General features: G+C 37.1%; 5 protein-coding genes across 7 annotated transcripts in view; 3 read left to right on the top strand and 2 right to left on the bottom strand.

Annotated features, from left to right (window-relative positions):
* Positions 1 to 15,994: 15,994 nt before the first annotated feature.
* LOC131693748 (protein cueball) lies at positions 15,995 to 38,553 on the top strand. Of its 2 annotated transcripts, none has more exons than XM_058981865.1 (4): positions 15,995 to 16,342; positions 33,685 to 35,206; positions 35,271 to 35,541; positions 35,608 to 38,553. In XM_058981865.1, exons 1-4 carry the CDS (start codon positions 16,279 to 16,281, stop codon positions 35,743 to 35,745), a joined length of 1,995 nt encoding a protein of 664 aa, XP_058837848.1. In that variant the 5' UTR covers positions 15,995 to 16,278; the 3' UTR covers positions 35,746 to 38,553. The 2 variants fall into 2 exon arrangements, with proteins under 2 accessions (XP_058837848.1, XP_058837847.1); XM_058981864.1 differs by lacking the exon at positions 15,995 to 16,342 and adding an exon at positions 16,886 to 16,907.
* Positions 38,554 to 44,199: 5,646 nt separating this feature from the next.
* On the bottom strand, positions 44,200 to 87,862 carry LOC131688521 (tubulin polymerization-promoting protein homolog). Of its 2 annotated transcripts, none has more exons than XM_058972822.1 (4): positions 87,553 to 87,862; positions 45,414 to 45,726; positions 44,963 to 45,148; positions 44,200 to 44,890 (listed from the first exon to the last, which is right to left on the bottom strand). In XM_058972822.1, exons 2-4 carry the CDS (start codon positions 45,714 to 45,716, stop codon positions 44,708 to 44,710), a joined length of 672 nt encoding a protein of 223 aa, XP_058828805.1. In that variant the 5' UTR covers positions 45,717 to 45,726; positions 87,553 to 87,862; the 3' UTR covers positions 44,200 to 44,707. The 2 variants fall into 2 exon arrangements, with proteins under 2 accessions (XP_058828805.1, XP_058828804.1); XM_058972821.1 differs by lacking the exon at positions 87,553 to 87,862 and adding an exon at positions 45,799 to 45,937.
* LOC131687945 (uncharacterized) lies at positions 50,728 to 59,427 on the top strand. Its single transcript, XM_058972045.1, has 2 exons — positions 50,728 to 53,956; positions 58,010 to 59,427. Exons 1-2 carry the CDS (start codon positions 50,728 to 50,730, stop codon positions 59,425 to 59,427), a joined length of 4,647 nt encoding a protein of 1,548 aa, XP_058828028.1.
* A 10,905-nt stretch (positions 87,863 to 98,767) lies between the features above and the next one.
* On the bottom strand, positions 98,768 to 101,821 carry LOC131690487 (AFG3-like protein 2). Its single transcript, XM_058976288.1, has 6 exons — positions 101,522 to 101,821; positions 100,971 to 101,425; positions 100,819 to 100,912; positions 100,460 to 100,764; positions 99,351 to 100,401; positions 98,768 to 99,294 (listed from the first exon to the last, which is right to left on the bottom strand). The coding sequence occupies exons 1-6, from the start codon at positions 101,618 to 101,620 to the stop codon at positions 98,863 to 98,865; spliced, it is 2,436 nt and encodes an 811-aa protein (XP_058832271.1). The 5' UTR covers positions 101,621 to 101,821; the 3' UTR covers positions 98,768 to 98,862.
* Positions 101,822 to 110,455: 8,634 nt separating this feature from the next.
* LOC131693399 (uncharacterized) overlaps positions 110,456 to 117,695 on the top strand; it is a 19,614-nt gene continuing 12,374 nt past the window's right edge. The window contains exon 1 of the mRNA XM_058981177.1: positions 110,456 to 110,768. Coding sequence (XP_058837160.1) covers positions 110,633 to 110,768 — 136 coding nt within the window. The 5' untranslated portion in view covers positions 110,456 to 110,632. The remainder of the gene's footprint in view (positions 110,769 to 117,695) is intronic.

The raw sequence follows: 117,695 nt of genomic DNA, 5'->3' as shown, positions 1-117,695 counted from the left end.
GCAAAATTGAATAAAAATGAAATGATACGGTATTATTTCTAAAAGATTTGATTCTGAAACAATTTGATTTTTCGATAGTAAAAATATTTCTAATTGGGCATGAGGTTACTCGGTATTTAACACTTGATTGGCGAAAAATATAGAAACTTTACACACATTTTTTTAAAAATTTGTATCATGTTGTGTATGACGGACACAGTATGGTAGGGAAAGTAGGACATATTTTTTACGCTAATACAAAGCAGAATACCCTTGGACTATTTTTTGTTATCGCCACATTTTGATTCTGCAAGAAAGATTCTGAACGCTCTACAGGTGCTACAATAGCAGGAATAAAACTTCCAACCCCCGGAGGGATTCAGAATTTTTGTTTAACCAGTGAGTGGATATATCAAAACTCCCGAGGGGTTATTGAGATAACAGAACGACAACTCCCCCGAAAAGATATTGTCATTCAAATACGGCTTAAACTATAGCTCTTTACCACACTGGGTTAGAAACAATACATATCCTTGAGTTTTAGCTTTCTGTACATAGGTTCATCGGTGTATTGAGAACTAAAAATCCGGATACGCTATTCCATTACTTAAATGAGCAATTTTAAGCAAACTTAAAATAAGGGACAATTTTGACTACCTTGAACTAGGAATACAGTTTAATATACACTGGGAAACAATTATTAAGACCTGGGGGAGGTCTAATTGAATATAAATACTAAAAAGACATTTTAATTTAATGGTAGGCAAGAAAGAGAAATAGATTCAAATTCGCTTTTTATGACAAAAGCCTATTTATTTGACAAGGCATTTGCAGGGGGTCAGACACAGGGGAGAAAGGGTGGACAATAGCCTGGCCCAAAATACCTTAAATCACGAAATCAAAACCTTTCACCTGAAAATGATACTTTGGGTAACCAATAAACTTCCCTGAAAATTTCAGCTCATTTGGTACACTGGAAGTGGATCCGCAAACGGCTCAAAGTTTGTATGGGAAAAATTAACCAAATGTATGGAGAAACGCATCAGTTTCACATTTTGAGATCTAGGTGGAGCTGAAAGCGATCAATATTTTCCGCGAGAAAAATTAAGAATCCTCTTGTAACAACAAATCGACTCGTGAAGACTGCAAGTCAATCCAACAAACACTGACAAAGTTATAAGCGCGCAAAGTTGAGGGTGTCATGGGTTGTAGTTGGGGTGGCTCTGTCGAAAGTGAAAAAATGCGACTTACGATGAACGCACAATTTGCATGAGGTAGATAAATACATGAATTTCAACTTTTAATAACACGAAAATGCTGACCATTTGGAAGTGTGATATCTTCGGCCCACTAGATCAAAATGTCAAGGGCTTTCCGCTTAAGAACAGGCTAATGCAGAATTTTTCCACCAGGTAGCGCTAAGGGGTATCTCGTGATCGGAAATACTTGGGGGGTTGATGCTTCGACAAAGTAAATCATTAGATCAAGAGTTTTCCAATGGAGCACACTGTAATTTAGAATTCTCCCCCTGTGTGGCGCTTGAGTGCCTGAGATTTTTTATACGTTTGATATTGGGTCATATCTCGTGAGTGCAAACACTTTACGGAATAAAATCTTCGGTAAAGTAGATTATATAATCAAGGGCTTTCCAACGGAAAAGTTTTATTCAAAATTCTTCCCCTATAGCGCTAAGTATATAAAAATATTCTATTCAGTTTTCATTAGGTTATCTTACGGTTACGTAATCTTGAACACTTGGCGACGCGATGTCTCCCGTAAAATAGATTACAACTGCAAGAATTTCTAATTGTGAATATAGTCCTCGTTCTAAGTGAAACATTTCTTTTTAGAGAAATCATATGATTTTTTTCTCACATTTCAAAATACGTATGATCGTTTCAGAAACATTTTTCACCAAGGTATTTTCCGTGAAAAAAATGTCGTTTTCAATAAAATAATTTTTGGAGATTCAAGGAGTGTAAGTCAATTCATTAAATTTCTATACAAAATACAACATTTGAACAACATTTTCCTAAATTTTCATTGTAAAATATTGAATGTTGGTTTAGTGACAGTGTATCTCCTGCAAAATGCTCTGCAATCATATGCTCGAGGAAATGAGAATCTATTAATTTCGACTACAATCTCTCATTTGCAGATTGGACCTAATGAAAAAAAGTCTTCATATGTTGTATTCACATGTCTATGTGAAATTCTTTAAACCTTTACATTTGAAGTCTTTCTTCGTGGGGATTTATGCTCACCGCGGCCTATTCGCTGACAATACTGCTGGCATTGGCAAATGCGGAGCCATCTCCACGAAATCATTGTTCGAAAGTCTACCTAAAAAGAATGACGAAGTTAACACCAAATGGGCGCAAGACTGAAACTTCGCCAAGGGCGCCAGAAGATCACGCTACGTCTCTGTATGTACATATATGACTATATTTGATGCAAATGCATGCTTTCTGGAGTTTCATCGCGTAGTAAGAGGAAAAGCATTCGAATGCGTGGTTTTATGAATAAATAATGTTGAACACTTGGTTTATGGTATGGATTTTCTCAAATATTGTATTCGAGCTTTATTACCACTTGTGTAGCCATTCCAAGGAGTAAGATCAGCTTTGTAAGAAGAATATTTCCCTTGTTACAAGGATTAATTCACTTTGAACTAACATACGCTTCGTAGTAAGTTATCCGGTTCGTGTTATGTTTTTTCGGACCTTTGTTGATCAACAACCCGACTGTCGATGAAAATTTTCCTTTCAGAATCTCATATTAGATTGCTTTTTCGTTTCGTTTCATTTTTAATATAACTATTAATCAGGCTCAATTTGATTTTTAATTTTTTTGGTAGGCGTGAGACAATACTGATGAGAAATAAATGCAAAAACAGTCTTCCCATGAACATCGACAAATTTGCTCCCGTGTACAAAATTTCGTGCACGCGTTCAACCTCAAACATGCTTTGCCTTTGTGTACAGGTTCGCATCGAACACCGAACCCAAGCGAACGATGTGCAAACTTACACGGATACGAAAAACTACCAAAAGTTGAGCTCTTTTGACTCAATCTCGGGGTATCGTGGAATAAGGTATAATTAGGTAAAGCGTGTTGAAGGTAGTTTCCCTTTAACTACTGCAAAAATCGCAATTCACAAAACATTGAGAAGTTTTTTATACTCAACCTTGTGTTAAATATACTTAAATTTAAGTTGAATCTACCTAATTATGAGTATACTTCAAACAACTCAAAAGTATCTTATTCCCAAGACCCCAACTGAATCGAATCTTTCTCTTTGTTTTTGACAACACTAATAAGTGCGAAAGCGATCCAAAACTCAAAACTACCTAAATTTAAGTTAAAAGAACTTATTCGGTGAGTTGTTTTATTTTTCCGTGTAGGTTTAAACACCGTGTACGTACACCGTGTGCGTACATAAGAAAGGCACACACAAAACAGAATGAGTCAATGCTAGTGATAATGGATGAGAGAAAGAGAAAACTAGTATCAAGACCCTGTGTGTACGAACACCGCGTACGTACATGAGGTTCGGTTGTGCAGACGAACATGTGCTCGTGTTTTGATACGCATTAGCGCGTTCGAGTTTGCACACGAAATGATGGTGTAGGATGAGCATAGAACTAGAGCGAACATGGTGTTCGATGTTCATTTGGGAAGACTGATTAATAAAGTAATTCAACGCCACAAACAATTCGCTGTCGTTAGTATTGAATCAAAAATGAACCCAATCATCTAAGCAGCGTATCGGTATTACCCCATTCAAAAACTCGGTCTTACCCCAATAGTGCACATTTTTGTTAAACGCTCAATTAACAATATAATATAGTCAAACTTAATATAAAGGGCGAACACGAAATTATTGCGACACCGATAATGTCATGCCAATTTTCTTATAATGTTTAAAATCAAACCAAAATTTTAGGGTAGTTTTATACATATATTTACTACAAAAATCAAAAGAAAAGTTAATCGATGGAGCTTTGAGTGTAAAATTGAACGCATTTTCGCTTGATGCCCTCCATCAAAGTCTTTACAGTGTCATCCGGTACCAGTTTCTCAGTTTTTTTTCCATTTTCTTAATATGTTCTTCTCGTCTTTGACTGTCTTCTTGCTCTTCCGAAGTTCCCGCTTCATCATTGCCCAGTACTGCTCCATCGGGCGCAGCTCCGGACAGTTTGGCGGTATCATGTCCTTTGGAACAAAATGGACAGAATTAGCCTCATACCACTCCAAGACACTTAGAATAGTGGCATAATGCCAAATCTGGCCAAAATAGCGGAGCTTCGTCGTGCTGCTGTAAGAACGGAAAAAGGCGCTTCTCGAGGCACTCAGATTTGTAGATCTCGCCATTTACTGTGCCCTTTGCCACGAAAGGCTCAGTCCGCAAGAGCAGATGGCCTGCCAAATGAGATATTTGGAGGGGAACTTCGACATTTTCTTCTTCTTAAATTTATCGTTCACATAGAACTTGCTCTTGCCGGTGAAAAACTCCAACCCCGGAATTTGCTTAAAGTCGGCTTTTATATACGTCGTCCATCACACACCAGTCATATTTTGTCAGCATCTTCTCGTAGAGCTTCCGTGCCCGAGTTTTAGCCGTCGATTGTTGCCGCTCATCGCGGTTTGGGAAGTTCTGTACATTGTATGTATGTAGTCCAACTCTCTTCTTTGCATTCTGGACGTAGATCTGCGACATGCCGATCTTTTTAGCCAAATCACGGCTTGAGACGTTGGGATTTGCTTTAATCATCCGCTTCACCTTTCCCTCCGTCTTTTCCCTCCGTTGTTTCAACGTCAACCGCTCCTGGAACCGCTTCAACACTCTGGAGGCGGTTGAATGGTGAATGTTCAACATTTTTCCCAACTGCCGGTGCGACAGGTCTGGAAATTCCAGGTGTTTGGAAAGAATTTGTTCTCTCGACTCGCGTTGGTTCACCTCCATTTTCGTTGAATCGAAAAACACGACTTCGAGTTTAACAGCATGTAAACAATACACATCAATGAGAAAGTGTGCAAAATTTGGTTGATTTTTACCCAATGGTAAAAAAGTTATGCCATGTTGAATGTGTCGCAATAATTTCGTGTTCGCCCTTTAAACGCACATAAATAATGATATGGAGAAGAGATTAGAATGTGCGATAAAAAACCGATAATTTTCAAAGCTTTTGGGCTGTGGAAAGTTTAACATGTATCAACTAAAAATAACATCCATGTGCGCATCAAGTTCGCTTTCGCATGCTTTGTTTTTTTTTTAAGATTGATGAACTTTTATAGTATCGATGTGTCTCGAAATGCTCAACATAATCGTGCCAATCTGTTATTACTATATGATTTGGCTTTTTTCGAGGCAGTATACGTCCTACCTCTCCTAAGTTTTTATAGGGTTTCTAGTTAGCGTTGACATATAAATACGAATTCTTTCTTTTAATCAACTCTTAGGGATGTAGAGAGTACAACTAGCACAAAAAATATGTGAATTTGTTAATCACTTATTAGTTATAAACAATTAAAACTCAAAAATCTCGTTTTTTGCAATAAATTCGGCTGTGTCTGAACTAAAAGTCCTAGAGATCTAACTTTTTTTTGCGATTTTCTCAAACATTGAACTAAATAATACTTTTTGCAGGATTTTTTGTGGGGGATCATCCATAAATGACGTAGCCTTTTGAGTGATTTTTTACACCCCCTCCCCCATCGTAGGATTTCATCACAAAACTCCAAATACCCCCCTGGTAACTATGTAGCTTGACGGTAACCCCCCCCCCCCTCTGTCCCCGTAAAAATAAATAAAAACCGTTAGATGAAACGGGTAAGGTTGTCGTGACATCAGGTCAACCCCTATTCCCCCTTTAAAAAAGCTACGTAGCATGATATGACCCCCTACCCTCCTGTCGTCACACATCATTACAAAATTTAAAACTCCTCCCTCCCCCATATAATGCTACGTCATTTATGGATGGTCCCTAGGTCAGTTTTTTGGAAAAATAAAAAATATGCATAAATGGAGTTTATTATTATGTTATTAAAAGATTCTGAGAAACAGGGATAACTTCTCAACTAACATAAAAATAGAATATGTGGGTTTTGAGGTCGCTGATTGCGATTCTGATGACAGAATTTGAAAAATCAAAATAGCGACTACATAATGGTAGTTATCTTTTACGAAATTTGCGAATTTTATTACAATGATCATAAAACTCGACTTACGAGAGTTTTTGGGGTCGCTGATTACGATTCTGATGTCAGAATCAGAATCAGCTACCCCGAAGACCCTCTTATAAGACATTTTAGGCCGATATAGAAAAAAGTGAAATTTAGTCAAGCGCAGTCGCCATATTTGACCCGTCTTTTTGAATTACATTTTCGACGTCAGAATCAGAATCAGCTACCCCGAAAACCTATATAAAGCTATGAATAAAAGTATTAACAATGAAAAAATCGATTCACGAAGGGTTAAAATTTGATATCTGGGAAATGTCGTGGGGTGTCGGGCTTACCACCAGTTCCCCTACTAAGAAAAGTTTCATTCGACCAAAGATACACCGATGGTAAAAGATCCCTATTTTTCGGTACCTGCGTTTTAAGCCACATCCGCAGCTTTCTGATCCGATTCAGACGGCTCAGTACCGTGCAGTGTACGGATACCAATATTCTTTCATATATTTTATATGCGAGCATTCACACTTATCCGGCATGGTCGGTACTACAGATACTTTATACACAGACTTGCGGAGACAAAAACAGTAAAACTAGCAACCATGGATATTTACTGGCATCTCGGAAGATCCCATAAGCTTTGCATCCCAGTCACTGTGGCAAGCACAAAAGTTAGCAAAAATTGATCAAAGCGAAATTGATTATGGCAGAGTTTCTTCCAGCATCTTGCGCGATTTGTGCGATAATTCTGGCAAAGAATTCGCTCAAATGCAACAACCGTTTCTGACAGAAGCGGTTAAACTAACTGATGCTGCTCACTTTTAGCCAGAATCCAACCCGGAATGAACATCCAGGATTTCTGTACGCTTCCTGTCACAATTTTTTCAGATGTTTTGCTTGATTCGTGCTAATATTCTGCCAGGTAGGAATTGCCAGGATCTTTGCACGGTTTATTTCCGAGTTGTATCAGGGTTTTCCTCGGTTCCTGTCAGAATTTACCAGAAAACTTGAGCGAAACCGAGTTCGCCCTAGTTCAGCTAACCCGACAGAATACGCGCAGAAATCTGACAGGGCTGCTAACTCAAGTCTCTGCTGGAAAATTTAGTGAAATCCGCATAAAAAAACCCGCCCAAAAAACCGCATGACTTTGAAAATCCGCATAAGCCGCATAACTTTGAAAATCCGCATAAAAACACATAAGCTGTGAAATATTTTTCAATATTAAGCCTCCGGAACTCGCGCCGTTGTATTTTGTGCAACGCCTTCCGAAAATCTAGCGAAATCTTCTGTCAGCACCAGCGGCTGCTCATTCGGGGAGCCATTCGCGCGAGTGCTGGAGGGTTAAGAGCCATAGTACTCAAGGAAGAGCAAGGATTTGAAGTAAGAAAGTGGAGTAGCGTCATATGAGCAAGCTTAGAGTTGCCCGGCTACTTAACTCTTTGTCTTCTGCAACGCAGGAGTCCGGATCTTCTAGCATTAAATGCGAATCACCTGCGTCTGCGGCATGTCCAGACAAGCGTAAAGTCACTTGATGACTTATGCTGTCGGAACCGTGACTTTACGCTTGTCCAGACATGCCACAGACTCAGGTGATTCGCATTTAATGCTCTTCCTTGAGTACACTATGGCTCTTACTATTGAAACATATTGCACACCTTCCAGTCCCTTGCTAATTAAATGTCGTTACAATATAACATAACTTTGGAAATCTACACAAAAAAAAACACATAACGTTCAATATCCACATTAAAAGATAATCTTTAGGGAGGCAAAGTTACTTAGGAGATCAGAAACTAGCAGTAGATAATGTGAGGGACATATTCGTAGTATTGGTTGTTGGTATGGCATACTAGTTTTATTTTTAAACGAAAACCGTTATCGTTATTTGTTGGTTGCTAAGAGCGAACAATTTGATAAATTTCATCGCAAATTCTATTCTTTATATCTTAAAATCATAATTAACGAAACATGGAGTCTTCGCCAAGCTTTTTAAAATGTAAAGGATTTCTTGAGAACGGATAGAATAATTATTATAATTATAATTATTATAATTATAATTCAGTACTCATGCAAACTTTTGAAATCCAATTACAAATCGTGGGTATTCCCAATTGTCGTGCTTTTACAAAATCCATGGGTCATTAATAACCTAGACACGAAAATCGAATTAATGTTGCAGACATTTTAATATATATTGTATCATTTGGACATCATAGTGTTACCAGTTTCTATGGGAATTTGCTAAGTGACCGCACTTCTCAACCCGTAACTCTGGGACCAGAGCACCGATTCAAATAAAATTCAATAGCGACCTATGACGATATTACACTTTTCATTTGAATGCAACTTTGTTAAAATCGTACCAGCCATCTCTGAGAAAAATGAGTGAGATTATTTGATACATACATACCTACATACATGCATACTAGGGTGGGGCAAAATGATCATTTTTTCAGCACAGCACTTTTTTGGTTCCATTTGGGGTCCCAAGTAACTGTGCAAAATTTGAAGCCGATTGGTTTTGATCCGGCGTAGCGCATTGCGTTTGAAATTTGTATGGAAATTAGTATGGGAAAACCTACTTTTTTGCATTTTCAGTTCTACAGACAACAATTCTTCCTGCAGTATGCAACAAATTAGACAGAAGTATAGTCCAGGATATGCTGAACAACTTTGCCGAAGGATGTATGGAGTTAGAATGTTCTTTAAACAAGTTGTAGTTATTCAAAGTTCGATAGCTCGAACTAATTGCCAAAAATCATTTTCTTTGCCAACACTGCCAGTGTACCAATGATATTTCATATAGCATACCGAAATAACATCATATAGTTTAGATTTACCACATTGGTATGTTTGGATGAATTATTCAAAAGCCTTAGCTCAATTCCATGGGAGTAGATAGTTGAGTATTAGGGCGTAGTGAGGGGAGTGGAGAGTGGCTTTAATATATAGAAATTCGCACTGAAATAGTTGGAGACGAGTTGGAGAATTCAGATGAAATATTTTAAACATTTGCATAATAGTAACGATGAAACGAAACTGTATCGCTCTGTATTGGCTTATATCAGTAGAAGTAAAATTACAGACTGAATCAACTGATGTTGAGTTGATGTGTCAGAGGATAGCATTGATATTATATTTCAGTTTAAGACGCATTATGATTTGATAGGATGTTCTTTTCGGTGACCTGAAACAAAAATTGCTGTTGAACTGTAGGGCTCTTGTGGATTTTTTTTTTGTTGAAATCAGAAATTAGCTTCGCGCCACGTTCAGCGACATCGTAGACAATCATCAATGAACCCACTCGTTTTGCATTGAGGTAACCCTTCTTTTTACTCCACTCGTTTGCTAGTTTTCGCATGAAATCTGTTGAAATTTCCATGATGTCAAAAAACTCCTTCGTGTCTGTAACTTTACTTGCATTGATATAAGTCGATGCAGAGGATACATTATGTTTCATTTCATCGTTACTATTATGCATAGGACATTGTGTTAATGTTTTAAAATAATTCATCTGAACATTTCAATATTTCAGCTATTTCAGTTCGAATTTCTATATAGTAAAGTCACCCCCCCCCCTCTCCCCTCACTACGCCCTAAAACTCAACTACCTACGCCCATGGAATTGAGCTAAAGCTTTTGAATAATTCATTCAAACATACCATAGTGGTAAATCTAGAGTATATGATGTTATTTTGGAATGCTATATGAAATATTATTGGTGTGTTGGCAAAGAAAATGATTTTTGGCAATTAATTCGAACTATCGAAGTTTGAACAACTATAACTTGTTTTAGGGACATTCTAACACCATACATCCTTCGGCAAAGTTGTTCAGCATATCCTGGACTATACTTCTGTCTAATTTGTTGCATACTGCAGGAAGAATTGTTTTCTGTAGAACTGAAAATGCAAAAAAGTAGGTTTTCCCATACTAATTTCCATACAAATTTCAAACGCAATGCGCTACGCCGGGTCAAAACCAATCGACTCCAAATTTTGCACAGTTACTTGGGACCCCAAATGGAACCAAAAAAGTGCTTTGCTCGGTTGATGTGGCTACGATTACGTTTTTCCATATAACAATGCCCCACCCTAATGCATACATACACACATAGAGATTTTTCCGATCTCGCCGAACTGAGTCGAATGGTATAAGAGATTCGGCCCCGCGGGCCTCGGTTAAAAAGTCGGTATTCCGACCGATTGCATAACCATTATTATGAGAAAGGAAAATAGGTTTTCAGTCACTTTCTGTTTTTATTTTCACTGACATCATGAATGCTCCCCATATCCTTAACCCAAAGACTAGTAATTAATAATTTAAACTAAAAATATGAATATTTTATGTCTTTTGTTTGAGCATGTGCATTCACGAGGATCTATCTTTCGATAAAATTCGCTTCAGGTGATGCCCTAAAAATTAAAAGGAAGCTGCACAAAAAGAATCGCAAAGCTTTGGAAATACGCATAAAAACCCGCCAAACTTTGAAAATCCGCATAAAAAACCACATAACTTTGAAAATCCGCATAAAAACGAATAACTTTGAAAATTCGCAACTTTAAACTCTTAACTTTAACTTTAAAAATCCGCATAAAAAAGTCGCATAAAAAAGACTTCAGTGTACACACTCATATTAGGGACAATCCATAAATGACGTAGCATTACATGGAGGAGGGGGAGTTTTGTATTTTGTGATAATGTATGACGACAGGGGTAGGGAGTCATGTCATGCTACGTAGCTTTTTTAAAGGGAATAGGGGTTGACCTGATGTCACGACAACCTTACCCGTTTAATCTAACATCTTTTTTTATTTTTTACGGGTCAAGGTGGTGGGGATAGGGTTACCGTCAAACTACGTAATTACCAGGGGGTATTTAGAGGTTTGTGACGAAATGCTACGATGGGGAGGGGGGTATTAAAAATCACTCAAAAAATGCTACGTCATTTATGGATGATCGCTTAATAGACCAGCGAAGGCACATTTTATCGAGCCAAACAATCTGTCAAAATCCGGAGCCAAACGAGCATGACGTTATACAATGCAAACAAGCAGAACAAGTATTGCGATTTTATTTAAAAAGTGTGTTAGTTTTCATGTCCGTATTTGTATTTCACAACTTTATTTAGGGCCGATTTATTCACCCTCGCTTATCGCTTAAGCCAGGTTCAAACGTACTGGTGAACCTGGTTTAAAAGATATTTATTGTGCTCTACCTAATTGCATAAAAAGCATTTTACCTATACTCTTTTTCATAAACCTTGTGTTTTTGAAAAAAATGGATAATTTTATTGCTTTTCTTTATTTCTCGCTGATTAGTATCAAACGAATCACTTCTCTTTTGATTCATATATTGAATTCGAGCTTGCACATGTTTGGGTGATGTCAGTTTAACATGCTTGTTTTTCTAGTGCCAGTTTTGCGGTTTAGACATCCGCGAGTCTATAGGGTGCTTGCAGAGCGCATATGTATTGGTGAGCCGTTGGGAAGACAAAAATGACAGCTGCATATAATGCATACGGATCGGCGGGCTTATTTTGTTTTAAATAACGAATTCATATTATTTAGAGCAAATAAGTCAATATGTAATACCTAATAATCATCTTATCATTCAAGAGCCTTACGACCTGTTCAGGGTATCATCCAAACAATATGTGGAATCGTTGGACTATATGGGTTAAAGTTCGTGTATAATATTTTTTTATTAGGGATTCTATATACGATGCACCAATATACATTATTTGCGTACCATGATCTTTTCAAGCGTATGAGCCAGTTAAGCGGATTAAATAAATAAAATATTTTATTAAGTTGTATTCCATACCCATTCCAAACGATTCGTGCCAAAAATGCGTCTTATTTTAAAATTGTGAAATATCTTGTATGTCGAGAAAGTTCGTGTATACAAGAAAGCTTCAAGAATGGTTTTAATCCCTATACAAACTAATCTTAGGTTTTAGAAGTGTTAAATTTGGATTTCTTATCATAGATAGTGGGGTAAATTATTGCTCCATTTCAATATTTATAAAACGTAATTGAGTAATATTTTAAGGATTATTTTCATGGGTAAACCTATATTGTATTTGAAGCCTGGATGTAGGTAGATCCCACAGGAATAACCCAACATTGGATTTAGTGAAGTATGCTTAAATGCCAATTCGGTCTACTTCAGTTCATTTAGAATTGTGAATTGGCGTATAATTGACAAGAGCTGCTACTCTCCACTGGTTCTGGATAATTATTTTTTCATTCATGTAACTATAAACACTGAGAACTGACATACAAGTAAAGTTTTCAACTTGTGTAAGAAATTAAACAGTCGCTTTGAAATGACAACAGCAAGTAGCAACTTGCCACTAGTCGGCGCTTTGATCGGCCAGCAATCGCTATACGGGACTTGTATACAAACTGGGATACAAAGGTGACTCACGCATGCGAACCTGTATGCGATGGTGATTTTCAACGCATTTTCATTTAAATGTTTACACAGGTTTTTCGGGAAAGTTTGTTCTAGCTTATATGGCTGTTCTCTGTGCTATAAACTCTGGACAATTATTCCCCTGTGGAAAGCGAAACAATTCTTCAACACACGGCCACCATAAACTACGCACGTTCAACGCAGGGGCGCTTATATGTAAAATGTTCAAATAATCATTTTTACATATAGTTATAGAATCGTAATTTATTATTATGAAACTGGATGGAATTATTATTAAAAAGAATCTTATTTTAATTTAACTTGTATCTTAGTCCATCGAATACAAACATGCAATGTGTGCCCAACAGATACTTTGACTGTGTGTGTAGCAAGAGCCCTATTTCTATGAGTGTCTATAGTTGTGACGGGAAGTAAAGTCTTCACTCTTTACTTCCCGTCACAACACCCTTATTCTCGTTTGGCTGCAGTTTTTGACAGTCCGTTTGGCCACAGAGAACAGACATATAAAATGGAACAAACTTTCCCGAAAAACCTGTGTAAACATTTAAATGAAAATTGAAAATACGCATACAGGTTTGCATGCGTGGGTCACCATTATATCCAAGTTTGCACACAAGTCCCGTATAGCGATTGCTGGCCGATCGAAGCGCCGGTCAGTGGCAAGTTGCTACTTGCTGTTGTCATTTCAAAGCGACAGTTTTATTTCTTACACAAGTTGAAAACTTTACTTGTATGTCAGTTCTCAGTGGTTTGGCTGCATTTTGTACACTTTGCTCATAGATGCCAGACATTTCTGCAAATTCGCAAACTTTTAATTTTAGTTGTAGATTTTTTCGAAGACGCAGATATTTGCAGATTTTTTAGTTGGGTTGCTGGGTTGCAGATATTTATAGATTTTTTAGTTTGGTTTCAGATATTTACAGATTTTTTGAACGTAAAGGCTTTTGGTTACACTATTATCAAAGTATTGCTTTATCTACTTTAAGTTTGTCCTCCATAAGCTATTTCTCTCTATTTATCTTGGGCTATAAATGCACTATTTGAATTTAATATAACGCATCATTAATAAGTCATTTTTGGTCAAAAATAGCTTTCATGGCATTTTTGGTATTTCCCAGACTTTCAAAATTATTATTGCAGACATTTGAAAAAAGTACCTGGCATCTCTGACTTTACTAGCCTGTGTATAAAGTGTCTGTAGTCGGTACCTGTACCGTACAAGTGTGAATGATCGCATATGAAGTGTATGAAAGATTATTGGTGTCCGTGCCGTTCGTGCACGGTACTGATCCGTCACTGAAAAGGATCGGATAGATGTAAATAGTGCTTTAGGCTATAATTTATTGTAACCACCAGTGTACTTCCACGCCAGGTACCATCATGTTTGATTGGTGATTTTTGTATAAGCAATCCACCAACACATTCCTAAAATGATAGGCATAGAAGGATTATGCTGCTGTTATACGCATTTTTGTCATATGTTCTATGAGGTTCCCCAGAGCGAATAGGAAGAGAAAAAATAGCCTGCGTTAACCCATTCATGCCCATGTTGTTTGTGGACAACAACGTTTTTAAGCAGCTATAACTTTTGATTGAGACAAGATTTCCTCACAAAAACAAGTAAGGCTAATAAATGTGACTATTGGCTTTCATTTGAGTAATAACAGTTACAAGCATCAGCTCTAGAACTGAAGTTATTGCAATTAGTCTGATTGAACTCCGATGGAGCAGTGCTGCCAGGGACAGTTTACGTTGACGACGAAAAATGAATTTTTCATATAACTTTGTTATGTTGCAATATTAGTGATAACTGATAAAACTTATCTATTTAGATTATTTTTGGCTACGTTTTCCACGCAGTTGGACTATTATAAATATTCTAGGAGAATTGTAGTGAACATTGGAAGGTTAAAATTGAGTAGCTTCTAGCACTGCGAGGGAAGGACCTGCTTTTATGAAAAAAAAGTTTTTCGAGTTTCTTGACCTCGCCGATTTCAAGAAAAAATTATTTTGAAACCCTACATGCACTAGAAAAAAGTTGGGCATGAAAGGGTTAAGCTAAACCGAACTTTCTTCTGGTATATTCATGCCAAAATTCATTTTTCGATAACTTATCATCAGCATAGAAATGTAAAGGACGCTTATTTATTCTCTATTGCTATTCGAGTTCTTAGGGAGAAATGGATGTGGGTGTTACTAGTGCCACGTTGAATGCGATAACATTTTTAGAGTACATATTTCAAAATGGTGCTTGATCCTCTTTGGCTTTACTAAGGCCAAATTGCACAAAATAAAAAAAAATCTGTCATGTCATTTGTTATCATCAGAAACATTAATTTTCGTAAGTATTTTGTCAAATCGGCATCAGTAAAACAGCTACCTGCTGAAGCGAGTAGCGGAATTTCGATGTTGGGATCTTAGTATAGTTAGTGTTGTCGCGTTGACTGATTTTCGCTTTTCATCCTTCTATTCACTTGAATTCCTTATATACATGAGGCAATTATGCGTAGAACGGCAGTAGTTTACCCATATCCCATTTCCTACGGCAATATATTCACACATACTGCATCTGTGTACGGATAGACGGATGATTTGACAAGTAGTAAACAAGTCAGTGAACGGCTTTATGTATATGAATTTTTACTTTAAGAGGGCGATATTTAAACAGATACTCAAAATGAGATTTATATATATATATATATATATATATATATATATATATATATATATATATATATATATATATATATATATATATATATATATATATATATATATATATATATATATATATATATATATATATATATATATATATATATATATATATATATATATATATATATATATATATATATATATATATATATATATATATATATATATATATATATATATATATATATATATATATATATATATATATATATATATATATATATATATATATATATATATATATATATATATATATATATATATATATATATATATATATATATATATATTTTAAATAGATGTATAAATCTCGACAAACATATGATTACGGCCTAAAAGCCAACTGTCAAAATCCACTTTGAATGGAAATTCCGGACAAACCGTTACGTGCCAATCAGAGATGTTTATAGTAACCGAAAGAAAAATATTTTTTCTTTCCTAAACTGTTGTGAACTGTGTTCGGCTAGGTTTGTCCGGAATTTCCATTCAAAGTGGATTTTGACAGTTGGCTTTTAGGCCGTAATCATATGTTTGTCGAGAAATCAAATACAGATAAACTCTTTTTAGTTTTACTGACTTCTGTTACTGCGAGTATCGCCCTTTTTAAAAAGTGCTGATATTACATCTACATACTTGAATCACGAGGAATCACGTTGCTCTCAGTCGATAACCGAATGCCGAACAAGACTGATGTGTCTTGTGTGAACCAAACTTTCTCGACTCGTTCGGTCGTACTTAATCCGTCTATTGGTTACGGTGGCTCGACCATCTACCACCATTCTCATAGTGGTCACAGTAGCTCTAGATTATTTGGCTTTAGTTGTGTACGGTGAAGTGAAGGTTACAATATTTTGCAAATCAAGTTCAACTGAATCATCGGTTGTCTCCACTTGGTTTCGATTTTCGCTTCTTATTGTGCAACGAGTGTTTCTGTGAGGTGCTAATCTATTGCTGCCAAAAATGCGAAATTTTCCAATTCTCTTTAGTTTCCTGCTGATCGGTTATGTCACTGGTTTCGAATGGGGTAAGCAACGAATCAAAAATCTAAGTCAGATGTTTGCGAAATCTGCTTCTCTAAAAATATGTGCTTTTATGTCTCGTGAGCTTTGTGAACGTTATAGCTGAGTGAAAGTGAATTCAATAAGTGTAAGAAGTGTTAAATGGATTATTAGGGCCTAGTGCTCTTTTATCAAGAATATTGATCTAAATAATCGCATGATCTTCGAACCATCACTCACCGATCTAAAAACGCATGAATGGCCTTAAAGCTTCGTTTCCGCATGATTACGACAGCACCGTGACGACAATTCGTCGGTATAGGCTTTTTCAGCGCAGAAATAGACGTCGAGTCAAATATCGGAACCCAAAATAATTAGAATATAAGCGAGTCGCTGATTAAAATGATATTTCCAAAATAATATTTTCATTTACAGCAAGTAAAAAACAAAGTATATAATGTTTATTCCTTTGAAATTGACGGAGATATTCTCGTGCTGAAGATGTATTGTGATAGATGATCCAAATGTCATTTATACGTGGTTCGCATAACGTAGTTGTTACTACTTGCGCAGACATATCCGATATGGCAGGTATTAATCGAAATAATCTAAAAATCAATTAGTTGCGCAAAAGTGAAATGAAAATAATAACTCCTGGTTCTTTAACAACATAAATGAAAGTATAGAACTGAATTCTGTTGATCAAATTATAGTTTTATCTATTAGTGTTTTCGTATTCACAAGATGATTATCCGGTCTCACGTAAAAAAAAGATTGAATTAAAACACCCAAGTTTGAATGAGCACTGACAACACCGGTATAGTATTTCAAAATGACACAATATAGAACATGACATGTCTGGTACAGGGAATGGGTTGAATCAAGACTATTTTGACAAATATACGCATTGGCATTACCACTTAATCCACCACCTTACGTCCCACGTTTTTCTGTATGAAACAACTGTCAAAGATCTCCACTGTATTTGTCAAAGAAGGGCGTGTTTAAATACCCGGAGAAAATTAAGTACACGTCGAATTCAAGTTTTACGGGTTACAAATATATGTCGTTCCACTTTAGAAGTTGTGTTCTAACGCTGTTTGCGATAAATTTAATGATTCAACTTATCAATAACAAAATATTCAAAGCCGCCTACTTCATTTGTTCCATATGAATTTTTAATTTCTGTTCTAGTTAAGCCAAGCAGTATGAATGGTTTTTTTTTAACAGTACGTATCCCCCGCGTAAAATACGCTTTTAGTGTTTATTTATTTGTTTTTATTTCAATATTTCCGATTTTGTTAAACACAAAAGATTCAAAAATAATCCACATCAAGAAATTCGATAATTTACTTGCCTCTAAAAACAGGTCCATTTAAGTAGCATGCTTCATGGTTAATAATTAACATTATTGTCGTCAAGATTGCCTTAAACGCGCGAGCAAGACCTATCTAGCATGATTAGAGCGATGTTTCGAAGTCTCTTTCTATGTTGAATGACCTGTTCAACAGACAGACATTCTTGATACGATCGAAGATTTCCCATAATATATTAGCAGATAACCTAAATGCAACATGGATTTTCACTCCTAAACACCAGCTGTGTTGTAGCAAATGAATGCTTATAGCGCGTTACCTCCATAGCCGGCAATGTGACTGCGTTGCACGCTTTTATCGAAACGTACAATAACATTGCTGAAAAAGACTACACCCATGTGCATGCGCCATCGTAGCATAGCATACAGTCACGTAGTCCACGATGTTGATCTATGCTCTCAGCTATGCTGTCTAGTCTGCAAAATTAAATAACAGTAAAAATTGCAACAAAAACTGCCGGCGAAATGTGTACGAGCTCAAGTGCTTGTTGCTATGACATCGCAGTTAGCTGAATCCTGTATTTATGTTCGGCGAAAATAATAGGTACCGTAAACGGAGGTTACATTGAGCACTTTTCGAAGTAATATATTTTCAGGCGCCAAACATTTTTTCAAAGTTTAATATTTTTAAACCTGGTGAACCTAAAGAAGAACAAGGTTGGATGGTTTTATCTGAAATGGTGCGCATGCTACTATTTTCTCAAAAAAGATTTAAATTTTAAGTCTATTTTCGTATTCCGCGGTGATATTCATAACCTATATGGTCATCCACATTATGTTTTTGATATCAATGTTTTTCATTCAAGTATTTCTTTAATATATATATCCTCATTGTTAAATAGTTAATTTTTTATTGTACAAAGTATATCAATATGCTGTAAAATTTGAGTGATTAAAATTCGTAGTAATCGAGCCCTATTAAAATAAAAGAAACTAAAAGCATTTTCAAGTCCTAATTTAATTTATTTCTTTGTTTTATCAATCAAAGAATAATCCTCGAAATGGTTTGAAATAATGACGAACTAGTTTCACACAGATTGTTTTTACAATCAGTAAGCTCTTAAAAGTAAATTTGGTACATCCAAGTCGAAAAAGAACTAGGAACTCGAATAGTGTTTATATTTTTTACTAAAATATAAGATTTATTTGTTGTATAAAAAATAGATGTTTTAGGAACCTTTAGAAAAATAAGCTAATGTAAAATTTTGGTTTTTGTACACACAAATTGAACACCATACTCAAAAAATAAGTATAACTAATCACCATTTCATCAGTTTATAGTAAAGATTATTTGAATTATAAATAGTACGGTAGACTATTCAAGGTAGATAAGCAATCTACGAAAAAAGTTTCGAATGATAAAAGTTTCCCCGGTTTACGGTATGTAGGAACTCAAAACAGCTGACTGAAGTCATACGCCAAGCGTTGGTGCTCAGTACCGACATGAATACAGCCGTTTGGCGGTAATAATGTTTTCGTCAGAGAAGTGCTTTGGATGTTCATATATACAAGTGTCGAAAAGCATTTGCGCTTTTGGAATAAAAAAAATTGTATTTCGGTAATATAGGGTAGACGCTCTTTTATTGGTCTCATTAATTATGGATACCTAGATTTAATTTTCTTAAATGCCATTATTAAGGATAATGTTAATCGGTGAAAAGGAACATTTAAAAAAAAACAATTGAACAATACTCAAATCAATTTTTTAGTGGCAAAATACTGAAAATTGACCGAGTGACAGTAAATCGACAGAAGCGCCACGTCTAAAACTTGTTTTGCGGTGTGCATCATAACTCAAAAACTACTGGCCCAACCGTTTTAAAATCTTGCACAGTTCTTCATAATAATCCCATGTAATGCTAGGAACTCTTTTTTTTCTCGATTTTTTAATTTTTGGTAGCACTTTGGTTAACATGTTACTGTAATAATAAAAAGAATTATAATTTTGTATACCGCTTCCGTAGGGCAATGGTGTGAAAAACTGTGCAAAATTCCAAAACAATTGGCCCAATTCACAATTTTTTTAAAGAAAATTTAGGAGAATATTGTTCAATTCTTCGCTTTAGAGAATTCAATTGTTGAATTCTCTAAAGCGATGCATAGCAAACAAATGTTTTTGGTACGATATTTACATTCACCAAAAGACCTTAAGCTGTACTATTTTATCTGCTTCTATAAAGTGGTTTATCTTTTTATTAGATTTTTTAAATATTTATTGAAACGAATATTTTTATGTTTCCTGGAACAGAGCACAGCATTCTCATCCACTTTTAACAGAGCTTTATTGCTAATGGAGCTATACATCCGATAGTGCTGTTGTTTCGACATTCCATGATTCGTCGGTTTGATAATGGTCCAACGTAAGTCCAACATTAGTCAGGTATAGTTTCGATATCGGTTCGATTTAGCCCAACATAGACCTTATACTCTGGTTGATTTATTTTATCGACCAAATATTTTTTGCATCTCCTGCAAGACTTTTTTTGTATTTCATGTAACGAGGATTCTATCATCTCAAAATTGAGTAAAAACCTACTTAAGTCTCAAAAGTGGAACAAATTATGAAATGAGTAACATATAGAAAGGAAGTGGCATTTACATTCGTAATTCATATGTACCACAATCAGAAATCACACAAATTGTAATCCGAATACTTTCGGAATACAATTGAAAATATGTAACTGCCACGGGAAAACATAGCGATATGTTAACTGAATAATAAAAGTTATCGATATCGGACCAATACATTTACGAAAAGTCTTACTCCGCGGCAGTTTCAACATCAACATCAAAGTCGCCAATGTTTTTTCTGGTTCTCAAAAAAATCTATGCAGTAAATATTTTGCAATTTAGTCCCCAAAAACAACTAATATTTGGGTTTCGAGAGTAAAGGATCCCCTTAAGCGATTATCTGACACAGTGGACTTTTGTTTCTTCGCAAATCGTGGAATTCAAATAGTGCTCATGTCCCTTTTCGGAATTCGTTATAGGCGAGTATATGCCAACGTGTTTATCTTCTTGTTGCTGAACAATAAGTGCTAATGATAAGGGATGCCAGGTCATATTTCTTGAAATCTGTGCACAGCCCATTTAAAAATCTGTGCAAATCTGTGCTAAGAAAAACATACAAATTTGTCTCGAAACAAGAAGGGGTGACATTTTTTTTAGTTTTTGCTCGAGGCAAAAATTGAGCGTTGTGCTGTGGAAATCTATGCTGTTTTAGCAATTTGTGCAGAACACTGAAAATCTTTGAAACACAGATTAATCTGTGTACCTGATGGCATCCCTGGATGATGAAATTTGTACTGCTGTAATCGAGTATGCACAAATTAATACTACGTAGAGAGAGTAGAGTAGCACAAATTAATACTCAACAGTAGCGTACAAAGAGAGAGAGAGAGAGAGAGAGAGAGAGAGAGAGAGAGAGAGAGAGAGAAGAGAGAGAGAGAGAGAGAGAGAGAGAGAGAGAGAGAGAGAGAGTAGCACAAATACATACTCAACATAAACGTACAGCAACTTCTAACCAACATAAACGTAGAGCAGAGGGAACTTCTTTGTTGTATAGTTCACGTGAAATGCCTCGTGCGTGTATACTTGCGAATAGTTCTATTGATGCATGTCAAATCAAACTGTTGATAACGAACAGGAAATATATTTCATATTATAATTATTCAATATACTATCATTAAATAATCAAATAATCAAACAATATGGTTGGATATAGCGTAGTTAGTAAATCGATTGCCTTGTACACAACTCCCCCAGGTTCGATTCCCAGGATTAGAGATTTTTCTAACCCGAAAAATGAGGTGAATGACTGCAATCGAAATAAAAAAAAAACAATATTTTAATATATTTAATATTCATCCGACAACTGGAAAAAAGGCGCACATTTCATGTATTGGACACTTTGGTGCAAATTTTCATTTTCAAATGCCAACTTTCAGCTCAATCAACCCAACCATGATTCAAATTCAAAGCCTCTCTTAATCACTCACTTTCAAGTTGGCGGGATTTTCATAACCAAACCGTACGTCTTCATTTCAAATTGATGCTTTTTCATTTACCAACCAAAGTTGTCATCTGCTTTGTAGACGCCAGTTTAGATTAAATGTTGACATATTTTGCGTTTTCAAGCTTACACGAATAGTAAGAACTATGTTCGGAGTAGTTTTGCTTGTAAAACCTAGTCAATATCCCAGTAACGAGATATTCACAGGGTCAATGAAATCGAAGATGAATGGAAATTGATTGAGCAGCTCGGCTGCTTGAATGTATGATGTAAACGAAAAAATGAATATTAAACATAGTAAGGTATGATTTGAGATTTGTTTTTCCTTCAAGTTCAAAACAATCTGGTGAACATTTGCAACTCTGGTTGGACAATATTTGTATGTTTTTTTAGTTATTACAGCAGGCACTAGCTATGGAAAATAAGTAGTTTTTTACAAACGTGGAACTGGAAAAAAAAATATTTCGAGAATTCCGCCTACTATATTGGAAAAAATGCGTGTCGCATATTTTTGACAGCTAAACCAGAAAGAAAATATTTTGAAAGAATTTGGACGGTAAATTTTGCATGGAATGCCCCATATGTACCTTACGCATATGAAATGAAAAAGTTTACTTCGTAGCATGATGCTTTACCGCCTTAATTGACATTTAGATGTTCTTCTTTGAGATCTGCTTTGAAATTCCCCTGCCTTTATTGTTAAACAGTCTTAATCGAACTTATTGAACATCAGACAAAAGTTCACATAATGTAACCTTTAGCTTCACATGCTCCATTTTGGCATAGTATTCAATCAATGGGGCCGGCGGGTTGCTCCACACGATATACTGATCAAATCATTTTCTCGATTGAAGATGCCAGCAAGTTCAATAAAACCTTTTTTAGGAGATTGAGGGAAACACATATTTAAATGCCAAAAATACGTGAAATAAATTGCTTTTTCATGTCAATGAAGTCTTTATAGTAATTTTACAATATAACATATGTTATATGGTGACAGAATTATGCATACTAAATGAAACATGTACAAATGACCATCAAAAACGTATCCCCATTCTCCTCTATATTTAATCAATCCGTCGCGTCGTCGTTGAGATTGCTGATGAATGGTACAGAATTAGCAACACAAATTTAAAACAAAAAAAGCGCTTCGCAAAAGTGCTGAGCAAACTTCGACTGGCTCGAAGTTCAGTGCAATTGTTCGCTTCAGCCTAGCTTGAAGTTTCTTTGATCAGAGACTGGAATGTTTTTCGGTTACGTTTGATCCATAGTATGTACAACTACTGGGGAAGGTTACGTGTGATCCATCGAATAGACACTGAATTCTGATGCTGTCAGGCAAATTTTACGATAATCTGCTTATTCCCAGCTATTAGGATATTTCCAATAAATGTTACAAATTGCGTGCCCTATAATGATCTTCTAAGCCGGAAGTTTATTCAGGTGTGTCCCTTTTTAATTAATTAAAGGTCGAATATTCCAGTTTAAGATTGATTCGATGCGAAATCTTAATTTTTGCACTTCTAAAATCCATAACTTGTTATTTACGTTGCATTTATCCATATGTGCTGTTAACAGTACTTATTGAAGGTTGAGGGACAAACACACATTGATCTGTAGGGTATTGCGCATATTATAGCAGTGATGCTTATTGATAAACTATTTCGCTGGGGAATACATTTAAAAAGGTTTAGCAAAATTCATAGAATTGCAGATTAATCTCCCGTTGATTAAAATTATAACAACTTTGAACCTTAAGTGGGTACTCTGTTTTTGGACTAAATTTCAAAGTTTCTACAGAACAGATTTTGTATTTTTATTTTGTATTACATGTTTTGATTTTTAAGTTTTAATTCAGAAGACTAGAAAAAACACGTCATTGATTATATTTATGTTGAAACTGCTGCCTAGTAAGACTTTGCGTAAAAATATTGGCCTAATTTCAATTTTTTTATTCAGTAAACATACCACGAATTTTATGAAATAGTTTACAAGCAAATATCGAGACTGTTTAAATTTTGTGAATTAAAACACGACAACCAGATCATTATGAATCATGGAACAGTTCATGTCAACCATGTTCTCTAATCTATCAATAAATTTACGAGTCAGCACTTGGTCAACGAATAATATTTATAAAATTGTGAACGTGAACTACGGACAAAAACAAATTGGTAAACCTAAAATTGGTAGTTTGCTGAAAAATTTGTCTTAAAATCGTCCAACGCGGGTCCAGTTATGGAGTTTATCGAACGATCTGTTGAACGTCGTCCGATGTTGGTTCAACGAAGCACTAGCATTGGACGATTTTTGAACATCATTTTTTGGATGGATTTTAGAGGGCTGTAATGATCCAATTTAGCAAACAAGAATAAAAATTTTGCGCGGCGCGCGAAAAAAATTAACTCCGTTCATTCCCACAAATATCGATGATGGGGGCATGTGTTAATAAGACTTTTTTGTTCCTAGAAGATCATGATAGTAGCAGTTGTGTTGTGATGATAATTTTGGTGCATATCGACTTTATCATGTTTACCTGTTGATTATCCAATGAAAGTTGCTTAGGAGTTAATAAAAATTAACTAAAACGTATTTAAAAAGGCTGTAAATAACTTCAAATGCAATCTGTTTGTTCCAAGACTTGAAATTTTAAAAATATCTGCGCCTTCAAGCTACCGCAATGCGATATCTCTAATACTATTTGCAAGAAATGCCGATTGCGAATTTTTGTTTAATTTTGAGTTAGTTATAGTTCAAAGTTCAAACTTCACTCCACTATTTTAGATTATTTTTTCTCATCAAATAAAGCGTTGGTAGCAAGTTGTAGAGAAAGGTATTAAATTTTGAAAAACGCTTTTATTCGTGAAGCTTGCTCACGATAAGTTAGAATCTTTTGTGTCACTCTTTTGTTCAGGTAAATCGGTGGACTATAGGTTTGCTCGCGCGACAAACTCAAATTCATAAAAGCGGCTCATTTTCAGACGAAGGAAAAATGCCCTTTAAGGTAGTATAATAATGAGCACAGGGTTATTTGTTAAAAGACTTTCAATGTTGAACTGTTTTATTTAAATGTGCATTCAGTTCGGTTCCAATACTGGAACCGAACGGAGAATATTGAAAAAATCAAAAATGAAAAAAGAATTTTTTACGACATGTATTAGATCATAATTCATAAAAAGAAATTAGTAGTACTGTAATAATATTCTACAAAAGCTGTTTTGTATTTTCATAAAGATCTGACGCACGGTGTGGAAAATCCGTAAACAGCACCTATTTAATCAACAAAATTCTAAATTTCATTTGATATGACAAATTCGTTAATTGAAACGTATAAGAATGTATAAGAATGTAAATTATCGGATTTAAACACTAAGAAAAAAATTGTTTTGAACCACATTTGCGCATACAACCTATGACTAAATTAGTTATTAGAAAGGCGGTTCGAGTGTCTAATCAGAGTCCAACACTAACTTAGTGACAGGACTAAGCTAGCGCCGGATTGACTCTAGCTCTAAATAACGAAAACACTATTTGTGTTTCTGAGCAAACCCCTAGTTTAGTTCTGTGTGATAACCCGTTAGAAAAGGAGTTTTGATTAGGCTGATAAGAATTATTGGAACCGAAACTTGGTTTGGCTTAGCAACCAATGAGAGGAACTCGAAACGCCTCTCCAATTATAGAAATGGTCATTAGAATATTTTGTACTAACTTAATTTAAAATCGGCAATATAAGATAGTTTAAAAAATCAGGAGAGTAGATTTTCGTGATTTTTTTTGTTGTATCACAAGATCTCAACGTTGCCATACATTTTAAGATATTCGACACCAAAAATTCCTAAATTCCACGTAGGGTGGGTGCTCCTATAGTTGAGGTGTACCAATAGTTGCAGTAGTGGGTTATACGCCTAACTAAGGTACCAACCATCAACAAATATTTTTTTATCGATTCATCGCACTAAAATTATGCAACAATAAAACTGTTATCCTTGAAATTTGCTCAAATAACTATTGAAAAAATTAATTTTCTTCGAATTTTGAGCTCCCTTGCACCTATAGGTGATCTAATGTACCTATAGTTGCAAATCCCATAAGAAATCAATAAGATTTGCAACAATAGGAACAGAAATTAGCGATTGCACAACTATTGGTACATGTGTTCCTATAATGGTACAAGCGGTTTTGAATACATAAATTGGTTATTTAACCATCTTTATATTTTTTTTCTATAATATAGGGATTGAAAGCTTTCGTTTAATGTATTAACATTGTCCATAGGTCTATTCATTGATTTTTTAACAAAAGTTTTCCTTAAGTATGCATGACATGCCTTACATGACAGTTTTATTATGATCGCATGGAGATAGACATACCTTTCATTTGAGTCTAAGTTTATGAAAATCAGTTAAACAATCTGAGAAAATAAGGAAAATTTGAGTTTGGGCGCTTCCGAAAGCGACAACGGTGACTAATCTGGCTAAAAAAATTTCATTCGCTATCAGTGACCTAGACCTACAAATGCAAATAATTCACAATATATTTAGCTTTTAGTTATCATACTGTGAATTTTGTGCTTTTATGTGATTTTTGGGACGAAACTTGTCAGCTATGCCCCAGAAAGTTGATTATCGTCAAGAATATTTCTTTCGATATAATCTCGATTTTTCGCGCAATCAAAGATATTTCGCATCAAGTATACAAATTTCATTTCCGAAATTTCATGTAACCCTCGGTATCGATTTATATGAATAATTACTAAGTGGACGTACCAACCAACCTGTAATTCCGGAACCAAACTCTAGATGGAAATGATATTTACTATGTGCAAGGGAAGGGATAAAATGAAACATGGCGAAGTTCGGAACATCGCTCCACATTCTTCCGCATTTCTCTGTTTGTCATCGTATAGCGGACATATTAGTATCACATTTTCATAAACTCTATTTCCTTGTAGTCTAGATTGCTGTAATGATTAACAGTTAAACAACTTACCTGCGCTTGCCGGAATATGTCAATTTGAAGAATGTCCTTGTAGATCACGATAGGCGAGTTGTGACGTTCGTCGATACATGATCGTTTACTTTTAACTTAAAAGTAGGGTGCTGCATATCGTCTACTATGTTGTATAGCTTATTACTGGCGATTCTCTTCTGATTTATGAGCAGAGCGTTATTGCCAGTTAGTACCGAAGAAAACATTCAATACAGCGGTGGAGACGCCGTGTGCTTAAGTTATACATAGAGTAGATGACCTCTTATTTATCTCATTAGTTAGTGTGCACAATATTTCACATCATTTATTCGTCCGGCAGCATTCATTTCTAAGTGACAGTATAATAACAAAATTCATGCGAAAAAAATAACATACTGGAATTTGAGCGAAGCGAAAATTCGAATGTAGCGCCCTACTCATTCTAAGATTTGAGTTAGTGCTATAGCAAACCCTACATTAATTAGTGTGTTCAAACATTGGATTAATAAAGAGGCTAAGATGGATTATGGAACAGTTACCTTATTTTAAATTTGCATAAAATGCAGCTCCACTGGAAATAAAGACGGTGAAGGTTCGATCAAATTATCAAATGAAACACAACAGGTGCATTCAACCAGAAGTAGCATGGGAAAAACTAGTTTGTTAAATCTTTTACAGCGGATTTAGTAAATCATTTCGTGCAAATGGCGAGACACAACTGCACCTACCCGGAAGAGAGGATTAGACAATAATAAAATGTGTCGGAGCCCGATGTGTTTTATATTTAATTACATGGTTTATTTCATTAAATCTTAAGTATAAGAGTTGCTTCTTTTATACCTTTTTGTAAACCGTCGTCATCAAAAATGTATAGAAATGCTCGCTGGCTGAATTGCTGGTCAGTTTAGCTAGAAAAAATGTACTGACTAACATCGCAAAGACTCCACTTGATTTCTGCGATTTTATATAAGTAAATTTGCAACAAATGTATGAGCAGAAATTTTCTAATAACTAGGAGATTTTTGGTAACACCCCAATTTGCCGCTCATATTTTTATAAAAATGAAAATCTTTCCAAAATAATAAGACTTTTTCCTTCTTCTACCAAAAGGTTTAGACTAAATTATCCAAGTTGTAATCTTCCATTTTTAGAGTACACCACTCAATTGTTATTGTGAATCATTAGGCCAAACTAGGGTAATAAGCCTATTTTCGTCCTGTTTCTTTTATCGCCCTACCCATATGAAACCGGTAGCGGTTAGAGTAGCGTCTGCTATCTTTGTTCAACGTATTCGCGACAATTGGGCCATTCATTTTGAGTTTTCGTTGTGCTCAAACTGAAGTATTTCATCATTCTCAGGACATTTTTGTTTTATAGTGGTTCTTAGGGACGAAGTAAAGATGCTCATCCACTTTATACGCCTTTAATCAATTGTAGCCAATGTAAATAATGAAATAGTGTGGAACCCTCCCTAATGGGGTTAAAATTTACTCTTTACCTTATGTCGGCATTCACCTCTGATAAAAAATTCCCTTCCTTTACCCTCCGCCGATGTCAACCGGGGTACGAGTGACCATATGCCGTTTTTGATTGAGCTGAGTCGGGTTCTGCCCCAACCACTGTCAGTTCATATATTTTGATAGCGGTGGGGTTGGAGTCTGACTCAGTTTCGCTTTGGGTGGGAGCTGCATTAATAAAGATCTGTGGGTCGTATGCTGACAGATCAGAACAAACGACGCACGCGTGAAACTGTTAATGTATCCGTCATTAAAAGTAAAGTTCTAGGTACAGTTAATGCTCATTTGGGGCTGCTCCAAATTATTCATATTCTCTTCACAAATAAAATTGACTTTTCTGTTGAAGCTTCGGTTTGTTCACAACTTTGGAATAATTTTTTCGTGACTATTTCATTCTTTTTCTTTGCTAGGTTGGAAAAAAATATCGATTATGTTTTGAGACATTTTATCGCTTTTTGATTATTGAGGTATAAAGAAGAAGCAACACTGCGGTTTATCGGCTGTTTGGAGTTCAAGTTGTGCGAACAAAATTTCGGAAACTGATCGCGAGCGACTTTCGTGCATATAGTTAAGATAATATTGTCTACCAAGGTAAACCTCCTTTCCTAGTAACGAATTTCTTCCTTGTAATGCTCGTGGAGATGCAGAGGTAGTCTCAGTCTCTATCAACAGCGTGTGTCGAACTAAGATTCCTTTCCTTCCCCGGTAGAACAGCGTTGGACTTAGCCGGCATCGTTATTGACGCTTTTATGAAAGTGTTGGGTCAGCGAAACATGGGCAGTGAGAATGATTTGCTTCAATATTTGGTTCATTGTGGATTTTCACTCATTCGGTTAATCACGAAGTGCAACTACGGGTAGTCTACATAAGCTAAGCTAAGGTTTTGGGATATATCACTAAATGTATTTTCCCTCATATTTTCCGGTCATGGCAATGGAAAAATCAGGTCAACGGCTGACGTAAATTGTTCATATGATATGAAATTTGGTATTTTACTATGTTACTTTGGCATTTGTTACAATATGAAAGAGTAGCTTCCAGAATTTAAAATACACTTTTTTCAGTTCTCTAATTCGGAATAAACTAAAATGCGAACATGAAATTATAGTAACCACATCAACCAGTTGTAACTGTTTTCACACAATCATAAAATATTTATGGATTCGTAAACTTATTCATGATTCCTAATACATGATACACGACCTATATTGCGTGCATGTGCGATTTAGAAGATACTTCTAATCATATTCAAATTCGAGCAGCTTTACGCATGGCCATGAAATTTTCATGTGAACTGCTTCAAAAATTTGGAATATTATTCGTGGAATCATATTTGCTCCCTATAATTTTTCATGAAATCTAGTAATAGGTAAGAGCAGCAGATATAAGGAAATTATTAGGACCTTGAACATCGTTATTCATTTAATAAGGTTCAGTATTATTTTTACCATTTTTTGTTAACCATTTTTGTTAACGACCTATTGAGTTAATTTGTCAACAGTTTTTTCGGCATTTAATTAGCAAGGGACTGGAAGGTGAAGTATATTTTCCAATATTTAGAGCCATAGTACTCAAGGGAGAGCAAGGTGTTGAAAGGAGAAAGTCGGTTCCGACAGCATGAAGTAACAAGTTACTTTACGCTTGTTCGGACATGCCGTAGACTCAGGTGATTCGCATTTCTAATGCCAAAAGACCCTGACCCCTACGGTAGCAGACAAAGGGTTAAGTCGCCGGTGAGCTCTAAGCTTGCATATATGATCCTTCCACGCTTTTCTAAACTTTCTCCTTTCAACACCTTGCTCTCCCTTGAGTACTATGGCTCTAAATATTGAAAAATATACTTCACCTTTCAGTATTATGTCGACAGAAAACGAGAACTGGCCAGAGCACCAAAAATACATAAATAACATATCACGATAAGGCGCAGAGGAATTACGAACATCATGATAAAACTGCTGATATCATAACCGTGAGCCACTAAACTCTAAGTGTCAAATTTTAAAGTAAGCTCAAGAATAAAATAACATAATATCTTGCATATATACACTACGAAAACCATGACTAATATATCGAAAATCTTAACTACAATCCTGAAATCATAAACATAAATCATGCTACTTGGCCAGAAAAGTCCGACAGTATCCTCGTGAATAAAATAGCGGTAATATGATGTGAAATTACAGAAATCGCGACTTAGGCCCTGAAATCATGTTGATATAGTGTATACTAACCAATGTATCCCAAAATTATGGTCAAGAATCATAAAAAAACTATACATTACCTGGGAACTACCGCAACCCAACATTCAAATGTAACGCCTTGTGTATTTTTGGCGCGAACTAGTTTTTTGGAAACACAAATAGTTTCATGAATGCGAGGATTCTTATTCATAACTTATGGAATTTGGTCACGGTTTTCGCAAATCGTTCAGTTCCCAAAATCGTGATTTTTTTATCATTTGATGATCGGATTTTTTCCTTGTACACATCGCTCTTTCCCAAGTATATTAAAGCTTTTGGTTTGTTCTGTATCTAATCAGGTTTTGCAATATTTTTCGCAATTTGATAAGAATCATTGTTGCATATTGCTGCGAATGCGTAAACGTTTTCTATCGATAGATATGTACATGAGAACGGAAACCTAGCTGATACTATGTTCATGAGTCAACAATTACCGTTTCACGTATTCAGTTATCCATTCAGTTTCCTAGATTCTTTATCAGATGTACGTGATCTACGCAATCTGAAAGGTTACTATTTCACTTTGGTGTAGTTTGGTGGATTATGCCATTATCGAAGCTCAATATTTGTTGGTCTAGCAGAAAGATTAGAGTATCGAGTCATTACAGTAGTGTCAATAACTCAGTTGATAGGTTGTGTACTGGACTCCGCAAAGGTGCGACTTATGCTTAAAAAAAGATAGTGCCGATCGCACGTGAAAGTGTCATTTTGTAAGTGTATCTTTTGTTCGCAATGTTTTTTTTGCAGTTTTGAAGTACATGATCGAAATATGCGGCACTTCGTTTGTTTCTCAGTAGTTTTCGTAGTGATTATACCGCATAGGTGAAATATAAGAACGTCAACAAAAAATTCGACGAATACTAGGGTTACTGTTCCCTAATTTATGTTAGCTCCTTTATTAGCTCTACCTATTAGTTAGAGCAGCGTTTCCAATCTATTTTCAATGCAAATTTGTGCATCACTTTCACGCGCTTATTTTATACTGTTTGTTTGGGTTTCGGACTATCTATATGGTCAGAATTAAAGTGTTGGATGGGTTAGGGTGACCATACGTCCTGGTTTCCCAGGACATGTCCTGACTTTCACTGACTGTTCTGGTGTCCTGAGAAGTCGAGGAAAAGGTTTGATTTGTCCTGGTTTTTCTCCTATAAGCCTAAAATATTTATCTATATTGAGTCTACGCTGTTTTCACTCTTGTCCACCTCTCAGTTACGACCGACCAGATCATTATTGTCGCGCTCAAACTGATTTGATTTGCATTAAATTATCCCCCGTTTGACATATAACAATCGAAAAAATTGCAGTTGTTTCGGTCCTAGCTCGCCGATCGAGAGATGATTGTCATTGGAGATTGGCAGGTACTTATTTTTACATCAGGAATAGCGCAGGGAAGCTACTTGAGACCGTTGATGTCTCTGCTTTACTTCCATGACGCGTGTTTAGTGCTAAAAACTCCTCCCCGATCCTGTACAGACGATCTCAAAATATTTCGTTATCCTCTCAATTCAGGATTGCCGATTTTTCCAAATCCTTCGCTGAAGGTGGTGTAGAAAGAACCGGGTGTGTGTAAATCCGAAAAAGTGCCCGGTGATTGAATTCTGGCCTGACATACCTCAGTACTTTAAATCTGCCGAAACCCTACGGAGAAGGCACAGTCGATTGAGAGATAACGGGGGAAAGCAATCCCCTTCCGACTGTCCTGGTTTTTTACTCGTCTGATATGGTTACTCTAGTATGGGTTAGTGTTCATTGCTCTGTTTTGTATAGAAGACTCTACAGAGTTAGTTGCGAAAGAACAGAAAACTTCATTACAACTAACTGATCTGGCAGTGGTATTTTGATTTGATATCATTTATGCAGAAAGGGAATCGAAATCTCGCTTACACTATCAAATGGATAGGAAGAGATGATTCTACCGAGAGAGATCAAGCGAGATCACTACTGCTCTGTACTAAATAGGGGTGTTAAATATATTTACACTTTAGATTACATATGTTATTATATTGCTTCTTAGGTACGAAGCAAAGATATCGCTATCAATCTGAGCTATCTCCACGGCACTACGACATTTTCCTCTGAAATTGTGGATGACCGTGCTCATGATCAGAATGCCTTCTAAAAGGTCCCAGCTATTCGACCGATACATGATTTACGAACAATTAAAAAAACGACATTTTAATGTGGTACTGAAAAATTTTCGGCACTACGTGATGCAACTGGACAGCAGATAATCATTAATAAAATTTTCGTGGGATTATTTTACATGCCCAGTGTTGTAATTCTTCGAAAGACAAACTCACAATATCATATTACCGTATAAAAGTGTCCCTACATACGAGATATAAAGTGCGGCATCTCTCCCGAAATTACCCTATAGTTAAAATAATTATGTGTATTGGTGACCATATCCATATCAATCAACAGTCAACCGCCGTATAACCATGAACGTACAAGACATTTCACACATCAGCCGATAGTCGTAAATTGATCACCATCTAGCGAATGAGCCTGTTTCCTAAGCTCCGTGAGTTTTCTATACATATTCAATGCTCAAACGTAATTCTGATGCGACTGATAGTGGGTTTTGGATTGTTTTCGATTATGTCAATATTTACTGCAGATTGTGGTAACATTGACATTAAACAACGCTTGAATTTCCAATGATTGTTTATATGAACAAAGTATATTTGCGAATATGATTTGCTTGTTTAGTTACTGATGCGATCAGATTCATCTACTTGGGCGCCAAAAACACTGCGTACGTGACTTTTGCAGGCAGGCAACGATTTCGCGATTGATGAAAGCAGTGGCGGATCCAGGAGGAGGGTTCTGGGGGTCCGGAGCTCCTCCGAAAATTTTCAACTTGTTGGGGAATTTTGAATTAGTTTCAATTTTATATTAGTTTCAAACTTAAAATCAGTCCAAACCAAATTTGACCACCAAAACTGATTTACATTAAATGACGCTTAACGTAGTGTACAATGTTCATTCCAAAATCAAAATTTCGGACCCCTCCCGAAATTTTTTTCTGGATCCGCTCCTGGATGAAAGCTATAAAATTCTAGGCCTGTCCTGTACCATTTCTATATCCACAGGAAAAAAATATGACGATGTGCTAGAAAATATAGAATGCATGATTACAAGAGCTTTGTTTATCTTATCACGTTACGTAAAACTAATTTTATAGATAAGCATTTGCCTCTAAACACCCTTATCGATATTAGTCAGCGAATCTAATAATTCGACTTTTTTGCAGATGCCGTCATAACTACAGACAGCGGTATTTTATTTTTCGACAAAAATTGGACTCAGATTTCTTCTGGTGGACACCAGTTCCAACACATTTCAGCCTTCGCCTATGATGAGGTGAAAAGCAAGCTCTACTTTAGCGACTTGAAGGATCCGAATTACCGCTTATTCTCACTGGATACCAATCCTGAAGAAGAATATCATAAGATCACCAAACTACTGCCAAAGTTGGATGAAACAGCCTACATTACCGGGTTGGTGTTTGATCATCTGGAAAGAAAACTTTATTGGACCGAAAGGGGAACACATTCGGTTTATGCTGCAGAGGTTGATAAGTTGGGATCAAATGGCAACGACAGTCATGCTCTGATCCAGCTAGTAACTCAGGTCGAAGAAGATCATGACTTGGCTGCTCTGACGATCGACGAATGTCGTCGGCATCTTTATTGGACCAATAGCTTCCTGAAAACCTCCAGCATCGTACAAGCGGCAATGAATGGTTCGGTTCTTAAATCCTATCAGAAAGATGTCTACCAGCCAAAAGGCATCTCCATTGATCACTACAACAACCGCATCTACTGGGTAGAGAAAAAGTACGGCCGAGCATTTAGCATCGAAAGTGCTGATCTAGAAATAGAAAACCAGCAAACATTCCTCACTGGCTACGATAAAGTTCCAACGCATGTATCACTAGATACTCGTTTCCTGTACTGGATAGACCAAGAAGATGATGAAGTTCACGAAACTTTGAAAACAGACCCCACAGTAAACCGGGTAATTTATAAGGGAAATAGTCCATCAGCTGTAATCATAAGGTCTAGTTTATTATTGGAATTCCACAAAAATAATCCTCGATGCGCGGATGTAGTTTCGCAAATTGTGGAAAATGTAAGGCGTGAGTCTGCCGGCGAGGTACAACCGATTATGAACGCAACGGATAGCAAAACGGGAAGAATAATCTGCTTGAACAATGGTATTCTGAATCACAACACGAACAGTTGTATCTGCTTAGCGGAATATCAGGGCAATTTTTGCGAAATTCCTATTTGCAATAATTTCTGTGTCCACGGTGAATGTATCGTGGGTGTGGATAGCCGACCCGTTTGTAAATGCAATGCGGAATTCGAAGGGGAACGGTGTGATCGCAACAAATGTGACGGATACTGCCTGAATAATGGCCGTTGTTTGCTCAGCGCTTCCGGCGAAACATCCTGTACTTGTTCGAGAAACTTTAGCGGTGCCCGATGCGAGACAGTGATTTGCACTTCAGACTATTGCTACAACGGTGAATGCTATGTGGAAGGAGAGGTACCAAAATGTAAATGCAACGTAGGTTATCGGGGAGAACGGTGCGAAGAGTATACGTGCAATAACTACTGTCTCAATGACGGAAAATGTGTACTCAACAATGAAACAATGCTGGTAGAGTGTCGCTGCAGCGAAGAATATACTGGAAAGCGATGTGAGATTCCAAAACGATTCTGTTCGCTAGACACTGATAACCCGGAATTGCAGCCATATTGTGAAGGGTATGCATGGCAACGACTGTAAATACTAACATATATTGCTATAACAAACGTTTATGTTTTCTAGCATCACAAGCGCCACGCACCTGGTGGAGCCTCAGGTTACGTATTGCAAGAATTCCTTCAACCGTACTGTAGTGTACACGTCACTGGCCTTCACAGCTTCCCTGTTCATCCTAATGATCATCCTCTGGATAGTGCGCCGGTTTTATGAGGAAGGTCGGCCACGTATAACTAAGCGGTTCAAAGTAACTAATCACACGCAAATGACGTCGAGACCAGCAACGCAGTGTGAGATTACAATTGAAAACTGTTGCAATATGAATGTGTGCGAAACGGTATATAAGATTTGAACCTTATGTTATCACTTTCGGTGAGGTTGATTCTTTTTTTTTTGTTTGCAGCCCTGTTTCGACACGAAGCTACTGCAGAAGGCATCATCAAAAGCGGATGACAAGCAGTACCTGTTGGACGATATCGAAAGCCTAGCCGGTTCCTATCGCAAGCTGCCTAGCTGTAGTGGTGAAAAGAGCTTGCCTTAATCATTTGAGACTGAGACTGATAGCGGAGGTGGTATCCTCAAATGGTGGCTTGTGTTCCTCTCTATAGCGGCAGCTGTAAAAGTGCGATTAAAAGCGGATTTGCTTAGCGATGATGAAAATCGTTGCCCCATAACTGAAATCTCTCCAGACTTAGCAATATACAATAGATAGTTGTGAACTAACTTATGTGATTAGTTGATAGGAAAAACAAAGTTGAGGGCTGCTAGAAGGTTGCATTAGAAGAATGAATGTGTCAGGTAGTTTATCTTGTTAATTGTTTTTAATTTATCATTTGTGGCGCGTACACAAAAATTAGGTGCTTATGTTTTATTGTCCTTGTTGGGTCATACACTTGATTGTATGACTTATTTTTGTGGTTTACGACTAGTAACACTCCGCTTTGGCATTCGTTTAGTCGTTAACCCAGTTCTTGTTTGGCTCGTTTTTCTTTTCAAGTCATTTATAAGCTAACTAATTAGAGCTGGCAAAATGTATTACGACGTCCATCAAAATTATTGTTTTAATATGATTATTTTACTATTGTATCTGTTGAACAAAGATTTGTGACATACAAACATACACAAACGAGATGGAACTATAATAGAATTTGAAAATCACCAATATTTCACTTATATGAAAAGATACCATTAGTTCAATGCACGGTACGATAGATTAATGAAATATGTAGTGATATTTGAAAGTAAATCCAACTGGAATATATTTATTAATTCCATGTCAAAAAATCGTACCTGAAAATGTAAAAATATATTACACAGGTCGAACCAGCAATGTTACATGTTTTGCGCAAGGTCGCTTATTACGTTGTTAGCGTCTTCCTTAATGGATACAACTCTTAAGAAAATCAACTACCAGCGGCTGACGATTATTTTTAACAATTACATCAGAAAAATTTGGTTGGTGATAGCCCTCATTAACTGTTATTTTACCTCTTAATATTTTTGCAATCGTCTTGTACTTAAATTGTGCAGTACCATACTTAATCGTTACATCTGATCATTACCAAATTGTGAGTCAATATAAAAATATTCATTTAAAGCAGTCTTGGTATCTACTACATTACGAAATTTGACCTTCTGTTTCGAAAACATCAGTTTTCATTCTTAGCTTGCAGGACACTTTTAAAGATCCTACTGATACTAAAATTTCTCTTTAGTTGGGATTCAAAAATTTAATGAATGACTTCTGAGACTAGTTCTTTACCACTAGATCACGATCATCAAAATTCAAAATGTTATAAATCTAAATATGCCGCGCGTATTGAGGAATTGTAATTCAGAATCATAGTTGATCGCATATTTGTTCTAAGGCAATAAATGAACAGATCGTAAATCGTTCAGCTAGCGGCAGTATACATAATTAAAATAATATTTTTTTTTGGTTTACAGTAACTTTTAGAACTTCTACAACATTGTTTCGTTTGATTTTGAATATTTTTGTGTAAACAATATGGTCGCAAAAAAGTTGTTCATGTTGCCCTTTGAGTGATGATACAATTTATTTTTCAATATAATAGCCGGAAAATGATTTCAGCAATATAGAACAACAATATATACTCGCCCATAAATTCTATAGCTCGTTTCTATGAGGCAAATGAGAAATAAACTGCCATTCAGATTAAAGCTATCTTTTGTTTAACACATCTAGAACACACAACAGCACCAAGCCCAATGTTTTCTCATGTGACTCAAACATTTCACAAACAAACTAAACACAAGACACAGGGCACAAAACGCAATTATACTGCAGCATTGTCTCCACGTTACCATTAGTTTATCAAATAGATGCTCAATACCCGCCAAGTTTGTCGAATTGCCAAATCGATAGTTGTAATTCTGAAGCTGAAAAATGCACTGTGCTGCGCTATGCCACGCACAACTTGTTTAGTTTCAGTTTACCTGATAGTTCCTTTAGTTGGTTAATGGTTTGTTATTCATTATTAGCTTAGTACAATCAGACAAGCATTGTGTTGCTTCAAAGTAATCAGTAGGATCGAAAATATCAAATTGATATTATCATAAGCAGGAAACGCATGTGTGTATATGAATTTCTTTTTTTTTTCTGGGTTTGCTATTCTCTGCCGACGTGAAATATACTCCAAAACTAGTGAACAAATGCTACATAATTCAGCAAAAATTTGCTGATTTTTGCAAAAGCCATATGCTTAGGAAAACATGGAAATAACCACACACAGGACGCACATCCAAACGTATCTAACATAACAATGAGCGAATATATGAGATAGGGGGTTGAAGGGAGCCTACAATAGGTTACTTGTTTCAACTCAATACTGTATTAAATGTTTTTAAATCTCTAAATAGATTTAAAATGAAAAAAGGAAAGGCATTTTAAGTCATCGATGGTGGAATATTGAAAGAACTGTCAACACCACAAATTGAAGACCCTTGAGCCCCCATAATTATGATCCGTTCCTGACGCAAGTAGCTTAAACACAGTTAAATTTTTCACTGCTATCCATCGTTACTCTAAAGCTTTATCAATTTTTTTGGGTTAATTTGTTTTTTTTTCGGGAATACACAGAATAAAATAAACTGAGATGCTAATGCAACAAATTCAAAGCCTATGCCGAAAATGTACTTTAGAAATTTTACACACACGAAGAAATTTTGTAAAGACTTCATATAAAATATCCACATGAGATATGTGATATTTATATAAATTTTAAATAATAGATTCATCGAATGAATTCAGTTGTTAGCGAGATGTACATAAATTAAAAAGACGAAATTATATTTTATATTAGGTATGTACGGTGTACATGAGTAGTAAGTCATTCAAATCTTTTCATCCGAAAACATTACACAAAACCCCCTGTTGTGACGATGATTTTGGCGGATTGCATTCTGACTTCATCATGTTTGACTGCTGATTATCTAATAAGAGTTACTTAGGAAGTGGTAAGTAGGAATTCATACCTCTACGCGCCATATTAAAACAACAACAGCATGATAGCAACCATTGCCGGACGCCCCCATCTCCATTGTGATTACGGGAAGGATAAAGGATAAGGTAGACGGGAACTGTTGATGCTCCATCTATTTAAAGGAAGGACGACGAAGCATCACACTGTTCCATAGGTGTCGCGGAGTTGGGGGTTTAGAAGGGTAGGTCTAGGATTCGCTCCAAGCAAGCGATGTGACCTGTAAAACATAGTTGATTATAGAAATATTTAGTTAGTATTCGAGTACACAATCACTCGAAGAAGAAAATATCTTGGTTGTTTAAACTCTGGGTAGCCGGCTAAAAGCTAATGCTATCTGCGTAATAGACCGGATCACTATTTACTGCGACAGTATTTAGACAGATTTCGCTATTTATTCTCTACAATATTGGGTTGGGTATAGAACTACCGAGTGCTAATGTTATGCAGACAAATAGTGATGATACGAGCGATGAAAACGACTATTGAAGGGAAATACAGAGTGATAACCTGAAGCAAGGGCTTGTTAGCAATAACGGAACTTGTAATTGAACTTATAAGTACAGACGCGGCGAATTTTCGTATTGACCCGTGATCCTCGATACTAGTCAGAGTAAAGTCGTATAGGGACTGAGCTTCGATCAACTATTCATTTTTATAGTAGTGTTTTCACGACTAGATCCATTCGCACCCTCACATTCTGCTATTATCGGTAGAAAGCTGATACCACCCAGTCGTCGCCGATCTAAGGACCAAATGTCATCAATACTTAGACTCGTGTGGAGACATGAGATAGGAGATTTGTGAGAATTATGTTATCTCACCGTTTGACGACTTAGACACGGTAAAGAAAGTTTTTTTTTTCGCGATTTTTAAGTTAGGCCTGCGTTCAAATCCTTTTCAATTAATTAAACGGTTTATGCCGTTTTCGATGGCAGCGCACCGGTGTAGTATAGTGCACGTATTTTGCACTTTCTAGCAGAGGCGACGCGTCGTTCCACCGTCAACCTGTTCAATATACCATAAAGGCCCTCAAAACGCCACAGTCATCTCTAAAACTAATTCGACTCCATGGGACCTTTTTAGATCAGCTGATTATTTTTCGATTATCTCTTCTGATGTTACTCGGGTGGTTTCGACGTCCGACAAAATCGTCGATTCCATCCAACATCATAGGGCCAATGAAAGATGTTAGTCGACGGGTTTTTCTGTTCGCAAGAGCTGAGTAAAACAAATTTGTTGTCAAAATCCACCGGTAAATTGTTAAATAATCATCTGGTAGAATGCTTAAAAAAGTAAAAAGTAACATATCCGAGTTGCGAAAAATTTGAAAAGATTTTCGATCTGAAATTTAAGAAAAACAATTATGTATAAAAAATCATTGAACAGAGTTAAAATAATCGAAGCTCTTTTTGGACGGCTGAAAATGAACCTGATGTGACTCGTGATGAATAGAAAAATATTCATTCAAAAATCCATGTTTTTCATTCAGTTGAATATCGTACAATAGTATGCAATTCACTTATTATATAGGTAAATGATTTCAAATGTTAGTAAAGCATGTAAAATAATAATTATCATTGCTTACATTGTGCCACGAACTACTTTGACACGTTTGATTCGTTGCTGCACGTTCACTTCGTGCAATAATCGGAGACGAATGAAAACCTGCACTAAATGTTTGTTCGTTTGTGGTTTACGGTGCGTCCCTGAATATTGAAAATGAAAGCGACTGACTATGATCAATTTTTATTCAATGACTTCGAATATTTGTAACTCTCATTGAATACTTATAAATCATACTATGAATTAACTTGAAATGTAGACTCTTATATTCTACACACCAATAAATAATCGTCGTTCTGTATAACGATGATTGAAAGATTTGTCTACCGGTTTAAAGTCATCCCTCAATTCTTTCAAATGGGATAGAAATTTGAATGTGCCTAGTGCAATTCATTGAATCCAGAAAAAATATTTTTCTCGTAAAATATCGTAGACATGAGATATTCAACATCAACCCGTTCACTATTACAATAGAACGGGACATCATTCGAACAACCCCTGATTTGAATTTATGTCCATTTTACACTCTCAGTAGACAAGTTATCAACATGTTAATGCAAAGAGCAAAAAATTTCTTTGAAGCAAAAGTAGACGGTTCATTATTATCGTTGAACCAACGGAATACATACGCGCCTAAAACCAATCTGCCCCAAGTACAGCAACATTTGTTCAGGCTACCAAAAAACAAGCGTTCGACCAACTGTTATGAACGTACGGCGACACGCGCTCAAAAATTATAAATCGCTCTCGTTTGCACAAAACTCTGACGCCCATATGGATATCGCACCAATGTATTTATTCAATATTTTGACTTGAACCGGTGCAAAAGGAAATACAAAAAGCCGGCATTCATGGTACTAACGCTGCTATTCCAGCCGTCGCTCATGCAGCTGCTCTATTGGCGATTTGCGGCAAAACCAAAATTAGTCATGCGACACCTATGATTCAGCTCATGAACTGGCAAAGTGATACAGTTTGCTTTTTTCACCCGCAAGTGAGTCGTAGCTTACTACTAAAACTTCATTTTCTTTTCGGAAAAAGCTTACCCCTGCCAAAATATGAATGAAACGAGTAAGAAATTTAGTTTTATTTGCAACTATTCTGAAATAACAGCCATTTGCAACTATTTGGCTCATACATTTCTTAGAAATGTAATCGGGGTATTATTGTGGTTATAAAAAATCGTTCTGTAAATAGAGTTCCAACTCGAAACCGAGACCCAATCAGTTCCAATGCCAAACTCCTTCATATTTTGGACTACGTAGGAGATTCAGTGAAGACTATCAGAGAGAAGGATCGGCTGTGTATGATACAAAGCTCCTATTAGCCGGATATATTTTTCCTCGCGTGATTCCTCGTGAATTTACACCATCTCATAAAGGTTTAGCTTAACTTAAGAGGAACGGGAAATGATGTTGCGGCGGCTACGGTGCTCAACAAATTACATTTCGGAACAGCACACATATAGCTTTGTGAATAATATTAGAAATCACCATGTTTTACACTCTTTTCGCAAGATGTTTACTCTTCATCTTATAAAATGATGGTTTTTCTTCATTTTCATAAACAATTATCAACAAATTGTTCGGTGATTTGGTGTTTAAAAGTTATTTTTTACCAATGTTTACAGAAAATATATGCACTATGACAGAACAGAATGAAATCAGCAACACTTTGCTTCCTGCGCTATCTGTGAGCTGTTTCAACGTAGAATCGCCAATCCAGAGCATACGGTGAGAGTACGAGATGCGTGCATGTTTGAGATTGAACCGGTCATAGGAAGACAGAATTGTTTTGAAATTTACCCGCTCGGTATGCTAGGTTGGATTATCGTTCGGATCAAATTGTTGAGCTTCAAGGTTTGAAGATTGTTACTTTCATTCAAATTAATTTGCGTGCTGCTGCTGTTTTTTTTTTTACTTTAACTGAAAATTCGGGTCGTCAACATGCAGAGATGTTTAATGATGCTTACTGAATATTAGGCATATATCGTCGAGCTGCAGAATACTATACTTGCGGATGGCATCCGTCTTCGCAAGGTATTGGATTGGGAAAAAGGAGCAATGATGCATTCAAATCGTAGATGCAGTAAGTTGTATACGCAGATAAGGAGAGAATTATGAGACAGGAAAGTCGCTGCCGGTATCTAGTCCGATTGTAGATAGTATATTATAAACTTGTTAAATGAATCAAACTTTTATTAACCTGATATCTTATGTTCTAAGTATTTTTGATAAAAAATTTAAAAAAAAATGAGAAGGTTTTATGCCTACGGGAGAAGAGGCTTAAAAGGAGCAGCACTCCCGCGGGCTATTCCTTTACTCCATAAATAAAACAGAATTACTAAAATCAGATTTTTATTACTATACATCATATCATTTCTTAATAACTCATATATTAATTCAAATTACATTATATTACAAATGCTATCTGGGAAGGGGCTGGGGCATCAGGGTATCATACGAATTGAAGACTGGACGAGGGAACGTGGGTAGCCAGCCTGAGTCACTTGAAGGAAACTTCAGAAGGTCCGATAGGAGTTTGACGCGCCCTTCTACAAACAAACCATCAGGTGGGTTCAAGCACGTATAGCGAAATTTTTTACCCTTTGGCTGGATGTTATTGTTGGAAGAGGATCTTTTTAACCCGCGGTATGCGCGTAAGTGTCTCTGCTTACGGGGCCGCCCAATCCCCGTTTGTTCCCTCTTCAGTAACAACAGTAATGTGAAGGTTAAATGATAATCAATTTCGGAGCTACGATAAGTCTACCCGCATACACTGGAAATACCTTGAGCTGATGGTGGCTTCAAAACACATCACATCACATCACTGAAAATTCGGGTCGTCAGATTTTGCTTACCTGTTCAATGAACAGGTTGCACGTACCGACGCGTCGCCTCTGCTTTCTAGCATAAGGGTCAATGGAACGTACCGATACCGATGCTTGATTCGCTAGCCATTTGGCTCCCCGTTTTATCCCGATCTACTCGATCTAGTCCGTGGTGGTGGACCTAGCCCACTCAACGGGCCAGCCAGTAGGTACCGAGGTCTGTCCAGATTTCGGGTGGAGCGTAGCTTCCGGTTCACTGGCACTCCAACGACCAGCTGCTGGCTGCTCGACGTGATCTGGTCCCCGGCAGTGGAACTACTGCTAACCGCATCCCAGATATGCTCATCGTGGCACATCTCTTCGACGATATTGTCGACCGTCACGCCAGGCATATTCGAACCCCTTTAAACTCCTTCGACCCTAGGGCATTCGAAGACCACATGTTCCGGCGTCTCTTGCACGTTTACACACTCCGGGCAAAATAGTGACAAAGCATGTCCAAACCACAGGTACTTCCGGAAGCATGCGTGAGCCCATCTTCCTTTCTCCGCGTTGTCCCACTCTTGCTGCCACATAGCCAATGAATCTGCTCTTATCAGTATCCTTGCATTTCGTGTATTCCTCCACTGATAGCATTCCACGTCCTCAGCCAGAGTGGTGCAGGTATCATCCTGGCAATGACGCATACCGCCTCCGACGATATCGTTCTGTACTGTACGTGCTCGCAACACAAACAGCCATTAGGCGAAACGTGCTAATCAACTTCGTCCGGTTCCGCTCAGGCCGGTGCGTCATACCTCAGTATTGAGGATGAAACACCCGCTAGGAAACGTCTCGTGGTTTGTAGTCCTCGCAGCTTTCTCACATCAATAGTAGATATGGCTGTTGTAATTTAACTGATCGTCGACCATCACATCCAGGTTTTCATTGTCATTATTTTGGAGATTTCCAAAATAATGACAATGAAAAGGTAATAAGTAATTATTCTGAAATTTAGTTAGTTCAATCGAAGCAAATATTCAATAGTTTCGAAAGTTAAAAATAAAGAATGACATTGTTTGGATGGGATATTATATGCTACGCAATTAGTTTCTGCAAATGATTGTTTACTATCGAGTATAATTTGCAGGAAAATACAAATACATTGTTCTTTTTATATGTTTGGGTTTCATAAATAACTCTAAGTTTGTAGTCATTCACAATGAACTGCATATATTTTGTTCTCTGGATACAAAATATAATGGCTTGGGTGCGAAATATACAGTAGATGCAATGTATGTTTACTATTTCTAAGTAGTAAAAGTTATTTTCTATTTTATTTGTAACGAAGACTAGAGTAACCTCTGAAAACAAGAAATGGGATTGAAAGTAAACAACTAAAACGACCGATCTCTCAATTTGAAAATAGAGGTAATACAACAAACACAGTGGATTGATTTGTAACAAATTTCTATCCGAACAAAATAATCACTTAAACAGTAAATCTTCTGAAGACATTAGATCACTCAATATATTTTGATTTCTCATTTGTTGTGCTATCTTTGTTACGCGTTGAACGATACGTTTTAAAGATGGAAAGAGCTTAGGAAACTGATTGTTTTTTTTTTCTAATGTAGCTTGTCGTAAGTGTTCTTGTGGGCGTATCCAGCAACATAACCGGAACTATCTGTTATATCTTTGCGTCCGGCTATACCTTTGCCCTTGCCGGTTTCGTCGAATCGTTGCTTGTGCGATCCAGTGTACCTGGATGTATCGGTCAACCGTGCTACTGTTTCGGCTGCCTTACCGGGCTGAAATATATATATGAGTCTGTGAGTGCGAATTTTCCTCGAAAAATATATATGGATCAAACTATTACTTACGGTTGAATTGTGAACACCTGGTGCACCACAATTGGCCATTTTGTTTTTGATTTCCTCCAGTTCGACCTTCCTAGTCTTGGCAAGATCCTCAAGAAATTTGTTGTAGTCTTCATATGTAAGCTTCATCGATTTCAATTTCTTAAAGTGGATACCAGTGTCGGTGGTAGTAATCTTTTTATCGATAACCTGTAAGAAATATGAAATGTCTTTAACAGTTAAACTCAATTAAAACAAAAAATATCAATTAGTTTCAAAATTGAACAATAATTTCAGACTATTGTTTACAAGTCATTTAAAAACTAAAATCAATGCTTACGTTTAAATACTATATTTAATAATGCGTTATAGTCATAATCTAGTTGTAAAAATTTAAACACCTGACTAAATTTACATCATCCAATTGATGTGGTCACAACCTGAAGCGCAACTCAGTGCAAACAATGATATTCACCTTCGCTTGCTTCATCCACTTATCACTCTGTGACAGGGTCAAGTGCTTGCCGTCGGACTTGGTATCACCAAACTTCGAGAATGCTTTGAACTGCTCCTTAAAAGCTGCAGCCGATACGGGAGGAGAAGCACTGGGAATACTATTTTCTTCTTTCTTAGCCGCGTTGTTATGTTCGGTTGTTTTTGGCGTGGCTCCTTTTGAGTCAACCGGTGTAGTTCTACTGTTGTCTTCCAGCGCCATTTGGGCTACTTCGATCGCAGCCTTGTCAACGGTATCGGAACCATTTTGTGGTTTGTCAGACATTATGATTGACCTACGGAGATAAATAAGAGTGCCACATAAGATATCGTAGGATGTATCTGGTTATATGATTCCGCCAACCAACCGGTGGATTGCTACATGAGAATACATTATTTTTTATCTAAAATACCACACAACGTTTTTTTTCTTTCCGCAACACTATCTGCTAAAACACCTTTTGGTACTCGAGGTGATGTCTATACAACGGACGTGATGAAAATTTGAATTTTGGAGTCTAAGCTTTGCAGTACAGTGTCAATATTACAGTTAACAGATCTATTCAAATCTATGATCTCATGTGTACGACGTCCAATGTGTGTGTCGTATATTTTTTCCACACTGAAGTGCTAATGGGATAGAAGTTTCTACTAGCCTGTTTATGTGGCGCGAATACTGATAAAAGAATACAGCGAACGCGTATAGTATTAGTCTTTTTTTGTGAATTATAAACAAAACCAAATTTTGCTTATCTAATAGTCGCGTCATAAATTTGCTGTTTAGATCATGGAGCGTGTACTTGCAAGATTCATAAATTGAATCAAATGGATGGCGTTTCTGATCGTTAATCTGGAAAATGCATATTGTGCATAGCGGGGAAACGATGGTTTCAACTAAGTTCAGAAGGTTAGTTACGCATATCGTAAATTCTATGTAGGTTATCGTGAATTTGTCCATGAGATTGTTATCAGATTTTTCTGGCAGCGCAATGTGGTTCATATTCTTGATTTGAGGACATTTGTCACGATATTAATTTTTTCGTATTATCATGATATTTTATTCGTGAATTTACCCTCCAATTTGTCGCATGGAGTAATGAGATTCATGTACGTGATTTTTGCGGCTTAGGCACGATTTTAGTAATATCTATGAACGTTATCGTGGCATTTGATTGGTGAGTTTACTATCGGATTTTTTACACGGATTAAGGTGGCAATATTAACTGGAGTGTTTAGGCGCTCAGCGCAGTTTTCATTTTAACGTTGTTCGTGCTCTCAATAGTTTTCTTATATCTACTGATTAGTCGTTAGAAACTATACATGTCTATGGTATATTTCATGGAAGTTCAGGGAACAACACTAAATCCATGAATAATATTCCAAATATTGTGAAAGGGGTTTCATGATAGTTAAACTTATTAGAGATATATGTTCTAAATTTCATGAGCATACCAGACAGATCATGAATAATACACTGAATAAAGAAAAAGTTCGAATAGAGTTAGTTCAATTTTTATGATTTTGTGAACTGCTTTGCGAGCACGAATGTTGAGTCATAAATACTATGCTAGGGATCATGAACCAGTTTACGAATTCATGAAAATTTATGATTTTGTGAATGATTCAACGAGCACGAATGGTGAATCGTGACTAATAGACTAGAAATCATGGACCAATTCACGAACCATGAATGAAGCCATTAAAAATATTTCGAGTTTTGTGAAATAACTCACTAAAGAAACATAAAGACATGTTTTGGTTTTGTGAACTAATTCACAACCACGAAATCTAGATCATGTTAGTTATTCGCGTTACCCCATCATAAAATGTCGAAAATAACATGTTTATTGTTTTAATGATGTAAAAGAAACTTTTTCAGTATATTTGGGACATGGAGAAACTTTCAATAAAAAAAGATGGGTAGGTAATGTCAGAGACATAACCGAAGTGAAGTAGAATACACTTAGGCTGTTAATTCGAATGCTGCAATTTTTGCTACCTTTTGCATTAAAATAGTTATTTCGATACAGGTGCGTTTTGCCCTGCCCATTTTTCAAAGAGCGATTTATAATGATTTTGAAAAATTGAATATTTTTCATGTTCCTGAATATTTTGCAAAGCGATTGTGATTTCAGAGTAACATGTTGGCTCATTAATTAAATTCTCCCAATTGATAGTCTATAGCAAAGTTATGATTATATTTTCTTAAGGGTGTATTTTACCCCATCTACCTCTACATACGCTTGCATTACATTCACATAAATCACTTGCGACGCGTTTGTGCAAATGGAATCTTGGTCATACTTCGAAAATTTCAAACGTGCACCCTATACACATGCGTGGCAAAATTCAAATGTTAGGTTTGTTCCAAAGTTTCGAGTGGGTAATTACCAACTCGATTATTTTCAAGTGGATAGTACTATCTTTACTACTCTCATTACCCACCGGCCCTGATTATTGAATATTTCATTACACATATGTATAGTAGGATCAAAATGCATTCGTCTTGCTGAATATTGTTAGAAATAGGCCACTTCAAAGTGTGGCATGTACAAATAAAGTAAATTAAGGGCCAAATCGGATAACATATAGTTTTTGGACTTACTGCAAATTGTACTTACTCTACAGTTAAGAGCCAGCAGAAGGGCATTTGCTCGTGGAATGTCAGCATTAGAAAGTGAAGGCGGATGCCCTATACATAATATGTTCAAACCTTCACCAAGCAGGTTTCTTAGCGTGGAGTTGCCACGTATGATAATAACCAACAACGAATGTAGTGCCAGGCAGCGATGCCACATGTTTTTATGAAATATCTGTAGAAAAATAATTAAAATGTCTGTGAATGTCCCTAGATGGTTGTGTAAATCCTAGTTACACTAGAATATTAATTTAAAAATAGATTGAAATTAGAATACTATTAATGAAGGAATCACTCATAGTCGAATACAGTTATTCTAGTACAATTTTGCTAAATACTATTGCTCTTTTAAAAGTCTGTAGATTTCTAATCACGACTGTAGGCTATCAAAAGTCTGTAGAACTCCGATATGTCTGTAAATCTGGTATCGCTGGTGCCAGGACATTACTTTTAATGGAGCATTTCACTAGTTTCATTTAGCTGAACATAAAATAAACCGGTTGTTGGTTCACGCAAAACTTTTGGCCCCACTGCGTGAGAAGTTCCATTCTCACGCAAGGATCGGTGCTACCGGGCGCCAGTTATACCGGTTTTTCTGGCCCTTCTGGCAACCGGGATGATACGATGTGGTGAGCCAACATTAGCTCACACTGTGAGAATGAAACAGTCGAGAATAAACCTACAAGCAAATCAGATCGCTCTTCTTTCGATCCCTTAATTAGTGTAATTAGTTTTCAAGTACATGCAATGTGTAACCCGTATGTAGGTGAATAAATGTGTTCAGTACAGTGAAAAGTGCCGTGTTTAGTCAGCCCGAAAACTCTTGTACTAAGTTCTTCATTGCTGCTGCTGTTTAGTTCTACTGCTAATAGCAGTCACTGTAAGCATTCGCTGCTTCCCGTGCAGTTTTGTTTTTCGCTCGCCTTAATTGCGAGCTGCTATTGGGTGATCGTCGTTCTACTGCTGCTCATCGGGGATCTTCGTTACCTGCGCCAGGTAAACTTGCATGCTGCAAGTAGGGTACGTGGACCCATTATCACCCTCGTGCCAACCGGAAAATTCTGGTGACATCGAAGAAAAAGGAATCACAACGTAGGGTAAGCGACATCATAATTTTTGGTGCCGTGACCAGGATTTCTGTCCGGACCGCGTGCAGTGCCTTCCATTGAGCATCGCCATTTTGGAAGCCGGTACGAAAGGAGGTTCTACGAAGGAGATTTCGGATTCATCACCCGCTGCTTGCTGCATATTATTACTACAAGGCTCGATTTAACGGGCGCAAGGTAATTACCTGTCCAAATTGTTTTGCGGGTATCGCAGGTGCCCTCTAGATTTTCTTCGCATTTCTTTGCATACTTCGACGGCTCAATTTGTTCCTGGTCGACAATTGCTGCTATTCGGCAAGGCTTGGTGGCATTGTCGCTGGGTTCAAGGCGCCATTTTGCCATCGGACAATTGGACCATTGTACTTCGTGGCGTCCCTAGCTGCGTTGATCGTTGTATGCTGTTAGCTGGTTCCTGCTGTGGCATTCCGGATCGTGGCAAATCCTGCTGCGACGACTTTACCACTAAATTGTTAGCTGTGGAAATCCGTGCCTAGTTTTTTGCTGGTTTTTGGAGCTGTGTCCGTGGCATTTGCTGCTTGCTTTACAGCGTCCCTAGCTGTTGTAACACGTGTCGTGGATTTTGCTGGTTGCTGCTGTTGCTGTGGCGTCCCTAGCCTTGGCAATCCCTGCTGTGGTGCTGCTATCGTGCACTTTTATCAACTGTTCCTGCCATACGCGCATTGAAGTACCTTCTTTGGAGCTTTTCGGCGATTTCTGCTGGCGTGGTCTGGCAATTCCGGAAGGTTTTATTGTAATCCAGTACGGTCGGTACTGCAACGAGTTCCTGTTGGCTGTATACAATACAAGGCACTTTTTGCCTTGGAACAGGTGAGCACCTTTCCAAGTTTCTTTACCACGTTTTGTGGGTCTACTTTTGGTCCTCTGGTCTGCAGGTCGTTCATCAGACATCGACGCGCTCCTGATCCATCGTCCCGCTTTACAAAATGGCGGAAGGGCAGTCACGAGGTCAGCTGCTTGCACGACGGGACACACTGCTTGCTGCTCTGGGTCGGGCAGAGGCGTTTGCTGCCGGATACGACGCTCAACGGGACCATACGCAGGTGACATTGAGGCTCGAGTACCTGAATGGAGTATGGAACAACCTGGAGACAGTACAGGCGCAGCTTGAGGACAACGAGACGACCGATGAAGGTAGGGCAGAGCACGCTGCCACTCGTGCATCCTTTGAACCTCGGCTATTTGAAATAAAAGCCAGTCTCATTTCAAAATTGCCTCCTATTCCTAACAATCGGAGCCCTGTTCCCCCACACGTGTCCTCCACTCTCTCTGGTATCAAGTTGCCGACGATTTCTTTGCCCGAATTTAATGGAGACTACATGCAATGGCTTGCATTCCATGATACATTCTTGGCGCTCATTCATTTAAATCCGGAGGTGCCGGATATTCAAAAATTTCACTATTTGCGGGCAGCTGTCAAGGGGGAAGCTGCTCAGTTGATCGAGTCGATTGGTATCAGTTCCGCTAACTACGTTTTGGCTTGACAGACATTGGAGAATCGGTATTCGAATGACTACTTGCTAAAGAAGCGGCATATGCAGGCACTCTTCGACATCCCGCGCATGAAGAAGGAGTCAGCTGCATCACTACATGGGTTGGTTGACGAGTTCGAGCGGCATACGAAAATCTTGCATCAACTGGGAGAACCAACCGACGCTTGGAGCACTATATTGGAACATCTGCTGTGTACGCGCCTCCACGATGATTCACTGAAGGCATGGGAGGACCATGCGTCGACGGTAGCGAATCCGGACTACGCCTGTCTCATCGAGTTTCTGCAGCGGAGAACACGAGTGCTAGAATCCATCTCTGTGAACCATCATACAGTAGAATCAGCGTCAACTTCTGGTATTTCAGCTCATCCACCAAAGAAGAATCATCTCCACTCTCAGTTCCGCTTTACTTCGTGTGCGTCGACTGCAAGTTTGGGTGAAAAGTGCATCGCCTGCAACCAGTCGCATTCCGTGACGAAGTGTCAGAAATTCAACCGGATTTCACCGAGTGAACGTCAGCAGCTTGTGAATTCCAAACGCCTTTGTCACAACTGCTTGAAGGGTGATCATTTTGTCCGCAATTGTCCTTCAAATTTCAGCTGTCGGAAGTGCAATCGACGTCACCATACGCTTCTTCATTCCGGGCAGAGCGATGGTTCCCGAAAGAACGTTAGCGAAGGAGCTTCCTCTAGTCCTGGTGCAACCGCTTCTACTACGCCATCTAATGGGTCTTCTGTGGTCGAGTTATCTACGCAATCTACGGTGGCTGCTACTGAGAATGTTCCTGTGGTCGAAGTTAGTTCTGCTCTACAACATCCTCGCGAAGACGTCTTTCTTCTCACTGTCATTGTGAAGGTCATCGACACCTACGGTGTGGAACATCTAGCTCGTGCACTTCTGGACAGTGCATCGCAGCCGAATCTCATCACGAATCGCATGGCGCAAATTCTACGATTGCGGAGACAACCCGTGAATGTTACGGTACAGGGAGCCGGCAAGCTATCTAAGCCGGTACGTGCATCGGTGTTTGCACAGGTACATTCAAGGACGGGTGACTTTTCGTGTGGTGTCAACTTCTTGGTGATGGACAAAGTGACGGCAAATCTCCCTTCGCAAAGTGTTTCAACTGTGGGATGGAAGATTCCGAAGGGGTTGCTTCTGGCTGATCCATCCTTCAACGAAAGTCAACCGATCGACATGGTTTTGGGTGCTCGGCACTTCTACTCCTTCTTCCCCAGCGCTGCACGCATTCAGCTTGATAGAAATCTTCCGATTCTGGTCGACAGCGTCTTCGGCTGGATTATCGTAGGCTCGGCTAGCACAAACCCCCCCGAGCAGACTGCTCCTACGCCCACCACTTGCAATGCAGTCACTGTTTCAATGCTTTCGCTAGAGGATTGCTTGGAGCGTTTTTGGAAAACCGAAGAGCTGACAACGAGCGATAATTATTCGATAGAAGAACGGCGCTGCGAATCTCTGTACCAATCTACCGTTTCTAGGGACTCCGAAGGCAGATATGTTGTACGATACCCCCGAAAACCTGATTTTGATGTGATGCTAGGCGAATCCAGAAGCAGTGCACAGCGACGGTTCGGATATCTGGAAAGACGACTGGAACGAGACTCGAAATTGAAGGACGAATATCATCAGTTCATGCGAGAGTATCTCTCCCTCGGCCACATGCGGCTGGTCGAAGCGGACGACGAACGCAACTCTCCCACCTACTATCTACCTCACCACCCCGTAATTAAGGAAGCAAGTACGACGACCAAGGTCCGGGTCGTGTTTGATGGCTCTGCGAAAACTTCTTCCGGCTTCTCCCTCAATGAAGCTCTTTGCGTTGGTCCCGTGGTGCAGGACGATCTGCTGAACATTATCTTGCGGTTTCGAACCTTTCCCGTTGCTCTCGTCGGAGATATTGCCAAAATGTACAGGCAGGTACAGGTCCACTCTGACGACACACCGTTACAACGCATTCTGTGGCGATTCTCCCAACATTCTCCAGTACAGACGTACGAACTACTGACCGTTACTTACGGCTTAGGTCCATCATCGTTCTTAGCGACACGAACTCTCCAGCAACTAGCGGTGGATGAAGGTGATGCGTACCCGGTAGGCGGTCCAGCATTGAAAAAGAGTTTTTACGTCGACGATTTCATCGGTGGAGCTGAAACAATTGAAGAAGCTATCCGTATGCGAGTAGAGCTGAGCGAACTTCTGCAGAAAGGAGGATTCGAGCTCAGAAAATGGACGTCGAACTGTCTGGAAGTCCTCCAAGGTCTCTCCGACGATCAAATCGGCACGCAGTCCGCGTTGCACTTTAGTCCCCACGAAACCATCAAAGCACTTGGAATTAGCTGGGAGCCTGAAGCAGATTACCTCCGTTTTCATTCGCAGATTCGAACAAGCAGTGAACCTCCAACGAAGCGGTCTATCCTCTCCGACATCGCCAAGTTATTTGACCCTCTTGGACTCATTGCCCCCGTCGTCGTACGTGCGAAAATCCTGATGCAGGAATTGTGGTTGTTGTCCTGTGATTGGGATGATCCTGTTCCAGAACCGATCAAATCGAGATGGGAAATCTACCACCAAGAGCTGGTGAAAATATCTGAGCACCATGTCAACAGATATGCATTACTTCCGAGTTCCGTTATACAGCTGCACACTTTCGCGGATGCTTCCCAGGCAGCATATGGAGCTTGTACGTACGCCCGATGTGAAGACGACCAAGGAAAGGTGAGGATTCAACTGCTAGCGTCGAAATCCCGAGTAGCCCCGCTGAAACGAATCACCATCGCCCGTTTGGAATTATGCGCAGCCGTGCTAGCCGCTCATCTACACGCGCGAATCAAAAAGGCCATCGACGTCAACGTTTCTGCATCGTACTTTTGGTCAGATTCCGCAGTCACTCTACAGTGGTTACGATCACCTCCGAACGTCTGGCCGACCTTCGTCGCAAACAGAGTCTCGGAAATACAGCAGTACACGAACGGATGTCAGTGGAATCACGTTCCCGGAGCTGAAAACCCTGCCGACCTGGTCTCGCGCGGCATGTCAGTCGACGAATTTCTACAAAGCGACTTGTGGAGCTGTGCCCCAGGCTGGTTGTCACTGTCACCACAAGATTGGCCAATCTTCATTCCCCCAGGCGTGCCAGCAGAAGAGCTGGAGTTAAAAACTACGGTTGCACTCACCCAAGCAGTTCCTACCGTTCATCCCTGGTTTCTCCGTTGGTCTTCCTACAGCCGATTACTCCACGTCATCGGATATTGTATGCGATTTGTCACCAACACCCGTTCAAAAGCACGAACCCAACCTTCGCCATCCCCCATTCCGGTCGACCAATCACTTACCGTCAGGGCAGGAAAATTTCGAAAAATGAATTGATTGCTGTTCGAAGCTTCACGAAGCACCTTCTCAAGCATACCACATGCAATCGATGAGTTTGACACAATCGCTGCGAACATTTAGGGGTAAAACTTATCTCTGCTCGGATGAAGCGAGCTTCGCATCTAGTTCGCTCTTTACAATGTTCGAAAAAGTTCACATTAACCTTAGAAGCACACATCGTCGAACACGAGGTAAGCTCTTGGCTCGTGGTTTTTGCGTTTTTGGAACATTTCCACAGAGTTTCGAAGCGATATTCGGTGAACACATATAAAGCGAATGCCTCGTTTATTTGAGAATCGCGAACATCGAAGTTTTATATCGCTTCAAGCATCAGCATCATGAAGCCACCGCGAACATGTTCGCTACGTGACTATCTGTCTTAAAATCATAAACTGTAAATCTTATTTTGAGTATAAATAAAATGGATTATTTTAAGATTATAATTTAGGATTTACCGATTAGGTGCGTCGCATACCTTACCAATTTATGAGCCACGAGTTTGAATGAGCGTAGTGGTAGTGAAATTCAAATTCTTTTTTTTCGGAATACAATTATGTTTACTAGCTGCTTTGATTGCAAACTCGTCTTTTCTTCTTCAATCGGAATATATTTTCCCTGCCAAGGTGAAGATGTATAAAGTATGTTTAAGGGGGTAAGGGTTTCAGCGTGAAAAAATGTTTTTTGGTGAAATGACTCTTTTGGATGAAATGATACATTATAATGTACAAAAGTTTTGATCAATTCGCTTCGCCCAAATTTCTAAAAAAAATCGCAATGCATCCACTGAGGGGTAGTTAGGCGTAGTCCGTTGGCCTTTGTTTTCAACTTGTTGCGGTTTCTAACGTTCTTGCGCAACATTCCTAAATCGGCTAGTCATATTCACTCAATAATATGCGATGATTTGGGTGTTAAACGTTGTTTTTAATTTTACCAAATGAATTTATTAACAAATACCTACATACTTGAATCCATTATTATTGTCATTAATTGAATTATAATTTCTTGGCATCTGTACCAAACCAAGAGGAAAGCTTCCAAATGATTTTTATAATATTGTTTTATTGAAAGTTTATTGGTTGATTACCTAATCACAAGAGACAAAATATTTATTTTCAAACATTTTCGACAGAATCTGTTCACTTAATAAATGAAGTGTCAAACTTATTACATGTTCCACTTCTATGAAATTTATTTCCTGACTCCTGTACATGTGTTTTGTGATAAATAATGAGAAGGATATTCCAACTTGTTTGTATTGTATTTGTTAACTAATTACTGATGGAGAAACGCAAAGAACCTACAAACAATGTTCTAGTGATTTTTTTTTGTTGGAAATCCAAAAACAATTCTGAAAAGGACAAAATTTGGTTTATCTTCTCCATGATGTAATCTTCCCTTATTTGACTTTTACTAATAAAAAATAAAAGAAAGAAATCATTAGGGCCCCCCGTATTTTTTTTTTTTTTGAATCAGTTATAGCCGAAATGCTTTATGTAAGGGAAATCTCGGAAAATGAGAAGCGAAATAAATAACTCCAAGTAGAATGAAAGTCGTTCTAAACTCGAACTTTTTCGAATACTGTCTTTCCATTATTATTCGCTTTTTGTCGCATTCCATATTTTGATATATTATTTTGAAGACCCATATTTAAGATCAATACAATAGTAATTCTTCAAAAGGGCTAATGAGACTTTTGTAAACAAACTTATTTCGCTCATTTTTCCGCTACAGAGTTGAATTTTATGAAAAATACACATGAATCAACATCTTTGTCCTTGGTAGAATCGATTTCAAATGTTTTCTGTGTTGAAATGATAACAAATTAAGAGAAATCAGCAAAACAAAAGTTTGTTCACAAATCTTATTAGCCCTATTCAAATGTTGATATGGAATAATAAAATCAATCAAGATCAATTTCGATTTTTTTTTTAATTTTGCGGTGGTGTAATCCCTTAAGTGGTTGATTTAACGGCTTCTTTCAAAATTTATCGAACCTACTCCCATTCGTTCATTCGTTAGAGTAGTTTATGTTAAAGAGAGTGTACTAAATTAATAGGAACACTTAAATTTAGGAAGTTATGACCCTCGCTCCACAATGCAGTTTACGACAGAATTGCTCAACTGAAAATTATTAAATGAAATGAATGAAAACAAACATTAGACTATAGCATTTTGTACGCATGCACTTCAGAGGTCCAAGGGTTACAATTTCTGTTCTAGTTCTCGGATCTCCAACACATTTTTTTCGATTTTTTGGCCCAGTTCTCAAGGGAAATCCAGTTTTTAACTTTTTGCATACATATTGCATTGAATGAAGAACTTAGATAATGTATTCATAAAGTATTAGTAATAATTCGATTGTCCGTTCATTTTAAAAGGCTATTTTCTATAACTTTACAACTGATTTAATTTCACTTTCAAAATTTCTCGAAATATCACGTTCTAAAAGTTCTCAACCGATATAATATTCGAAAACAGTTATAAAAATGTCTCATCACACTGGTAGATGGATTCAAAGCGTTTTTTTAAATAAGTGCACGAAAAAACATGCGCCCTTCTAAAACATACTTCTGAATCAAAATGGTTTTACTGTTAGTCGAAAACAAGATTTACAAAACGACCAGAACCGCCATATATGAATCGGGAATGGTCGAGTTTATTGACATTCCCTATTTATTTCTAGGATTCATCATACACATCATGACGTTATTTATTTAACTGATAATCGATTTTTTCCTTTGAATGGATATCGATATCTTTATCCTCAAGAAACTGACATAACTGGATCCTCAAGAAACTGACATAGGAACATGACTAAGATAAGCGAGCCACTCAATACGTTGTATACATTGTGTTTAACTTCATTTTCTAGCCCTAATTTATTTCATTTGAAAATTTATCCCCGCCCTGTCACGAAATCTTGATTTTATCCCTAATGGTAATATATCAGTAGGGTATCTTAAATAAACTTGTTACGTCACTTTTCAGTTAACCCCAGCATCCATAAGTTACACATTGTCACAATTATTTTTCACCTACACACAAAAAAATAATGAAATTTAAACGACATGTAAATCAATACGAATGTAAACATACAAAGATTGAATCAAAACTATGATTGAAAATTACGTAAAAATCAATGCACTCAATTGGAGCATCTGAAAGCATTCAATGTTACACTTTCATTCGTGTAATATTACATGTCATTCATTTTACAGCAATAAGCGTGTGAAAAATACATTGAAGTGCATTGGTTTTCCGTTTGAAGAAACTGTAATTTTCAATCCACGTGTAGAATTATAATAAAATTCGTTGAATAAAGCACGACAAGTCGGGTGGATTTTTAGTGGAACTTAATTTTACATTTATATTCATGCTCCAAATATGTGCATGACAATAAACTTAAAATTACAAAATATTTTTTTCTGTGTATTCCACCCTTAATACAAGGCCTCTGTCTAGAATATACTTTTTTTGCATAACTAGTAGGTAGGTATTTGAATAAAGAAAACTAATATCGTCCGGCGAACATGTTAGCGATGGCCCTCGCGATGCTAAATTGATATAATCCTTCGGTGTTCGCGATTCTGAAATACTTCGAGGTAATCTTTCTTTTGTGTTCGCGAACATCGCTTCGAAGCTCCGTGTAACTGTTTCAAAAATATCGATCACACGAACCAAGAGCTTAGCTCGTGTTCGTCGAAAACTACGCAAAAGCTTTTACATATCTTTCCGAACATCAATGAAATGAACAAGAAGCTTCCTTTGTCCTCGCCGAAGAGCATGCAAAAGTATCGCCCAAATGTCCGCAATTACGATGGTAAGCGATTGTGATGCGAAGCTTGTGAATACGAACCAGTAACGCAAAGCTTCGCGCTTTGAAAGTATTCGAACATAGGTTCGGTTCGAATATTTCCTGCCCTGCTTACCGTAGCAGAACTAGCCAATGCCAAAACGTTTCTCGTCCGACTCGCCCAGCAGGATGGATACGCCGCAGAAATAAAGCAACTGGAGAAGGAAAGCGCCGTGCCGAAGCAGTCCCACATTCGCCGAATGAGCCCATTTTTTGACCCAGAGAGAGTGTTGAGAGTGGGAGGTCGTTTAAATCTTGCCCAGTTACCCTATCAAGCAAAGCACCCTGCGCTTATTCCCACCAACCATCCGTTCACTCGACTAATCGCTGAACATTTTCATCGCAAACTGCTGCACGGCGGCGGGCGCCTGCTGCTCACTACGATTCGCGAGGAATTCTGGCCACCCCGCGGCCGTAGACTGGTTCAAAGCGTAGTACGAAATTGCTTCCGTTGTACTCGTCTTAATCCAATACTGGCCCAACAACAAATCGGTCAGTTACCTGCCCAGCGTGTGATCCCAAGTCGTCCATTCAGCATCACCGGTGTCGACTATGCTGGCCCACTATACCTTCGCCCGATACACAAACGTGCTGCACCTGCAAAGACTTACCTGTGCCTCTTTGTATGCTTTTCAACCAAAGCAGTGCATTTGGAATTAGTCAGTGATTTGTCCACTCAAGCATTCTTGTGTGCCCTGCGACGATTTATCGCACGTCGTGGACGGCCCACACACATCCACTCAGACAACGGGAAAAATTTCGAGGGGGCAAAAAATGAGCTGGCTGAACTGTTTGCCAGATTTTATAACCGTGCTGAACAGGCTGAAATAGCTTCTGTGTGTGCCGAGGAAGGGATCACCTGGCATTTGACACCACCCAAGGCACCTCACTTTGGCGGCCTGTGGGAGGCAGCAATCAAAATAGCCAAAAAACATTTGTACCGACAGCTCGGTTCATCTCGCCTTACGTTCGAGGCTATGTGTACCGTACTAACACAAATCGAAGCGATCATGAATAGCCGACCATTGCTTCCACTTTCGGAGGACCCCAACGACCTAGCTGCATTGACACCAGCGCACTTTCTCGTCGGTTCATCACTACATGCCCTGCCCGACCCAGATTTAATGAACGTACCTGCCAACAGACTCGACCACTATCAACAGCTGCAAGTGCATGTGCAGCAATTTTGGTCGCACTGGAAGAAGGAGTACCTACAAGAGCTGCTGAAAGATACCCGCGGATGGAAACGCAACAACGAAATTGTTCCGGGGAAAATGGTCATCTTAGTCGACGAAATGCAACCACCGATTCGATGGCCACTTGCCCGCATAGAAGCAGTTTTGCCCGGCAAAGATCATCTCGCACGAGTTGTTTTGCTCCGTACAGCTCGTGGCATCATCACTCGTCCGATCGCTAAAATTTGTCTACTACCTTACTCTACGGTGGCATCCGAAGCAGAAAAACATCCAGCAACTATCAGCGACGCACCTACAACCTAACGGAGTTCGGATACAACATAACTTTAAGCAGAAAATTACTAAAAACTGTTAAAATTAAGAGCAAAATTTATTGTGAACTAGCTGTAAGAATCTATGCTGTTTGTTTACGTTTTTGTGTTGAACATATTCGTTCAAGGCGGCGAGTATGTTGGTTCACGCAAAACTTTTGGCCCCACTGCGTGAGAAGTTCCATTCTCACGCAAGGATCGGTGCTACCGGGCGCCAGTTATACCGGTTTTTCTGGCCCTTCTGGCAACCGGGATGATACGATGTGGTGAGCCAACATTAGCTCACACTGTGAGAATGAAACAGTCGAGAATAAACCTACAAGCAAATCAGATCGCTCTTCTTTCGATCCCTTAATTAGTGTAATTAGTTTTCAAGTACATGCAATGTGTAACCCGTATGTAGGTGAATAAATGTGTTCAGTACAGTGAAAAGTGCCGTGTTTAGTCAGCCCGAAAACTCTTGTACTAAGTTCTTCATTGCTGCTGCTGTTTAGTTCTACTGCTAATAGCAGTCACTGTAAGCATTCGCTGCTTCCCGTGCAGTTTTGTTTTTCGCTCGCCTTAATTGCGAGCTGCTATTGGGTGATCGTCGTTCTACTGCTGCTCATCGGGGATCTTCGTTACCTGCGCCAGGTAAACTTGCATGCTGCAAGTAGGGTACGTGGACCCATTATCACCCTCGTGCCAACCGGAAAATTCTGGTGACATCGAAGAAAAAGGAATCACAACGTAGGGTAAGCGACATCACCGGTCTTAATGTGGATGTACAAATCCCGTCATACATGCAGCAGTTATACAATTAAACTGTGCTCATAGCAGTATATACATAGATGATATGTAAAAAGTTGTCCCAGTTTGCCCCGAGTATCAAATCAACGGCAGAAACATATATCAGTATCAGTTGGCAGTTATATCAGTATCCAATAAGCCAACATCATCTTCTTCACACAACACAACAACTAATGCTAATAAAATCGTCATAGTTAATCGTACTACTGCTTGCCAAAAGAAAATTAACCAAATGATGAATTTATCTGAGCCCGCCACGCATAATTTAAGAGCGCACTCAACTATCCCGTCGCACGTGCACACTTGCAATCCGCGTATTGAACTCCGAAAAAAGAGCGTTCTGCTTTTTCTGAGACGTGTGCTGATCATTGTATGCACGCCACGCCCGTGCATCATTGGATGGAATGATGCCTGGTGGCAGTCATTGAATATATTCCAACCGAAGAGTTTAAGCTGGCACAAAGCGTAGCAGCTACTACGAGGTCAGAAAGCAAACTGACGAATTTACTCTTATGTGCAGTTTTTATACCTGGCGAAGTTCATTTGATAAAAAAGAGGCAGTCCTAGCAACGCTCGCTGCTTGGTTGAATTGTACGGACCATACAGCCCAGATAATTACCACCTTTACAAATTACAGTATTTTCGTTACCTATAATAGACGTACATTTAACGGGATCAAATACAATATACGTGCACATGTTTCCGATCAGATAGTGCAAAAATATAGCGATTTCGATCAGTACAAGGGAAGTTATTCGCATTTGAAGACTGGGAAAATGTCTCAGCAGAAATTTTTGAAAAGGGACCCCCATATTGAAACGTTAGAAGAATTCTACTTCAAAATGTTTTCTTATCAACAACTTTTGACATATTTTTATAACTCATACTGTGTGCAGTCAAAAATACCATTTTCTTTTTGAATATGATTCTAAACGGTTCAATAGTATTTTGATTGTTTTCGTATAGCTTTCAAATGGTTTACAATATCACCTTGATGTCAAAGAGAAAGTTACAGGAAATGTTAAGAGTCTTCTGAAAAACTTATTGTTGTTGATGGAGAAACGCGAATAACTTCTGAAAAGGTCGAAATAAAACAAAAGAATTGCGTTGTTGAAATAAAATTTTAAATGAGAGCTACTAGATTTCAGAAAATTTTTGTTATCATCATTGATTTAAAATAGCGTCTAGAATCATATTCAAAAAGAAAATTGTATTTTTGACTGCAAATAGTATGAATTATTAAAAATATGTCAAAACTTGTTGTTAGGAAAACTTTTTTATTGAAAGCTTATCCATGATCCAAATATACTGAAAAAGTTTATTTTACGTCTTTAAAACGATAAACATTTGATTTTTGACATTTTTTGATGGGGTAACGCGAATTACTTTTAAAAAGGGCATAATCACACGAAATACACGTTTTTGTTGAAACAAAATTCCAAATATCTCGGAAACTATCGCATTTTGGAAGATTTTTGTTAAATGCATTTCGATTTGAAATGATACTTACAATTATATTCCGTAATAAAAATACAGTTTTGTATGTCAATTAGCATGAAATTTAAAAACATGGTTAAAGTTATTGTTGGAAAAACTTTTTTACCGATAAGTTCTCCATCATACAATCACATTCAAAATGTTTCTTTTCTCTTGAGGTTTTTATTGACAAAATATAAAAAATATAAAAAATGGGTTTTTTTACAATTTAAATTTTTAACACCAATTTTTATTTTTTAAAATCGGCACTTTTTTTCAGTGTATATTTTTTTCGTACATAAATATTTTTTCCCTGAAACTTGTTCTCGGAAAGCTTTGCTGTATGAAATAAAATAATCGAACAAAAAAATTTGTAAAATAATGTACGTAGAAACGCCCTTTTAAAAAATTACTCCTTAGTCAAAATAATCTTACTGATTGTGGAAAATTTTTGGTCTTCCATGCCGGTGAAACGTGTAAAGTTTCATAGGAATCTAAGATGGTCTATTTTCCGATCTTCGCAGAATTCCTCTATAGTAGAAACCCTCACATGGTTTATAAACCCTAACCATGTACTTGTCGAGAATTTCACAATAATACGCATTTTAATTCAGTTGATTTTTTATCATGAATAGTCACAAAATTAGTGTTGAACGGAATAAAAACTATACAATGTTGATATAATTATCAAATATCATTATTCATGCATAAAGGCACAGAACTAATCATTAACAAGTGCCAAGGTAAATCAAGATAATAGAAGAATTTTTCTAATTCAATTTTTTTCATTAGGTGCTCGTCCTAATAAAGACGGTTTGCTGATAACTATGTCTTGTGTTTTGGGTAGGGAGTCCTATGAAACGATTTGAACCATACAGTGATTCTCAATCAAGGGTTCGCGGACCCCTAGGGGGCCGTGAAATCATTGCTGGGGGTTCGCGAAGAAAAATATATTTTCGAGTGCAGATTGATGTCTCAAGTCTTGTTTCCTAACAAACTGAAAATAGCATATTATTAGCAGTGCTTAGCATACAAAATCGACGTTCATCCATGGGGGTCCGCAGCAACCCAGAGAGACTTTTGACGTAGGACTTACGTCTTTCTTTACTATACTGGGTGTCATTTCAATACTTTCAAAACGGAAGCGTTACGTACACTTTGAAACTTAATAACTTTCCTCCTACTAAACAAATTGCTATTCTTGTTTCATAAATCGAAAGGAAAACGTTCAACGCTTGCTACTAATACCTTATTTACTGTGCAAAACTTGTTTAAATAGTTCAAAAACTACTTTTAATGCGAATCAACATAAATGCTGAAACCTATAAATATGAGTATCACAACTTTTCTCAAAGCCAGACGTGTGTAAGACACAGACCAGAACACACGTACGTGTGTCGCCCATAGAGAAGCTGCATTCAAATCACAGCTACTGCTCTATCGTTACCGACCAGGAACTGCCGTCGCCCTGTGTGAAATTCATCGCTTTCGGAAGTTGACTGAGCTACTAATCCACAAGCTGCTCTTCCAGCGTCTGGTCCATGAGATTGCGCAGGGTTTCAAAACCGATCGACGCTACCATAGCTCAGCCGTAATGGCCCTCCAAGAAGCCAGCGGGGCCTATCTGGTTGGTTTGTTCGAGAATACTAATCTGTGCGCTATCCACACCAAGCTAGCGATCATATGCCGAAAGACATCCAACTGGCTCGCCGCATCCGGACCTAAATTCGGTGCATCCCCCAGAACAAAACAAGCGGTCCTTTTCAGTACCAACCAATCATATTTTAGTAAGAATTTTAGCAGAAATTTTCCCCCAAAAGTGTATTTTCTTGGAAAGCGAGGGGGTATTTTTTCCAGCAACAACTTATCGACCTTGTATCGATCAACAGTAGAATGTGAAAAACTCGCATTGAAAAGTATTGAAGAAAAGCTTACGACTGATTTCAAATATTTAAGATGGGCTTGAAGTCGTCGTATGCATGCAATAAAGGCGATCACAGCACCAAATCGAAGAGTGAACTTTTGTTCTGCAGAGTGGTGGAGCATGGTTTAAATTAAATCGTCAATAAAAATTGTCATTCAATCAAAACAGGGATTTTTGGGCCTCGTATTACAAATAGAAAAATAGCAAGCAAGGGGGCAGGATACATATAAGAGAAACTTTTCACATTCCAGCTATAAGGACTGTACGTTAATTTAGACTAGCGGAGAACATCAAAGTAATTCTATATATGACGAAAATAGTTGCCCTGATAAGGGAGGATTTTTCATAGTTTCGACCAGAAATGCAATTTTGGTTGCGAATACCTTCCATTCGCAAAACACAGTACATCGTCCACTAAAAGGGCGGGCCAACGAACGAACGAAACGCGATAAATATAAAAAGGATGGACTTTCGTTTCGCTACGGTCGAGTATAAAAGATAGGTACAGCCGATTTTTTCATCAGTTTCAGTTCGCACCTAGCGGCAGCAGCGTCACGTCGTCATCGCCACTATGACACCGAAAGCTAGCGGTAAGGCAAGGCGCAGAAGAACATCGTGAAAGGAGGAGGCTTCATGAAAAGGATATCTTCGAGTGTATTGCGAACGAGGTCTCTCGTCTGGCGCAAAGTACAGACTAGACTGCCGTTCGTTTGAAGTTGCCGGATGAGCTGGCCAAACATGTCGTATCGGAAGGTACCAATACCCTTAACAAGTGTGCCAGCTCGGAATAAGTCGTCGCCGAATGATACCCACACCCCACCACCGGCCCTTTTCAGGGCCACCAAAATAAATCCTGGTAAAGAATTGAATTGAAAGATATATATGCTGTTTGTTTGCTTCATTAGAGCTAAAAAGATAGGTGACTAATATCTATGACAACCGGGGTTCCGCGACTACACTTCGGAGTTATTTCAGTTTTGACGTAGGACTTACGTCTTTCTTTACTATACTGGGTGTCATTTCAAAATTTTCAAAACGGATGCGTTACGTACACTTTGAACCTTAATAACTTTTCTCCTACTAAAGGAATTACTAATATTGTTTCATAAATCGAAAGGAAAACGTTCAATGCTTGCTATTGATACCTTGTTTGCTATGTAAAACTTGTTTAAAAAGTTCAAAAACTACTTTTAATGCGAATCAACATTAATGCTAGAACCTATAAATATGGGTGTCACAGTTTTACTTAAAGCCAGACGTGTGTAAGCCACAGAGCAGAACGCACGTACGTGTGCTGCTCAACGAGAAGCTGCATTTTGACCACCAACCAAATCATAGCTACTGCCTTATCGCTGCCAACCAAGAACTGTCGTCGCCCTGCGTGAAATTCATCGCTCTCAGAAGTGGACAGAGTTACTAATTCGCAAGCTGCTCTTCCAGTGCCTGGTCTGTGAGATTGCACAGCATTTCAAAACCGATCTACTCTTCCGGAGCTCAGCCGTAATGGCCCTCTAAGAAGCCAGCGAGGCCTGCCTGGTTAGTTTGTTGGAAGATACCAATCTGTGCGCTATCCATACCAAGCGAATAATCATCATGCCGAGCGGGAAACGGCGAAATAATATTCACAACAAACGGTTCTTATTAGGACCACAAAATCGTTCTCAGAAAAATTACAATTGAAATTTCCATTTCGTGCTTTGGAAAAAAAACTTCCCTCTTATCGGGTTAGTTATTTTCTATAATAATATCCGAAAAATGTACGATAAAACTAATAAACTGACCAATTGGACGGAAGCAAGATAATACCTACAAAAATTTGAGTCAGAAAAGTGACATTGACGGAAAAATGCTTCGATCGTGTCTAAGTGTTTGGCAGCTGAAGTTGCCGATTTGTTTTCCAACGTCAATTATTTGCGCTGTGCTGTACGGAACAAACAGATATTTGCGCGATTCGTTGGGAAATAATCAAAACAATTGTGTAGTAGATTCCGTAGATTTTACCGTAAATTTTGATAGATTTTGTAAAAGCATTAATTAGCCTGCTTTGATTGGCGTTTTTTGCAAATTTTTCAAGAACATTAGTGAATGTGGCAACCCTGCTACTAAGCGAAAGCCACACCAAAAAGAATGATGAAAATATTTCCATTTGTCGCACAAAAGGATGGACTTCCATTTGCACTAAGAAGTTTATAAAAGAGATCGCATTGCGATATACAATGCTCATTCGATGTGAGCTGCGAAAAGGGAATGTTCGTGTATGTACGCAGCAGAAACGAATTCGGGCAAGGTTCGAATCGTTAGAAAGGATTCTCGTCTGGTATCACCAAAAATAGTTATTTGCAAACCGTTCTTTTTAGGATGAAAACATATTGGAGAAAGAATTGAATTAGAAAGTTCCATTTAATAACTTGGATTGAGTTTGCCCCTGTTAATTCTTCTGTACATGTACCAGTGATTCATATAAGCAAATGTTTATCAAATTAATCTACAAACCCGAAGGTTTTTGCAAGTCCTAGAAAATCAGTGAATGTAGCAATCTCATTCGACATGAAATTTCCAGTAAACATTCATTCAAAATTGGCATTGGCTCAAATTATCCATGAATGTCATATGATATGCCCAAGTTTAGTCCTACGTCAACGCCGCGGTTATGTCCCGGACATTACCCACTCCTAGTTTTTTAACTGGTCCGTGATACGAAAAAGGTTGAGCATCACTGCTCTAATACACACGGTGTAATTTAGTAATTCGGCAACTCGCCATCTGTTGTGCGATCATCGTTTGGGCCTTTCTACATCTAATACTTTTTATTATGGTTTTTACTCTTGCAAATATAGCCAACCTTTCGCCGCTTCGGGTTATAAAAAACTCTTATGAAAAATTTCTAACCCTATGTGCGGGGTCGGGACTCGAACCCAGGTGCGCTGCGTACAAGGCAATCGATTTTCCAACTACGCTACGCCCACCCCCTCTCTTTTAGCTATTCACATTCGAAATCGTGTTAATTCTTGAATAACTTGTCAGTTTGAGACTACAGAAACTCAGAGTTCTTGATTTATATATGTAGTTTGATACGCCCAATGATTTAAAAATCAACGTTTGAAAAATAGAAAAAATCACCAGAAAAGCTATGTTGAAAAAGTTCTTATTTTGTTACAAAATACAAAACATTCTTGCCGGAAAGTATGTTCTATATACAGGCCGGTGAATGCCCGTTGTGATTAGTTTACTTTCTTGTAGTACTTTTCACAGTCTTTCTCATAAATTCAACATGTCTTCTATATATTTCCACATTTCTAAGTAAGGAACCATTCATAAATTACGTAATGCAAAAATAATCTGAAATTGACTCCCCCTTCCCCCTGTAACAAATTGTTACAAATTTCTCTACCCCCTCCTCTACTAAGTAAGAAATTCTTCATAAACGAATTTTTCTTCTGTGAAAACATGTTAGTAACCTTCTAGCTTACTCCCCCTCCCCAATATATCACAACATGTCACAATTTGTCGCGACCCCTCCGCCCCAAAAATCGTTACGTAATTAATGAAAGGTCCCTAATTGACGTTTAAAATAGTGGTATATTTTACCAACTTTTTTCAATAACTCTAAAGTTTCGAAGTAAAAACTTTTTGCGTCAAATTTCTATAATTTCTTAATTTGAACAACTGTATAAAATATTTAAAACATTGAAAAAATCTTAGAAAAAGTCTATGATGAATAAATGATTTTTGGGTGCCTCCCACAAACAACGCGCCTTTACTCAACACCATTACATTTTGACGTTCGGCATGTTTAGTTTCTCGTAGAAGATTTCTCTATAACTTTGTCATTGACATCATGACTATCTCGACATTTAGTAGAAAAAGAAATTCTATCTCATATTTAGGTGGATTAATCACAATGCAGTACACACCAAAAGAAGAAGGCTTCCATTACAAAAAAGTATTCCTAACACTAAAATCAACTCCCAGATAAATAAATGTTTTGGTACCATTGCACAGTGGTCCAGAATGTTAATTTAGCAGGAATTTTAACTTTTGCTAAATCTAAGTAACTTAGACTTACAATATGTTTCGGAAAGTTGCTGTGCTTTGCAAGCCCCTTCTTTTCTTTTAAGCAGAAGCTAGGTTGCTTCTAATTTTAGGTAGATTTGATGTTGAACTATTTAACGGTTCGAGATAGAGCTTGACTGTCTTCGATGAAGTTGTAGAACAACACATTTTATAAAAATTAGGTCTGTCTTTTATACTTTCCATTGCACGATAAACCCAGATGTAAGCTGTAGGGTGTTCCTTAAAAATCGGTTTTATTTCTATAATTTTTGTAGTTTATATTTTACACTGAAGTACCCTTTGTGGACAACTTGAGGATTATTTTAGGGTGCATAATTTGTTTTATACACCAACTACTAAACTTATTTCGTTTCAAAGTTATGAGAACTTTTGCATAAAAAATATAAGTTTTTTTCGATTAGGGCACTTAACATTTAATACCGTTGCTGTCATATGAAATATCATGCTTTGTAGTATAACAAATACGATATTTTTATATGTCTTGCAATATATACTCAAAAATTACTTCATTTTTAGTAAAAAGTAAATATAACTTTATGACGAAAGAAGCTAGAGGTTCAGTATATCAAGACAAACTGTTCTTCTCCAAAATACCTGGAAGTATTTCTAAAGTCATCTTAAGGGGTTATATACAAAGTTGGAACTCATAAAATCGAAAAAAACTAGGAGTGGGTAATGTCCGGGACATAACCGCGGCGTTGACGTAGGACTAAACTTGGGCATATCATATGACATTCATGGATAATTTGAGCCAATGCCAATTTTGAATGAATGTTTACTGGAAATTTCATGTCGAATGAGATTGCTACATTCACTGATTTTCTAGGACTTGCAAAAACCTTCGGGTTTGTAGATTAATTTGATAAACATTTGCTTATATGAATCACTGGTACATGTACAGAAGAATTAACAGGGGCAAACTCAATCCAAGTTATTAAATGGAACTTTCTAATTCAATTCTTTCTCTAATATGTTTTCATCCTAAAAAGAACGGTTTGCAAATAACTATTTTTGGTGATACCAGACGAGAATCCTTTCTAACGATTCGAACCTTGCCCGAATTCGTTTCTGCTGCGTACATACACGAACATTCCCTTTTCGCAGCTCACATCGAATGAGCATTGTATATCGCAATGCGATCTCTTTTATAAACTTCTTAGTGCAAATGGAAGTCCATCCTTTTGTGCGACAAATGGAAATATTTTCATCATTCTTTTTGGTGTGGCTTTCGCTTAGTAGCAGGGTTGCCACATTCACTAATGTTCTTGAAAAATTTGCAAAAAACGCCAATCAAAGCAGGCTAATTAATGCTTTTACAAAATCTATCAAAATTTACGGTAAAATCTACGGAATCTACTACACAATTGTTTTGATTATTTCCCAACGAATCGCGCAAATATCTGTTTGTTCCGTACAGCACAGCGCAAATAATTGACGTTGGAAAACAAATCGGCAACTTCAGCTGCCAAACACTTAGGCACGATCGAAGCATTTTTCCGTCAATGTCACTTTTCTGACTCAAATTTTTGTAGGTATTATCTTGCTTCCGTCCAATTGGTCAGTTTATTAGTTTTATCGTACATTTTTCGGATATTATTATAGAAAATAACTAACCCGATAAGAGGGAAGTTTTTTTTCCAAAGCACGAAATGGAAATTTCAATTGTAATTTTTCTGAGAACGATTTTGTGGTCCTAATAAGAACCGTTTGTTGTGAATATTATTTCGCCGTTTCCCGCTCGGCATGATGATTATTCGCTTGGTATGGATAGCGCACAGATTGGTATCTTCCAACAAACTAACCAGGCAGGCCTCGCTGGCTTCTTAGAGGGCCATTACGGCTGAGCTCCGGAAGAGTAGATCGGTTTTGAAATGCTGTGCAATCTCACAGACCAGGCACTGGAAGAGCAGCTTGCGAATTAGTAACTCTGTCCACTTCTGAGAGCGATGAATTTCACGCAGGGCGACGACAGTTCTTGGTTGGCAGCGATAAGGCAGTAGCTATGATTTGGTTGGTGGTCAAAATGCAGCTTCTCGTTGAGCAGCACACGTACGTGCGTTCTGCTCTGTGGCTTACACACGTCTGGCTTTAAGTAAAACTGTGACACCCATATTTATAGGTTCTAGCATTAATGTTGATTCGCATTAAAAGTAGTTTTTGAACTTTTTAAACAAGTTTTACATAGCAAACAAGGTATCAATAGCAAGCGTTGAACGTTTTCCTTTCGATTTATGAAACAATATTAGTAATTCCTTTAGTAGGAGAAAAGTTATTAAGGTTCAAAGTGTACGTAACGCATCCGTTTTGAAAATTTTGAAATGACACCCAGTATAGTAAAGAAAGACGTAAGTCCTACGTCAAAAAATTATTGAATATTCTGAAAGTACATACTTTTGAAATATGTGTGCGAAATTTCATCCAGATCGGAGCGCTAAATTTTAAATTTGCAGCGCTCTGGTTCTTCCATGAATGAATTTACCGTTGCTGTGAACGTGATATCTCAAAAACTATTCATCCGATTTTCATAACTTTTTTGAATTGCTTGTATTTACATTCTCGTGTACTTGAACGGTTCCTTTCCCATTAAAAAAATTTCGATTCTTTGTAATGAATTTTTGTTTAAAATTTTGAACACCACAAAACTCAATTTTTTGGTCAACATGCAAGAAAAAATTTGTTTTTATTGAGAAACTGATCCGTTCAAGTACACCAAACCGCAAACCTCTGCCAAAAAACATGCTTCGGGGGATAGGTCATCACTCCGAAAAATCAAAACTGAAAAAGTTATATAAATAAAACCATTTTTTAAGAAACACCCTAATTTTTGCGGTGAATTCCTTGTAAAATGGCAAGTACAAGACATATAGTTCCAGTGTCTTCGACAAAGTTTTTAAAAGTTGATTTTCTTCAATTTTCTGGAAGACTGCAAAACTCTATCTCGAACAATTGAAAAGTTAATTTTCTGATTTTAATAAATTTAGAACCACCCTACTCACTATTTAAAATTATGGAAACGTCTTGTAAAGTGTAATATTTTATTACGAAAACGAAACTGTATCTTTTATATTGTCTGCCGTGAAAGTAATTTAAGCATACTTTCATGGTTCAATTCATAAAAAAAACAAAGTTTTAATATAACTTTTGAAGTTTTAATTTTTTGCTGACATATCCTTCATATATTTTCAGAGTTTCTTCTAATATATCAAAACTATAACATTCAAAAGACATACTATATTTGACGATCTCTGCACCCGCATCAAGTCTGGAAAACTACTCTACGCTGATGATCTGAAAATCTTTCGCGCAATTGCCTCAGGACTCGACTCTGCTGTTGTAGTTGTATGCAATTTATTTGCCGTATCCTTGAACGATTCCATGTTTTTGTCTAAATTTTTATATCAATGTTATGGATTTTTAATAAATTTTTTCAGATGAAAAAAGTTTCCACTCTCGGAAAAATCGTCCCGTTTTGGGAAAGAATTTTTTTTCATGAATTGATCAAGGACACAACAAGTACCTATTCTAATGAAATTTGTTTGGTTTTGTGCTTCCACTTGAACTGTTGGACTGGAATCATTGTCACGGCAAGTCTCTTTGAAATAAAACGCGATGTGCGGAAATTATATCTTTGATAATTATTAGTATTTTTCATGTTCTCAAGCTAATTTTACAAATTAAACATAGTACGATACAAAACGTATAACAAATATTCAATAAAAATATGGCTACATACATGTATACAAAAATTCAATTTTATTCCCATTTTCCCGCACCTCAACATATAGGACCCCTTAAAAATCAAGTTGCTGATTAAAGTAAATTGATAGTTTAGCGCTAGGTGCGGTGAATTATCATTTGCCAATTTTGTCAACCATAGCATAATTGTCTGACAGCATGGTTATGCTCGTTTTGTTAGGCGCAGTGTATCTCCGTCAGTTAACGAACCGCACATTCTATATTTCAATGTAAATGAGAAACAATGCCAAACACGCGTATCGCGTGAAGTAAAGAAAAATGTTTCTTCCTTTTACACACCTTCTGCATCTATTACAAGCTTTCATACTAATTTACTGCCAAAGGGGTGTATTGCCATAATAAATTAGTACATAATTAAATACCTCCGATGGAAATATAGAGTAAATGATGCATCTCTGTGTGACGTCCGTATATAGTAGTAAGTGCTATATCCACTTTCATCGAGTGACATACTTGTAAGTTTATTGACACAGTTCGGCCGGGAACTGCAGGGACTCGCGCCATTGTGAAATCATCGACAAACTGCAATCTTTCTTAGTCTAGCTAACCTTAAACTCTTCTCAGTGCAATCCAGGATTTTAATGTTCATCTCAGTCATTACATCATCTCTCGAAATTAATGACCCATTCAGCTCGCAAGTTCAAAACAAACCAAACAAATTTAGATATTACTTCATTGACACACACACTGCACAGTGTTTGGCTACTCGTTTAGATAATGTTGGGAAGAATAGTAAACAGTGCTGGCTGGTAGAAGTGTGCGCAGCGGTATACACATTTCCACTCATAGAGCAGATATTTCAAGTTCACGCCATGCGTGACCTATGGCGTACTGTTCAAAACATTAGTTGGGAGATTTATCAAATCGAAATTGTATTATGAACCATTTGTTTGACATAGCTGTTTATAGAAATAAAATCTAAAAGGAGAAACGCAGTTATTGTAAAAAAGCGTGTGATCCTGAAAGGGACACCGGGTAATTTCTATACAAGGCTGATTCCGCCCACGACGCCGTATCACGAACCGAAATATGTTTGAAGGAAGCGTTTCGATTTCGATACAGTTTCAAATCTTTGGTTTTCTGTCCCTAAAAGATTAAAACAAAGGTGTTTTATTTACAACTCCCGTTGCATAAGGGGGTTTGACAAAATCAGATTCCAGCTCCAAGTAAATTTTTGTTTTTCATTTAGATTTTAGAACAAGTAAGTATAATGTCAGTTTGAATCCCAGAAGCAACGCATTGTATCCTAAAATACAAAATATTGTTGTTGATTATGATCGTGTTTTACCGCCGACGCCGGCGTCCATGCGGTAGGCTTGGGTGGAACGCATAACTTCTATCAGCAGAAGGCAAAAGATTTTGACGTAGGACTTACGTCTTTCTTTACTATACTGGGTGTCATTTCAAAATTTTCAAAACGGATGCGTTACGTACACTTTGAACTCTAATAACTTTTCTCCTACTAAAGGAATTACTAATTTTGTTTCATAAATCGAAAGGAAAACGTTCAACGCTTGCTATTGATACCTTGTTTGCTATGTAAAACTTGTTTAAAAAGTTCAAAAACTACTTTTAATGCGAATCAACATTAATGCTAAAACCTATAAATATGGGTGTCACAGTTTTTCTTAAAGCCAGACGTGTGTAAGCCACAGAGCAGAACACACGTACGTGTGCTGCTCAACGAGAAGCTGCATTTTGACCACCAACCAAATCATAGCTACTGCCTTATCGCTGCCAACCAAGAACAGTCGTCGCCCTGCGTGAAATTCATCGCTCTCAGAAGTGGACAGAGTTACTAATTCGCAAGCTGCTCTTTCAGTGCCTGGTCCGTGAGATTGCACAGAATTCCAAAACCTACTCTTCCGGAGCTCAGCCGTAATGGCCCTTTAAGAAGCCAACGAGGCCTGCCTGGTTAGTTTGTTGGAAAATACCAATCTGTGCGCTATCCATGCCAAGTGAATAATCATCATGCCGAGCGGGAAACGGCGAAATAATATTCACAACAAACGGTCCTTATTAGGACCACAAAATCGTTCTCAGAAGAATTACAATTGAAATTTCCATTTCGTGCTTTGGAAAATAACTTCCCTCTTATCGGGTTAGTTATTTTCTATAATAATATCCGAAAAATGTGCTATAAAACCAATAAACTGACCAATTGGACGGAAGCAATAAAATACCTACAACAATTTGAGTCAGAAAAGTGATATTAACGGAAAAATGCTTCGATCGTTTCTAAGTGTTTGGCAGCTGAAGTTGCCGATTTGTTTTCCAACGTCAATTATTTGCGCTGTGCTGTACGGAACAGATTTTTGCGCGATTTGTTGGGAAATAATTAAAACAATTGTGTAGTAGATTCCGTAGATTTTACCGTAAATTTTGATTGAAATGATTTTGTAAAAGCATTAATTAGCCGTGCTTTGAATGGTGGTTTTTGCAAATCTTTCTAGAACATTAGTGAATGTGGAAACCCTGCTACTAAGCGAATGCCACGCCAAAAAGAATGATGAAAATATTTTCATTTGTCGCACAAAGGGATGGACTACCATCTGCACTAAGAAGTCTATAAAAGAGATCGCATTCTGATATACAATGCTCATTCGATGTGAGCTGCGAAAGGGGAATGTTCGTGTATGTACGCAGCAGAAGCGAATTCGGGCAAGGTTCGAATCGTTAGCAAGGATTCTCGTCTGGTATCACCAAACATAGTTATCTACAAACCGTTCTTTTTGGGATGAAAACATAATGGAGAAAGAATTGAATTAGAAAGTTCCATTTAATAACTTGAATTGAGTTTGCGCCTGTCAATTCTTCTATACATGTACCAGTGATTCATATAAGCAAATGTTTATCAAATTAATCTACAAACCCGAAGGTTTTTGCAAGTCCTAGAAAATCAGTGAATGTGGCAATCTCATTCGACATGAAATTTCCAGTAAACATTCATTCAAAAAGTGCATTGGCTCAAATTATCCATGAATGTCATATGATATGCCCAAGTTTAGTCCTACGTCAACACCGCGGTTACGTCCCGGACATTACCCACTCCTAGTTTTTCACATTTCCTTTCGATCGTGTCCATATGAGCCTGTCTGGTCCTAAATTTCCGTTCTAAGTTTACTGATTCACTCTGGAATAACTATCAGACTTTCAATTTCATTGCTTTCGTTTGTCTTAGCCTAACGTTTGAAGAAAATAGCCAACAAAATCGATACAGCCGAACCTTCCGACAATTTAAACATATCAGAAACAATATCGAAATTATGTTATCGATATTTGGTATTATCTAGAATGCTATTATGTAGGTACAAAAATTTCACGTATCGTGAATATAAATTTATTGAATAATATTTATTAAAAAATCAATATGAAAGAGAGTATTATCGAACTCGTAAACTTAATGCGTGTTTTCTCAAAACAACGTATTTGAAATTTATGCAAATGATTACAAGTGAAGTATCATACTTATTAACTCACGTAAGCTCTTCGTTGTAAAAGTTTAACTATAGGGGAGACTGAGGAGACTTGATCCCCGGGGAGACTTGATCCCATCATTGTAACTCAAAGGCGAATCAGAATACATTAACCCTCAAAAAGGCCGGCACGTTACAATTTTTTAGTTACACAAAAATGTGTATGCAGTACAAGCTTGGGCATGGAAATTTTGATAAGTAGCTTTGAAATCTATAACAAAAATAAAGAATTGTGAAATTTTCATCTATGGATTGAAGCGCAACTATGTTTGAATTTTTTACATGCACAAAAAGGCAAACCGGGCCTGGCAGGCCCGGTGTGCATGCAATATTTACTAGGAATAGCACGAGTTTTATACATTAATATTTATCTGAAAAAAACATTTTGATGAGTTCATCTTCATATTAGCAGGAATGTTTTTCATGTTTTGATTGATTTCATCTTTTTACCTTTTCTTATAAGAAAAAAATCTTGAAAGTTTGAGCGGATTCTATACATTTCTTTTATAAGAAATGTAAAAATAGCATACGATAATGACGTGTGTCATATTTTTTTGGGTAAATACTTTTATGTCACCCACTATACTTGACAATTATTTGGATACAACTTAACCTAACTCTGTCGTTATTGTCTATTTTTGTTGTCTATTCTTTGTGTTATAGTTGTCGTAATTATTCAAATTGTAGGATCTAAAAGCAACAAAAAATTGAAATGGCTATAAGACGATATGCCCATGTTTTCAATCGTCTCAAAGAATCTGAAATAATGGAAGAAATTCGAGCAAATTCAACAGCAGACAATTCCGAAACTGATTTGCAAAACGAGGAAAAAGATGTGAATGATATTGCTTCTGACGATGAATCTGATGCAGACTCGGAAGAAAAATCTGAATATGTACTCCGGTTATGCATCAGAAGAAATTAATAGCAACCCAGAAACATTTATTGGTCGTGTTCAAACGAAATGGAGCTCAGAACCAATCGACAGTCAACGTGATCTTCCGAGTACTCACCTGTTGGAAAAATTGACCTTTTTACATCCATCGCCTTATACGCTGAAATCGGGATTTGCTGCGTGTTCGTACTCATCATCCTGTAATTCCGGAACTGGAAGTCGGATCAATTAAAAATTCAACAGCAGCCAATGGGAATACTGTACCTTTCATTTGAAACCAAAAAATCGGTAAAGAATTCGCTGAGAAATAGGTATGACATTATCTTAGGAACTTGGTAAGTTCCCCCGGGGCATCAAGAACCGCCATAGCTGGCCAATGTTGCCGAAGTGCCTTCGGTGGGTCATTAATGATCTAGACATGCAATGCCAAGTAATGTTGCACATATTTTAATATATATTGCATCAATTGGACATCATGGTGGTATCAGTATCTATGGAAATTTGCTGTGTGATTGTACTCTTCAACACGTAACTCCAGAACCGAATGTCGGATCAATAAAAAAATCAATAGCGACCGATGGGAAGGCTGTACCTTTCATTTGTACAAATCGGTCCACCCACCTCTGAGAAAATTCGGTGAGATTGCTTGCCACCACATACATCCATACATACATACACACACACATACAGACATTTTACGATCTCGACGAACTGAGTCGAATGATATAAGAGACTTGGCCCTGTGGGTCTTGGTTAAAAAATCGAAATTTCGACCGATTGCATAACCTTTCTATATGAGAACGGCAAAAAGGAGCTTGAATTTAGGCAGGCCTGAGAGGCCCGGCTTGCCCTTTAATGTTAGGGTTTTAGCTTGCCTTCACAAGGGTTAATCGAATATACTATAAAGTTGCGTAGTTTTATCTAAACATAAATTTCATTAACACAGAAAAAAGAAGTTGGACTTTTGTGTAACCGAATTTTTACCGATTTAAAAAAAAATCTCAGAAGAACTGAAGAAGATTTATTTTCTAAATTTATTTAAATTCTAAACTTTTATATAATTGATAAAATCACCCACTACATACTCTACTTTTGCATACAGAATTACAGGAGAATGTCAATTATATGAATACATTATGATTGAGCTGATTCTTTTGTTCAACTATATTTTTACTAAAGTTTGCTGAAATAGATTCTATGGGTTCACTTGATCCCTTCAAATTCGTGGAGATTTGATCCCCTTCGTCATACTTCATACACACCACTGAAAATAACCAAATTCACATCAGAACAATTGAAGTCATTGTTGTCATAAAAAAATGTCAAAAATGAACGCTTCATCGTAAAGAAACATAACTGTAATTGTTTACTACAGCATACGTAGCAACCTGGGAGGGAGAAACAGACTCAATAAATGTGAATGTCATAGCCAGCCAGAACGAAACTGTCACTCCGAGCCACAAAAAAGTGTTCATCGAGGAAATGAGAGTATTGTTATCATATGCTTGCTTGAAAATGTTTCCGAACGATGAATTTCCTTGATTTTTTGTCTAGATTGGGTGTAGCAGTAAATATTATTAAAGTTTTTTTGTGATTTTAATGCCATTTTGAAATTAGCCAGATAGATTTTTCGGTAATCCGTGCTGCCACAATCAAATAAATTGTATTTCTATGTATTCAATGATGAATAAGAATTTAGATGCGTTCAAAAGTTTCGAGCATCGTTTTAAGACAATATTGCGATCTTGCTATAATGTAAAATAAACGCTAATTTTATATGAAAATTTCAAATAATATTTACATTTTAAGCTCAATGAACTACGCCTAAAATATATTTTATGCTTGTTATAAAACCAGTTATGGAAATGTGACGACGCTGTAAATGTTCTCTACTCCAAGAAATGGGAATATGGAATCAAAACATATGCTGTGACGTGCAAGTTTTTTGGTAATTCAAAAATACTTTTTGGTTTAAAATAATTTATATCATCTTTCTATTTAAAACATGTCATAACAGCTATTTTCATATCTATAGTAAAGACAAGTAATAATGGTGTAAATCGTGCGAAGAAAGTTTTAAAAATTTGTGACTGATTTAACAATTTTAGAATGAGTGACACCTTGCTAGTCAGATTTGATGGTTCTCCAGTTTAAAGTTTCTTTTGAGAGTATACTGCGAAAATGAAAATCATCAACGGCTTAGATGCATGCTAATAAATATAAACAAAGTTTCGAAAAAAATTGGCAAGTTACTTCGACGTGAAGTTTGACATCGACATAATATTTTTAATGTTCGGGTGCTCATGCAGCTTAATCTGATGATCAGAATCATGAAAAAATTCCATTTCTATCTATTAGTTAAAATCTTACACTTCGAAAGTTATTTGCAAAATAACCTTGGCTAAATTTGACAGTTCGACGGTTAAAATTGTTTGATGATGTAAAAAGAAAGGTGGAAACAGTTTTCTGTACTTTATTTAGGATGGCAATATTTTTCAGTAGTAAATAAAGGGGAAATATAAAAACGAAAACATGTTATATCAAACGTTTTGTCGTTTATTTCATTATATGGATATTTACGTTCCAAGGCTGCAGCCGTACCTATATATATATATATATATATATATATATATATATATATATATATATATATATATATATATATATATATATATATATATATATATATATATATATATATATATATATATATATATATATATATATATATATATATATATATTTATATATATATATATATATTTATATATATATATATATATATATATATATATATATATATATATATATATATATATATATATATATATATATATATATATATATATATATATATATATATATATATATATATATATATATATATATATATATATATATATATATATATATATATATATATATATATATATATATATATATATATATATATATATATATATATATATATATATCTACCTATCAAATACCTATGCATTGGTCAACATTTCACAAATCAGATAAACATGCCTCTACCGGCGAGTTTCCTTATTCAAGGATTCTGTTAGTTAAATTTTTATAAAATTAAATTCTATTTTTCAGATTGAATTTAATGTTGTATCGGTTTTTAATATTCAGTTTAAGCAATTTTTTAGGAAACCGTGGTAGAATGGAGAAGAACGGCACAAAAATCCTATTTTAAAAGTATAAGATTAGACACATCGTTCCGAAATTTGTCCCATTTCACTCGAGTACTGGAAGCAAACTGTCGGCTGACTTTATCTTCAAATCAATGTAAAGCACCCGGGAAAAAAACTTTCACTGATTTTATACTGTCCCAAGATCCTTTCCATCACACGATTGAAGTCATGTGCCGGTAACACGCTTGCATCAATGACACGCAAAAAGAAATTTGCTCATTTATGCGTCGCCCACCTTGATTGATTTTGGCTGTCGAAAGTTTTCTTGCTTCTTGACAAGTGCTATTATTTACACTTTTTGCGTAGTGTCTGTTTCTCCCTCCCAGGTAGCAACCATTCATCCCACATTTGACGTTCCTCAACCATAATAAAGACAGCTTTCAAATAATTGCACGGAGATTTGGGGAATTCGTAAAAAAATCAGGTGAGAGATGCGTAATATGTAGTAACTTCAATCATAACAATTTAATCAATACTACAATCCATTTATAAAATTGAATGGGGTAATGTACCCGTTTTTGCCCTATTAAGAAGGGTACCACATTATTACAATAATAATTTTATTATTTCAGCTTCTTTGATTTGTTATTAAGGTCCATTTTTTTATTTCGATTATAGAGGTTTTAACGTTAAGGTCATTCGCCTCTTATTAAGAGCCAATATAATAACAAAATTGTCTTGAGAATGGTCAAAATCTTCTGTTTGAGCGCAGCAAAATCTCTAATCGAGTACCCCCATTATCGCAATACCATTTGAGTCAATGCGTTGAGCAAAGATGGCAGACGCTGCTCTAACCAAAGGCTTCAGATGGGTAGGATGATAGTAGAAACAGGGCAAAAATAGGCTTATTACCCTACATGCTCTTTTAAACACGTTTTCATAAAGGAATCAAGTGTCCCCAAATTAGGGATCAAGTCTCCACTAATCTAAGAATTTTCCATTTTTTTTTGTTGTTTTTCAGAAATGCTCATAGCTCATGTCCAGTATAATATTTCCATGTAATTTTTTATGATTATTAGTCATCCCTAGAAACAATATAAAACTACAAAAAAATACATAGTTTTTTATCATTCCACGGAGTTGGATTGAAAAATAAAAACTACAAGGGGCAGCCCTATGGGGTTGCACGAACTGTAAACGTAGGACTATACTACTTAATGTAAAATATTTATTTTCTTAGTACTTAGTGTGTGGGAAAAAACACCCGGACCGGTGAAGAAAAATCAAATTTTAGACAATATAATCACATCTCATGTATAGAACAAGCTTTCTAGCTTCCTAAAAGTTCAAACACCCATGGATAACCCCAAGTTTGTAGATGTGTTTCGATCAAAGTTACAAATAATCGAAGCTCTATTTTGACGGCTGAAAATGAACCTGATGCGATTCGCGGTGAATAGAAAAAATATTCATTCAAATATCCATGTTAATCATTCAGTTGAATATCGTACAATATATTCATTTCACTAATTATCAAGGAAAATGTTTTCAAATGCCGGTAAAGCATATGAAACAACAATTATCATCGCTTACATTGTGCCAGGGCCTACTTTGATGCGTTTGATTCGTTGCTGCACGGTCGCTTCATGTAATAATCGGAGACGAATGAAAATCTGCATGGATGAATGGGCGGTTTATTCGTTTGACGTTTTCAGCTGCGTCACTGAATATTGAAAATGAATGTGGCTGAATATGATCAATTTTCATTCAATGAATTTGAATATTTTTAACTCTGGTTTCGATGCCACAGGATTGTAAAATGGTTATTACGTCATTAAAATTCAATGCTTCCGTGGCAATTTTTTTTGTCTGCGAAATGCCCTGTGTGTGCGAAATGCCCTGTGTGCTCATGATTTGTTGGGATATTAGTATTGATCGGAAAATGCTTTCCAACGCTGCGCATTGCATACATACAGGACATTTTGCAGGTCACCAGAAGCTGTTCATTTTACCACCGCCACATGTTCATTTTACCTACTCGCTATAAACATGTCTCATTTTTGGACATGTTTAGAAATCAAGAATCATGTTTGAAAAAATGTGTTTATGACGAAGTATTTTTACCAGATATGTACAAAACATGTCTAACAAGAAACATAAGGTGATTGTAATATCTCATTCACTTATTAGTTAGAAAATAATGACTTTGCTTAACGTGTTCATTTTACCGCCAGTTCTCCTACCTACCAACCCATTCGCATACATACCTACCAAACATTGAACCCAAGCGTACAATGCAAAATGAGTCAACGCTGATGATGATGGGTAGAGCGAAAGAGACAACTAGTACCACCACGACACTATTAGTGCATTTCACCAAAATTCCACGCGGCCTTTCCCGATTGAAAGGAACGGCCGCGCTTAGCCCATCTGTCAAAATATCGTGATTTTGCATAGCGAAGGGCTGAATGATAACATATTTTGTTCAAAAAACAGCCCTGCGTTATGCAACACTTTGTGCAGGTTGATTATACCAGTTGCAAGTGGGGTCAAATTCACAAGTTCCGTAAAATTCCTTTTAAATTACAGAATTGATAAAATTGCTTAGATGAGCTAAACTAATTAATCAAATCCTATCCTTGCGTTTAAACCAAAATGGAAAGCTTATTACTACCACTACATTACTTAATTTCAAGCGCAAATAGCAAATACATGTGCTAGTTAAACCAAAAATTTGCTGGCAACATTACAGCGGCATTTAGGAAGCAGTTGGAGCGGTCGCCTGTGGGACGACACAGGGTAACGTCCCTCCCCAGTCAGTGTAACGGACTTCTAACTCAGCTACACTGGCTGTAAAAAACACAGCGCAGTGATCTGCTTCGCCAGCCGTTCAACTGGTAACTGAGCGTGTCTGGCCAAGTCCGTTCTTTAAATAGTCGATGATGACGTCATTCATAGAAGCGTTGCGCGCTAGGTACACCAATCCGTCGTACAGGGCTTGGGAAGCGCTATCTTCTGTGTGTTAATGCGCGATATTTTGACAAGGTTGTATATTATTTAATTTTTTAATGCTATGATATCAAAAATCTTTGGGTTTATCTATTGGAATCTATTCTTAGAAGTATTTCGGGGCGATTTGTGCAAAAAATTTGAAAATTTATCGTGAGATGGCTGAATTATATGCGTTTAAAATTGGACCACTTTTCGTTACATACCATTTTTGTAGAATTTGCAGAGTGCACCCCCATATCGAAAACAAAGACGTAGTCCTACGTCAAAAAGGGGATCAAGTCTCTTCAGTCTCCCCTACTTGAACTTGTGTGTGAACTACTGAATTTATTAAATAAATTATATTTGTATATCACTTTCAACTCAAAATCGATTTTCTTGTTTACCTGGTTATATTGCCTTACTTTGACAATTTATGAACTTTTAACTAAATAAAAAAGACTATATTGATGACCAATTTAGAATGATTCGCTAAGTTTGTCCTTTTTTGTCATTGAGAACTGATATGTCCACTACTAGAAGCTCTTCGTACGAGCCTTTTGGTGTAGAGAGGCGGGTTATTAAAAAAATATATATGTCAAGATACAGAGAAGTGGATTCCGTCACAGCTGATACTTGGAGTAACTTCTTCCCGGGTGTTCCAAATGCTGTTCGTGTGGTGAATATGCGTTCGTTCAAACCATTCCCTTCTCACGTGACTATTATATGCAGACCAAGCGAAAATGGGACATTTAATCAGAGAACCAGCGCGATGGTCACGCATCCAGGGCAGATTCCTACATAATTCTGTAATGAAACACTACCACGGAAAACCTTGCGCAGAAGCAGCTAAGGAAAGTCTGCGAACTACAATCGAAAACAGCATGCAAACATCTTATGACCACAAACACCTGCAAACCCAATATCTACAGAACTGACAGAAACAAATTTTCGATCAACGACAAAACAACTATGCCCAATAGGATGGGGCATTGTTATATGGAAGAACGTAATCATAACCACATTAACCGAGCACATCACTTTTATGGTTCCATTTGGGGTCCCAAATAACTGTGCAAAATTTGGGGTCGATTAGTTTTGACCCGCGTAGCGCATTGCGTTTGAAATTTTTCTGGAACATATCAACTCAACATCAGTTTATTCAGTCTGTAACTTTACTACTATTGATATAAGTGAAGGCAGAGAGATACAGTATGTTCCACAGGACATTGTGCAAATGGTTTAACATAATTCACCTGAACATTCCAACTCGACAATATTTCCGTTATTTCTGTTCGAATTTCTATATATTAAAGTAAACCACCCCTCCACTTCTCACTACGCCCTATTCCTCAACTACCTACTCCCATGAAATTGAGCCAAGGCTTTCGAATAATTCATCCAAACATACCAATGTGGTAAATCTAAAATATATGATGTTATTTTTGTATGCTATATTAAATGTCATTGGTACACCGGCAGTGTAATGATTTTTGGCATGTAACTCGAACTATCGAACTTTGAACATCTATAACTTGTTTTAGAGACATTCTAACACCATACATCCTCTGGCAAAGTTGTTCAGCATATTCTAGAATATACTTCTATCTAATTAGCTGCATACTGCAGTAAGAATTATAGTCTGTAGAATTCAAAATCGCGAAAAAGTAGATTTTCGCATACTAATTTCTATACAAATTCCAAACAAAAAGCGCTACGCCGGGTCAAAACCAACCGACCCCAAATTTTGCACAATTATTTGAAACCCCAAATGGAACCAATAAAGAAAGCAGACTAATTGAACCACAAATTTCGAAGCGTCCGGGTAAATACACGTAGCTGAGTCCATCACGTTGAACAGGATTTTCTCATATCTCTGATAATTAGTAGTACAAGAAGAGCAAAAAACCCTACTAAAGTCTTCGTAGACTTTTGCACCAATTATCGCTCCCTTCGTATACAAACGAAGACTTTAATTGCGATTACGATGCGGTGTGGCTGTGGTTCACTAGGAGGTTGATAACAGTCTGTTCTTTTTCTCTCTCCTAGAGACCCTGTGGTATTCGGCGGTTGGAACTATCAAGAATCGATCTCAAATCTGGCGGAGGTTTTCGACCATGCTAGTTTGCAGCAATGCAACCTATTTATACCATTACTCCGGAATCTGTGCACGCAGACGTTGATCGTTCAACAACTTTTTTACAAAGTTGTAAATAGAGGTACCGCGTGTCTGTTTGAATCAGTTGTTGCTCTTATGCCAAACGAGTAACGTCATGGCCAAAGCGTGTGAACGCTGCAATAAGCGGTAGACGCTATGGATTATGTACAAATTGTTCAGGTTCCAGCGCGGTGTCACAAGATGATTTGCAAAGTGGGCGGGTGGGTTGAATTTGGATTGAGTTCAATAATGCAGAGTGCGACATGCATATGCTGTTTAAGAGTTTGCGTTTGAAAAAAAATTATTTCTATGTTTGTGTGTGCGGTGGGTTGACGACGTTTTCGGCGGGTTGTAAGTATGCAGGGTAATAAGCCTAATGGCACATACGTTTTCTTAGGGCCCTATTCTCACAGTCACGTCACCCAGTGACTAGAAGAAAATTTTGCTCTAGTCACTACGTGACGTGACTGTGAGAATAGGGCCCTTTTTGCTTCTGTAGTTATTTCTTAAACACGGGCGGTCTCAACTGGATTTGTGTCTACAGAAAGGCGATGGTTAATTGGATATTTTGCTGGGAAACTGAGTTACGTTAGAGCAGTTTTATTTTTGATTTGTTTTGAAAAAGTTGCGAGATATATTCTATAGCGATTCTTGGTAGTCTACCCGAAAGTAATGCTATCTGACTAATAGGAAGCAATGTTTGGTTTTTATCACAACTTTTCAATATTATTTTATTGAACGAATTCTTTAGGGCATGTTCAGCAGCGTAGTATTTTATACGGGAGTTTCAAAGTAGAATTGGAACGGACATAATCACATTCCCAGCAGAGCTATTTGATTTATTAATTGGGAACAGTTTTTTTTCTCGAACTGTATAACTAGTATACGATGCCGTTCTCTTTGTCGCTTTATTTAAAATAAGTTTAAAACTGTATTAAATATACAAAGAGTATACAGTACATACACTCAGGTTCGATAGATGAGAGGAAATAATTTCGAGCCAAGTAACGTCCTAAGGACACGCTCGGGAGTAGTTCTGGAATCAGGAATCAGAATATATTGGCTTAAATGGCACGTTCCCCGTATGTAGTGGGGAATTTGTGCCTTGCAGTGTGTTTCATCATTTCCTGAGCGGATGGAAAGGAGAAGGAGGTGTGGGGAAGTAGAATTGGAAGAGTGGGAAAAATAACAGCACAAAATAAAAACAAACAGCAGGTAAGTTAATCTCACAAGTACTTCAACTCGCCTGGGAGTAAGCGTAAAACTCTTTACCACATTGGATAAGTAACTTCAGTATGTCTCTGAGTTTCAGTCGTCCAAACATGGTGTCGTCTATGTAAGGACGGCCGAAAACTCGAAATTGCAATTGCGCTACTGCTGAACAGTTGCATATCAGATCATATGAGGTTCCGTAGTCGGATTTACAAAGATCACATGAAACAGACTCAGCCCGCTGAATAGTTGCCATGTGATAATTGAACTTGCAGTGGCCGGGTAAAGTCCTGGTCAGCATGCCGTGGAGCTTCGAAAAATGTAGGAGATTTTTCGAAATCACTGGGCACGGTTGTTCTAGAAACGCCCTTGTTTGGCGAAACGTTTGTAAATTTTTCCAATAATTGCGGTGCTCAGACGAAGCGCAGGACCGTATTTTTTCCCTTATTCAACTTGTCGAAATTGGCAGGCGTCTTGGCCAATTCATCAGCCCATTCATTTCCAGTAATACCAGAATGTACGGGCACCCAGACAAGGTAGATAGTGTTGAATATGTTTAGTTTTTCGATTTGGGTTCGGCACGCGATCACTAGCTTGGAGCGTGATTTGTCTGAGTTAAGGGCCTTGATTGCAGCCTGACTATCGCCGCAGAAGTTTATATCATTGCCGGACAAACTCAGTTGAAGGGCCGATTGTACCCGCACATAATCGCAAAGATTTCTGCTTGGAATACAGTACAGTATCTACCTAGTGAGTGAGATTATTCCAATCTCATTTCACGACAGTAGACACCAGCACCAGAAAGTCCCTCCATCAGAGAACCGTCAGTGTAACATGTGTCAGTGTAATAACATGCTTTTTCCTATATTTTCCATTTGAAAACATTTTTAACCCTTAAAGGTGCAAATCATTTTTTTTTAATTTTGTGAAACTTGCCCCATAGCTTCAATACGTCGCTGTGACAATTTTGAGATGATTTTTGCAATGTTGTTTTTAAAACAACATTGCGCATTTAAGGGTTAAGCATTGTGAATTTCTAAGTGAAAGTATATACCGTATCTCTGAATACGCTATTACTCTCTAGTTTTTGTATTAGTAGTAAAAGTTACTGTAGATTATAAATGCGTTCTGTAGACATACATTGTGGGTAATACTATGAAAACTTAACGGGAAAGTCTATCCCATTCTCGACAGTCACACATAGTTTGGTACGTCTGGTCACTTTATGTTACTTTATTCACTAAATATTTATTTTTTGGTACTTTCGTGCTATAACATATACACTTTTTTAATATAATTGATTGTAACATTAATGATGAAATATTGCTTTGAAAACTGATTTTTACGGATTTCTTCGTCATATACTAAATACATAACGTCACCGTCTAGTACCGAAAGTGAGTCATCCAGGATTATATTCCGATGCGTCATATTTCGCCCATCCTGAAGAAAAGTTTACCAACACAAATGCACTTCCGCTTAGGGGGTTGATCGTTCATCAAAATTAGAAATATCCTCAAACCATTATATTTTCGCGTAAATGCCGAGTTCTTGTAGAATGATGTAATGGTGAAATATATAACAATATAACATTAAACATAGTTACTATAACTATGACGTCACACCTTACTTTCTTATGTATCCTTATTTTAGACTTGACACAGTCCCAGAGAAAATATGTGCAAACAAAATCAGTTCATGGATCCAAGATAATCGTGAAGTATATTACTTGGGAGGTTTGGGGTGCTTTACAGAATACTTCAGTATCGCGCTCTAAGCAGGTCGCTATATGCACGCGATTTCGTGCTGAATGGCTATGAGAGAGTAGATTATCATACCTGCACACATTGAAGTTAAATTTTATCGTTGACTATCCCGCCAGTGCCAGTGGTCAGTCTAAGTAATAGTCTGGATAGGGTGGACTGTGCTAACAACAAAACGTACCCCCTCATGTATTAAAGGAGAAATATCCAATGCGCATGAACAATTAAGTATTGATCTGTACTTTTTAGAATCATCACCATCATCATCATCATCGCTACCATTGTTATCTCCAGCGTTGGTTCTGATTTTATCCCACGAGATGTACTTCCTCTCAGGATGCCAAAACATTATTTAGGTATTTTTTGATAGTTCAACAAACTTATATCTTTTGATATTATAGCTCCACTCTGCACGTTTCAAACTCAATATCGAAATGATTTCTGCAAACTTTTAATAGATCTTTACCTAGTTTGCACTTGTTTCGTGAGTCGCACAAAAACCGCAAAAATTGATATTGGATTTCCTCCCTGTCCACTGTAGTTAACCTTTTTGCACTAGAACTCGATTGAAAAACGAGATGGAACTATGCTATGCTATGATACACGTATTCAATTTAGATAACACACACGGAATGAGATCAGCACTAGAGCACCCTGGACTATTCCGATACTAGCTCTAGTAGGGTTTGGTTGGGCAGAAACAGGAGTGGTTCGAAAATTGTCGCGCGCACTGGAACCCGCCTGAAAACAGACTGAACGTGATGGCAGTCGCAAATACTCATGAGACTGTGTCTACTGCTTATAACCATTTTCCGAATAGCTACACGTGGACGCGGAAGGGTATATATTAAACACAGTAGGGGAGGCTAGGATGAAGCATTTTAAGAAGACGTGACGTCGTCCTGATGTTGCAGATATTTTTATTAATCTGAAAGAGTACATTTTGAATGGACATTGTTTATACCTAAGAACAAAGCTCCGAAATACATTTAAAATATGTAGTTACCGATAGCAAGGTTTTTAATCAGTGATTGCGTTAGATAGCAGTGTAAAGCGATAGCGGAACTGTACATTGTATCACTATCGCTTTTCTTTGCAACAGACAGTGTCGCAGTTCATTTATCATGTGTGACATTCCACAGGTAAAACACAAAGGCTGTTCGACCAATATTTTTAAAGTGTAGTTTCAAGAAAAAATTGGAAATTTAAAAAATATTGAACTTTGTACGAAAAATACACTCAGGGTTTTTACGCGGTTTTTTTCGTGCGGTCTTTTTACGCGGTATTTTTTGACGGATTTTGAAATTTACGCGGTTTTCATTTACGCGGATTTTGGAATTTACGCGGTTTTTATTTACGCGGATTTTTTAATTTACGTGGTCTGCATTAATGAGGTTCCCATTAATTTATGCGGTCTTCATTTACGCGAATTTTGAACTTCACGCGGTTTTCATTTAGGCGGATTTTGAAATCTACGCGGTTTTCATTTACGTATCCCCCGCGTAAAAAAACCTGAGTGTACACCTAAATTGGTTTTTCTTGATTTTTACTGCGAGGGCCCTTAACCTTCCGGAAGTCGCGCTAGTGCACTGAGTGCACGCTGCTCTTTACGCGACTTCCGGAGGATTAACTATTTCATATTTTTATATTTTGATTTGAAAGATCATTTAATTCTACACAACATATATAAGAATTAGACTGCTCATTCACGAGGTTTCGGAGATACCTTGAACCTCTATGTATACACACCACATGCATGCAAAACGATGAAACCGCATGGTCTTTCACCATACATATCCATCGAGTCACAGCAGCTGTGATTAACGAAATCCATGAGTTACTTACAAGCTAGATAGACTGGGTGTTACTGGCTCGAATCAAAACTTGTCGAAAGTAAACAAAGTTCATTTCATATCGTCAGCCTGGCGCCCAGGTGGTGAAATCGTTAGAATTCAAAGGGGTGCATTGCCAAAAATTTTTTATATCCAGATGAAATTTTACTAAACTTCCCAGTTAAGCTCACTCGGAATGCTGGCTGGTTCTAATTCGTATTCCAGCTCCGGTAACACTACCGATTCTAGTTTGAATGTTTAAGGAGTACCATTTCGATGCGGCTTAGCCGTATAACCGAGACCGAAGCGGCGTAAAGCCGCTGGAGATCCGCTGGGCGAGGTGGCCACCGACCCGCCATCGGAAGCAAGCGAACCTGTCATCCACTCGTTTGCCCGGCTTACTCAAACATAGGGGCTATCCCTAGTTTAAGTCCGACTGAGCGGTAGCGAAGTCGAACAGTACGCGCGAAAGCGATGTGGCGTAGCCACATTGGGTGGTGGACACAAAATAAAATTGGCAACGCTAGCAAAATGTAAACACAAATGAACACTCCGGATGAACCTATCGTCAATTGACATTTCGATGAGTTTTGATTCGAGCCAATAATATGGGCCCGTTAGGTATAACATTCGTTTCAGCCTGGGGGCTGTCCATTAACCACGCAGAAAAAATTTCAGGCATTGTAGATGCTGCCCTCTCCTCGTGTCGAAATATTTTATGCAAGTGTCAACTTTGGTTAGAAATTCTACCGCAATAAAATTCCAGATGGATTTAAAAGAGATTTTTTGGCATTATTTACTTTTGTCAAAGGTCCAGAAGAAGCATGATGAGAAAAAAGTAAAACATTTTATAACATTATTCGTTTTATTTTTCACAAGGCATTTCTTTTCTTTAGCTATAATTTAAAACATACATGCGAAAATACGGTTTGACAACTTATTTTTAAAACATTATAAAGCAACAAATCTGCACTTCCAGATGGTCTTAACTCATATCATGATTTGTTTCCAAAAATAATTTGTGAAAATTCGAGCGAACAGTGTTGGCTGCAGTGGCTTAGAGCAAAAGGTGGACTAAAGTCAAAACTTTGTCGTATCAGTTCAAATGGGACGGTTTTATGTAATTTTGGTACGCTCAATTCATTTTTTATACCAAATACATTAAAACTATACATTTGCTGTTCATTAGGGTGGCTCAAAAAAGTTTTTTTGTCGAAACGGTTCATAAATTATTTTAAAAGTAACTGTTGTGCACTAAATTAGTTTTCGAAATTACACTATGCCAGAAAAAAGAAATTCTCACTCATTAGGGTGGCTCAAGAATTAATATTTTGATGTAATCGTTCGTAAAATTGTTTAATTGTGATGTCTGTGCGCTGAATATAGACTATTATTATTATTATTTAATAATTAAACATACAAGAAAAAAAAACCTCTCTCGTTAGGATGGCGCAAAAATAATCATTTTATCGTAGCGTTTGATATTCGTAGTAACATTGTTTGCGCACTGCATTGCTTTTCGGTATTAAAACATATTAGAAAAAAAAGCTCGATAAAAATGATTATTGTGTCGTTAAGGTACCTAATTTATTTTTGTGGGGGTACTTCAAAATGATTCTTACGTCTTAACGATTCAAATAAGCTGATTTTGAGTAACTTTGGAACGTTGAATTCAATTTTTACGTAAATAACGTATAAATAACTTCACTAATAAAACTACGCATAATTTTGGTCATGGTTCGAATTGTTTGCGCATGCGACTGCTTTTAACAGTTTTTTTGTTACTGGAATTTAATGAATATTTTATGATAAAGTATCTCGGGGCTATCGCAAGTCTACCCGCATCCATTGAAAAACATCACATGTGATTTATTCAGACAGATTTTATTGAACTCGGGTTATTTTGGGATACTGAATCGATTTATCTACAAAAGGTTGAGCAAACGAAAATTTAAAAAAGATGCCGTTTGATTTAGTACTGGTAAAAAATTGTTGTGTTTAATTATGTTAATTAAGCATAATTTATTTCAATCTCCGTCCGATTCTGATGATGATTCGTCCGCTATTATCTGCTTCATGCAATGGATATTATCAACATCTAAGTAACTACACTTTCCACTTGGCTCCCCTCATTTGGCCACTTGTATAAACATATAAACATGTCATTATTCTAGCTTTGAAATAAATATTGAAATTCTATATCAATAATCACCACGCGTCTCCATTTGTAGTTTTTTTTTAAATTTGGATTGTTTAGCGTAAATTTTCGCAAAATTACCATGGGCTTATGTGAAAGAGAAAATTAAAAGCTTTCAAATGAGTAAATTGCGATAGCGGGCGTTGTAGTTGTTATGGGTTTAGAAGTTCGTACTTCGTTAATTATCACGACAAACAGCTCTTTACACAATGAATAAACGAACTAGTAGCTCATTTCTGGTAATTTAACGATGTAATTTAATCAAACGAATGATTTTGCTGAAGTAACCTATGCCATAAGAACAACTGTTTCTCCAAAAAAACTAAAATACCCGGATAAAGTTCCTGTGAGCAAATTATGCAAAAACCACTGGAGTTATGCCCTTCTAAAAACTGTGAAAAAATCATTTTTTAGCCAAATAGCCTAAATTGTCTCCGACATATAAGCCAAAATAAGAAAAATATTCATGGACATATCGCGTGACCTTCATATCTGAACTAAAGTCCGGACTCGTCCCACTGTGCAGTGTTGCGGATACTTTATTTAAATTTTATTTGTATCTCCGAAACCTCTGAGTGAGCAACCTAATTTTTGTATGTGTTGTGTAGAATTAAATGATCTTTCAAACAGAGGCGACGCGTGGTTCCACCGTATACCTGTTCAATATGCCACAAAGGCCCTCAAAACGTCACAGTCATCTCTAATTCGAACCCATGGGACGTTTTTAGATCAGCTGATTATTTCTCGATTATCTCTTCTGACGTTACTCAAGTGGATTCAACGGCCGAAAAATCGTCGATTCCATCCAACATCTAGCGAATAGGACCAATGAATGATATTAGTCGATGGGGTTTTCTGTTCGCAAGAGCCGAGCAAAACAAACTTGTTGGCAAATCCACCGGTAAATTGTTAAACAATCGTCTGGTTCTGGTAGAATGCTTAAAAGAGTAAAAAGTATTTAACATACCCGAGAAGCGAACAACTTAAAAAGATTTTTGAACTGTAATTTATATTCATTCAAAAATCCATGTTATTCATTGAATATCGTACAATAATATCCAATTCGCTAATTATCTAGGTAAATGGTTTCAAATGTTAGTAAAGTAGGTATCTAATATAATAATAATCATTGCTTGCATTGTGCCAGGGACTACTTTGATTCGTTGCTGCACCTTCACTTCGTGCAATAATCGGAGACGCATGAAAACCTGCACTAAATGAATGGACAGTTTGTTCATTTGCGGTTTCCGGTGCATCACTGATTGTTGAAAAAGAAAGCCACTGAATATGATCAAATTTGATTTAATGAATACTTGATACTTGATGATTGAATACTTATAAATCATAGCATGATATGAATTAACTTGAAATATAGAATCTTATGTTCTACACACCTAGAAAAAATCGTCGTTCTGTATAAGAATGATTGAAAGATTTGTCAACCGCGGTTTAAAGTAATCCCTCAATCCTTTCAAGTAGGAAATCTGAATGCGCTTCGTGCAATTCATTGAATCCAGAAAAAAAAAAATTTTCTCGTAAAATATCGTAGGCATGAGATATTCAACATCCAACCGTTCATTATTACATAGGACGGGAGATCTTTCGAACAACCCCTTCATTTGAATTTATGTCCATTTCCACAACTTTGTCGAATACTGCAAAGCGATCCAACTTAAGGAGTTACATACCTTTTTGTGAGAAAAAGTAAAGAAAGTTTGAATTTAGTAATGATTTCTGAACTCATAGTATTTTTGGTAGCATATTTTGAGTGAAATAAATAAGAATAAGTTTATAAAAATGTATTCCCAACAAACAATTACGATGGATAATGGTTAGAACAGCTATTGTTCAGATTATTTCCTCGTAATAAAGGCTTGTTCAGCTTTCGTTGATTGTTGGATAATTAGCAGAGTTATGGCTTTATCCCCGAAACTCTTTTTTATTTAAGAGGCTTGCGGTGATCACGATTGAAGACCAATAGATCAACTAAAATCCCAAAACTCAAAAAATGTCATTGGGATATGAGCATACCTCGTACCTTAACGATTAGTTGAATAAATAATAATTTTTTCCCGCATTCGAGAGCATTTTTCCCAAAAATCGGTTTTAAGCTTTAAAAATTGTATAAAAAAAATTCTCATCTACAACACAAATATTAATGCATAGAAAATTAATTACGATGAATTGAAAAAAAAGAAGAAAATCGGTTGAGGGTTTTTTCGGTAATCGTGATCACTGAAATACCACTTTTGGAAAAACGACATTTCGAGTTTAAAACCTCAAGTTACCACTGCACAGTGGTCGGAAGCGCCAAAAACGTGAACTTAATTCACTAGAGGCCAAACCATCGAATATATTCACAGGGTGTCTTTGGAAGAATTGTTCATATGAATATTCCCCACAATCTGATAACAATTGAAATTAGGCATGGCTTACTATGATCGAACTAAAAAAAAAACTTTTTATACCCAAGCAACCAAAAGTGCGTATAAGGAAGCTGCATAAGCTTCCCGTTTTAAGTAATTTTGCGATACGTTTTGTGTACTAATAGCGGCTTAAGCAGCTTTCAAGTTCCATTAAAGCTTAAGCAGCTTGGAAGTTCGCTAAGAACTTTATGTGAACTTTAAAGTGTGCTTTTTAAGTATTATCCGAACTTCTGGTTGCTTGGGTACTGACGAGGTAGAAAGTTGGTGTCTTCGACAAAGTTTTAGGAATGCTCATAGTGAAGAATTTTGGTGAAGAATTTGAGCTTATTGGACTAAAGGTTATCGATTTACAAGGCGTTTTCTATGGCAACCCCCTTAAATCTAGTTTTTTTAATATAACTTTTTTCATTGTGACTTTTCGTGCAAACTATGTTCAAGACAAATGTGTAGGTATCAAAACTACATAATATTGTCGAAGACTGTATGTAAAAATACTTATTCGTTTCAAAGTTATTGGAGATTTTCACATTTTTTTACTCAAATTTCAACAACGTATAAGAAAGAAAGGTGCAAACCAAAATGCACGAACTGGAACTTTTTTCACTGTCCAAAGTATGCACAATAAAGCTAAGAAGGTTTGGTGCGTGGCACTCTAGAATCCTATGAATAGGGTAAGCTTACTTTATCATGTTTTTTGACTTTTTCCATACAAAAATCAGCAAAAAAAATTTTTTCGATTTTTTCCTTAAAATATTGTAATTAATGGTATGACATCCAGTTTTAAGCATTAAATTCATTATGACATGTCTATTTGAGTATATATTAGTTTGGGATCTCCAATGATATTAAAAACTTCACATTTTTGCTCCCACGTTTATAAAATCTGAAATATTCAGGCATAAGTGAAAATAATACTTGTAATTGAATATCAAACCAAGAATTTCAAAAATTGGGGTAAAAAAACTTAAAAAAAATTTTTTTGCTTATTTTTGTATGGAAAATGTCAAAAAACATGATAAAGTAAGCCTACCCTATTCATAGGGTTATAGAGTGCCACGCACCAAACTTTCTTCGATTTATTGTGTATACTTTGGACAGTGAAAAAAGTGCCTGTTCGTGCATTTTGGTTTGCACCTTTCTTTCTTATACGTTGTTGAGATTTGTGTAAAAAATGTGAAAATCTCCAATAACTTTGAAACGAATAAGTATTTTTACATACAGTCTTCGACAATATTATGTAGTTTTGATACCTACACATTTGTCTTGAACATAGTTTGCACGAAAAGTCACAATGAAAAAAGTTATATTAAAAAAATTAGATTTAAGGGGGTTGCCATAGAAAACGCCTTGTAAATCGATAACCTTTAGTCCAATAAGCTCAAATTCTTCACCAAAATTCTTCACTATGAGCATTCCTAAAACTTTGTCGGAGACACCAACTTTCTACCTCGTCAGTATAAAAAGTTTTTTTTTTAGTTCGATCATAGTAAGCCATGCCTAATTTCAATTGTTATCAGATTGTGGGGAATATTCATATGAACAATTCTTCCAAAGACACCCTGTGAATATATTCGATGGTTTGGCCTCTAGTGAATTAAGTTCACGTTTTTGGCGTTTCCGGCCACTGTGCACTGCTCTTGGTAGATGAAGCGCGTTTGGAAGCGCTGTAACTTTCGATCTATTTCTCGGATCTCTATGCAAATTTGGTAAAATATTCTCAAGGAGTTGTACCTTCAGATAATGCAATAAAAAATATATTGTGACGACATTTAATTAGCAAGGGATTGCAAAATGTGAAATATTTTTCAATATTAAGATCCATAGTACTCAAGGAAGAGCCAAAGAGTTGAAGGAAGAAAGTTTAGAAAAGCGAGGAATAGGGTTATATGAGCAAGCTTAGAGTTTCTTAGAGTGTTTTTTTTCAATTTAGACCTATTTTCTAAATAAAATAATACAATAGCAATATATTTGAAGGGCTAGCGCAAGAACGGCCCAAGTCAAAAAAAATATCAAAAATGGGTTAATCACAAATTATTGTGTTATTTAGAAGATTTTTTCGAACGCTAAACAATATTTTTATTCAAATTAATACCTTCAAATTGAGTTTTTTTGGTCAGAAGTCGGCGTCATTGCATTCACTACAAAATAACATACAATAATTTGTGATTAGGCCACTTTTGATATTTTTTTACTTGAGCCGTTCTTACACTGAGCCCTTCATTAATGTATGTCATTGTTTAGAGCCAAAAACAATGCAGATTATAAATAGGACTAAACCCCTGTATTTGTGCATAGGTGCACATAACCTAACTTAAAAGTCATATTTTTTGTGTTTCGAATTCTCCTCGTCAGTAGCTAACAGCTAACTCGGCCGCTAGCCAGACACTAGATCCAAAAAATGACACATAACTTATGTGTACACTGAGAAACAAAAATATTCATAGTTAGCATACTTTCTACTCTTTTCTTTTGCTGTGATTTTTATGCATTTTCGTGCATATACTTCTAGTAAGCATTCAATGGGTTTACAGCAGAAGAAACGAGAGGCAGATAGAAAAGTATGCTATCGTTGCATAAATAAAATTCTGCGTGTGCAGTAAACTATAGTTACTATATTCATAGTTAGGCGGACACACTGAGCGGAGCCAATTGAACATGTCAAATACCGGAGCCAATCGAGCATGACGTCACATAACATGTTATCTTCGGATGTATATGGAAAAGTTATTGTGATTATGGTCATAACTATTTTACTCTTATCTTGTGTTATCGAGTGTAGAGAAACGAAAAGAACCAATTTTTTTCTGTAACAAGAAGAGATATTCGCACAAGTATGAAATCATATCAACAGATCTTCGAAATGGTTTCTCTATTCGTGCATGTAAAGTTCTTACTTACGACGACAATGAAATTATTAAACTAGAGCTTGAACATTTACATGGGATGCCAGTGTTTTTTTCCCCCCTGAAATAAGAGCTGCCAGTTTTCCGGCTTTTGTGTCCGCCTAACTCTTAATATAGTAACTCTACAGTAAACTACTGATCGAGACTGATGTCCCGATTTTCACAGAAGTTCTTATTTTACTGACGAGGACCAAATTTCAGCGAAACTATTTGCGGCTTACACGCCAATGTGGCAAAATAATGCAGATTATAAATAAGGGACGACCCATAAATGACGTAGCATTTTTTGAGCGATTTTTAACACCCCCCCCCCCCCCATCGTAGCATTTCGTCACATACCTCTAAATCCCCCCCCTCCCCCCGGTAATTACGTAGTTTGACGGTAATTCCCCCCCACTTGCCCCCATAAAATTAAAAAAAAAATAAAAACGATGTTCCTTTAAAACAGCTACGTAGGATGACATGACCCCCTACCCCCTGTCGTCACACATCACCACAAAATACAAAACCCCCCCCCTCCCCCATATAATGCTACGTCATTTATGGATGATCCCTAATAAGGGTGATTTTAAGTCGCGCTGAACCACACACAACGAGAGTTCCAAGAGTAGGCGTCCAACCATTCCCACATCGAGGAGCACCGCGGCGATCACGATAACTCTTGATAATATTGTCTGACGCAGGAAATTCAATGAGATTTGTAAAGCTTAAGTTACTCGATGAACCAAAAAAAGTGTTTCGGAAAATGACTTCATGAACTGAAAAATCTCATATTTTACTTTAAAATTCGCTCACTTTTCTTCAAAATATTAGGCAGATTTTTTTTAATTCAATTTTATGTGGTTCACTGACAGGCTACAAATATTGTGCAGTCCGATAAAAAAAAATCAAGTCGATTAGTTGATTTGTTTTTGAGTCATTGTGTTCGCCCATTTTAATCCTTTCATGCCCAACTTTTTTCTAGTACATGTAGGGTTTCAAAACTATTTTTCCTTGAAAATGGTGGGGTCAAGAAACACGAAAAGTTTATTTTCATAAAGATAGGCGCTTCCATGACAGTACTAGAAGCTGGGCAATTTTTACCTTCTAATGCTCAATACAATTCTCCTAGAATAATTACAATAGTCCAATTGCGTGGAAAACGTAGCCAACGACAGTCTAAATTGATAAGTTTTATCAGTTTTCAATAATATTGCACCATAAAAAAGATATATGAAAAAATCATTTTCCATCGTCAACGCAAACTGCCCCTGGCAGCACTGCTCCATCGAAATCCAATCAGACTAATTGCAATAACTTTAGTTCTAGAGCTGATCCTTGTAACTGTTAATACTCGAAATAAAGGCAGCAATCACATTAATGAGCCTTACTTGTTTTTGTGAGCAAATTTCGCCTCAATCAAAAGCTACTGTTTAAAAACGTTGTTGTCCACAACCTGGGCATGAATGGGTTAAAAACGCGGTTTTGAGAAAAACACTTAAAATTGCCGATAGATTGAAATTTGTGTGTGTTAGAGAAAATACGCGCGAGGAATGTATGGTTTTTTTTAAACCAAAGATCATCGTGGCCACCAAGATTGTGGCAGACTATACTAGAGCTTCAATACTAACAATTAAGCGAATAAAAGATTTTTTGCCCACTACACCAGATCTGGCCTCGAGGCCACTGGAAAGACACGATTCAAAGAGCAGATGTCTTATCCACGAGTCGTCGCTGCATTTCCGATACTTCTGCTAATTATCACCAAAAGGTTCCAGGACCAATTAACCCTCTGCTGCCCAACCCCGTCTTTTGGCGGGGTTCAGCATAATCGCTTTAAAATCTACAATACACTATTTTGTGTTGTCAAACTTACTAAAAACATTCTTCAAAACATTCCCACCTATCCTACAAATACATTATCTGCTTGTTGAAATCATGATATAAAATGATATTTGAGTTGAAAATTTGAGAGAAACGAGAAAATAAACTATGTTGCTTGTGATAGTACAATTTAGTAGGAAAATTATCACACATCCTTGGAGTTCTCACAAAAAAAATATTGGTAAGTTACTTTACAGCAGTACTTTGCCGTAGAATTGAAGTTTGGTCTTGTACTAACTTGAAACTACACTTATGGGCTGAAGAACTTACCCGCCAAAAGGCGGTGTTGGGCAGCTGGGCGAAAACAAAAACAATAGGACAAATCAAACCCAGCTTCAAAAGCCTTTCAAATAACGCTAACCATTTGATTAGGCTGAGATAGTGTTGGTTATGGAAATGTCAATTGGCAAGTATACTAAACTCATTTTGTATTGTGTTGCTTGAAAACCTGCGAGCAGAATAAATCAATAACAATTTTTATTCTCTCATATCGTACCAATTAGCTTCTAAACTTTATTCCGCTTTAAGCAAGTCTAAAGAACAAGCGATTTATTACTAAGTTTTAGTTGGATCTGGTTTTTTACTACTGGTATCGTCCTCCGCAACAGCAACAGGTACCTTTTCTTTATTCCAGCTTGCCAAACCTTCTGGTAGTGTAGTATCTTCCTCAAAAGATCCAGTGCCTTCAACAAATTCTTCATACGTAGATTTTTCTGGAAAAGGTCTTTTCCCAAGTAGTTCAATCATATCGTCTCTACTTAAAATCTCGTTCTTTAAAAGCCGTTCGGCAACCTTCTCCACGTCTGCTTTGTGCTGTTTTAGCAGTTCTTTTGTTCGCGTGTAAGCCTTGTTGATCAGTAGTCGCACTTCTTCATCAATTAACTGAGCTGTTTGTTCCGAGTATGGTTTGGAGAACATAGGGTCGCCTGGTTGTGACGTATCGAAGCTGACCTGGCCAACTTTCTTGTTCATGCCGAAGCGAGTGATCTAAGAATTCAAAATTATTTTGAAAATTGGTTAGTACTTATCGAAAATTGATTTACCTGAGCATATGCGCTATCAGTTATCTTTTTCAAGTCATCTTGCGCACCCGTTGTAATTTTACCGAAGAAAATTTCCTCCGAAACACGACCGCCAAGAGTCATGCACATTCGATCAAAAAGCTGTTCAGTCGATAGAAGATACTGATCCTTTGGCAAGTATTGAGCGTATCCCAGACCTTTTCCTCGAGGTATTATTGACACCTTAAGCAACGGATCGGAATGTTCCAGGAACCAACCAGAAACGGCATGTCCAGCTTCGTGGTAAGCGACTGTTCGTTTCTCATCCGGCGCTAACACGTTTGTTTTTTTCTCCATACCGGCAATAACACGTTCGATAGCCTGTTCAAAATGCTTCAAAATGATAGATTCATTCAAATCACGAGCGGCTATCAAAGCAGCTTCATTGCACACATTCGCAATATCGGCACCAGTGAATCCAGGGGTCAAAGCTGCCATTTTTCGCGACAAGTCCATTTTGTCAAGGTTGGTCTTCAGTGGACCCAAATGCACTTTGAAAATACTAGCCCGCCCCTTGATATCTGGAGCTGGTACAAAAATCTGTCTATCAAAACGGCCTGGCCGTAACAATGCCTTATCTAGAATATCCACCCTGTTGGTAGCAGCCAAAACGACGACATTGGTAGTAGTATTGAAGCCATCCATTTCGACTAGTAACTGGTTCAGTGTATTTTCTTGCTCAGAATGCCCACCGAAACTTTTTCCACCACGCTTTCGACCAACGGCATCAATTTCGTCGATGAACAATATACAAGGTGCATGCTTTCGAGCCATTGCAAACATGTCACGAACGCGGGATGGACCAACCCCAACAAACATTTCCAGAAACTCTGAGCCGGATACAGTTATGAAGGGAACATTTGCTTCACCCGCCGTTGCCTTGGCAAGTAACGTTTTACCTGTTCCGGGAGGCCCCGTAAGCATTGCACCTTTTGGGATTTTTGCGCCAAGATCGATGTACTGTTGCGGATTCTTTAAAAAGTTTACAAACTCCATAATCTCTATCTTAGCTTCCTCGCATCCGGCTACATCTCTGAAAATATATGGCAATTTATGCTGATAATGAAAACGCAAGTAGTAGTATTACGTACTTGAAACCAACGGTAATTTCGTTTGCATTTATAAGTTTAGCCGTCGATTGCATTACGCCACCGAACAGACCACCTCCCTTCATGCCTTTTCGGCCACCCATCATTTCTGACGATCGGCGCATCATGTATATCAAGAACCCAATAATGAGTAACGTTGGTAATATTCCAGTCAAGCTCGAAGCTTCAATTTCACTACGATAGATCACAGGAATGAAATTTACCGGCTCAATGTTCATATCCGTCTGGGCGCTTTCCAGATTTCTTTCGAACGAATCAACACTGCCAATGTTGAACCAGAGAGTACCCTACAAGCAATTGAATTTAGTAGTATTGCTAAAGCGATTCAAATTATTGTATACCATTGAATCGGAAGCATTTCCGGGTGTCAATCGTACCCGAACCCACTTCTTATTGACGACTTCCAACTTTTCGACGATTCCTCGGGCAAGGTAGCTACAAAAATAATCAAATTCTTCATCATAAAAAAACTTACAGTACTACATACACTTACTTGTTAACAAATTCTTTCCATGCGATTTCCTTGTAACCCATTTCAAAGTAAGCGATGGCCGAGATTAGTGCAACCCCGGCCAAGGCACCAAACACCATCATTTTTTCTTTGTCGCTGCCGTCGCCACCAATAGGTCTACCGGTGCCACCACCGCTGCTGCCACCTCCTTTACCTTTTGATGACTGAGGACCGAACATCCCAAGATTCCAATCATTCTTAGGTGGTTGCTGGCTGGCTTTCGAATTTGCTGAGTGGGCATGGTCAGCGGAAGGTTCAACGGCATCTTTAGTCGTTTTTGACGAGCTTTCACTGGCTGCACCTTTTTTGCCACCACCCGGTTTGAAGTATTTTTCGAATCCCTTAGGTGGTTTTTCGCAAAACAGCTGTAGTCTGTGGAGAAACTCGTTCCAAATTTGAGTTCTGCTAGACTGCAGATTGCTCAGACTTCTGATGATCTAAAAGCCAGATATACAGTTTTATACAATTTATGTATGTTGGAAAATGGTTCAAAATACAGTAAACATTACAAAATGAAATACATTAATTCTAACCTGATTGCAATCATTCGTATTGACGGTCCGGTGTTGTCGATTCAGACCAGCTAAAGTTGACTCTAGCTTGCGAGCTGTTGTTAGTAAACGGTAGGCCATTTCCCTCTCTTGATATCTATTTGAAGTTGTTTGCAGTAATAGTTAAACATTCGTTATAAAATTGCCGATAAATGCCCTCAATTCATACTACAGTTTATTACACAATCTATCGCACCTTTGCACGGTGTATGGGGTAATAAACGAAACGAAAATTTTCTTTTGATCCGTCATGTGCTGACGATAAACGTCACGTAATGAACTGTCAAAACAATAAGTTGTCGCCAAAGTGAATAGGGAAAGAGACGAAGAGTGAAAATCAGTCAAAACGGCAACACTCCCTTTATGATGATTTTAACACTAGAATTTTGGCAACCGCTTCCACAGGCAGCACTTTAAATGACTCCTATTATATTTTGAAAACAAACCGTACGTCGATCGTTGGATTTGTTTATCAAAAGATGTGCATTTCGAAACAAAGAGATGAAATAATTCTAAAGCTTGTTTTACTCATACATATACTCTAGAATGCACCTTACAATCACGATTGAACTAAATTCTGACGAAAATTCAAATTTCTTTTTTGATAGATGTACAATACTTATCTCCTCTAACTCAGGAATGAGCAATGTTTATTTACATTGCACGATTGGTCTGCTCAATAAGGTATTTTTGGCTTCACACTATTCGTCTCTTTCCCTATTCTCTTTGGTTGTCACCAGCGAGAATACACGGTAAATCTCGACTACCGATTTTATGACTACACGCAAAAATAAAACAACCCACAGAATAAGTTCTTTTAACTTAAATTGAGGTACTTTTGAGTTGCGCGTCGCTTTTGCACTTATTAGTGTTGTCAAAAATAAAACCCCTAATAATTCATCATATGATTCAAGAGTCTAACGACCTGTTCAGGGTATCATCCAAACAATATGTGAAATCGTTGCACTATCTGGTTACAGTTCGTGTACAATATTTTTTATTAGAGACGAGAGATTCGACTCAGTCGACCCGGATAGAATTTTACAATAGCATTTACCCTACAAACAATCATAAAACAATAAATATTATAATTATGACTGTTTCAACATTGTTCGATGCCAAGTTCTCACAGTAGATTTACAATAAAATTTCATGTAACAATAAATTTCACTGTTCAGCAAAAAACTGATACAGTGCCTTCACATTGAATTTTACTGTTTTCGAGAGAAAAATGCATTGCGAAAAATTGATTTTTTTAATGTTAAGATACATAACCACCCTCCTTTTTCACTGTAAAAGTCTATTTCCAATTGAAATTTACTGTAAAAATGTTAAAGTTTATTGTTTTTGTATTGTAGCATAACACTAAAACTTACTGTAAATTATTGTAAAATTACTGAACTGTCACAGTGAAAATCATGGTTTTGTTACTGTACATTTCTATTCGGAGAGGTCTTGCGTGCAGTAAGCTACTTTTAGTTGTTTGGGGTATACTCAAAATTAGGTAAATTCAACTTAAATTTAAGTAAATTGAACTCAAGGTTGAGTTATGATTTTTGCCGCACACAGAAAAAAAAATATTGGTAAAAGTAAAAGTGTTCCGCTCTTAGCAAAAAACAACCAACCCCTACTATTGGGTTGAAAGTAAAACTTTTAAATTAATGAAGAATAATAATCAAAATAAAAGTTTTCCTTTTAATTTAATGAAGAATAGTAATCCCAATAATAATTTTATTGTCAAACTAAGAGTATTCGTTGGTTGTTTTTTGCTAAGAGTGAAAAACTTTTATTTTTACCAATATTTTTTTTCTGTGTGTAGTTAAATGGAAACTACGTACAACACGGTTTACCCGAGTTTACCTAATTTCTGTACGATACCACGTGATTGAGCCAAAAGTACTCAATTTTAAGTAGTTTTTCGGTGGTGTTTATGTTTCACGCATTTTTGAGAATATTGTCTATTTTGAGATAATCTAGCGTTTCGTCGAGTTGTTGCTATACAGGCAACCATAAAATAACCTACAGAATAAGCTCTTTTAACTTAAATTTAGGTACTTTTGAGCTGTGCGTCGCTTTCGCACTTATTACTGTTGTCAAAAACAAAACGAGAGATTCGACTCAGTTGAGGCCTTCCATGCAGTAAGGTACTTTTGAGTTGTTTGGGGTATACTAAAAATTAAGTAAATTCAACATAAATTTAAGTAAATTAAACTCAAGGTTGAGTTATCATTTTTGCCGTAGTTTAATGGAAACTACCTTCAACATAGTTTACCTAATTTTACCTTCCTGCACGATACCACTAGATTGAGTCAAAAGTACTCAATTTTAGGTAGTTTTTCGGTGGCGTGTACGGGAAACAAGTGCGATCGAAACAAAAACAAAACGTCAAAACGTTTTCTCACCCGCTCCTATGCAAATTAGATGGACGCGTAATTCAAGTCACGGCCCGGTGGCGCATGGCTGAAAAGTCGCAATGTGGATTTAAGGCTCAAGTTACCTCAAGGCTTGGTAGTGTGCGTAAGAAAAATTGTGTTCAGTTTTGCCACCAGATTATCCATTTAAACCTTTCCAAAACTCTAAAAGAAGAATATCAGTCGATATATTAAATCATCACGATTCAATTCATGCAAAATTCCTGCTGGAAAAACTATCGGCTTAGCTGAATGGTGCTTTTGAAAAAGAGGCTGTGGTTTTTTCATTGCGCAGTTGTGTTGCGTATCCCAGTACAAAGTGGTAGTGTCACAGCCACTTTTTCGAAAGCACCATTTAGCAAAACCGATAGTTTTTCCAGCAGGTATTTTGCATGAATTGAATCGTGATGATCTAATAAATCGACTGATATTCTTCTTTTAGAGTTTTGAAAAGGTTTAAATGGATAATCCGGTGGCAAAGCTGAACACAATTTTTCCTACCCATACTAACCAGCGTTCAAATCTAACACATGCTCAAAAAAGGTAACTTGAACCTTAAGAAAAGATTCGCAATACCATTTATAAGTAGATACAGAACACTAGATTAGGATTGTCGCTGGCATCAGTGGTAGGAACATCATTGTTTTGATTCCGGGATATACCTGTCAAATGGGCCAAATAAAAAAAGCAAAAAAATAATCCTCTATCGTCGTTTCATAGCGACTAATCATTTTTGTTTCTTTTAGCCAACAACACAATGGCCATACATACATACAACATGTATTTTTACTAATTAGAATGCACAAATTGTCTAAACCTGTACTGAATTTAGCTGAATTTTCATGTCCATGTGCGGTATATACAAACTCATTTCATAACCAAAGATAAACTCAAGATTACTAGGTCCTATACCAACCATTTATATAATATGGTTCAGTAACCGTGAACCGGTGAACTCAACAATAGTATGCTTTTGCTGCCCCTCGTTAATATGCGTCTATAATATTTAGAATGCGTCGACAATATGCTATGGCTCCGAATCAAATCAATGCAGTAAACAATCTTTTTATAAGAGAAACACGTTGTCTATATCGGCGTGTAAAATTATTATTACGGCTATGCTTACTTCCAAATACCGGGACGCCCTCAAGAAACTCCTTAAAGATGTATGTTTCCCAAATATTTGCACAACTTGTGCTTGACCTGGCTCATATTAGAAGGCTCATTTAACCTAGAGTAACTCGAATCTAAAAACGAAATCACTTTAACCTAGAGTGACTCGAATCTAAAAACGAAATCGGCATTAGTCACATCAACTAATTGCCGAACTTTAAAAACTTCAAAGTTTGTTTATTTTCCTTCCGAGGCTTTGCTTGATATTTTCGTAATAACTAATTGTCATAGATACGACGCAAATATCGACGTTATTTCTTTTTTGCAAAGCTTCGCTTTAATTTATTATTGTGCTGTCACAATGACGGTGAACCAGGTTCATCGAGGGGTCGAATTTTGATAGTACATGGGAATCATTCGACAACTCTATCTTGAGTTTATCTTTGTCATAACAATAACAGTCGAAAATTTACACCGAAAAGATTCGTTATATTGAATATATCGCTTTCACACATAATTTTTTTGCAATTTGTAGTAGCACATAAAAATTATCAGTCACCCATAGATATCATCTGAAAGCTAATGAAATTATAATAGTATGGCACATAGACATTTGTTTCATAGCAGATATCACATCATTTTTCTGTTTGCCTATCGTTTATTCTGCTGTAAATGTAATGCATTGAACATTTCCGTTCTTGAATGCATAAACACAGCAGAATAAATGAGACTGAAATGAAAAAGGTATACTCTAAATTTTACTAATTTGACGTTCAACTAAACGGAATTTTATTTATGCATCGATAGCATACTTTTCTATCTGCCTCTCGTTTCTTCTGCTGTAAATTGTATGCATTGGACATATTCGGTCTATCCACTCATTGAATGCTTACTAGAATTATATGCATGAAAATGCCTAAAAATTACAGCAGAAGAAACGAGACGGGAATAGAAAGTATGCTAACCATGCATATTTTTGTTTCTCAGTGACCAAAAGTGCGGACCAAAGGCTTTTACTAGAGAGACTTTCGATACATTGACAGAACACACAGGAAAAAATGTTGGTAAAAGTTTCCCTACTAAACATTGTATGATTCAAGAGCCTAACGACCTGTTCAGGGTATCATCCAAACAATATGTGGAATCGTTGCACTATATGGGTTAAAGTTTGTGTATTTTTTTTTATTAGGGAACCCGCATAGTTAAAAACCATTTGTGACATAGTCCGATCAATAAACCTATGTTATGGGGTATAGTAAGCATTTTTTCTGTATGTATATACCGAAAGCAAAACAAACATGTTCCGAGGCTAAAGCAATGGGAACGCCAGCGACAATCCTAATCTAGTGTTCTGTATCTTTTGACTCAATCTCTTGGTATCGTGGAGGAAGGTAAAATTAGGTAAACTTTGTTGAAGGTACACGGTTAAATAAAACAACCTGCAGAAAAGTTCTTTTAACTTACTTTTGAGTTGTGCGTCGCTTTCGCACTTATTAGTGTTGTCAAAAACAAAACGAGAGGTTCGACTCAGTCGAGGTCTTCCGTGGAGGAAGGTACCAGAGACTAATTGAGACGGCGGACTCACGAGTTTTCCGTGGCTCAAGAGGTACTAACTCAGGTAGTACTAGACGGTCCCTCGAAATGTCAAACAGAAAACGCGTTGATCATCGAGGATGCTTTGCTTTTCTTTGCTACGTGTTTTTATTTTTCCTGCTAGGTTATCTGTTGTTTACGAAGCAGTGAAAAAATTAATTTCGGAGCTGCTCTTTATGGAACTAACAGAGCTTTTTATGAATCTAACAGTTTCCAATTACAAGTCGCTCACCCCACAAACGATTTTCAGTTAACTTTCCCAGAACCATCCCTAAGTAAAGGTTGATGAATCCTGAACAATTTTTGTTTTCCAAAATATTTTAAAACAATATGCAAAACACGCAAAGGTTTCATAGTTTTCAAACAACAGTGGCTTGACATTACACCCGGGAAACAACACAGTGTCCGAAACATTATAAGAAATAAGATCCAAAAACGAAGTTGTGGGAAATCTTACGGCGCTAATCTGTCTGGGCATTTATGGTGCATCTTTCGTGCACCGAAATGCCTCGGACGCTATGGTACACATTCTTTTTCAAACTTTGTGTTGTTAAAAACTTCTTGGGCACAACCGCACTTATAGTTTCAGCAATTTAAATGCATACAAACTGCGTTTAGTCATGAAATCCCCGAACGATAACAAACTGGTCTGTGATTGAAAGGCTAGAAAGTGTCGTTGCGTAGATGAAAAACGGAGACATTTTTGCATGTAAACAACAAATGCATGCAACGACGATCCTAGCAACGATCAATAGATAATACCTGCTACCAACTTTACAAGCCCGATACAATGGGGATCACTAGATTGGTTTGTTAAGGTTGGCAAACTGAAGGGACCGTGATAGTTCTACTACTTCTTAAGATCTAGTACACAGTGTACCACGGAATTTCGAGTGTTTCTTCGTCAGTTGGTAGTCTCTATTAGTCTCTGAAGGTACTTTTGAGTTGTTTGGGTTGAACTCAAAATTAGGTAAATTCAACTTAAAATTGAGTATAAAAAACCTATCAATGAGTTGTAATTTTGCCGTGGTTAAATGGAAACTACCTTCAACACGGTTTACCTAATTTTAAGTTCCCCCACGATACCACGAGATTGAGTCAAAGGAACTCAATTTTAGGTACTTTTTTGTTTCCGTGTAGTTTCCGTTTGGTCGGTGTTAAGTCAGCCCGGACTAAGTCACAAAATATAAAAAAGAGATAATGATGGCTTCCCGAATAGAAATGTACACTAACAAAACCATGATTTGTCGTTGTGACAGTACAGTACTTTTACAATAATTTACAGTAAGTTCTAGTGTTATGCAACAATACAAAAACAATATACTTTAACGTTTACAAGTAAATTTCAACGTAAAATCGGCTTTTACCGTAAAAAAGGGGGGTTATGTACCTTAACATTAAAAAAAATCGATTTTTCGGGAAGCATTTTTTTGGAAACCGTAAAATTTAATGTGAATTTACCGTATTAGATCTTTTCTGAACAGTAAAATTGATAGTAACATGAAATTTTATTGTAAATCTACTGCGAGAGCTCTGCGTCGAACAATGTTGAAACAGTAATAGCTATAATATTTATTGTTTTATTATTGTTTGTAGGGTAAATGCTATTGTAAAATTCTATTCGGGTTGGATAAAGAATTTCTTCAGCTATACATTAAACTCTTGCAAGGAGTGGCATTGCGCATCTCGAAACGAAAGGTTTGTTGTATGCAAGCTTGTATGAAAAAGTCCACTCGAAATGGTTCCATAATGTCGCCCCAGATTTGAAATATGTAACAATAAACAAGAATTATGCTGAAGATTAATTTCCAATTATAACGTAAAGGATGCTGCGGTTCAAACTTTAAACTCGTTTTTCTCGAAATGAATATATGGCCACTTAGTCCCCTAATAAACATCTAATGATCCAAGAGCCTAACGACCTATTCAGGGTATCATCCATTCGATCCATACAATATGTGGAATCGTTGGACTATATGGGTTAAAGTTTGTGTATATTTTTTTTATTAGGGTCCGGTCTGTTTTAACACCGACCATTTAACCACGGCAAAAATCATTACTCATTGGCAGGTTTTTTATACTCAACCTTGAATTCAATCGAAGACTGCATATCAAGAAGACTGGCAACTCTGTCCAGAATCTGGAGACAGTCACAGCAACGCCACTTGCGGGTAAAGGTGGTACTTCCCATAGTGATGCACACACACATATACACTTTTACATTAAGCTTCCTACCTTCCTCCAGTAGAGGCGCTTGAACCTCTGTCGCTTTTTGTTTGTATGGAGGAAGGAAAGAGATACCAGTCTTCTTAATATGGGGTCTTCGATTCAATATACTAAAATTTAAGTTGAATTTACCTAATTTTGAGTATACCCCAAACAAAAGTACCTTATGGCGTTTTCGTTTTTTCTTGGTGCTACACCGGTGTAGTGCAAAAAAGAGATAGACTGATTACACCCAAGTTTGAATGAGTGTAGCACCGACTACACCGGTGTAGTTCAAAGTCAAAAACGAAATCGCCATTACTTCACGAAAGACTTCGACTGAGTGGAATCTCTCGTTTTGTTTTCGACAACACTAATAAGTTCGAAAGCGACGCACAACTCAAAAGTAAGTTAATCCTTTCATGCCCAACTTTTTTCTAGTACATGTAGGGGTTCAAAACTATTTTTCCTTGTAAATGGTGGGGTCAAGAAACACGAAAAGCCCATTTTCATAAAGATAGGCGCTTCCATGACAGTACTAGAAGCTGGTCAATTTTTACCTTCTAATGCGCAATACCTGGGACGGGACGTGCAAAGTGAAATAAAGTAGCTGTCACCGCGAACCGGCAATGGCCTGTCACTGCGAACCAGGTCTTTCTTGATGATTTTCATTTTCTTGTAATAAACATTGTCTGGGTAGTATCGTAATATTCTGGCTATATACAAGGTGTTTTTAGAAAATATATTTTACATGTTGCTTAGATGCATGTACATGCACAGAAACAAATATGAAAAATGCAACGACGGCAAGTGCAATTTTATTATTCTGCTCCACAGTTATGGTTAATGTTGTTTTACATAGCACAGAGAAACGATAACATAATTCATGTTATGTATGAGCTCTATTATTTTCGGCACAAATCTGAACCTCATCGGCAGAAATGTATGCCTCATCGGCACAGCACTATCATCGACATTTGCTTGCAATTATTTTGCAAGCTGATTTTTCCCTGCAAAATAACATCAATATCGGGAAGGAAAAAGAAGACCGTCTTCGCATGTCCCGTCCCAGCTCAATACAATTCTCCTAGAATAATTACAATAGTCCAACTGCGTGGAAAACGTAGCCAACGACAGTCTAAATTGATAAGTTTTATCAGTTTTCAATAATATTGCACCATAAAAAAGATATATGAAAAAATCATTCTCCATCGTCAACGTAAACTGCCCCTGGCAGCACTGCTCCATCGGAATCCAATCAGACTAATTGCAATAACTGTAGTTCTAGAGCTGATCCTTGTAACTGTTAGTACTCAAATTAAAGACAGCAATCACATTAATGAGCCTTGCTTGTTTTTGTGAGCAAATCTCGCCTCAATCAAAAGCTATAGCTGTTTAAAAACGTTGTTGTCTACAAACAACATGGGCATGAATGGGTTAAAAGAGCTTATTCTTTGAGTTGTTTTATTTTTGCGTGTAGCATCTTGAAATTACTCGAGGTTATACTACCACAAACAAACCGCTTTTTATGCCATATCTTCTTACGTACGTCATTGCGCAAGCATGTGATTCAGTTTATCAAAGAAAAATGTCAGTTCGGCTTGTCATAACAAACCAGTATTTTTATCGGGAGTGTTTTGTACATTTTGATTTTCGAGCACTATTTTTAATTTTTTAAAGTTAGATCACAATTTTATTTGTTTTTGTGCTAAATTGTGTTCAATATTAGTTGTTCTTACGTTCGCAATACGGTAGCAGCGCGGAAAAGAAGATGGTTATATCGGCAGACCACGAGCGCAATGGAATTGCCGATTTCTTTACCCAAACCGATCCAGAGGTTCGAAAAGTTACTCTGACAATAGGAAATATCATCTCTAAAAATACCATTAAAGAGATCACCCTTGAAAGTGAGTAGTTGCTGCCGATCGTCTCAAAAATATTGCATTTCCGTTCCGAGATAAGGACAAAAAATTAAAGATGGCATATTCTACTAGACTTGTGGCGCCTTATCATTGTTTTTATTATTTATTGGAACTGATTTTTTTGTTCAATGCTCCCTGCTATTCTTATCAGCTGACAAAGCTGAGAATCACTTGTTTCTAGTTAATTGATTACAGGTAATACATGCACCATGGGTCAGCGCCGCCACTGAAAGTTAAATTTATCAGCGGCAAAAATTTATTGTTTATTCCAATTGGTTGTCAGTCGTATTTTGATTCTCGAACAATTTATTACATTTACCTAGAGTTCATGCGTGTTTAGAATATGCGTACGTTGTATGAGTCGATTCTAATTCCGCTAGTGAATCGAAACCGGTTTGGGCTTGTGTCTTGAACTTTTTGTGTTTTTTCGTATATGTAAAACGTATTTTTGCACTCCTAAACCAAAGCATCAGTATTCACTACATTTTGTAGCGGGACATTTTTACGTTTCTTACAGAAGAAATATATAGGATTCGCTCAAGATTTGAAAACTTTCCGAGGTTCGGAAGGCCGACTCCTGTATCAATCGACTCAGCTCGAGAAAATTGGGACAATATCTGTGTGTGGTGTGTCTCTGTTTGAATTTACACTACTCTCGACAAATATGTCAAACGGTCCTAAGTGCAAATGAGAGCCTTTCTTTGCTTACTTTCTCTTTCGATTATTACGGCATCATCATAAAACTTTTCAATATTGTTTCAGGATATATCGAAAACTCTGATTTTGACTAGTATATTATGCTAAGAGTTAAGGAACAAACGCATAAACGGCCGAGTTATTAGCGAAAGTGAAAGTAAACAAAGAGAAATTGTCATTTGCACTTAGGGCCATATGACATGTTTGGCCAGTAATGTCTTAATTATTAAATTTCAAATTCAATTAAAATTAAAATTAATTTAAATTGAAAAAACCGGGCTGATTTCAAACGAAAAGCCTATAACGTGTCAATTTGACGTTATCACCTTTGTTTTTGGATATGTGTTTAGCTTTCTGAGATATGGGCGATTTCGTCAAAACGCGACATGTTTTAAGCGTACAACTATCAAGCAATGCAATTTGGTCGCAATCTTTGCCTGTATTTACCTTTCTAACGAGCTACAGCATTTCAAAATCAATTCACGGACGGCTTAGATATTAAACATTTTGTATGTCTATTCTTCGATAACCAATTTTCAATAGCTGAAAATGAGATCTTTACGTAGAATATTGCTTTACTGGTGTTATAGGAGCATAGCTAAACCAATTTCGTATATAGGGGAATGAAGGCATCTACGGAATTCAATTCCGAAAACATTTTGCCAGTTTGATAAGTAATGAACGAACTATTTCCTAAAAAAATAATATGTAAGTTCACTTCACATAAAAAATAATGTGTAAGTTCACTAGAAAATATTTGAACATTTTTCAAGAGTTGATGTATTTACCCTTCGATTAAGTGTTGCGTGCAGCCGTTACGTAGATGTTGGATGCTATATGAATACACACCAAGTAATCCACGCAGTAGTATCTTACTATTTCTTATATACTTCATATTTATCTAATACTCGATGCATCATCGAGAGCAACTGTGTTTTTGAATCCCAGAATTATTGTGTTCATCTTGGTTCACTGTTGCTTAGGAACCTCAACAGCATTCATGATAGCTAGCATTGCCGGTGACCCCCATCTCTCTCTCTCTCTCTCTATTTCTCTATCCAGATATGTCATAAGATGTTCTCCTACTCTGAAATATGTTTTGTCTGCCGTTTCCCAGTTTTTGCATTTTTGTGTAAAGCAGAGCAACTCCCGGAAATAAATTTAATATTACTTCCTTCTTGACAAAGAAAATATTTGTAGTCCTGTGAAAGTTTGCAAAATGTTTGTACTATGGGAAAACTATAACTAATTAATGCTCAAACTCTTCTTTCCCACGAAGATGAAGGGATATGCCGTTGAAACGTTGTGCTATGGGAAGGCATATGATAAAAAAATTGAAAAAAATTACATTATATTCAATTTAATTCAATTGCATACTGTTTATATACCCTATAATTAAGAAATCCTTGAGTATCTCTGTAAAATATTCGTCTGAACTGGGTAAGATGGATGCTTGAAGATTAACATTTTGAAAATAGACATTCCACGGGCATTTTTAGAACTTTTACGAATCTCTTATTAAAATATGAACAAAACATATGTTCAAATATGTCATTTGAAAACTGCGATTACCTATTTTGTGATATTATTGAAAATGCATATTCATTGTATTTGTATGAAATCTTATGTTTATGAAAAATGACTGATCAAAGTCCAAACATATCCACATATTATATCCGGGGAAAAGCCTCCCAAAGACCCATTGTACTCTCCATGGGGGATGCAAGTATGATTCTTCTAACTTATAGCGAAGGTTTCAGTTGCCAATATTTGCTCTTTGCTGAGAACATTTCAATTGAAGTTTCAATATCAGTCACAATTAGTATTACTTTATACTCTTACATAAATTCAAACTTTCTTCGATTTTTTCTCGCAGAATGGTATGTAACTCCTTAATTTATTTTATTTACTGTTCTCGTTTTATACCATTTTGTTCACTTTTTCCAGGTCATACATTTTATTAAACTTTTTCGTTTTAATAATCTGACTAATTTTGTTCAGTCATTCTTTTTATTCATTTCATCCAAATTATTAGTTTGACGCAAATTTATTTATCCTATTAATTTTATAACTATCTAAATATAGCTTAGTTTTTCATTTCAATCATTGAATCCATATTATTCTGTTTATTTTTTCTTAGTTTTGTTCATTTTATTGATTCTGTTCAATCATTCCTTTTATTCATTTCATCCAATTTGTTAGTTCGAATCAATTTAATTTATTCTATTAATTTCATAACTTTTTTATGTTGTTTATTTTTTCACTTAATGAGCTGAACTAATTTGATTTATTTATTCTATTAATTAAGTAGAATCAGTAAGAATAGCAAGATCGTATCTTAATGAATATTAAAATGAGTTTTGGCGGGGTGAAACTTTGCATTGTTAGCCAGAGTTTCAAAAATTCGTAGGTCATTGAATGGAAATCCATCATATTGGGTTGGGCAGTAAAACCGGGCGACTAAAAGGCGACAATTCCTACATGCCTTCTTTATCTTTTGTTTTAGCGTTATGATGTCTTTGGCCAAGTAGTTGTACGACGTTTGGCTTTTATTTGATTGTGTACCATATTAGTGAAAAATTCAGTCGCTAGGGCGGCGCTGTTATCAACTTTTTAATTGAACTAGATAGAGTGATGGTGTCTACGACAAAGTTGTGGGTTGTATAATTATAATCATATCTTCTTTCTAGGTCCTACGAATTCTGAAATATGGCACATTTTTAAAACATAATCTGAAAGATAAATTTTTAACCAAAACATGCTTATTTTTAATCTATTCATCAGCTCATTTCTTCATTATGTAATTTTAACCTACTGTACAGAGAAAACCAAAATAAGTGAACGATCATCGCCAAAAATATTGCCTGGTCTCTAATAAATTGATTGATAGGAAACAGTTTTGATTTCTTTTCGGAACACTGTCAAATCAAACGGTAATTAGCTTCACATGTCATATTTCCGAACACTCAAAAAATTGCAAGTTTGTGAAAAAATATGAAAAATAAAGTGAATAAATTCAGTAAAAAATGCGAGCATCATTTTTCACATCTCGTAATCTGCAGATCTATAGCTTAATGTGTAAGGATCAACATTGCCGAAGACTGCAAATTGATACGATTTTGTAATAAAAAGATATAGGTGGGTGTTTTTATCTCTTAAATCGCTCTGTCGCTCTGGCTCGTGAAGATGGCGAGTAACACTCGTTTATAACGAATCGGATTCGCTGTTTTCAGAAACAGAGATGACAATCTCTTATGGATGGAACCTTCTCTTAAACATACTGTTCAGCCACTAGTTAATGCTCAACTAGATCAACTTAATAAACTGAAACACGTAGTTTTTGAAGAAATCCAATCCACGTAAACCACATCACCAAACACCTAAAAGTAGTTTAGATGCATGTAATATCTATTTCTGTGTTATCTATTATCTTATTTATTCTATTATCTATTAATATCTATTTCTTTATCCCTCTCGCAGGAGGATTGACGGTATTGTAAACATCATCAGGCCACAATAGACTAAATAGAATTATCTAAACATAAGGACCCTTCGCTCTTTTTGGTTTCTATTTGCACCAAGTGCTACTAATTAGTTCTTATGTCAATAATCCACCAACCATTATGACGCAAGATTTTATTTATATAAGAAGCCCGCTTCAAGATGTTGATTACAATACGCCTCGATAGTGGTGTATCGAGGAGGCCGGGAGGGCTGATAGGAGCCTTTTTTCTGTTCTTTATCTTTCTTCTATTCACCCGCTCATAAACAACAATCAACTAGTAACAAATAGATAATTGAGAAAGGATGTGCTATGTGTGGTGGTTGGGTATTCAAGTATTAGTAGTGTTTGAAGTACTAATGTATGTCTTCCATGTTATGATCATAACTTTAGCTGTATCTTGTACCTGTTTTATCTAATGCGTCTCTCATATATTGTCTTTTATCTCTTCTTTTCGAATCCTATACTGCCATTCTACTCACGTCTTCAGCTGGGTCAGCAAAGATGGTGATAGCCAACATCTTAACACTCACATATTCTCAAACGCGGTCTCAAGCGGGAACCTACAAAAATGCCCTCGCGCGCGATTACGAATCGGTCACGTCCGGAGGTCTACCCTTGATCCCAGAAGCCTGGGTCCATGCCTTCAGCTGGACCAATTGGGCAAATACGCTCATACCTATTCGGCGGCACGTCTCATGGCGACATAACCGGGAAGCTTATCGATATAAGGGATCCCACTCTCTGCCAGAATTCTGGTCGCACACCGAAAATTTAATATCAGACTCACGGTTCGCGCGACCATTCAAGAACACACAACACACGCAAATATGTTAGAAAATCACGTTAGCGTACAAACGTTAGAACCCCTCACGATTTTCTAAACAACCTACGCCCACCAACTCGCAAGCATGATTATACCCCGGTGATAAGGTTAACGTCTCAGCGCTCATAAACTTACCAACGCGATCTCAAGCGTTAATCTACAAACTCCCGCGTTCGCGCCATCATGAATCGAAATCGTCCGGAAGTCTCTATCCTCGGTACCAACAGTCTAGATCCATGTTAATTTAAAAAAATAAATAAAATTGAAGAATTAAAAAAAAAATTGCTCCCATATCCACTAGACAAAACGTTCCATGGTGACATGACCGGGAACTCTAGTGATATGGGATAACTCACTCCCTGTCAGAATGTGATCCGTACACCAAACTAAATATCAGAATGACGGTCCGCGAATATATGAATGGCCGCAGGGTTTCAAAATCAAATTTATACACGCGAAGTCACATACACGCGAGCACACGCGACAAACACGTCAACATACGAACGCTTAAGCCCTTCGCGATCATCTACGCACACCTATGCCCGCTATCGCGCAAACTTGATAACACTCCGGTAATTATGTGAACGTTTTAGTACTTACGAAGTTACGAACGCGAATCCGCAAACGCGCGCGATCATGAATCGGTCACGTCCGGAAATCTTTAGCCTTCATTCTAGTAATTTAGGTCCATACATTCAGTTGGACCAATCAAAAAAATAAAGCTCATATCTACTAGACCACACGCTCTACGGCGACATCGCCGGGAACTCGTGATATGGAAGATCTCACTTTCATTTAGCATCTGAGCCGTACATCAAATATAAAGTATTTAGATTCACGGTCCGCGCACGATTATCCAAAGAACACACGCGAATATGCGAAATGCACACGGTTATAAAATAGATTTTATATACGCGAGGTTACATACACGTTAGCACACGCGACATACAAACGCACACGCGATCGAACACGTTAACGTACAAATGCTCGAATCCTTCGCGATGATACATGCGATCGCGAGTCCCTACGCCCGCACATACCTGAACCGTACAATGAATATCACATTCAGAATCACGGCCTGCTACAATTGGCCTAATGCAGTGTTTTATTGGGCGACATTGCCTGTCTCGTCTGCAAATTGTAGTATGTGATTCTGACGGGGAGCCGAGAACCTAGTTCTACAGCTCCAGTAGGACAACTCTCGAAAAAAAAGATATTCTCAAATAAAGTTATGTATTGCCTCTCTTTCTCACACATGTTGGGAAGGGGGAAGGGGTGCTTCTCTAATTTCCGGTCATCATATCACATGATTTGGTATTTAAAGTATGTATGTATGTATAACAAACATAGAGATGTGACACAAGGTGCTAAAAACGCACAAACATCCTGTCAATCCTATTTTTCATTGGAGTGACTGCCCTAAGATATTACCACAGATAACAGACGTTTAGGCTAGAACAAAATTTCTTCAAAAACCTGTGTAAACTTTCAAATTGATAAACGTTAGAAATCCGTGTTTCACTATTGCCATCTGCGCAACAGTTTGCTACACGTGTTTGACAGCTGCACTCTAACTGCATTGTATCGATCAGTGCGCCAACTACAAACGTTTGCCAAACGTGTTTTAGACGTCTGATTTATTCGTAATTTCAGTAGCGGGTATTTACACACGATTCAAATCGAGCCTAAACGTCTGTTATCTGTGATATTACCAAGGGACATTTACATTCATAAATGACGTTGCCGTATTGACAGTTGGGGACAAACCCATGAATTACCGAGATAAGAACTAAAAGTTTGAGACGTACTAGTGGAGCGAGGTTAATAAAACTAACAACGGTTTTTAGACTTTTTTCTGTGAGACATTGTTTATGAATGGACCCCAAAC

This window comes from Topomyia yanbarensis, chromosome 3, assembly GCF_030247195.1.
Source record: "Topomyia yanbarensis strain Yona2022 chromosome 3, ASM3024719v1, whole genome shotgun sequence".
Taxonomy (NCBI): domain Eukaryota; kingdom Metazoa; phylum Arthropoda; class Insecta; order Diptera; family Culicidae; genus Topomyia; species Topomyia yanbarensis.
The sequence above is the reverse complement of the archived record's forward strand: the minus strand, read 5'-3'. Positions and strand labels throughout refer to the sequence as shown.

What these genes read in the sequence shown, in the direction of transcription:
- LOC131690487 (XM_058976288.1), bottom strand. Translation starts at nt 101,620, where the DNA reads ATGGCCTACCGTTTACTAACAACAGCTCGCAAGCTAGAGTCAACTTTA. An exon ending in GAAATGCTTCCGATTCAATG is followed by an intron (nt 100,765 to 100,818) that starts GTATACAATAAT and finishes AATTGCTTGTAG; the next exon opens with GGTACTCTCTGGTTCAACAT. An exon ending in CTGATAGCGCATATGCTCAG is followed by an intron (nt 99,295 to 99,350) that starts GTAAATCAATTT and finishes TTGAATTCTTAG; the next exon opens with ATCACTCGCTTCGGCATGAA.
- LOC131687945 (XM_058972045.1), top strand. Translation starts at nt 50,728, where the DNA reads ATGCAGGCACTCTTCGACATCCCGCGCATGAAGAAGGAGTCAGCTGCA. An exon ending in ACTCCACGTCATCGGATATT is followed by an intron (nt 53,957 to 58,009) that starts GTATGCGATTTG and finishes TGCTTACCGTAG; the next exon opens with CAGAACTAGCCAATGCCAAA.
- LOC131693748 (XM_058981865.1), top strand. Translation starts at nt 16,279, where the DNA reads ATGCGAAATTTTCCAATTCTCTTTAGTTTCCTGCTGATCGGTTATGTC. An exon ending in TTGCAGCCATATTGTGAAGG is followed by an intron (nt 35,207 to 35,270) that starts GTATGCATGGCA and finishes TATGTTTTCTAG; the next exon opens with CATCACAAGCGCCACGCACC. An exon ending in ATATGAATGTGTGCGAAACG is followed by an intron (nt 35,542 to 35,607) that starts GTATATAAGATT and finishes TTTTGTTTGCAG; the next exon opens with CCCTGTTTCGACACGAAGCT.
- LOC131688521 (XM_058972821.1), bottom strand. Translation starts at nt 45,824, where the DNA reads ATGTATTCTCATGTAGCAATCCACCG. An exon ending in TCTCATGTAGCAATCCACCG is followed by an intron (nt 45,727 to 45,798) that starts GTTGGTTGGCGG and finishes TTATCTCCGTAG; the next exon opens with GTCAATCATAATGTCTGACA. An exon ending in CAGGTGTTCACAATTCAACC is followed by an intron (nt 44,891 to 44,962) that starts GTAAGTAATAGT and finishes TATATATTTCAG; the next exon opens with CCCGGTAAGGCAGCCGAAAC.